The 144,179-nt window shown below is 37.0% G+C and overlaps 5 protein-coding genes and 2 long non-coding RNA genes across 14 annotated transcripts; 1 reads left to right on the forward strand and 6 right to left on the reverse strand.

Moving 5' to 3' along the window:
- Positions 1-9,312: 9,312 nt before the first annotated feature.
- LOC148655642 (uncharacterized) lies at positions 9,313-18,134 on the reverse strand. Its single transcript, XR_015941076.1, has 3 exons — positions 17,936-18,134; positions 11,341-11,417; positions 9,313-9,537 (listed from the first exon to the last, which is right to left on the reverse strand). It is a non-coding gene; the product is annotated as an uncharacterized LOC148655642 (long non-coding RNA).
- Positions 18,135-18,953: 819 nt separating this feature from the next.
- On the forward strand, positions 18,954-62,093 carry nsmaf (neutral sphingomyelinase (N-SMase) activation associated factor). Of its 5 annotated transcripts, none has more exons than XM_088642383.1 (31): positions 18,954-19,092; positions 23,573-23,662; positions 24,169-24,247; positions 24,333-24,397; positions 24,480-24,516; positions 25,195-25,245; positions 27,120-27,191; positions 27,499-27,546; positions 29,199-29,251; positions 29,573-29,702; positions 31,885-31,956; positions 33,088-33,196; positions 33,610-33,786; positions 38,117-38,196; positions 40,543-40,633; positions 42,902-42,965; positions 43,515-43,566; positions 44,593-44,713; positions 46,788-46,919; positions 47,739-47,781; positions 48,559-48,725; positions 48,910-49,021; positions 50,677-50,735; positions 50,954-51,021; positions 51,399-51,466; positions 51,885-52,008; positions 55,491-55,574; positions 56,447-56,594; positions 59,361-59,463; positions 59,928-60,037; positions 60,359-62,093. In XM_088642383.1, exons 1-31 carry the CDS (start codon positions 19,055-19,057, stop codon positions 60,451-60,453), a joined length of 2,742 nt encoding a protein of 913 aa, XP_088498509.1. In that variant the 5' UTR covers positions 18,954-19,054; the 3' UTR covers positions 60,454-62,093. The 5 variants fall into 5 exon arrangements, with proteins under 5 accessions (XP_088498509.1, XP_088498511.1, XP_088498510.1 ...); XM_088642385.1 differs by having other exon boundaries at positions 48,913-49,021; XM_088642381.1 differs by lacking the exon at positions 18,954-19,092 and adding an exon at positions 20,558-20,961.
- A 369-nt stretch (positions 62,094-62,462) lies between these two features.
- sdcbp (syndecan binding protein (syntenin)) lies at positions 62,463-73,893 on the reverse strand. Of its 3 annotated transcripts, none has more exons than XM_088642386.1 (9): positions 73,457-73,893; positions 70,210-70,285; positions 69,809-69,893; positions 68,404-68,513; positions 67,333-67,494; positions 65,178-65,353; positions 64,905-65,076; positions 63,381-63,472; positions 62,463-63,114 (listed from the first exon to the last, which is right to left on the reverse strand). In XM_088642386.1, exons 2-9 carry the CDS (start codon positions 70,258-70,260, stop codon positions 63,060-63,062), a joined length of 903 nt encoding a protein of 300 aa, XP_088498512.1. In that variant the 5' UTR covers positions 70,261-70,285; positions 73,457-73,893; the 3' UTR covers positions 62,463-63,059. The 3 variants fall into 3 exon arrangements, with proteins under 3 accessions (XP_088498512.1, XP_088498514.1, XP_088498513.1); XM_088642388.1 differs by having other exon boundaries at positions 68,416-68,513; positions 73,457-73,885; XM_088642387.1 differs by lacking the exon at positions 73,457-73,893 and adding an exon at positions 72,239-72,336.
- A 4,509-nt stretch (positions 73,894-78,402) lies between these two features.
- LOC148655645 (cytochrome P450 7A1-like) lies at positions 78,403-89,885 on the reverse strand. Its single transcript, XM_088642389.1, has 6 exons — positions 89,667-89,885; positions 87,175-87,415; positions 83,333-83,922; positions 81,583-81,713; positions 80,266-80,444; positions 78,403-79,278 (listed from the first exon to the last, which is right to left on the reverse strand). The coding sequence occupies exons 1-6, from the start codon at positions 89,744-89,746 to the stop codon at positions 78,973-78,975; spliced, it is 1,527 nt and encodes a 508-aa protein (XP_088498515.1). The 5' UTR covers positions 89,747-89,885; the 3' UTR covers positions 78,403-78,972.
- An 11,069-nt stretch (positions 89,886-100,954) lies between these two features.
- On the reverse strand, positions 100,955-105,781 carry LOC148655646 (cytochrome P450 7A1-like). Its single transcript, XM_088642390.1, has 6 exons — positions 105,654-105,781; positions 104,499-104,739; positions 103,471-104,081; positions 103,069-103,199; positions 102,688-102,866; positions 100,955-101,692 (listed from the first exon to the last, which is right to left on the reverse strand). The coding sequence occupies exons 1-6, from the start codon at positions 105,734-105,736 to the stop codon at positions 101,393-101,395; spliced, it is 1,545 nt and encodes a 514-aa protein (XP_088498516.1). The 5' UTR covers positions 105,737-105,781; the 3' UTR covers positions 100,955-101,392.
- A 15,483-nt stretch (positions 105,782-121,264) lies between these two features.
- LOC148655647 (cytochrome P450 7A1-like) lies at positions 121,265-133,630 on the reverse strand. 2 transcript variants are annotated; one of them, XM_088642392.1, is made up of 6 exons: positions 133,554-133,630; positions 124,949-125,189; positions 123,896-124,506; positions 123,443-123,573; positions 123,122-123,300; positions 121,265-122,509 (listed from the first exon to the last, which is right to left on the reverse strand). In XM_088642392.1, exons 1-6 carry the CDS (start codon positions 133,628-133,630, stop codon positions 122,210-122,212), a joined length of 1,539 nt encoding a protein of 512 aa, XP_088498518.1. In that variant the 3' UTR covers positions 121,265-122,209. The 2 variants fall into 2 exon arrangements, with proteins under 2 accessions (XP_088498518.1, XP_088498517.1); XM_088642391.1 differs by lacking the exon at positions 133,554-133,630 and adding an exon at positions 125,713-125,872.
- A 6,562-nt stretch (positions 133,631-140,192) lies between these two features.
- On the reverse strand, positions 140,193-141,641 carry LOC148655648 (uncharacterized). The gene is made up of 2 exons (XR_015941077.1): positions 141,341-141,641; positions 140,193-140,554 (listed from the first exon to the last, which is right to left on the reverse strand). It is a non-coding gene; the product is annotated as an uncharacterized LOC148655648 (long non-coding RNA).
- Positions 141,642-144,179: the final 2,538 nt, after the last annotated feature.

The raw sequence follows: 144,179 nt of genomic DNA on the forward strand, positions 1-144,179 counted from the left end.
CAGCCAGCCTTATGAGGTAATGTCATTCTGGCCTCTATTCTAAGTAATTTAATTGAGTCTCTATGTTTCCTCCATTGGACTCTGGATTTAATCCAGAGAGGCTCTATTTTAGTTAACATTATGTCTTCTAATTCACTCTTTTTAAAGCTCTCTATACTGTATATCACTCATTTTAATACCATTGAGTTGTCTATGTTTAAAAAGCTTGGTGTAACGATACAGCTATTTACCTCTAAGCCAGAAACTCTTTTTCACAACATCGCCCAGAGGTCTACCCAGAGGTCTACAAACATCCAATAAGAACTTTAGGACTTGAATTTTATTCCGTTTTTATTTTTTTAATATTTATTATTTTTTCTCTCAGGTTATCGTTAACCTTGAACTAATAAGCCTATGCTAGATTTTGAACTTACATAGGACATAAGCTATCTGTAACTGTCATGGATGTCGGAAGGGACAAACCGTAGAATGGAAGGAGAGCAAAAAAGACCCTATGTGTAGCAGCGGAACGGGGGTTAGCCCGGGCTTAGCTGTTCAGCAAATACCGTATAGAAACCTATGCCCTCAGGCCACGGACGTGGGGCGACCTGGTGCTAGGCGAGTCTCAGGACATCCGAACCTCAATGCTGAGCAAGGAGGAAAGTGTGACCCGGAAATATATAGCCCCAGGCAGAGACACACTGGAAGGACAAGCAAAGCACAGGAATCTATGGACAGGACAGGGTAGGAGCGCCCTCTAGCTGTAGAGGGCGTGACAGTAACAGCAGCCTGAAGTGGCCCTCTATACAGTTTCAACATTTTACGTGACCCTTGGGCCAAAAAACTTTGTCCACCCCTTATCTATAGTAATAAATACTTCCCTGCTGACCATTGAGGAGAGCAATCTTAAGTTCATCCTCCTCTGGTTCATCCTTTCTCTGAGCCACCCTTGAGGAGAGCAACACCTTAAGCTCTTGGGTTTCTCAGAGCCACTCTTAACCCATTATATGAGTCCTGCGCTCAAGGCTTCCCAGGTATAGGGATTGAATACAAGTCTCACTGCCCCAGTATGAACTAAACCAATCTTCCTCACTATTCCTGCTTTCTTCTCTTTCCTTCTTTTCTGCTTGTCTGAAAAGTGCCATATCCTATCACACACTCTTCAGTAATCAATAAGCAGCTCACGCACCTACTGTAGGTATTCTTCTAACATGGATCCTGTCAAAAGAGTAATCCTCCAGCTACTCCTTTTGTGTCAGTACATACTGTATACTTCAGTAGGCCAAAGAGGACTACCCAACTAAAGATTTTAGAACTGTTCTTCTTAATCTTGGCACTTGACTCTGCATGAGTGCCCATCACCTCTTAAGTTATGGCCAGCCCATCACCCACCAGTAAACAAATGTAATAAAATTAATCTGCTTGTGTATGCTTCTGAAACCTAGCCACTGACTTCTTTGTCCTCTGTATGTAGACAATATTTTTTGGAGTGCTGCTAAGAGGTATTTAATTCTGTAATACTGCTGCTTTAACATGGCTCAGAGCACCAATCTGTGGCAATAAGGAGAACCCAGTGCAAGTGAGGAAAACACACCAGCTGTTGACAGGCAGACAGATTGGTTGGCAAACACACAGAGAAACACAGCCCAAAACTGTAGTCAGACACGCAAGCAAAGTTTGTAGCCAGGATAACATGGGGCAAAAGCATACAGGGAAATCAATAAGTCAAGTAGTAGAAACAAGCTAAGTTCTTAGCCAAGACCAGGCACAAGGCAGAATCCAAAGCAGGGGTCCAAGAAAGCAGGGTCTAAACACTGGAGAAACAAAGAGATTAAGAAGTTCACCAAGGCTTCACAGTGAAACTCTAAGACTGACTGAGGATGTGACATGAAGACTGGTCATTAATATCCTGTTGGTTATGAGGTAAGGGGTGATTAGTTATGCGCAGGTGGAATTGTTTTTTCTGTCAGAGCATGTAGTCATGGCAACCAGCTGATTGACAGGATGAGTACAGACTCTGCCAGTTGCTACAGACCTACTAGCATGTTATCCAGTGCTCCAATGGGAGCGACTCTGACAAATTCTACACACTTCATTTTTACTGTTTTCGACTGTGGACATGTAGGGCTTTCCATTGACCGTACAGTTTTTCATTTGGAAGTTGTTCAACTTCCTTTTGCATCCACAGACAAACTGTCACAATGTCACTTCACCAGAATATTACACAAGCAACTTGAGGATGTGTGTTGTACAGCTGAAAGTCACAGAACTTGATCTGAAAAAGAAAGTTTGTATACAAATATGAAACTTGATCACTGATAACTAATCTACTATTAACAAAATAGTCTATTTTATAAAGTACATTTAATTTTATTTAAAAATGTCTATATTAAAGTAACCACCAGCTTTTTCTAACAACTATAAAATATACTTTACATATAAAACACACCAAAATACTGACCCATATTAGCTTATGCTTGCTAGCATTTCTTATAGATTTCTTGATGAGTTTTTTTAATATAATGCATTTCTTTTATTGGTTAAGAAAAAAGGCTCAAATGTGTTACCTCCTTTAGGATTTGACCACTTCTTCAATTGTTTATTGTTTATTCAGCACTTTTACAGGTTTTTAAAAAACAGTCATTAAGAACACTGAATTACATTGCTATTACAATAAAACCATCCATGCAACACAATTTTAAATATAATAATTACAAAAGATCTACACACAAATATCTAGACACATAAAATCCAATTGCTTTAACCTCATGTATAGTGACTCAAGTCTAAAATCCATTATTATTTAATAATCTACACATATACTGTAGAGGATTGGTGATTGCCTATATCTCTCTGTCTCCGACATCTTGGAATAACCAATTTATTTGAGCTCAATGTTGTTTCAGTGGACAAACCTGGAAAACTACACACACAAATTACATAGTAGTCAGGAAAAAAACAGGCTTTAGAACAATAAAACAAGAACATATGAACATGAGTGATTACAGAGTTTACTAAAATTGTTCCCAAAGGACATGTAATGTCCAATGGATTATATGTTTCCTCACATTTCCCTGGTAAGACTACCTGTAAAATGGGGTTCTACACAAAATTAGAAATGATCTGTCTACTGAAGAACATGGCTAGTGTTAATATTTGGTTATATACTGAACATCTGGGGGGCTTTGTAGTTCATGTGCTTCTGTAATATTTTTTCTGTGTATACTGTTTATTCCTCAGAGAAGAGAGGCGTTTTAAGTCTCATTGAAAGCCTTCAGAAAACTGCAGGGAAAACTACATCATCTTTCTGCTCAGTGATGCGGTGTCAGGGTTGAGATAGTTGGCAGATAGCAGCTAAATGACTTGAGAAGTGCTCGGTTGATCTGACATAGAGTCAATGCTGGGGGGTAGCAGAGAGCACTAACAATGAGTTTTGGTCTCTTTGGGATAGCTCTTTATCTAGTGACTTAAGTTATTTGAACCAACCTTTTCTATGTTTTCAACAAAAAGGTCAAATAAAGCTTCAATACTGTAACCTTAGGTAATAACTATCTAATCACGATGTGGCTGTGTGGTATCAGCTCTCCAAGGTCAAAAGTTTTTAACATCATGAGAATTTTTCCAGTAAGATATTTCCAACTACTTATACCTGAATTTAAAAATGTATCTCATATTTTACATAACCTCCAAAGTCAATCCATCAAAATATAAGGTAAGACAATACAAACCCATATAAAACTCATCTATCCTCAGTGACACATCTTTCCCTGGGCTGAAGAAATGCAGTTTCTGCATCACCTTTGATGACTCTAGAAACAAATTTATTTTCCAATGACAGTCAGGGTCACTCATAGTTTAACACTTTCGCACAGCTTATGATTTTCTTCAAAAATTCATAATCTTAAAGTAAGACAATAAATGAGAAAATCTACACATGAATACCCTACACATTAGGATATGAAAGATGGACTGGAATTTAGAACATAAGAATGTAAAAAATGTTTCAGACAAATACTTGACCATTCTTGCTCATTTAATATTAATATGCTTGTGGTTTAAGCATTACACCAACTAAGATATTTACCTTTATTACTATGGTTAATAATTAATAATTAATATATAGAAGTAAAATGAAAATCTTACAAGATCCAGGCTTGGAGATCTGTTCCTTATTGGAATGATTGAGCAAGTGTAATTTTAGGTTTAACACCTCTTATTTTCACAGAGTTGGTCAACTATTTCTTAAAAAAAAACAAAATAAGAACATTTGCATTTGAATAAGTGAAGTAAAAAAAGGAAAGGTAAAAAAAGGAATTAAAGTGGAGTTTGACTATCCAACAAATGCAAGGTGGGCAAGTTATATATTTTACCATACTGTAGTGCCTTTCAGATCCACATTTACTACGACTTCACAAAACTATGGATGCCTTCATAATAAAATGATTTTGGTTGGTACATGAGCCATTCCTGCACCACCACTTGACCTCATTGTCATTGCCGTGTCCTGATTTACAGGAGTTTCATTCATAGGAAAGTACAGTACAAATTTTCCAAATTAAATGTTATTGGAATTCATTATTAAATAGTGGGTCATCTACAGGGCCCCAACTAATGCTCAGGAATAACTTCATTTGTTTTATCACTGTTTTACTGTTTTATCACTGTTACTCAGTCACTCAGGTCACTCATGTAGACAATGACTATTTAGAAAGACATACTGTACTACATTTGTGACCTGAGATTACTGGATATATGATGCTCCAACTTTAGTGTGCTCTCCCAACCAGGCACCAAAAGCACTGGTATTATGGTCACTCGGCATCATCTCAGTTGGGTTAAGTCAATCTCCAGACTCTCCTAGAACATGCTTTGCCAAGACAATGGCATCAGAGGAGGCCAGGAGAGAAGAAGCATTTCGAAGATATGGTGAAAGCCAACATGAAGACATGCAACATCAATATCAGCCCCTGAGAAATAATGACCCTTGACTGAACAAGATGGAGGATGAATGTCAGGAAAAAAAATGTCAGGAAAAATAACGTAAAACGTAAAGTGAGAACATTGAATAGAACGCATTGTGATTGGATTGATTAAGTAATCAAAATAAGTTTTTATTTCTTCTTTGCAAAGTTTGCTGCCATTTAACTCCCATCATCCTAAAACTGTTCAGTTTGATCATTCATGGTTTGATTAAAAATATAAATGATAATAATAATTGCTTACACTTATATAGCGCTTTTCTGGATACTCCTCTTAAAGCACTTTACAGATAATGGGGACTCACCTCCACCACTACCAGCAGCCTCCACCTGGATGGTGCAACAGCAGCCATAGTGTGCCATTACTTTCACAACACACAAGCTATCAGAGTGATGAAGCCAATATATTAATGGGGATTATTAGGAGGCCATGATTGGGAAATTTGGCCAGGATGCCAGGGTAACAACCCTACTCGTTTCAAGACACACTCTGGGTTCGTAATGACCACAGAAAATCAGGACCTTGGTTTGATATTTCATCCAAAGCACGGCACCTTTTCTTACAGTTTAGTGTCCCCATCACTATACTGGGGCATTAGGACCCACACAGACCGCAGGTTGAGCGCCCCCTGCTGGCCCCCCTAACAACTCTTCCAGCAGCAACCTTAGCTTTCCCAGGAGGTCTCCCATCCAGGTACTGATCAGGCTTACACCTGCTGAGCTTCAGTGGGCTGCCAGTTGTGAGTTGCAGCCTGATATGGCTGCTTAATATTAAAAATATTAACTTACAGTAAATATGTTATACTGTATTTAAAATGTGATCAAAATTAATATTGTAAGGTGAATGATTGATTCATACAATTCATTCAATGTTGCTCATACTGTATGAAAGTCACCCTGACTAGTGTTTTAAGTGGAACAGTGCCGACTGTATATATTTGCATATCCCCAATATTAATATTAACTATTCACATATTTTAATTAAAATAACACTAAATAAAAATAACAACTTTATAATCATACTGTACATTACATGAAATTCAAATGATTTTGTCTCTACCCAATAGGAGAATATTTTCCTCTTAAGCTAGTACAAACATGGGGCAAACCACTTTGTAAATACAGTAGGTTCTTTAGGCATACTCTACAATGCGAATATGTGAAAATATTAAAATGGATCCTGATATTGCTATAAATAAATGGTTAAATATAAAATTCTAGTTGACAGACCTTACATAGCAGATATATATGTGAAGAAAAAAGAATTAGTTGGTATAATATTGCAGAGCTTGGTATTTATAGAGAATTTACGATCTCCTTTCAGCTGGTGAAATTGTTTAATCAACTTGAGGTGAATTGAAAAGCATAAATTTTAAACAGCACATTCTGCAGAGTGTGTCACTTTTCTTTATATATGGAGTCATTTTCTCCCACCTTGCAATATTCAGTTAGGTGAAATGGCTGCACTGACCTTCTAGAAAATAAGATTTTAGGGACAAAAATAAAGATTTTTTTTTCTGACAACATTTTTCTCAGGTACTGTTAATTTTTTATAATTAATAAAAAAGCAAATAATAGTTAACATTTGCATGGTTTAATCCATTGATGAATGAAAACTCCTGTTAAAATGATCTACAGTATGTTGCTTAAAGTAAACAGAATTTGCTGTGGGAGCAACCTTTTTATGAGAGTGCCCACATATGTGCTATACTAAATACAGAAATACAACGTGTTGCAATGTAGAATACAAATTGTGGGACCGTTTTTAGACATGCAAAAATCAACACTTAACTACTATTAGACCATATTTAAGGTATACTTTAAAACTGCATTGCTATAAATCTTCCATGTAAAACCCATGAATTCTAATTTGATTGTAACAGGAATTTCATCAGGCAAACATGAGAACAACACGATTAAACAAAGCAGTCTTAAAATGAATACTGAGTACAGAACGTCAGTTGCAGAAAGAATGGTAATCTGTGAGAGGTACAGTAGATTGAGCTATAACAGATTGTACTTGCCTAACATCTAAGATAGCTTTTAAAACCACCGTTTTTGTTTTCAAAAATATATTCAATAGAACAATCATATCACTGACACAAACAGTATGTCCTAAAATCATGTAAGACGTGCGTTTTTACAGTTTTAAGTTACCTAGCCATGATTTTGCAGACGATGCACTGGTTTATTTCAGGAAACAGCGAGATGAAATCCTAATTAATCAATTACTTTTTTACTACTGACACAGCGAATTGAAATCCCGCTAGTCACCACTAGAGGGTCTCAAAGGACAGGAATTTGGTTCGCTTCTCACCCCCTGGATAGCCGTGTGGGAACGCAATTATAAATTAACGGCCCGCAGTGACTCCCGCTCAGAGGAGCAGCTATATAAGATCCCCACGTAGACGTGTTGTTGGTTGTTTTAGAAATTTATATATCGTTCTTGAGCTAGGACGGGATTTTTTCGCTATGTAGAATTAATCAGCTTACACCCGTCTCTCGAGCCTTGTAAACTCGCCTGAAAAAAGGAATTATATTCTTTTCCACAGTGACCTCATACCGATCTTCTGTCTCCCTCGAGAAAAATATCGATTTAAACCGGCGACATCTGCAGCTCCATCCGAGCTCCCACACTGTAAAACTACCAGGCTTGATGAGCCCAAAGATCTCTCGTTTGAAACATTTGAACTGTACGTTCTTATATTGTGCATCAGAAAATAAGAGTAATATCTACCTAAATAACAATAACTTCCGTTGATGGTTACAGGTAGGCAAAATAGATCTGGTACACTATATAGCAAAGTACTGTACATTTACCTTTAAGTTGCTTATTCATTACCCTTTACTTTAAAAACCTATTACTGTACATCAGAATAGGTAACCATGGAAGATTATATAAAAATATGGGTCTAACTAGAACACCTGATTACTATGACAATATTTACATAATAGTAGAAAAGAAAATAATATACAATTTAAATTAAAGGGCAAATAACATTCAATTTCTGGTAAGTATTTTTAAAAGAGCATTCTGACTTTGTTGAATTAGAAATACATCTAACTTGTTCTAGATGATTATTAATTGTGGCAAAAATTGTATGTTATGTTTACAAGATAAAAAAAAAATCATAAGGGACAATTATAATAATGAAAACAATGCATTTATGTAACACTATAAATCTCAAAGCACTCCACAGTGTGCTTGCTAAGTTCTGCTTCGGGGCTGGCAAAACCTGGCTTTCCTACAGTAAATTCCCCCTCAATTCAGCCGGTGAAATAATTTTCCACTTCTCCACCTGCTCTGTTGTGTAGTATAACGGCTGCCATTTGTCACAGGTGTTTCAGGGGAATTCATCCGATACGTAAAGTACTTTGATTTTGGGATACTTCAGGATGACAAGTGCTATAATAAACGCAAGGAATCATGAGAAACTTTATTACATACTGTATAGGAAGGGACGCATTTCATCCACCACTGAAATGCAACACAAACACCCGAGTGATGAGCTGCTGCCATTATGCACGAGCAGCCCCACAGTGCAACAGATCAGGTAGAGAATTTAAAATACTATCCTCCTGAAAAGTTTGGTACTTTTTAAAGAAAATATGCAAGTATACTACTGGGTAGTGATGTGCAAATACAATAGTTTTAAAATCCATAAAATCTCAAACATAAAATTACCAGAAATGTGTGGCTTTCAGATAGTTGTTTTCTTCCTTTCCTTCATTTAAATTCGTACAGACCTTTGACCAATTATGACAGTTGTAAGATGTAACAGGGATGCTGATTTTAATATAATCAATTTTGTCTTATTGTTAAATTACAGTACATGATAAAGAAAGATGCACAATTGCTACAAGGAATCCATAATTTCTCTGTACTGAGCATGTTGCTTATGAAACATTAAGTTTTACTGCCATCTGGTGTTTCATGCAAGTATTCAAAAATGGTGTTTTTGCAATAGGATAAACATGTGTGAGTGATGTACAGTAACTGAACAGAAGTTGGTCGTCTAAACAAAGTACAGCATGTTGGAGTGAAATCAGCCTCATTATCCTCTGAAAAACCTAAACGCAGAACACTGAGTGTAGAAGCAGTAAGTTATTGTTGTGATAGACACTGTAAAAATTATCACTGTTCCCAAAGAATTGTTTTTAATAGCAGCTTGAAATACATCCATCCATTTTCTACCCACTTCTTTCAATTCAGAGCTGCAGTTCCCAGCAAGCAACTGGAGCAAAGCTGGGTACATCCTAGATGGAACGTCAGTCCATTGAATTAAATATGTTGAAATACATTTTTGTTTGTATTTCATTTATTATTATGAAACATGAGAAGAACATCATACCGCAACACATCATACCGCACCACAATGTTTTCAAATGATGGGGACCATTTGACCCACCTAGCATGTGTGGTTTGTAGTACGAAAAAAAGATCATGCTTTGGGTTGTAATAATTTACTGCTACAGTATTGCCTTAGTGATGTTGCTGTATCTGTCTTGGATACGCAGCACTCCTGTGGTTCTCTGCTTCTATCCAAAAGCAGTGCCCCTGTTTCATGATGTCACAGATCTGCACAAAAATGGAGGGAAAAAATGGACACTTTGAGATCTGTGTGTACAGTTCCACCTGAAAATTTCAGAATGGTGGATACATATATTTGCTCATTTATTTTTGTTAGTTGCTGAATGAGATGTGCCATCAAAATTCTATTGAACAGAACAGATTCACACGGTGTACAGTAATCACCGCTATGATATTTAAAATATGGGTAATGATTACATTTTGCTAAACTGACATCTAGATACAAATAAGAAGTTCACGTACGTACAGTAGCTGCATCAGCATGCAAGGGATATAGGCTGCAAGAGAATAGATGAAGGTTTATTCCATGCTGAAAGCATGAAATAAACCTTTACCTGTTCCTTCTAGATACAATGATTGCTACTTTAATTTTAAAGAGAGTTATTGCTGAAAAACACTTACAAGGAACAGTATGTAATGGCTGTGCCTCTTATTTCAATAATTTATGGTGTGTATCGTCTGCTTGAAGTACATTTAAATCACTTCTGGCTTGCCCAGGCAACAGTTGAGTTATGTTTGACACAACTGATCTAGAAGCTGTACCAGTTTTTGTTAACACTGGTAATTCCAAAGTTCTTCCAGTGCTGCACCTATTTGTTTATTTCTTATAGTTCTCATCCTAGAGAGATCAATTTATGGACCCTTGTGTGCCTGGATGGGTGGTTTTCTGGAGCAGACTTCAGCATTACAAAGCTGTTATTGATGCTTTGGACAAAATTCTCATTATTAAAAACCACTGAAGCATTCATGTTCCCCAAGAACAAAACTTTCCAGCCTTATAGATAATATCAGCTTGTACAGTAGTTTTCATTTTGAGGAATGGTCATCTACTGATGCTAAGTCATCATAAGAAAATTTAAAATCTATTCAAAATGTATTTCCAGGGAGTAAAAGAATTTAAGAGATTAATGATATGGTTTAGTGAGAAAAATGTCATTAAGACAAGTTGTCTCTACTTTTTATTAGCCGTCAGAAGTACAATGTAAATTGATACTATTTAATTTATCTTCTATGTACCAGTGAAAGATGAAGCAATCATGAATTCTTCACTGCAATACAGGGATCTCCAAAAACTTGAAGAATTGGAAAAATGCTGGCTTTTAAAACGCAGATCCTTGTGGTGTTCCCTTACATCTTGAATATTGCAACATATAATTTCCCTTTATATTGATTATCCTTTACTGTAAAATGTTAAATGCTTTAAAAAGCAAATAACATATAATTTCCTATATATATATTATACATTAAAAGGCACAATGACTTTGTTGATTTAAAAAGTATATATCAAGTGCATAAATATAGAAGTTGCCATTCCAAACTGACCAGTCTAAATGATATACATATTCTACAAGTTAATGGCATGGAAAGTTAGCTGTAATGATGCAAAAGTAAAGAGAAACAGACCATGGAATGTATTGATTTACCTCCCAGTTAGTTACAAAAGGTATGTTTTGCAGTTTAAATACTTTGCATTCTTTTAGTTTTTTTAGGTGCTGCAAATTTCTTGGATCAATAGAATTGTGGAAAAAGAGTAGTGCAGTGCACTGATAATTTAAATTGATTTAACAATTAACATATAGTCTTAACTGACAGGAAAAGATCTATGAAAAGAAAATAAGCATAGAAAATTATAACTATGGAAAAGTGGCACATGGCTCCACAACACATAGAATGAGTCTACAGATATGGACACATTAGCAAATGTACTGTATGTAGTCTATAGGCCTATACTGTACCTTAGTATTATAAAAATGCTTTGCCACCCTGAATTATTCAAGAAATTTAACTAACTGTATAGCCAAACTTTTATGTAACTTTCATTAAAGAAACCACCTTGTGGTTCATGTTGCTTGTTCCCTCAATATTCCCTGTAAGCAAAATAGTGCAATTCAAAACAACACAAACTGGAAGTGCATTTGCATTCTGCTAATCTTCATATAACAGCAACATGGAAACTTTAAAAAAGCGTGAAATTAAAATATTTGTTAAAGAGAAAATTGCTGAGAGCAAATGATAATGGATAGCGAAGAACTGAACATCTCCCAGAAACTGCCGTATAATTTCCTTGGCTTTTTGTCCTCCAATTATTATTTCATTGTGGAAAATGCTCGCTTTCTCAAATGCTTGTGTTGACTGTCAGTAATAGACACAGCATTGTTTTCAACAAGGGTTTTGTAATTGAGTCAATATGTCATATTTCAGTGAGGGGTGCAAAGTCCTTCATAGTCTGTTGAAGATTTATCACCAAGGAGACAGGGTGGGGACAATGTGAACAACTCAAACAATAATCAACGAATTACTCAGGTCACACTCCCTTAAAATATACCTCAGAAATTATTTCATTCCTACCCTCATTACAATGCTTTTTTCTGTGCTTATACTGCTGGATTCAGAAAATGACATAATTCTGTTATATACAGTGGGTATAGTCACCACCCCCTTTCAAAATGTGCACCTTTTGTTGCCCTAAAGCCCCAAAAAAGACAAATAAAATCAGGCTTTTTCCCGTTTTATTTACAAATTGTACCTTGCAACACCCAAGTGAAAAAAAGAATGCAAAACTTCTGAAAAAAAAAGTAGAATAACTGGGTTGGATAAGAGAACACCCCCCTGAGTTAATACTTGGTGGAAGCACTTTTTGCTTGAATTACAGCCTTGAGTCTGTTTGGATACATACAGTACCAACTTTGCACACCTAGAGGGAGGAATATTTGCCCATTCCTCCTTACAGAATTGGTCAAGCTCAGTCAAACTGCGTGGTGACAGTTGATGGACTGCCCTCTTCAAGTCATTCCAAGATTTTCGATGGGATTTAGGATGGGACTCTGACTAGGCCACTCAAGGACATTCACCGTCCTGTCCTTCGGCCACTATACAGTTGCTTTGGCGGTGTGCTTTGGGTCATTATCATGTTGAAAGGTGAACCATCTTCCCATTTTCAACTTCCTGGCCGAGGGCTGCAGGTTTTCTTCAAGAATTTGCCTGTATTTTGCACCTTCCATCTTCCCTTCTATCCTGACAAGTGCCACAGCCCCAGCTGAAGAGAAACACCCTTACAACAGGATGCTGCCACCGCCATGCTTTACTGTAGGAATGGTGTTCTTTGGATGGTAGGATGTGTTGGGTTTCCGCCAGATGTACCATTTTGCCTTCCAGCCAAAAAGTTTGATTTTGGACTCATCTGACCACAGCACCTTTAAGATGCTTTTTAGCAAAACATAAACAAAATTGATGTGGCTTTTAAGGATTGGCGTTTTTCTTCCCACCCTCCCATACAGACCAGATTTTTGGAGCGCTTGTGATATTTTGTCACATGCACACAATGACCAGTTTTTGCCATAGAACAAGCATCAGGCCTTTAATTGCCATCGGCCTCTTGATAGCTTCTCTTTTCAGTCTCCTTCTTGCTCGGTCATCCAGTTTGTAGGGACAGCTTGATCAAGGCAAGGTCTGGGTGGTGCCATACGCCTTCCACTTCTTAATGATGGTCTTGACTGTGCTCCATGGGATACGGAAAGCCTTTGAAATCTTTTTATACCCATCTCCTGACTTGTGCCTTTCAACAACTATCTTGAAGTTCTTTTGAAAGCACCTTTCCGCCCATAGTGGATTCTTTGCTTTGAAATGCACTTCCAAGCAGTGGAATCCTTTAGAAACAGCTGCTTTTATTCGGAACTAATCAAAATCACCACAATTGATCACAGGTGGGAGCCAATTAGTGATGTGTAAGGTGATTGGTTATACCTGAGAAAGTTTACAAATGCAATTGTAAGGGGGGTGTTCACTTATCCAAATAAGGTATTTTACTGTTGTAATATTAATTAATTTTCAGAATGTTTTAGAATTTTATGTTCACTTGGCTAATGTGGGTTACTGTGTGTAAATACAAATGGAACAAGCCTAATTTAATTTGTTTTTATTTTCAGAGTACAACAAAAGGTACTGTACACATTTTGAAAGGGGTGGTGATTTCTATACCCAGTATATGTAATTTCATAGTTCACTAATGGCACATATCACAGCACATTCCTTCTAATTTCAAAACATAAAGTTCACAAAACGCCATATTGCAGGTGTCAACCTACAGTAGTAGACTTTTTCAAAATAAAAAAAATAAATCCTAAAACAGAGGACATACAAGTGGAAACTGCATATTGTTAAGTACAAGCCGATACCCTGGCTTCTTTCAAGAAATGGTTGGATCATTTAGCAAGTAACTACTACTATAAATGGGTTAGATGGACTGAACGTCCTCTTCTTATTTGTTTCCTTTCTTATGCTAATGTAAAATGTGTGCAACAGTAACTGGATTGAATAACAAATATGTAGTACACAAACTGTACTGTAGGAAGTGTCTTTTTAAATCATTTTGTGAGTGAATAGAGAAAACTAGCATACAGATAGTACAGATTCAAGGAAATAAATGTGTCTGGAGACACATTTTAGGTAACTAGAGAACAAGATAATAGATTATATTAAGAGGTCTCTATGATTACCACTACTCCCCCTAATTTAGAGTATATCAGTTATCTAAATTCTACAACATTTAGTAAATTGGTCAAGTTCACAGATGATACCATAATAGGAGGATTAGCCAACACTATAGAAGTGGCAAAGGAAAGCCAAAAAGATTCGATTGATCTTGATCCTATTACAAAATAGATAAGATAACATAAGATCACTTTATTAGCCATATACAATTTCTTGCATTAGGAATTCATCTCCGTGAGACACAGACAGGGAGAGAAGCTTGGGGTCAGAGCACAGGGTCAGTGATTGTACAGCACCCCTGGAGCAGTTAGGGTTAAGGGCCTGGCTCAGGTGCCCAACAGAGTAGGATTCCTCTGCCAGCTGTAGGATTTGAACCGGCAACCTTCCAGCCACATGCGCAGATCCTTAGCCACAGTGCTACTGCTCCACTGCTACTGCTGCTCCAGATGCAGCACAGAAATTAGTTACAAGATGCATTCCCAGGCTTAAAAGAATGACCTACTCTGAGAATTTAGTCTTTTTAGTCTTGAACAGAGAAGATTCAATGAGATCTGATTTAAGTGTTCAAAACCTCAAACTATTGACTATGTCAGCCTAATGGACTTCTTCAGATTCAATCTTGAAGCATACTGTAAATCAGAACCTATGACAAAGTGCATATAAACCAGAGAACTGAAGGCACATTTTAACTTTTTATTCCTCCCTTTGCAGAGAAACAAAGTTGTGGGTTGTGGGCGTCTGTCGTCATTTAATTTTGTAATGGTTCTTAAAGAATCACACTGTTCATCAACAGAAATCTGTTCCTACTGGTATGTACAACCATAATATCTCACGGCATTCAGTTAATTTAAAATACACAGTATGGTTCTGAGAGAGAAAATCATTTGTATCTCATCATTTCCAAACTTCAGACGCCAAGTATGGTCTCTAAGGGTAGCCTGGAAGTTATAAACACATCTCTGATAAATCATGATATATTGAAGAATACTTTTAGAAAAAGCACAAAAGTGTCATGATTGTAATCCCTCTTCTTAAGGGTGCTCCGTCTCTTTCCCATATCCCGCGGCAAGCAGAGGAATCCTACTCTGTTGGGCACCTAAGCAAGGCCCTTAACCCCAACTGCTCCGGGGGCGCTGTACAATGGCTGACCCTGCGCTGTGACCCCAAGCTTCTCTCCCTGTCTGTGTGTCTGTGTCTCATGAAGAACAAGCTGGAGTATGCGAAAAGACAAATTCCTAATGCAAGAAATTGTATATGGCTAATAAAGCGATCTTATTTTATCTTATTGTAGTTGATAATGTGCACCTGTCTCCAATCCAGCCCCTCCATAAAAGCCAGACGCTCACTCCATTCCGGGCTCTGCATTGGAAGACGGACGCCCGGAGGCCCGCCTACCACCTAGTCGCCCCACGCCCACGGCTTGAGGGCATAGGGCTCCTATCGCTGTCCTGACCCAGCTGAGTCTGGGGCTCAGAGCGCCTGGTCCCGTTATCCCCATTTTTATTCTCTCTCCCAGCACCGGATCCTGTTCCGGTTTTTAACTTTGTCTTGTTGTCGTCTCATCTGGATTTCCCGGTTTTTGGACTATTGGACTTCGCCCCGCTTTTCCTACCTGTACTTCCTCGGACTTGTTCTCCTGGACCACGCCCCCCCGAGCACGAGTGCACCATCCTCATGCCTCCCTGTTAGTCAACCTGCCCAGTTCCTTGCCGTCTCCTCCCCGTGTTTGATGCACTCCCTTCCAGCTTCTATCATCTGCATAGGGTCCTGAAAAACACTTCGTAACAAAAAGTCCCACAATGGGCCTACTGCAAATGGGACAATGACAATTTTTCATTTTGAATGCGACACAATCCTTGCCATTAAAGCAAAAAAGATTTTACTGAAAGAAAACATTCATACAAAGTTTCTAAGACTTAATTTTGCCGTCTTTTATATTCATACCTGATGGCAAAAGCGTGATCTTTACTTTTTCTCAAATGTAAACTGCTGCTGCCACCTGGTGTGAATTTGTTAAGAACAGCTGATTCATAATTATACAACACTTTAGTCGAAGGCAGAAGGCTGTTAAACACTGTTGTTGATGAGTTTTTCTTGTTAATAGAGGTATGTGTGTTTGAAACGAGAGCCCTGCATGCAACTTTAATTAAACCCTTTTTTGCTAAATAAAGCTGAATGAAAAATAGAGAAAGAAAGGTAGTACAGTATAGAATGTGATTGGCTTAGATTAAGAAAAAGGAACTAGTGAAAATGAAGCATTAAAATATGAGCAATGATACTCCATAAGCAAATTTCTAAATAGGAAATGCTAACAGATGGAAATCGTGGACATATTTAGGTTTTGAAATGTGACGTTTTCAAATTATAGCACTTAATATAGTCTGCTATATAATCTCCCTTTACATTGATTACCTATTACCTTACATTGATTATATATGTTTTTTGCTGTTTTCAGTATACTACTCAAATCAGGTTTATCATGACATGTAAATATAATCATGACTTTTAAATTAATTAAACAGAATTACAGACAATGTAAGCCTCTTCAATCTTAATTAACTGAGAGTTCACCAAATGGAGGCCCATAGACTTTACGGTTTAATGCCCTTTTTTCCAATTTAACTTGGTGAAAAGAGAGATTTTCTGTAATTACAGCTATGTGAAATAATCACCAGTGCTTTCTATAAGAACAAGTTCTAACAAAAATTTGCACTCAGACCGGAGCACATCTGATTGTCACATAAACGGAGAGTTCAATCTATTATAATCCATAATTTATAGTTTCAGAAATACAGGTATAAGTGTAAGCCTGCAACAAACTGAAAATGTTAACTACACATATTGCACAAACTGAGTGACAGTCAGGCATACAGGTGCATAACAGTCAGGAAAAAGTGTCAAAGAAAGCTTTAAAACTCATTTTTAAATTTTCCAATCTTACAGAAGCTTGTTCATGTTTTTTACTTGCGAATACAATATACTGTATGTTTGGCTTAAGAGAGAGTATTGTGACATCAAAGCATTTCTTTCCTTCTGCTCTTTGTATGGCTAGAACTCTCATGAGCACAAGTCTGTGAGTATTTTATTGTATTATTATACTTTCTTGTTTCATTCATGGTAAAGCACAGAAAATCTACTCTACTTTCTAAGGTCAGACTGTAGTTATCAATCAATTTTGTTTGATCTTGTTACAAATTAAATTGCATTTGTTTAAAACAACACAAAACAAAACATATAAGTTGATTATTTTTCTGCCAGTGATCGATACACCAAATAAAGAACGTTATTATTTTTTATTTATTCAAATTGGTGACAAGCTGTCTTATGCAAACCAAAATACAGCTTTCACGTTTTGCATAATTCATGAATTTCATGAATTACACCTCGATGTGGAAAGAGAAATAAAGTGGAACCTTCTGCAAATTTTATATTTTCAGTATTTTATTTTATATTCTGCAATTCTTTTATATAATGTATCATCTTGTTTAACTTTATTATGATTTAAGGTTTTCTCATAGACGTACAGTATGTGAACACTGAAGTATTCAGTTAGCTGAAATACAGAGTCTTGATTAAATGTTTACTATTACTGTATCTAAATTGCAACACAATTTTTTAAAGGATTATTTTACTATGTTCTATTAATCAATATGCCCAGTAAATAAAATGTTTAACATGTGTCTGTCCCAAATGCACAAAAATGAAATGCACAAATCATAAGATTTAGCAGATTTATAATAAAGATTTTTGTCCAAACCTTTATTACCCGGATCACAACAAATCATGAAATCAACAAATTACTTCCTAAAGTGGTTACAGCTTTTGCTCCACGGGCTTCATTGGATTTATGCTTTATTACAGATAGACAACGTACATCAATGAAAGTTTAGTTTACCTGTCCATTTTCTAACCACTTCATCCAATCCAGAGTTGCAGGGGGACTGGAACCTATCCCAGCAAGCAACAGGCACAAGGCATGATACATCCTGGACAGTATTCCAGTCCATCGCAGGACACACTCAAACACAAACACAGGCACTTCTCCCAGAAACCTATCAGCATGTTTTTGGACTGTGGGAAACAACAGGAGTACCTGGAGGACACCCATGCACACATGGAGAGAATGCACACTCCACACAGATAGCACAGGCAGCAGATAACCACTGCGCCACTGGGCTGCCGTAAGTTTAGTTAGTTTGTAATTTTGTGCCACTAGAAGGTAAGGGTTCTTTGCTCTTTCCATTTCTCTTCAACATTTCCTGCATTCTGTCACATTATAAAATAAAAATATATACCTAATATATTCAACTTGATATTCAAGAACCTAAGACAGATTACAAATGTGGCCCACCTGCCTTTTTGATAGTTAGAAGCTAATTGTGTTCACTGGTTTGTGTTTCACTGTTCATTTTGAAGAAGTTCACTGGGTTGACTATGTCCATTTATTTGAGGATTTTGAAAATTTGAATGATGTCCCCTCATAGTCCTGCATGACATCTTAAGGCACTCCTTAGTTCTTGAATTGTACAGTAGGTTCCCTTGTAAGATTTCTTATGGAACCCTTTGGAGCCTTTGCATTAATTCATAAGGATTTATTTTATTTACATGAGATTCTAAATTTTCATGCAGATACCTTCATTTTCTGTAACTTTACGCCTGGAGCAGGAAATTACCAATAATGTTAGCCTACAGTATGTCTACTTTAAGGTGAACATTGATATGTAACCTACAAGAGGAAGTACTAAAAAGCACTTCCAAACACAACAAAACAATAATGAGAACCTCAAAACCTCAAAGTACTTAGAAACCATGTGAATCAGTGATTTGTATGAAAGCTTCTGTAAAATAGTGACACGGATATAGGTCCGATATTTCCTGCTCTGTGTACGTTGTCTTTTTAATTGGTATTGCAGACGTATTGCCCACCCTAAGCTGCTACTGGGTTTCGCTGTCAGTTTCCTTGTTTACCCTGCACATCCTGTGTTTGACTCACAAATGCCACGGGGTGTATGCAATGGCTTTTATACAGAAGAAAGAACGATCCAAAGAAAGGTTTGTGATTTTATCATGAAAGTGAGCTGGAAAACATTTAACCCGCTGCACCTGACAGAATATATGAAGTGGCTGAATAAATAACATTGTAGAAATACATCGTTCTCCTCGCATGTTTTGATGGAGACAGACCGGCAGCGTCTTAACAGAGCTTCCTGTTCAGAGCGCTTTTACTTCAGACGTATATTAACCGAGCCTCCTGGATTTGTGAGCTTGGACTAGGCCACTGATACTATTTCGCGTTTGCTCTATGTGTGTCTTATTTTCAGAAAATGTTCGGCTTTTTTACACTACACATTGATTTCATTCCGGCAAGCTTCCAAGAAACGCGTTGTTGAGTCCGGTCACAGATGGTTACAGTACTTAAACAATAGTTTATCGGTGTTGAGGTCACTGAGCAAGTATAGCATGACTGAGATGAGATGAGGTATCAGTCCAGCTTTTGATTTAATTATAATTTTGCACAGACTCTAAAATGTTTAGTTTGATCTCAGATTATTTTAAATTGCGTATAGGTTTTTAATGGTTGATTCGGTGTTTTTATTTAGAAATCAGAGGGTAGTTAAAAAGTTTTCTTACAGTTATAACTGTATAATTCTGTTTTCTTTCCCATTTTTATGAAATTGTTATTTTTTCTCGTCTGTATACTTACAAGAAATCGATTTCCAGCTTCTCAAATAATTGGTATGCTGTTTTGTGTAGTTTTGTGTACGTATACGATGATTGTTTTTGCACCATGTCATCTCGAATGATGGGAACACGTTTTTCATGTTTTTAATTTGACTTTTGTTTTCAAATTTTGTGACAGATGTTACAGCACCTGCAATTTCCTTGGTGTAGTCTTAAACGCTTTTCAGCTTTGCTTTCCTTTCTTATTCAAACACTATAGTCAAATATGTAATTCCTAAATTCATGTACTGTAACATGACACTGAATCTAAAATGTGTCTGATGCATCTTAAGATTCTGTGTTTGCACCGCAAAGTTAAGTTTACACTTAAAAGTCTACAGAAATCTAGACATTAAAGTGTGCTACGCTGTAGAAAGGACAGTTGTAAACAATGACATTATGATGGCAGATATTGAATTTTATTTAATCAGTATTTGTGTGTATCTTACTTGTCTTAAAAACAGTGACTCATTTTTAAGAGTTTTAAAGGTTAATAAGTTTTGTTTAACATTTCGAAATAATGCTGTAGTCCTGGAATAAATTACAACCTAATAGTAGCCTAAGTACTCTTGATTTCAATATTTTGTAGTTGTACTGTACATAAGGTAAGGATTTCTAGTTTGGTGTATATTGAATGTATGTGAATTTGTTAGGCATTCATTACAAATACAGATTTGTTTTCTTTTATTGTTCCACAAGAATTAACCTTAAATCCTTAAGTATTTTTTGCAGCTGATCCGTGATGTAATGTGATCTCAGTTACTAAGCTCTCTGCGTGTTTAACTGAAAATGTTGATGACTTCTATGACCCTTCAAACTTTTGATCTGCTGTTTTCCCAGCATATCACTCAGATATCTTTCCTCTGCCTTAGGAATTTTGCTCATTTTAGTCCTGTTGTGTCGATGCCTGATGCGGAAGTCCACGATTTTGTTTCACCCAGATCCGGCTGCTACAATGGCATACTTGCCACACTGTGGGAAAAAAAATCTTTACAAATACTTCTTTATTTTAACTTTCCCCCTTATGTTAGGAGGGGATCATTACCTCTTATGTTTCTGGCGCCTTAATAAATTGCATCCTTAGCTGCACTCTCTGATTCTGGTCTCTTGTTTTTCCCATTTACAGGACTATACACTGCAGGTGATAATGCCTTTGCCTGCTGTGCACCTACTGTACCTAGACTTTGGCATACTTTCTCTGTGAGATCAGTAATTAAAATAAGTTTCTGTTTTTAAATCATGCCTTTAATCGCTCTTAATTAATTAATTAAATTGGCATTTGTGTAGATTATATGATTTCAGAATATTGGTGCCATTTGCTTGAGTCTTTCTATTAAACTGTTTTCTCTTTTTAGTATACTGTGATCATTTATAATGAAAAGTGCTTTGTAAAATAATGTTCATTACTGTATTGATGTATAAATTGGGATGGAATAGGCTTAAATCGATGTATTGTATATACTGATGGAAAAAAGAAACGCAATATTTTCTGGAATGAGAATACTTTGGTTTACCTTATGTACTTTAACAAAAACTTTTCAATTTGTTTTAAGCTTAAGTCACTAAGAAGGCCTAAGAAAGTCACTTAGGCCTAAGAAAAAGGCCAAACTTAGTCAGTTTTCTGTGCATTCCATAATGGCTCAAATTGCCAGACAATTTGCCAGACATCATGTGTAAACCGCTCCACTGTGTCCCAACTGCAGTGAAGGTTTCAGCAGACCGGCAGGACAGATGACAGTCCAAGATCTGGTCGCCCTTGAGTGACCAGACCAGAGCAGGACCGACACATCAGACTGGTCCATCTGAGAGATCGTTTCAGATCTGCCACCTGTACTGCTGCTGAAACTGCCAGCAGACACAATGCCCGCATCAGTGACAGGACAGTGAGGCTCCATGCTGCTGGCCTTAGAGCAAGGCGACCTGTCAGAGGCCCTCTGCTCACACCTCCTAGACGTCATACCCAACTGGCTTGGGCCAGACAGAGGCTGCGATGGACTTGTCAGCAGTGGCATCAGGTCCTCCTCACGGACGAGTCACTCTTCAGCCTGTTCCACGCAGACGGGAGGGCCAGAGTGTGGAGGAGGAGGTGTTGAGTTTCTTTTTTCCATCAGTAAATATATATAACAGTTTACAACTGATTGTGTGTTTAATTCTTAGTTAATAAATGTACTGTACTTCTTCCACATTTGTCCAATTTCCTCTTGGGCAGCTAAGGGCAAGGGAGGGGTGCCAATTGTGTTTTGTATTCATATTCGTCTGCTGTGAAAAAGTAAAATTAATCGTTGATCGTTACTGTGGGACCCTGTGTAAGTGGATATGCACTCTGTGTGTAAGTATCATTCCAGTTTCAGTAAAGGAATCTTTCTTCACTTCAAACTAGAAGAAAATGTCTGAGTGCAACACAATTTAATGGAGCATGCCATATGCAGAGGCATATTGCCAGTCACACTGATAGGGTTTGCGGGACATTCTCAGCAAAATACAGCCAAGGAAGGAAACAATTATCAAAAGCTGTTCATTTATATGAGAAGAAAATCTTATAAAGAATTTTCAGAACAATCTTCATACTAGAACATCTTCCCTGTTTCCAGTCAAAGTGACACTGTTTGGTCACCCAACTCCCTTAGTGTATGAAAAAATAAATTGCAATCTGGCAGTGTGGTGACTAAGGTTTATGACAATATTTAAATTATATGTATGCACAAATTGTATGCACATTTGAAGGTCAATGTCCCAAAATTCCAAATTTCCATCGGTTAAGATATTATTATGCTGTAGCCCAGTGTTATCCAAGTTTAGCTACAGCTCACATCCTGATTGCACTACTCAAGGCCTTACTAAAAAAACAAAAATGCATTGGGTATCTGAGGTGTTTCTTTAGCTGCCAAAGAGGCAGGTAAACATGTGGTCAATGGGGTTTCTGGTGTTTTACTCTGGTTAATGAACTAAATGGCAAGTAATTAGAGCATTCAGCAACAATAGGGCACAGCATGAATACAGATATGGGAAAGAAGAGGAGAAGATACAGAGAGAAGTAACTTCACTGTCACCCTCCTCTACTTTAAAATGTGCCAGACGAGAAGACCTTTTTTTAATAGGTATTGGAGGCCAGATTCTGGCTATGTAATTTGAACATTGTTATCGAGAGATTGCTGCTTGTTCTGGTTTCCTGTATTATGGAATCCTCACTGAAAAAATATTCTCTCTTGGTTTGGTTTGCATTTTTAGAATAGAGAGATTACTTCTCATTCTCTTTTGGCTTCCTTGAAGGAAGGGAGATTTAGTTCTGTTTTCGAATGCTCATTTGTTTTCTTATGCCCGTTTATGTAAATACTGTTTTCAGATTACAAGGGTAGAATTCTTGGATGTTATGTCTGTAGGCCGCTGGAATGAATTGACTTATACTATATGTTGTAGTCTAACTAGTGTCATGTTGTGCTTACATTGTGTTGTTAATTATAAATAATATAGACTGTTTGAGTCCACCTCACTGGAACTGTGCTAGAGAATACAAAGACCTCACCAGACATTTCTCATGTGCCTCACATTTACCTACAGTAACTCTGTTTCTTAAACTTGCAGTACAGCAGTATTTTAAGCGCAAGAAAAAGAGCATCTTAGACTTCAGTAATAATCTAATCTTTAAAATCCTTATTAGATTTTATCATCGGCTTTATTATGGACTTTGTTTGCCAGTGTTTGTGAAGAATCCAGAACCTCTGATAAACACAGATCATCTGCAGTGGGTGGTGGAAATAAACTAGTTTTTCAAGAAATATTTGATTTAAACTGTTTTTGCTTTTCTTCTCAGGTTTTCCCTGTTACTACTTGATCTGGAGGAATATTATTTTGAACAGCACTCAGCGCACCATGTGGCTAGCAATATTACAGCCCAGAAAAGGTAATTGAAATGAACAGTGTATTCTATGCCAAAAGCTTTCTCTTCTGTATTATATTATGAATGGACCTGTAACTCTAGAGCATTTCACATGGTAATAAGCATGCTGGCCTTGTTATGTTTAAATGAGCAATGCTGTGGTAAAAGTGAGGGGATCACATACAGTACTTGACAGATGGTCAGTGGTTTGAAACCTTACATTTTTCTTTCTTGTAGAGCTCTATTACAAAGAAACATGGTTACAATTTATTGTCACTGGTAGGACACAGTATACACAAATATCCCCGTAAGGTTAAGCACAGTAAGCTGGAATTCTCTCTTTGATGTGCATTACCAACAATAATATTAATTTACTTAAGTATTATTAATACACTATACGATCAACTTCACATGCTAAATGGATGAAGCCTTTCATGAAGTTATTGAAAAAAAAATGCTTTCAAAAATCATTCTTTTCCATTTTTTCTTTCTTTAAAGTTAAATTTATTGTCCAATATATTTGTTTCCAGGCCAATTAGAGGATCTCTCAAAATCTGTTCAAAATCCCTAATCTTTGAGCCAGAACCGGTAGCTGAACCTATTTTAAAGGTACAGTATGCTTAACATTTCCTCCAAATGGTGTGTGTAAAAGATATCCACTTAGTTTTTAAAATCTTTTTTTTTTGTTTGTTAGATACCTCTTAAAGACTGTAGCAAAATTGAAGCAATCGAAGAGAGTGCTCAAAATCCTTTCAATGAGTAAGTATCTTGTGAATGCTTTTAGTTCAGCTGCACTTTGTCATCATTTCGAAACATCAATCGATATTTTTTTGTTTTTCAGAATTAATTTCAGCGGATTACTTGTTGTGTGCCGACAGGTAAGATAACATCTGCAAGTCTGAAAATGTATGTGCATTTTATAGTTTTTCTTAAAATGAGTTTCTGAAATAATGTGGACAATTTAATTGGTTTATGCCTTGAGCTTTTTTATTGGGTGTAATACACAAGTGTTATATCTCATATTATATATTATAAACTATAATACATGTTATAATCTGTATACTAACTGCATGAGGCACTTAAAGCCGGAGCATGCTGCAGAAAACTTTCCACTTAAAAATAAAGACTGGTTTTAGAAATATACACTTGCTTTTAGAACTGTTGTATATCTATAAAATATAAGTAGTGTTTCCATTTGTGGCACAGTCGCAAAATAACCCTTTTTGTCACATCAGTAAACAGATCTCCTCTATTTCATGATTCTGGAAATACTGTTCAATGGTCTCAGTGTATATACAGTAGATAGTATTTTTTCTGTCCCTACCAGAAGAACAGCTTCTTTCTTGGAATAGAAGAAACACATCTTAAAAATATACTTTGACTTTTGTGTGGTTACTTTTTAATGATAGGAAGCTGTACCCTTTTATGATGTTACACCACAAAATGTTTCTTGGCGGGATGCACACCACTGTTTTGAACTGCGTGCAATGGGACTAATTTGAACAATGTTCTTTCAAGATGCTGATTGTGAGCTAAAGCACGTTTTCTTATTTTAGGTTTACTTCATTAAAGAAGACAATATTGTAGCTCCTTATAAGATTGAAAGAGTAAGTGTGATCTTTTCTAGTACTACTGCTGAGTGTTAGAAACAATCTCTTTAAGAAAACTTGTTACCACAGACCACTACTGTACTTATTTGGACACAGTTTTTTGGAAACATAAATTTATGCTAGACACAAATACAGTTTGAAACAGTGTATATAGTTAATTGTAGGAATATAGCTTTTTATTATTTTGATTCTTTTGACTTGATTAATAGGTTCCTTACAACAGTAAATTCTAGTACAGTTGATTCCCTTTTTATCTTCCTTTAACTTCTCTTATTTGTCCTTTTGAACAGTTTTACACCAGTGTGCAAATTGTCCTGTTTAATACAGCCCCATTCACAGTGCCACCCCATCTTATTGTCTGTCTCAGTGCCCATTAATGTGGTGTATTAAGTGTTCAGAGCTTTGAATTCAGCCACAAGAATTTGTGAGTGAGTCTCTACAAACTTTGCACACCAGTTTGGTGCACTTTTTACCCATTCTTATTGGGAGATTTGCTGAAGCTCTATCGAGTTTTTTGGGGACAGCAGTTGTGAAGTCCTTCCACCGATTCAGTGGAGCTCAATTCAGGGTTGTCTTAAAACCAGTCAAAAACTTAGATGTTCTTACATGTAGGACATTCAAAAATTAAAGGTGAATTTTTTGTTCCAGTTTTAGGTCTGAAGCCTGTTTTGTTCTAAGATTTGTCAGTACTTTGCTCCATCTAGGTTTCTATTGGTCTTGATAAGCTTCCCAGTCTGCGCTGATGACAAATAGAACTATAACAACGCTGCCTCCACCATGTTTGGCAATAGGGATTGTGCTGACTTTGTGGTGCAGTACTTTGGGTTTGTAGTAGATGTAACACATTTAAACAAAAAAGCTTTTAATTTTGTCTGTCTGACCACAACCCCTCCTTTTTTGCATTATGACCTAGGCCTTTTTTTGCAAACTTCATGTTAGATCTATTTTTTTTTTTCAGTTCCAAACGAGTGTACTTTGTAGAAAGATAGGAATATTGTTGATCCTTTGATATTTTCTCCCAACTCAGTCACTGAACTCTGTAGCTCTTTGAAAGCTGTTATTGGCCTCATAGTGACATCTCTAACCAGTTTCCTCCTTGCCTGGCTGCTTGGTTTCAAGGGATAGACTAATCTAGGCAGTGCTTGGGTTTCATTCATTTCTCAGTGATTGACTTCACTGTGCTCAAAGAGATATTAAAGGTTTTTGAAATGTTTTTTTTTACCCTTGTCCTGCTACCTTTATACAGCTTTATCCCTCAGTTGTTTTGAAATCACCTTCATGGTTGAATTTTGGCTTCCAATGCAGTGCTTGACTGAGGAGCCTTACATACACACATTTATTCTGAAATTATATGAACTGCTTTTATTGCTCACAGATAGAGGTCACTCAGCTTTGTGCACAAAAATGAATGCTTGCACAGCAAAAGGTCTGAATACTCATGCTGTCGTGCCCATTTCTCTTTCATATGAATTATTATTCTTCATTATTCCTAATTATCAATTTAGCACAACTTAATTTTTAAACTTAGTGTCACTTTCAAAGGGAAACATTTTTTGACCCAGAATTTTCATAACAATCTTATGTCACTATAAATTCTTATAGTTTTGTATTTATGCAGATTTAAATGAGGAAAACAGTTAGAGGTACAAAGAACATTTTCTTGCATGTTTAATTGCACATTTGTAGCCACATTTGTGCAGATTAGCTTGCTGTGTTGTTTGATAACAGGGAACTATGTTGTTAATTTTTTCTCATATTGTTCTCTGTGGTAACCCAGAGGTAATTCACCTCATGTTATAATGTTAATGTTTAGAACTCTACTATGCAAATCAATGCTCCAGTTACAAATATATCTTTTTATGTGAACTTAGGGAGAAAGAGCCTTCATATTTCAACTTGAAGTTTCAAGCAAAACAGAAGATGTGGCGCAAACGTTGCTTCAGGTATGTATTTCTTGTAGTAGTTTCCATTTAGAGTAGTTATAACAATGAGGAAAAGTCCTGTTGGAATCACAAGTCAGTAAAGTAGTGTTGAGAATTTCTTTAACTTCTGCTACAACTACTGCTTATATGTAGTACTACTAAAAAAAGAGGTAGTATGAAAAACAATAGGTTGTGTTCTAGTATTTTTTTCTTTTTCTAAAGGTATTCACGTGTATTCAAACTGTTGCCACCTTGACAATTATTTTGTGTTGAGTTGTTATATGTTTCACTCCTTGTTCTGTTAATGGCCAATATTTTGCTTTCGTAGTTGCATAGAGCATCCTGTCTTGACAAGCTGGGAGATCAAACTGCCATGGTGAGTCATTGTCTTTGCGGAATGTTATGATGATTATGAGATATAATACAGCTCTTATTGAGATCATGTCATACCAGCCGGTTATCCTGATGTGTTAGTACTGTAAAATAAGATGTTACATTTAAATTTAAAACAAAAATATTTTTGATGCAAAAAGTGACAGATTGCAGCAGGTGTAGTAAATAAGTCACCCAGCCTGGTATCATGACATGACATATAGTTTAAAGTACAGTATATGATTCAAATCAAAGGATGTTATTTGAAATCGTATAATGCAGCAGTAAGATCTCATGGAGAGTGTCAGTATCCTGTGTTGTCTTCATCATGATATTCAAAGAGAAATCCCTTAGTAATGGATGTGCCATAATCTCAAACCAAAAGTATCCCTCTTTACGGCCTCAACTCCAGTAAGGGTCTTAGCAGTTCAATTTTATTCAGGCTTTAAAGATTTAAAGAGTTTAAGGATTTAGTGTGCTGGAACACTTATATTGTAAAGGCCAAAGGTCTTCATCAGCAAGCTCCCAGTGCAAATACCCCAAGTGAGGAAGCAGGTTTTTGAGATTTGCAACATCAACTCTGAAACCAATCCGAGACAGTCTACATTGCATCATTGTTCCTACTTCACAGGGCTGAAACACAGACAACATACAAGAGGCACTTAAAGTGCTGATGTTGTATCTGCAAAGGAAGATTTTACGTATCAAGTGAGAGGATATGGAGGATACCACATAAGTGTTCTCTGCTAAGCAGGCGCTGCAAGCTTTGAAGCTACCGTATGATTAATTCCATCAGCTCTGTTCGGTTAGCCATGTCATACCGATATCATATTTTGTGCTCTAAAAAAAAAAAGGTGATCTTCTTACAACTTAGTCAAGGCTAATGCACCAGATTAGGCTAGAAGAAATGCTTTAAACACATGGTAAACAGATACATGAAGAAATGCAGTTTTAATTTCTAAAAGATTACGGTGCAAAACCAGTTGGATGGGGAACATCTGGGAAGGAGCCCAGCAATCAAACAAGTAAAGGCATTATAGAAAGCATACCATGACCAGATTGTGTAGCAGACTATTTAATAAAGCTAAAGTCTTCATGTAGGACAAATAGCCAGTGGTTTATTAAGAAAAAAAAGACTTTGCTAATGCAAGTATAGCTTATTTACGGAAGAATAAAATGAAGTGCTTTTGTAAAGTGTACATTTCTAATTGAGCATATGCTTTTTTGGCTTACATCCCTTGTCTTTGAGTATTAAGTGAAAGTGGGATAAGTAAGATAAGTAAGGGATAAGGTACTGTACACTGAGACATAAATGAGATAATGGTCTTATTTTTGTAGAACAAGGACTTTTTCCATTTTTCATCCTTTAAATCCACATATATAAACATACATCAACATTATACATATTTGAAAATAAGAATAAGACTAATTCATGCTCATGGACCTTATTCCCCATGAGGTCCCTTATAGTTTAGTCTAAACCAGTATGTTCATAGCCTGAGACATTCAACTTTTATATCTTTAAGCTGTAAAACCAGATGAAGATTTTCAATGTTTGTACCTCAATTGTTTTGGGGTTTTGTGTAACAGTGATAGCTACATTTTAAAATTATTTCATTACTGCTGTAGAAAAAATAAATTGTATTTGTATTCTAGATTGCTGCCAATCTGCAGTCACGGTTAGCTAGAACATCTTTTGACAAGAACAGGTATTGTTTTGTTTTTTATACATTCCTTTTGTCATGAGGAAGGATGAGCTAGCTGGTTTAAGGAGTGCTTGATCTCTTCAGCAGTGATGATAGGGATTAAATTTAAACAGTCTAATCCTGTTTGGAAAAGAGTGCACATAAACTCATCTTGAAACAAAATACTGAGTATTTTAGTGCTATTAAATTAAAAATGTTAAATTATTATATCATCAGACTCAGAATAAAAAGGAAACTTTTGAGGAAACATTAGAGGAAACACACCTTAATTTGTATAAAATACTTCTAAAAAAGTCATATTTTTTCTTGTCCTTTTGTCTTAAGCTTTCAGAGTGTTTCTGAGCAGCCTCACATGGAATGCAAGGCTGAAATGGTGAATCCGCTAGTGACCAACCCAGGACACGTGTGTATAACTGATGAAAACCTCTACTTTCAGCCACTCTGCGGTTATCCAGTGAGTCATTTTCTTGTGCTGAAAAAAACGATAAAAGATTTTTTTATGCACAAGAACAGATGGACTATAGCCTTTTTGTAAATAGAGCAGTCTCAGTTATAAAGGGGCCATTCACAATGCTAGTTGTCATGTTCTGTCCTTCCATCCATTTTGTAAGCACTTCCTGGTCACAGGGGAGCCTGAGCTTATCCCAGCAAGCAACAGGCGCAGGGAAGGGTCCACCCTGGACGAGACAGCCTTAATTTATATAAAACACCTTCATTTGTATGAAATCATTCTTAACCTTTTTCTTGTCTTGTTATAAACCATTAATAACATTAAAATGGAAAATCTGAAATTGTTCATAGGGAAATTAAATTGCACAACAGAGGCATTTGACTGGCTCAGATGTGGAGACTCCCTGCTCTAATCTGTGGTTTCATGTTATTTCTCAGTATAAAAGGAAAGGGAATCCAGGAGAGTTCTGGGAAGGCAATTGACAAAGTATGCCTAGCCAAGCCTTTGACTTTACTACTCATTTGTGGGATGGAGTTAAATTGCTAAATGCGTTTTCTAGTTACTTCTTTAATTATTCAGGCCAGTGCTTTTATTGTGGTGACTGAAGCATTATGTAATTACAGTAAGACTCAGATTCTGTCTCTGGGTAGATGTCAAATTGAAAATATGTTTTATGTGTTACAACTGAGCCAATTCTGCTATGGTTATTAAATGGGAAATTTCATATGGCTCGCATCTTGTCATGGATGTTTTGGTATTCATCCGAAGAAATTAGGAGGCCACAAATAACCATTAAGATTTACTTTTAGCGAATGCTGCTGCAAAGTACCAATAAAATGGTAGGAAAAAAGGTATTGATGTAATATTAGAAACATTTTCCCAAAATACAGTGCCTTGAAAAAGCTTTCCAACCTTTATGAATAGTAGAGATTGATCTTTGTACTATTGAAAAACAAGGGGTAATGTTGCAGAAATGTATTATTTTTTTCTTAGCAACCAACAACAGTGTATAGTGAAAGTGTAGATGTTTCTTTCGCATAATCGTATATTTTCCAAAGTTAATTCTTTGGTTTCTGAAGAATCCTTGATGGAAATATTTTCCGATAATGCAATTAAAAATTCTGCCCAGTGGGGTTATTAATTACAGTACCTTACTAGCAAAAAGCCATATCCCTGGTGAGTCTACTCAGAGCCTATCACAGAAGCACAGGGTACTAGGCAGCTGTGCCATTCACCTGAATGTGAGAGAACATGCAAACTCCAGAGACAAGGTGTCAGTCCAGGATTAAACCCCAGGACCTAAGACTTGAGGAGCTGCTGTGAGGCAGCAGCACTAATTGCAATGCTACTGTGTCTCCTGTCTTATACTCTTGTGATTTTTTTAAAGTGGAGAATATCTGTTCATGCCAGTGAAGATGCATTCAATGATGAAATAAATGCAATCGTTGTCAGAGATTTAAAATAAGTTATAAAAATCCCTTTGATCTCCTAACTTGAAAACCGTGTTTTGCTTAAAGATCAAAATGTATGATCTGTAGTGTGTGTGGGTAGCATTTACTGTATATGATGTTACTGCATTTCTAAAAATAAAAAAAATCTTCAAGTAGAAAGGAAGTCTAGTGTTTCAGTGGGATGGATGCTAAATTAAAACATAGCAATCAGTACAGACTAAGGAAATAAACTATAATAAACGTGACTCAAAATAAAATTAAAAGAAACAGGATTGCCTTATTTTACCAGACAAAATATTTTTTTACAATTAAATGACCTAAATGGGCCAAATGACTTTCATTTGTTTGTAACATTATATTCTCTTAATGTCAACTATTTAGGCTTGTTTAAAGACCACTTTTTTTGGCTGTTAATTGTTTAAGCACTTATAAATGTATACACATCAGTTTAGGTTTGCCTGAAGCATTGTATTTAATTGTGAATGGACACTTCTGGCCCTTCTGTGTCTTGAAATACATGTATATTAAATGTTAGGTTTATTCCATGTTGAAAAAAAGAAGAGAAAACACAACATTTTGGCTGTGAAGCCCTTTGGCTTCATAGCCGAAATGTTGTGTTTTCTCTCTTCTCTTTTCAGCATGGAATAAACCTATTACTTGTTCCTTTGCAGACTACGCATGCTGATGCAGATACCCACCTGAACTATATTAAATGTTGCCATGTTTACCTTTAGGAACCTGTGGTACAAATTAAGCTTCACAGTGTGAGGCGCATCTACAAGAGAAGACATAGTCTGATACCATTGGTGAGTGTAGATACAGTCTGCATTAAATCTGACTAAACATCAGTGTATAGTTTTGCTGTAACTGGGAAGCATCTACTGTATATTGATTAATGTTGCATGCAGATACATTTCCATCAGATTGCTTTTGTGGAACCATCATGTTGCATTCAGAATCGTTCAGTGGATATGTCAGAAATAATTACAATTTGGTTGCTGTGTGAATTACCATATGTTTGTATCTTAATCTGGAGTGATGCCTATTTCTCGCAGAAACTAATTAATTTTAAATATCCATTTCACAGAAAGTAGCAAGGCAATCAGTTTCTTCAAACCCTTTGCGTTTTGCTTAATGCTTCTTTTTTCAGCTCCGTGGAAACTTTCCATCAGTCACCGATTTGTAATTTGTGATTGCTAGGTGGAGCTTTGAGTTAATCTGGGCCCAATTTGAATAAACCTCTCACTGTCTCTATATTTTGTATAGAAGCAAATGGATGGAGAACTGGGCACAGCAATATGCCTTTGTATACCTATAACAACAGCATTATGTTTTATGTGTTGTATATATTTAGAGATCCAGCCATTTTCTAGCCGCTTTATCCAATATAGAATTGTGAGCGAGCCAGAGCCCATCCCAGCAAGCAATGGCTGCGAGGATGGATACACCGTAGACAGGACACCAGTCCACTGCAGGGGACACAGAGACACAAACACGCTCACACTCACTCCAGAGCCAGTTTCCCTAGAAGCCACATAACCTACTTTTGTGTGTCTTTGGACTGTGGGTGGAAACCAGAGCACCCGGAGGAAACCCAGACAGACACAGGGAGAACATACAAACTCCACACACACAGATTGCACCCTGGGAATTGAACCCAAAGCTGCAGTGCTGTGAGGCAGCAACGCTATATTTAGGCATTCTACACTGGGTGGCAGTGATCTATCTATTATTATGGAGACAAGGTCACTAGAACTATTGTATGTACAGTACAGTAAAAGTCTTTCAAATTTTGGGATTAACAACACAAGAGTTAAAACTCAGCCAAAATCAGAGTATCATTTATCACAGTACTTACAGACCTAAATGCATGCTGCTTGTTTTTGCTTTCTCGTGTCTGTTTTCTTTTTTAATAGGCTTCCTCTTTTTCTTTTCAGGGACTTGAAGTCTTTTGCACTGAAAATGATCTCTGTTCAGACATATATTTGAAGTTTTATAAAACCAGTGAGAGAGACGAACTTTACTACTACATTGCTACTTTTCTAGGTCAGTTCATGTGTGGTCCAGTGAAAACGTCTGTAACTGTGTACTGTATACAGTACTTTTTGCAGGGGTGGTATGTCATTTTAAATGAATTCTGATTTGTATCGTGAATGTTAAATAAGGACAAATTCACTTTGCTTAATAATGCTTAATAATGCTTAATAACTTATCTCATCTTGAAAGATGTTGGGGAGTTGTCTTAAAACTATTGCATGGTAGTTTGTTCTAGATCTTCACAGCCCTTTATGTAAAGAAAAGGTTTCTGTTTTCAATTCATTTAAAAAAATAATTTTGCATGGAATATACTTTTGCAAGCTACAGTAAGTCTTGAGTGTAGCTCCTATGCTACTGTATACAACATTTGGCAAAATACCTGCTTTATCACATTGTTACATGACTGAACATTATCTCACCAGAAAACCACATGGTGGAACACACTGCCGAGAGCTACATGCTACAGTGGCAGAGAGGACATATCAGCAATTACCAGTACCTCTTACACCTCAACAATCTGGCAGATAGGACTTGTAATGATCTTTCACAGTATCCTGTCTTTCCATGGGTAATAGCTGATTACAACAGTGCAGAACTTGGTAAGTGACATAAACAGCTATATACTGTATAGTAAAATCTATTTACAGATGGAATTTCCATAAATTATCCATTTGTGTCTTAGAGTTTCTGAGAATAAGCATTATAATAATAATAATAATAATAATAATAATTGCTTACACTTATATAGCGCTTTTCTGGACACTCCACTCAAAGCGCTTTACAGGTAATGGGGACTCCCTTCCACCACCACCAATGTGCAGCATCCACCTGGATGATGCGACGGCAGCCATAGTGCGCCAGAATGCTCACCACACATCAGCGATCAATGGGGAGGAGAGCAGAGTAATGAAGCCAATTTATAGAGGGGAATTGTTAGGAGGCCATGGTTGATAAAGGCCGATGGGGAAATTTGGCCAGGATGCCGGGGTACACCCCTACTCTTTTCGAGAAACACCCTGGGATTTTTAATGACCACAGAGAGTCAGGACCTCGGTTTTCCGTCTCATCCGAAGGATGGTGCAGTATAGTTTACAGTATAGTGTCCCCGTCACTACACTGGGGCATTAGGACCCACATGAGCCGCAGGGTGAGCACCCCCTGCTGGCCCCACTAACACCTCTTCCAGCAGCAACCTTAGTTTTTCCCAGGAGGTCTCCCATCCAGGTACTGACCAGGCTCACACCTGCTTAGCTTCAGTGAGTTGCCAGTTGTGAGTTGCAGGGTGATATGGCTGCTGGCCGTATTATAGAATTATATCATTATAGAATGAGCTATAAACCCAGTCTTAACCCATTCTGTAAACCTGTTGTTTTTAGAATATCATAAAACAGCTCAGTGGTCTGGGCTACTTCCTCACATACTAAGAGGAAGCTCTTCTGAGAATTATTACCTCGCAGTGGTGGAGTGACTTGCATAGTCCGATGAACCCCATAGCTATGCGGTCTGATCGGGTATTCGCCAGCTTAGCTCAACGGATTACCCACGTAGCCTGTCAGGGACTGAGAGCAAAACACGGCTCCATGCAGCAAGACTGTGGGTTTACTACCCATAAGACAAAGGCTGAGGCTCAGGACAAGGGCAGTGTGGCAGCAAGAGGGTGGATTATGACCAAGTCATGACAATGGAGACTGACCATTGGGTATGGAGTACCTCATTTTTGGAGGGAAGGGTTCAGGAAGGTAACCCCAAAGCTTGAGGGCCCGGGAGGAAGGTAACAATTAGAAATATTCAGACTCACTTCCAAACCATAACTTTGACTCTGGAACCAAACGTCTGTAATGAGGGTGGTTACTTTCCCACTGTGTTGTGGCCTTGTATTGTGTTGTGGAGAAGCGGACATTGGAGGAAGAGAATCTATCAAGGCAAAGAAGGAGGTCTTCTAAGCAGTGCCTTTAAATGGGTGAGATGTCCCCAGGGCTGTGTTCATTCAGTGCCTTATAATGGGTCAAAAAAACATTTCCTGCATTGTCAAAGTTGGTAAATACTGAAGTTAATAAAGAAATACGAGAAAATACTGTGAGGAACTCCTCAAACCAATCAAGGTGCCTTCCTATGAGGAGGCTGGCCTAGAAGTATTCAGTAAGATCACTACAGTGATAAACTGTCTTCATACTAGTAAGGCAGCAGGCTTGGGCAAGATTCCTCAGAAAAAAAGAAAGGTTATAAATTAGAGTCCATTTGGCGCATCTAGCCCATTTGGTTGTTAGTAGCTGCTGTAATGGATGTGAGGATCTCATTCAGATTTTTCTCGAAACAAGCCAGGCTTGGGTTCAGCTTGTGGATTGCTTACCCACACTCACTCTGAGATGGACAACATTGAAGTCTTGTTCTTTACGTACCTCACCTTACAGAAATTTGAAGTATCGGGGATGATGAGAATCTTCTCCAAATAGATGTCATGTTCTCTCCCGGAAAAAAAGTGGATTGTTTTTCTGAGGTGAGGGAGGAGCAGCTGTCCTTAGTGGGTTCTTGTGCGATGGCATGTGGGAGTGTACGTTTGGCCAGTGGATAGGTGCGGTGTTGTTAGTGTTTCAGGATGAAAAGGGCTTGCAGTTCTCAGCTGAAGGTCTCAGTATACAGTTTGATCCAAATTGTAATAGTAACTTCTGAAAGGACAGATTCACGGTACATGAGGTATCTTTACAGGGCTGTTGGTGGCCTTTTTCTCTTGAGACACGCTGAATAATTTAGCTGTTTCAGATAGACGCTTCTCTAGACTAAAATGAGCCAGTTGAGCCGGGCCTAACCTCCAGGATAATCCCACCCAGATTCTTTCGGGCCAGTCACACTTGGCAGAAACCTTGTAGCCAAAACGGGACACACTAGTGGGACACTTCTTTATTTTGGAAAGTGGAAATCTGTAGGTGAGGATAAAGTTGCCTGGTTCTGCCTCTTGTCATGCTGCCACTGTAACCAACACCAGGATAAGACGATTGAAAATGGAAGGAGACATAGATTTAAAAGAAGATAAGCTTGTGTGTTGAGTTCAAACCTAAATTTAGGAGGGTATTTTTTCAATCGTATCTACTATGTTTGTATTGGAGCTCTGCAAGAGGATGTTTGCATAATGGGATAAAGGAAAAACAAGCAAAACACATAAGCAAACATCTTTGTTCCATGAATTTAGACATGATTTAACTAAGTTAATACTTAAAAGTGTTCTGAGGATGTGAATGTTTGCAATGAGAGTCACAAATACTTTTGACTGGTATGCCCTTCAGCGGTGACTCACTGAGCAGAAAGAAATTATGATAATTGTGACTATCAGAGTAACAGTGTAGATTGCATGATTTCTTAACCTTTTCACCTGTTTTCAGTAGGTTTGCATTGAATGCAAATTTAATGCGTAACCAGAGTGGAAGGATGGGACCAAAGGTTTGTCGTTTGCACTTTGGTTCAGAATCTAAATTGCAAAATGAAATCTTGGTGTTGCACAGCTTTGTACTAAGATATGATAGATAAAGGTGTATGTATTACAACTCACATATCCAATAACTCAAGTGTAAACCCAGTAAGGGGGATAAAGGCGTGGATGACTGGAAAGCAGTTCTCAGAACTGAAGAATTCCCATGGCCTTTGTTACTGGTTGGTGTCAGCACAAAATGTAAACCGTGTCCTTTTCAAATATCGAATGATGTATTCTTATAACCTGTTTAGACCTGCTGCATTCACAAGACCTTTCAGCCTGGTAATACTGATCTAAACCAGAGTCCTAGGAGAAACACGAGTTGCTGTCAGTCTACAAAAGAAACTGCACAGAAAAAGGTGAAGGAATCAAAAGACGTACAGAAAACAGAACAGACAAGATGGGCAAGCAGAATGCAATTAAAAACAATGTGGTGTAGTTATTGGCAATGCAAACAAGAGGAACAGGATTCACAGGTCAAATTTGTTCTGTCTGAGGCACAGTGCCTAACATGCCACAGTGCTGAGGCAAATTCCAAAAGCCACGAAGTTCTGAAGTGCCGTTCAGACCTGTTGACGGATTAATTGCTCGATTTACAGTAGACGGTTGTTCAGATGCACTGTCCTCCTTGCTCACATTAAGTTCGCTGGATGAATTTTGAGGATCCATTGCAGTGGTTGAAGATCCACCGGGAAAGAGATGCATCAAACTGTGAAAAAATATTCTGTCATTTTACGCTTCGCCATTGTTAGCAGATCAGCCAGCGTGGGGAACTTTTGCAGTAGCCTGTGTTCTAGTGCGTAGCTTCTTAGCTTTCTACATTAACCAACAACATTGTGCTTCATAACCAACAACATTGTGCTGTAATGAAGAGACGTATAAGGCCTGCACTCTAAAGATGTAATTAAGTAACACCTCATCACCAGATGAAATTTGACCACATATGCACACAAATTAACAACATTTTGGTATCTATCGCTAATGGCGACTAGACTTTAAATTATTGTCACAAATTCTTATTTTTGTCACCATTTGCCACCATTTCAGTAGCAGTCTGGAGCCCTGTGACTGAAACTCCAGACCTTTCCGTTTTCTCCCATCAGACAGTGACAGGCTAATGTGGTGGATAAAGGTTTGTTGTTTATAAAGCAAAAAATAAGATTGGTCCTTACCAAGGAATGGTTTCATCTCTTCATTCTCAGAAAGCCATTTTCTAAAATCTCACATTCTAAACTTGCTAAGCTACATTAGAGAAAGCAATAAAAATGACATTTCTATATGTTTTTTGTACTTTGAAATCTATACAATTTAAATATTGTATTTAATCTGTTACAGTGTTTCGTATTCATTTTCTTTCTGTTCTTTCATCCAGGAAGTGTAAAATTGTTGTTCAAAATAATTTCAAATGCCTTTTCGGAAATTCAGTCTTTTTTGTAAAGCTGTCTTTTGTTTCCTTTCACTAGATTTGATGAATCCTGACACATTTCGAGACTTGAGCAAGCCAATTGGCGCGCTGAATAAAGAAAGACTGGAGCGGTTGTTGGTAAGCGTTCTTTTAAGTGGCTCCAAGACTGCAGTAGTGAGCTTCAATCCTAACCCAGTGTCAGGAGCCTCGCTTAGGTTTGCTTAGGGTTAACTTCACAGAAAGACCAGTTTGGATACAATATTTTTAAAAACTCAAATTGACGATTGTGATTTAAGTCATTATACTGGAAAGAATTAGTACACAAGTCTCTTTTTTGGTACTGAACTGTTCTTAGGTTATATTTAACTGTTCTTAAGGTACTGTAGGTTCAGTTTTAAGAATGTATAGTATAGATTTATAGAAACGATTTAAAGATTTAATCTTGATATTGCTATAATCATAATATCAAATTCATGATATAAGTAATATTAACAATCTATGCTTCCTTCTGTGCTGAAGCAGCCCTGCCTTACATAATATTAAAAAGAATCATACATAAGAATATACATCACAGAAAACATAAATGCTACAATTAATTAAATATTAAAACAATAGGAATAAAAAGGGAGGTAATGATAAAACTTTCCCAAATCTTAACCACTGTCCTAACATGAAACCCCCATGTTAGCAACCACAGGTACACAGACTTGTTCACTCATTTCACTCATACACATTTAAATAAAGTTCATCACTCGATGGTGCTTAAGATCAGGTGAGTGGTGAGGTCCAAGCTTTATAAACCCTTTATTCTTCCTGATGTCAGTAGTTTAGTTTTAAACACATAATCCATCTTTATCCAAACCCTGATCCATATCTTAAACATGGGTTTAGTGTAAGGGTTAAGGCTAAGTCTCTAACATAGTGGATTTGTAAAGTTTTCCCATGCTTTTTCAAGGGGTGAGATACATATATCAACCTTATGAGTCAGAGTCTGCATCAGTCTCTGCTTGAGGCACAAGGTTCATTTTATTTTTAATATTCTCGTGAATATACTGTACATTTTCTCTTTGAAGACTTTGCCATTCTGTTCTGCCTTGGGTCTTTGTATATCACAAACATATAAAATGTAACATCTTGAAAATTAACAAACATCCGGACACATGACAGCTTGTGAGATTTAATTGAAGTCACTGCAGCTATGAATAAAACAATACCATATCAATGATTCAAAGAAATGAATTGGTGGAACACTTATTTTAATAATCCATAATTGTAACTGCAATTTTCCTTTGTAGAATTGAAGTCGTTGAGCAAGAGTTTGCAGGATCCTAAAATCTTTGTACCATTGTGCTTTTGCCACATATTTGAAGTTACCAAGGGAGGTCACCTGCCTCTGGGATCATCTACTATGGTTTTAAATATGAGAATATGACAGCATGATAATAGTTTGGTGTGAAAAGTAATGCATAACTTTGAATTAAGCTTGGTAAGGCATTGCTATATACAGCTAATAATTAGTGTGCCATGTATACTTTCATTTAAATATAATTAAATTATACTGCTGCTGTCTCAAGTAAGTAGAGTTCTTTTGTTTGCAAAATGCAGTTTTGTTCCTTAAAAGTTTATGGAAATTAGGCTAATGATGTATGTGGATCACATCTGCTGTTTCAATCATGAAGTTTCTTGAAATATAGTATAAGCATACTATTCAATAATTTGAATTACATGATTGCAAATAAACCAGTGTGCAAAGGGTCATATATGGTTAAAAATACAATTACATTACAAATGTGATTTGCTGATTAAGAATTACACAGGTATAATTGTTATTGACCAAATAATTGATTATAGCACCAGTTTAACGTAAACATATATAGAAAATAACAAAAGTGTCAAGTGATAGTTTTCACATTGCGGGATAAGTTATATGCTGGTACCTATAGTATATATCAATTGCTGTGCCAAAAGGGTTAGGCATTTTTCATTGTCTTACTCTTTTCACTAATTTATTTTCATGCTTTTGTGAAAACACAAAATATCTGCATTTTCAGTTAAAGATTGCTGTAGATTTGTTTTCAGACCATATATCCTGTTAGAGTTATACAAGTAAGTTGTATACAAAAAGCAGCCTTTTAACATGAATGTGTACAGAGGAACGGATGAAGTTAATGTTGAGAAACATTTGATAGAGAGTCACCTATTTTCTTTTTGGTAAAGCGGACAGATTACTTTCTGCAACACTCACTCTGTATTATCTGCTCATGTATCTTGAGTTTCTGTGATCCAGTTTTTGAAGATCCTGATCAGTGTGATTGCTGAGTCACAGACTTGATTTCCTCTCCCACACAATTAAGCTTGTATATATCACTCATCATTAAATTAATTGTTGTGATAATATATACAGATTTTGACTCTGGATTGTGTTTAAGGCACCTGAGGCCTTTGCAAAGCAGTGCACTTAGCTGTGTTTTTCTTTTTGTCCAGGTCCGTTACAGAGATATGCCAGAGCCAAAGTTCATGTATGGAAGCCATTATTCCTCACCTGGTTATGTGCTCTTCTACCTTGTGAGAGTGGGTACGTCTATCCTTATGATCCTCACATTTCGTTGCTTATTCCTCATTACTTTTGCTTGTATCTTTACAGACTTACTTTCAAAAGCTAAGAAAGGCTGGGCATAGTTAGTACTGGGATAGGAGCCCTCTAAGAAAAATCAGGTTGATCCTGAAAATGACGCTGGTAGACCAGTAGGTGACGCTGTTCCCTGAAGACCAACATCTAGAAAACAGTGCCCCCAGTACAATGACCAGGGACACTGAGTTGTACAGTAGGTGGAGCTGTCCTCTGGATACGTCATTAAGCCAAGATCCTGGCAACTGGTTTATTAAAAATCCTATAACACTGTAAGAGTACAGGTGTGAACTGTGGTACTCTGTTCCACTTTAGTCTTCCACAATCTGGCCTCCCTGAAATCCCCCCTTAACTGAACTGGTGAAATATTTTCTAATTTTTCTTCCTGACGTGCTGTGTGGCTGTTGGTACCTAAGGGCTCCAGCATATCACTCAACTGGTGGATACATATCACTCTACAGTGGTGGATGACATAGGCTCATCCTACAGGGCAGAGAAAAAGACTGTGAAACTCCTAGGTTGGTCAGTATTCTCATTTATCTTAGACCTAAAATGTAATAAGGTCTTCATGAAAGTCTTAATAAAAGGTTAAGATAAGGTGATTAAACATAGAACACAGTGACATAAGGTATACTGTATTTGGATTATTTAATTTTGAAAAAATGATCCGACAGTAAATGCTTCCTCTAACTATATATCAGTGTCTTGTATTAGTTTCTTATGAATTTTGGCCCATTCCTTTTTACAGACGAGTCATGTTGTTGACATTTGAGGGTTTCCTTATAGGAAGAGCTTGCTACAGTTCCTGCCAGATCATTTCTGTTTATGTCCAAAATGCAAACTTTCTTTTTCCCCCATTCTGTTGTAGTTCTGATTATCTATTTAGGATCGTTATATAACCCCTGTCTTTTGGATGAGACGTTAAACTAAGGTCCAGACTCTCAGTGGTCATTAAAGATCCCTGGGGATTTCTTGATAAGAGTAGGGAGTTATCCCAGTGTCAGGGCCAAATTTCCCCCCTCTGCCTTTCCCGTGGCCTCCAAACTGTCCCCATGTATGATGGGCTTGAACTTGCCCTGCGATGGACTGGCACCCTGTCCAGGGTGTACCCTGCCTTGCTGCTTGCCGGGTAGACTCCAGCTTTCCGCGACATCACATGGTATAAAGCGGTTTGGTAAATGACATGACATTATATCACCCACTATCAGCTCGGCTTCAGCTGATGAATGGATTACCTCACATTCCGGAGAATGTGAATTCAAACAAACATGACAGGCTGTCCAGGTCCTGGCAATGTGAGATGGTCAAAATGAGGTTCTTGTACTGCAGGGCATTCATTGGTTTTTGCCACACAAAACATTTCCAGAGAACATTATTCCAGGAATTTTATGGGTCCTCCAGGTGCACTTTGGTGAATGTGAGGCAGGTGGCAGTGTTGTTTTTCAGTGTTTTTTTCCTGGCTATCCTCCCATGAAAACCATTCCCGTTCTGTCTTTTCCTGATGGATGAGGCATGATCATGGCATTAGCCACAGTGAGAGACCTGCAGATCCTTAGATGTTACTCTAAGGTTCTTTGTGATTTTCTGAATGATTATCCAGGCTGCTCTTGGGGGGATTTAGGCAGGACTGGTCCTGTGTATCTTATCTGATGAGGTGCAATACAAAACTAGAAATTGTTATGGAATCCTCTCCAGGCAAATGAGGATCTCCTCCTGTTTTCTGAGGTCCTCTGATATCTCTTGATGGTGATTTTTTTCAACTAATCCATATGGTGAAGATTAAACTCCTGGCTGACCAAACTCGGTTACCATCCACGATGGAACAAGTAAAGGTTTATTCGACGCTGAACAGAGAAGAAAAGAAATGAAGCGTTTCTGCTGTGGAGCCTTCTTCAGGTGTGAGAGAGAAAGGAAAAACCCAGAGCGTTTTCTAATCTCTCTCTCACACCTAAAGAAGACTCCACAGCTGAAATGTTGTCTTTCTTTTCCTCTCTTTTCAGCATTGAATAAACCTTTATTTGTTCCTTTGTACTGATGTAGCTACCCACTTGAACTACTATTCATGATGGTAACGCCTACATTAAGATCAATGTTGATTCTTGTGATGTATTTTATTTCTAAGTAGACCTTTTGCAGAAATCCAGATAATCAGAAACTGAACATGTTAACAGTTTAAAAAATTGTCATTTCTCATTCATTTGTTGTTTTTCATAGCTCCCGAGCACATGCTGTGTTTACAGAATGGGCGGTATGACCATGCAGACAGAATGTTTAACAGGTATGCTAAATGTTCAGTCTGCTTTGCTTGAGTAATTTATTGTCCCTGCATTTGTCTTTGTCTCATCAAGGTTTTTTATGTTCATATTTCATTGTTCTTATTTGTTGTAGTTTTGTTTAGCTAGTTGCTGACCTGATTTTAAAAATGTCTTTTGTAGATTGCTTTAAAATTAAACGGTTGCATCTTTGTAGCGCGTGTCATTTCAGCATAAAGTTTTAAACAGTGAAAACCTAATGTTAGACTTAAACTACTTTGTTATAGGGCTTGTCGTGGTGCTTACGCCCTCTTGTAGCCACGTTTTGTGAACAGCAGTGATGCTTTTTCAGTTACCTGTACGTACAGTAGATATGTTGATGTTTACAGTATATGCCTTATAGAAATCTAAAAAAATGTTGTTGGTGAGGATGTCTGAAACAGTATATCTGCTTTTTCACAGTGTGTACATTTCAGTAAACATAGTTTCTTGCTGTTATACTCATCTTTAAATATCAGTGCATAGACAGCAGTATATTTATCGAAATTAATGTCATGTTAATGCTATTTATTCAGTATAGCCGAAACTTGGAAAAACTGCTTAGAAGGAGCAACTGACTTTAAAGAGGTAAAAGTTTTCTCCAATACCTTTGCTTCCAAAGGCCAACTCTTGCATATTGTGGGTTATAAAAGAAATTAGCCTGGGTACATACTGATAAATGTAGATAAATTATATTGATTAACAAGTAGTGTTTTTTCACTACTATGTTTATATGTTTGTCTGCTACTATTTTCTTCAAGTTTAGGATAGGCCTTGTGACTTTTAGTGATTACTTTTAGTAATTCCATACTTGTCCAACAGATGGCAGTATACTTTTATATTTGACTATTTTAAAACTAAAATGTACAGAGATACACAGAACAGTATTGCTGTTGTTTTAGATAAAAGTTTTGTTTAAATGCAACACAAATAAAGAAAGGTAAAAGGTATGAGTAATTTTGAAATTTTATTGAAAATGGATATTTTACAGTTTTTTTACAATGCTGATTTGATGGATCAGGATTGTTTACAGGTTCATGATTACTTACAGTTTTAATGAATTATTTTTCAGCTCTGTAAGAAGCAAACATTGAAGTAGAAAATGATTTTGTTAGTGTACAGATTGTAAAAGAGTCTGTAAACAAATAAAAAAAGTATACAAATTTACTGTCTGCTCTTTGATAATCATCTAAAGTACCAGAATTGAGATATCAAGTTAAGATTTTCCAGCACAATTGAATAATGATAAATATTATATGTTTTGTACAAATATGTAGGTATTATGGTGTAATATACAGTATATTACAACTGTAATCTGAAGTTTAATTGATAGACAGGTAAATTCTTACTTTGCGCTGTGGGGAACTAATCTTTAAAATCTCCTGGACCATTAAAGAAGTCTGTAATTTTTCAGTCACGAATTAGTATTGCACAGGAGAAGATAAAACATAGCGTCATTGATTAGAGAAATGAACGCCAGCTGTAACTCATCTTGTGCTTGTGGCAACGCGCGTCCAATTAGCGGTCCTGACTGCATCTTCAGTGCTCTGGGTTTCTTGAAAAGTGCTCATAAATGTAATGATTGTTGTGACTGTTATTAATACTGTTTTGTAGTTGATTCCTGAGTTTTACGGGAGTGATTCCAGTTTCTTGGTGAACAGCCTGAGCCTGAACCTGGGGAAGAGGCAAGGCGGAAAGATGGTGGGAGATGTCTTGCTTCCTCCTTGGGCATCAGGTAAAGGCACTGAGACATCACAAATATCAGTAGAGAGACTTTCTCCATTCTGTTGAGCTCATCGGCTCTCCCAAGTCGGCGTCTCAAGGACAGCCGTCAGGCTGGTTTTGCAGGTCTCTTTAGCACATCGGCACGATCTGACCTGTATAGGGCCAGTGAATTAATCTTTTTTAAACTTCAGTTCACCTATTCTAACCCTCTTTTTGAGCTTTTTGTGCCACTGATGATTTTAAGAGACCTGCAATGTCTACATTTCTCAAGGACCAAAATTGGGGAGCCCAGTATTACACAGTTACTTTTCAGATGTGTTTGTGAACATGAGTAAGGTTTCAAATGAGAGGAGGCCATTCAGCTCATTAAGCCCATGTGGTAATTAGAAATAATAAAGAAAACAGGGTATCGACTTCAACAACATGGCTGGGTAACTTGTGCTAATACTTCCACAACCCACTTTGTAAAAAAGTGACCCTGTTCTTGGTTGTAAATGCTCTTCCACATAGTTTCAGCTTGTGTCTTCAGACTCATTCATTCATTCTGAAGAAATCTGCTGGGTGGACTTTGTCAGTGCCTTAGAGGATATTAAATACTTGTATCAGTCCCTTCATAGTCTTCTCTGTTTAGGAATAAAAAAGTTCTGTTCCTTCATTCATTCAGTGTAGAACATTCCTTTAAGCCCTAGAATGTATCTGGTTACTGTTCTCTGGACTGATTCCAGAACATTAATATGTTTCTAGAGTGCAGTGACCAAAATTGAGCACAATGTTTTAAATTCGAACTTACTTATGTGTTGTACTGTCCCTTAATTAATTTTTTTTTGCTTTTAACTAACTAGAATTGTTTAGCCTTTTTAATTCCATCTCGGCGATATCTGAGAGATGTAAATTACATGTCAACATAAATACCTAAGCCTTTCTTAAGTAGCGAGTTCTACCTCAACATTTTACATTGTGAGATACAAGAAGGGATGACATTAATTTAGTTGAAACATTAAGTATGTTTAGCCACAGAAGCTAAAACCACATTCATTTCTTATCAGAATGTTTAAAATGTTTGATAAGGATACGGAGAGAAAGAGATCTTAAAACAGGTCTTGCAATGTGGTATATGCTAGCACGAATCTTAAAAATTGGAGTCGGTGGGAAGTGATTAAGAATCAGAATAATGCCATCACTGGGTATTATTTGTGCTTCTGAGTTTTGATAGCGAGGAACTATTCAGGTCATCAATCAAAGGCTTGCTATAACGAATGAGGCATTTGTGATTAATATCATGTCTTATCTGTAGATGAAGCTGTGGTTTCCGAATTCAGAATTTGTCTGCGTTTCAACATCTATACTGCAAAGGATGGGATGTTTTTAGAAATTTGTGTGTTGTTAAGTGTGTTTGTGTGTTGCATGTTGTTAGAAATGTTAGGTGCTCATGTTGTAGCTTGTTGTAGTTTTTCTCCTCCAAGATCATGGTAACAGTTCCAAAATTCTGAAGAAAGTTATGGAAAGCTGTCTGCCTGGATTTGTTCAAACTTGTTTTTATCATATTTACACCTGAAAGTTTTGGTAACTTGCCAGTCATTGGAAAGGGCTTGACTAATTTTAAAATACAGTAATTCACTACAACAATCTGGATAAATCAGTTAGACTATTAACAGTTTCGCTGGGCCTTAATTGAGAAACGCTCAGATCTTCAACTACTGCTAATTGAATTCTTAAACCAAAAATATCAGTGTAATATTTTTACATGGAGTTTAATTTTAATTCCATAAAATAATGGAAAGAGATTTTGTCTAACTGCACTCAGGTAGCTCAAGTAGCTTTAATGTGTGGGGGATGAGCTCTCTGATCCTAGCTCAAGCCTGGGGCTTGTCACTAGCCGACTGTGACTGGGATTCGGCAGAGATCCTGCAGTGAGAGCTCTCATGACTCCCAGCGACACAGTGACCTGCCACTTCTCGGGTTCCTGCACCATTCAAAATCCCAAGTGTTAACATTCTCACATGAAAAACTGTTGCATTAATCCTTCTAGCAATGGGAACAGAGCTAAGTACAGAGCAATGAACGTATTCCTTCTCCTCTTTCAGATGCAGATGATTTCCTTCAGAAATGTCGAAAAGCTTTAGAGAGCCAGTATGTCTCTGAGCACCTTCATGAGTGGATTGATCTGATCTTCGGATACAAGCAGAAAAGCAGTGATGCCATTGCCGCACATAATTGTATGTGCAACAGGGCTGCTTAGGATTTAACATGTACCTTGTAGTTTGTCATAAGAACAAAACACCACCTGCCTTGATCTTGAAATCTTGAAAGATTGCTGACCATGTCTAACAAGACACCTAACCTTGACAGAGTAAACTTATTTTCAAACACATACTGTATGCCAGACTAGACTGTAAAGTTGTGAAAGCAATGAGAACAAAGTGTATGCATTATTTTGCAAGTTGCTTTTTAATTTGTTTTTATGGACAGTACATTTTACTTAAAAAAATAAACATTGTCAAAGCTCCTTCATAAGCGCTATACAACATAATATACTGTAGCATCATGCACAATTCTTTTTGTGGAAATGACATTACTGTCATGTTCCATAGTGCTTATCATAGTTAAGATACTGTGATTTTGCTTCACTGAAGCAGAGCTTTAACAAAATAGTGTTGAGGAATTTTTCTTTCACTCCCAAACATCATGTTAGAAGTTGACCCACTTGACATTATCACTGAATTTTCATGGTAAATAACAAGGTCATTTGGGTTAGTAAAACAAGGTTTTCTGCTAGTAAATAAGAAAGAAACCTCAAACCCTTGATATTTCTTTTGTTGTGAGAGGTTTTCAGGAGAAATTTAGAACACAAAATATGTACCAATTAAACTTTTATTTAAAGAACATTAAGAAAACAAATGACTTAAATTCCTGAAATAATTTCAATAAACCATGCCAGTTCTCTATCCAATTCCATATATTAGCAAAACCATGAAGGATGGGGATATACTGTAGCTGAAAATAACCCTTCCATTTCTTCATTTGTTTCATTTCAGTGTTTCATCCTTTGACATATGAAGGATGGATGGACTGTGACAGGTAATTCCATAAATGTTTCCGTAGGGATTCAGACATATACAGTATGGGAACTATATTGGTTATATGTGAACAAACAAATGGTACTTTAGTATGTGTTACTGCCAGTTGTAGTAGTAAAAGAGATATGGGCAAGTGTATTCAATAGTATTATATCATATTTTTCTAGTCTTCCAGGAATCTAATAAAATTGAATTTGTTCCAGAAACCTTATCAGGGTTGGAGTTATCACTGTAGACTACAGACGTTTCAGGAAACCCGAGCTCCGTGATATGAAATCTAGAAACAGAATAAGGATTGTGTTTTGTTTTTGCTTCTATTATTACATTGTGTTTACATTTAGAAAAAAACACAAAAAGTCATGAAAGTACGAGCTCTTGGCATATAGCACAAGACCAGACCTTTTTGGCTGGCCCAAAAGTCTAGACGAGCAGATTTAGCCAGGATTTAGTTTCCCCAGGGTCTTTAGTCATAGACTGACAAAAAAGGAAAAGAAAACAGTGCTTTATATGTGAATGCCTTCCATCCATCCAATAGCAGAAAGCCACTGTACAGTGCATCATGGTGTCATTGAAGCAAGGCAAGACTCCAACCTGGACGGAACAGTAATTCACGACAGGATACATACGAAACATTAATACTGTATATTCTTGTGATTAATATAGAAATAACAGCAATTTAAAAGAAAATATGGTAAAATACATTTTCTTCATTTACTATGTTTCTATTTGGTGTGGCATTCCTAGAACTCATACTGTATTTTTTTTATTTATTTGGTAGTATCGAAGATACTGATCAGAAAATAGCAATGCTGACCCAGATTTTGGAATTTGGACAAACGCCCAAGCAGTTGTTCACCACTCCGCACCCTCAGAGGATAACACCCAAGTTTCAAAGTATGTCGAGGACACCTAGCCAGAGCGCCTCCCTGAATGAGCTGTCCCCAGGTAAGACACTCCTGCTGAAGCGTTCCCTCTTTCTCCATAAGACAGCTTCACAGTAAAGCAGATAGCAGATGAATGGTTAATGTTATAATATCCATGTGAAAGGTAGCGTAGATACTGTAATTAGGCCATCGATTAACACAATTGTGCACATTAAGTGCAGTACTTGAACCTATAATTCTCTTAGCAGCTGTGAGTGAAGATTCCTCCTTTGAAGATTTGACCGAAGAAAGCAGGAAGCTTGCATGGAACAATATCTGTAAGCTGATGATTGTGTCCAGCCATAAAATCCATAAGGAGTAAGTTTTTATTTTTATGTCTCATGTTATGTTGTTATGAGAGCAGTGTATTTGTGTTGAAGGAAAATAAGCATGTTCTTAATAATAATAATAATAATAATAATAATAATAATAATAATAATAATAATAATATTATAATTGCTTACACTTACATAGCGCTTTTCTGGACACTCCACTCATGTCATCATGTGATATGGTGATAAGAGTGTTTTTAATGTACTGAAACAATTAGAAATTGGAACAAGAGTTCTTTCACAACTGTTAGGAATCAAACACAATTAACTACTCTTGCACATGGATTCTAAATGTACAATATACAATTTATTGATACAACACCACAATGTGCATAACAAACCAACAAAAACAACAGAACATATTTGTGAATTGATCTGCTGTGATACAAAAGGTTGATTATTCTCCCAGAGATGAGGTTTCAAAGATAAGAATTTATAATGTCAGAGTTAAAATATAATGACTCTGACATGGTATGGTTTACCTCGTGGGTCATATCAGATATAGTTAATCATATTTATAATTCTCACAAACAAGTACTGTAAATATGCATTTTCTGTAGTACATTATATAACATGTTTGGAGTAATAGTTCAGCTCTTGAGAATTTTAATCGAAGTACAGAAGTTTTATACTCAAAGATCCAGTTGTCAGACATTTCTTGATGAATTTGAACTCCCTGAAGATGGATGGGCTGGGTTGTCCATGGTCTGACTCCTGAGCTGCTTGCTCTGTTTTGATCCTTCAGTATTGTTCTGAACACTTCTGGAATTAGCAATGGGCATACATTGCCAAATGTAGTTGTGCTACATTAATACATCCTATCCAAAAGATAGGATAAAGCCTATCCAAACAGAATTATTGCTGTAACTCCAAAAGGTGCTTAACTTATGCAACCCATTTTTCTAGGTTTTCATTTGTAATTACTTTTCAGAATGTTTGAACATTTGTTTTTCACTTGGAGGTTTTAAATATGGGTGAAATGCATTCTGATTTAATGTGTCTTGATTCCAGGCTGTTAGGCCACAAAATGTGTCACTTTGGAAAGGGTATTTGTATACTTTCTGTAGGCACTGTATATATTCATGTACTGTATGTTTGTCTAAATAAGCAATGTAGTTTCTATATTAATATATACTGTAGATATTTATTATTATTATTATTATTGCTTTATCGTTAGGTTTAATAAGAAGTGCCTTTTGTTTAATTTCCACATTTAATTTCAGTATTATCAATAGCATGTTTTAATTTGAATAAACAATTTTAGACTGTGATTTGAATATAAAATGATTAGGCTATGAATGTGAGTTACATTGGCTGTATAAAGCAAATTAGTTGTGTCCCTTTAAATGCAAACAAAGTAACGAGCTCACTTATTTTGAATTCCAAGCTGTCTGCTATAGAGGAAGTTGTTACAATTGTGGCTGGATTATAGTTTGGCGGTTTCCTGCTAATGTCTTGCGAGTTTTATCGGTTGGTGCCGCGGAAGAGGCTGTGTTTAAATCATGTGCCAGTAAGCACGTACTTTTAGGCTGCAGACTGATGCTTTTCGAGCTTGATTTTACTCCACAAAACTGAAGAAAACCACACCTGCATAGAGTGGGTGTCATTGTATAGCATGTGATTATTTATTTTTTGTTATAGGGCAGTTACAGGGATAGCAGTAACTCGCAATGGATCATCAGTTTTCACAACTTCACAAGGTTTGTGAGACTGTTCTCATTTGCTAATTGTGTGTCTGTGGACTCCCCCTTTGACCCAAATGCAATAGTTTTGTGAAATAGTGGAGTAATGCAAATCACTATCGCATCTGTATTATCTGTCTATGAAACTGGAAACTTTGATTCCAGGAGCAGTGCATGGAACACCTAAAGACTTGGATGTTAGTAAAATAGTATCTTGTGTTGCTTTAAACCCACAGATTCTACCCTAAAGATGTTTTCCAAAGAAGCAGGTTTATTGCAAAGGAGCATGTCTTTCTCTAATATGGTCAGTTTCAAACACCTTTTTAATTGTCCTTATTCTGTGTGGATCACTTAGACAGGCTTACCAAATATTATACTTATACTCAAGATAAAGCACTTGAACATCATTTGACAGGACACTGTCATTAAGTTGCTTTTGCCTTATAAAGTAATATATGTTCTGCAGTTCATATTGCTACTCCTCTTATGATGTTTGTTTCAATTTTCGTGCACTGTAAGATTTAGCGCATCTTCATCCTAGAGTAGTACATTGCAGTTTTATTTAGTTAGCTCAATGATTTTATTAATGAGCTGAAGACTCAATTTTGTGTATAGATATATACATGCATTTTGCTGCCTTTAAGCACTTGCTTTTCTAAAGTGCAGTTCATTCATTCTCAGGCTCTGTCATCTTGCTTGGTGCTCCCAGATGATACAGTTGTTGTGTGCTCCTCATGGGATAACAATGTGTAAGTTGTAAAATCATACAATTCACGTAACCTTCCTCATTTAGGGTTTTGTTTATATCTGGCTTTCTACAGTAAAATGAATCATATGATGAGTTTGCATCAGGAATCTGGCAGTCCTGGAAAGTGCAGTGAATCATTAAATACAACTGAACAGCTTAGAAGAAGTTTGTGTCATCATGCGTCATCATGCTCTGGCTGGAAAGGAACAAGTAAAAGGTTAATTCCACACTGCAAAATAGAGGAAATGCATCTAACCATTTAGCCTTCTCTAGGTGTCATATGTACATTATATACACGATTGACAATTGACACCTCAAAAAGAGCTCAACAAATGAAACATTATTTCTGCTGTACTTTTTCTGCATGCAGTTAACCTTTTCTTTTTCCTCAATTGCTTAGTACCTCTTTTGCCTTTTAGGTATTTTTATTCCATTGCTTATGGAAGACGACAAGACACAATCATGGGACATGATGACGCTATAAGCAAAATTTGCTGGTGTGAGAATCAGCTGTATACAGCCTCCTGGGACTCCACAGTAAAGGCAGGTATTTGATGGAATTTGACATCTGCCCTGAGAAGCACAACTTTTATATTTTATATTAATCTGTTCAGTTATACTTCCCTCGTGATTAACCACCTTTTTATATACGTAAGCAAAGACTTTGTGCTGCTACATAAATAATTAGTGTGTTAGACTCTCATGAAATAAAATTACAAATACAGTCCTATTTTTCTAGCGAAGGCCGTAACTAGAATCATTTTTTTCTCAGTGAAAATTCATGTTTTCTTGAGAAGACAGCAAGCAATATGTAAGTGTTGTGAAGCTTGGGAAAACCAATGCTTTTTCATGATGAAGAGCAGATTAGTTTAATATATGAGTGTTGGTGCACTCAAAAGTCTTTGAAGATTAAAATGTATACAGTGGCAACAGCCAGGTACAGCTCAATCAAGTCTTTTAAACATATTGTAGATATCAAACAAAATCAGAGGATGTACAGCAAAAATACAGATCCCTGGTCATGTAGCCTTCCTGGACATGACCTTTATCTCTCAGTTCACTGATTCATCTGAACTGATCTGCTGATTAAGGCATTCTCCAGACAGTTTCCCACAGACTGGTAGCCTTCAATCACGCTAATAGGAGCTGGTCTTTATTTAAGTGGGGTCATGTTTTTGTCTTTTGTCTTTTCTTTTTTCTTGCATGTCTGTTTAAAAGGTAAATAACATTATGCAAGCGATAAATGAGCAGTTTAGATTTGCATTTTCATCAAACATAAGAAAATTGCTTTATTGTGACAAAGGTAACTGCAAGGTCTTTATTACTATGCTAATATGTAATTCGCTAAGTGACTGGGATATTTCTTGGTCCATAATTGTATTTTGAATTTGGATAAGACATTAGGGGTAAGGATTTACTATATGCTTGCTCATAGAGACAAATACATGCATAAAAATAATATAACCACCTCTAAACGCCAGCAATATAGTTATTTGATTTATAATAATATTGTTTTTATAGCACCTTTCATGATGCAAAAAAGTATAAAGGCTCGTATACACAAACACAGCATGCACAGTATTTCAAACAGAATTAAAGGCCATAATATAACAACAAGGTTTTAAAAAAGTTGGAAAGTGCTGACTGATGTGCAAGGCTGAAAATGACCTGGGAGGTCATTCTAAGGTCTTGGAGCAAGAGAGCAGAATGTATCGTTTCCCAGAGTTTGAAGCCTCATTGGAAAATGAAAGAAATTAAATTTACAAAAATATGTAAGATGTACAGAGAATTTACAGTTGACTGATATGGTCAGGAGCCAAACGCTTCAAGCCCTTAACAGTGAGTAGCAGTATTTTGAAATGTCTTCTGAAAACAGGGAGTCAGATCAAGGAAGCTCCAATAGGTAATAGTACATTTAAGTTTTAGCTGATATCCAAGCAGCTGAGTTCTGAACATGCCGCAACTTAAGAACAAGTTTGGATATGCCAGGAGGCACTCTACAATACGTAATCAACCCTGGGAAAAAACACAGGCATGCGTTAGTTTTACTGTTTGAGATTGGGAAAGATATCAATGAGCAATTTTATTAATTTTTTTATTCAAATAAAATTTGTCTGGTAAACTTTGTGGCAGTAAATTACTCAAACAGGGAGTGAGCATTTGCTGTGACCGTATGGAGTTCTAGAAATAAGATTTTACATTTGGTGTCTTAAATGAGTTATTCCATTAGAATTCCTAATTTTCTCTTGTTAGGGTGACTGAGTGGTCAATTAACCTATTTGTTGAACCGTGGGGTGAATCCCTGCTTGTAACCAGACTGAGCACCATGGTAACCTTTCCCCTGCACTCACAGCCCAAAACAAGTGGTTTCCCAATTCCGTGAATTTGAATTGTGGCATCTTTATTGACCTGGATTTTTCTTCTAAAGCCCTGGTCTTCGTTGTCTTCAGGTGTCGATTACCTAGAGTCTTGTAATTAAAACCCAGGCACAGGCTAACTCCAGGCCCCGATTCCCAGCCTTAGGTGACACCTCAAGTTTCACTGGGCAAAGTTGTGTTTATTATCATAATCTGTAAACCAGTTACTCAACACCCATATAACTAAAGCTGTTTTCTCTTTGTATAGCTCTCTTCAGGATTGTAGTTTAACCAGGTTTCTCCTCACAGGGAAAACTCTCAATACCCCACTAAGACAGGGCTTCTTTTACTCAGGCAACCAATCACCAGACAGAAACATAGGGTGCCCGAACAGTCGAAAGCAACATACTTGCACTTGAGGGATCTCTTGCAGTTGCCTCTATTTGATATAACGGAATTATGCCACATGGATGAGGTCTTCTTCCCACAGTCATGTGGTCTAGAGGCCCTGATTATCCAAACCCCCTCCAAGATTTGTAACTGAAATTAAAACTCAACCCTGTCTTACCTCCCCCGCTTTCAAAAATCAAATTAGAAACCTAACCTTTAACTCACAGTTTAACCTTAACCAGTTGTAATCATAATCCGTAGTAGCTGAATTTCACCTGGCTAATCCTGTTTGGGCAGGGATGCTAATCTTAACTGAAACCTGACACAACAACAGTTGGGTCTACTACAAATGTATCTGTCTACCCAGTTTACTTACATGCAGTTTTATTGCCTTCCATCAAACCTAGCAGTAGACACACCTTCCACCCGAGAGCTACATCTCCACTGATGACTGTTAGGACCTCTCCTTTGGAACAAACCCTCGGGAAGAGCTGAGCACTCCTGTTGAAGTACCTTAAAACCGTGCTTCAGCTATTCTGGTCTTCCCTTCCATAAGCATTTGGAGCGAACCTGCTCCTTGTTCTTGCCAACCAGAACCAGAAACCAACCATGTATCTCACTTCACATATCAAAACTTCTCCCATCTATCCACCTGCAACCAAAAGACTGATGTTAAGTGTCAACTAAGCAGGAGCTCTACCATCTAACAACATCTAGAGATGACTGTTCATTGTGAGCCTCCTTTATACTTTTTAAAGAGTCTTTAACCAGCAGCAGTTCCACAGTGTGATCTGTTGCAACCTTGTTGCAAATGCTTGCACTTAACCTGGATGCACGCCCCTGCACCGATATCTTTTTAGATCACCCCAAAACCATGACCTTAATGTTCATTTATCATAATAAAACCTTTTTCCATACACTCCCAAACAATAAAATCCTTTAATGCAGTAGCTGCTCCGTTACATGAACTTAATAAGAAATTATATAACCGTAAACTACGTATAGTTTGTCAAACAGTACTTGTTAACACTCAGCACTTGATAGATTATATCCATATTGCTGGAGATGACGGCAGATAAAGTCTGTCTGTGCTTAAGGTTTTGGTAGTAAATGTGGACCCATGAGCTCAATATTATATGATGGTAGTGAGACAATGCTTAAAATATCAGGTTTTCAGATACAGCGAGTATATACTTACGTTACATTTGTTCTTTATGGTATATTGATCCTCACCGTGTCTGATTTGGTTAAGTAATGCATCTTATTTTTCTGTTTCAGGTATGGAAGTGTGTTCCTTCAGATTTCTCAAGCAATAAAAGGAGTCAGTTTGAGCTTTTGGCCGAACTAGAACATGATGCAGGTGTAAGTATGTTGTACAGTATATCAATGAATCAGAAATATACCATTGCTGAGAAAGATTTATTTTTAAGTAGGACAGAACATCTCCTTCATTTGCCTGTTTTGGTATGTGTTTTTAACTTGATTTGGCAACAGATTTGGCTGAATTAGAAAGATACAATCTTTCAGTTTTACAAAGGAGTCTGAAAAAACTGGAGCTCTAGTTGTTCATGCTAACTTATATCTGATTTGGGTTGTTTTCCACTACTGTAAAACCACATATTATATGATTCTAACATTTTCTAGTGTCTTCTTGTTAAAACAGGAAATGAAGTTTGTCTAAATTTGTTAGAACATGCAGCAGGAAATAAGTACAATTCTGTGCTATGAAATGAAAGATCAAACAATGTTTTCATTGTATTAATTTTCTTTGCAAATATGTTATTAAATGATCAAAGCTTTCATTTCTTACATTCATTTCATTTAATTTCTTGCCATCTTCTTTTAAACTGAGGGGAGTATATTCATTGACATCTTAGTGGCTACTGCTGTGGCAAGAAACAGTCTTTAAATTGACCTGCCGTTCTTCAGTATTGTGACATCTTAATGTGTCAGTTCAGCGTTGAACCAAAGTACATTGGCTTTATGGTATGGATCTAAAGAAACAAAATGTTTTCGGTTTTTATACTAGTCAAGTGCAGCTTTCATTTAGTTGTGTGTGCAGTGTTAGGGAGGCTTCATGATGCACTTGTTTGTCCAGAGCTTAAATTCTTAACAGGCTGCTCAGTAGGCCTTAATAGTGCCATAGTATCTGAGCTATCACTTCACTTCATGCCCTTTCACACTTTATTTTGCAAAATTTAAATTGCGTCACCTTTTGTTCTTTCATATGTTAGGTAAACACAATAAACCTGAACCCTGCGGGTACGATGCTGGTATCTGGATCAAAAGGCATTGTGAGCATATGGGATGCCACCAGCTTTGAGCTGCTACATCAAGTGATTTGTCACTCAGGAAAAATCAATGCTATCTCTTTCAGCCCTGGTATGTTAGCGTTTTGCATTTTACTTATTTTAAAGTTTATTAAATTTTCTTACATGTTTGTTTTTTTTCTGCTGACAGTGAAAAGAGACTTTGTGTGTTGTCAGGTTTACCAATACACTGTAACTTTTCCCTTGGTTATAAGCTTAAAAAGGTCTGCAGTCATCTGTCTGTCCACAATTAAAAAAAACATTTCCCCTGGGCTAGAAACACACACATCTGCTTAGAAGCTCAAGAATGAGCACGTTCAATTTAAACTTTCACTACCCTTCATATAACTGTAATATATATTTTTATGTACCTTTACTTTATTAAACCTCACACTTTGCTGGTAGAAATAAAAAGAGTTATTTTATCAACGTGCTTAGTTTTTTGAAAGGCTAAACTGCAGCATTGTCAGACACCAATCCACCTGACTTGGAAAAGTATTGTCTGTTGCAGTTCTTATCTTGGAATTTACTCTTAACCTTGTTGCTTAAAATAAGAACTTATTAGAAAAGCCCACACTGGGATATAAATCTACAGCTAGCTTTCCAATGATGGCTTATCCTTTCTTGAAGTACTGTATAGTCTGCTTCTAAAACTACACGCTTTTGAAGCAAGAAATAATGTATAAAGGCACCAGGGGTTGTACTTATTTTCTCTTCACAGTAATTTTTAATTCGCTATTATGTTTGCATTGCTGAAGAGAAAAGATCCATAGAATACAAATCAGCAAACGGTCTCTGAAGTGCAAAGGACAGCTTGGTATTATTGATCAGTTGCTGTCTTTTTAATATCACTTTATTGGCCATATAGAATTTCTTGTATTAGGAATTTGTGTTTTCACATACCCCAATGTGCTCTCCATGAGACACACAGACAGGGAGAGAAGCTTGGGATCAGAGCGCAGGGTCAGCCATTTATACGGCACCCCTGGAGCAGTTGGGGTTAAGGGCCTCGCTCATTGGCCCAACGAAGTAGGATTCCTCTGTCAGCTGCAGGATATGAACTGGCAACTTTCCAGCCACAGGCGCAGATCCTTAGCCACAGAGCCACCACACCGCCCTATTTTTTAAAAATAAATGCAATTGTTACTTTTTAACACCCAGAAGTTGCCAGTTGTTTTAAGGCTTCACTCTCCAACAGAAGTTCCTACAGAGCCTTGAGTGTGAATGTAGCAGTGAGAATGTACTTTTTGAAGACACCCAACTTTATAGCCTTTCACCTTATGACCGACAGGAAATTCCACAGAACCTGAGAAGAGAATTAATACTGATCAGAAGAGCAAGGCATTTTTACTAACATCACTGCTAGCTCCTGACAAGTAAAAGGAGTCTGTTTGCTAATTGGAGTGCCTTGGCTGACTAATTCTCATTTCTGGTGGGGCCCTATCTTTGCACAATTTCCAGTCGGGTCACCTAATGGCATTGACTCAAGATAACAACAAAAGTTTTCACAGTATAACTTGGGTGCTGATTGAAAACCTTTACAGATTTAGCTGGGACCCCATTACAACTTCTTTCTTATTGAAATTATCCAAAGGTTTAATGAGCCCTTTTTTTCTGAAAAGCAGTTTCTCAGATTTGACCCTTTTATTCCTAATGTAGTAAAGACTAAATGGAACTTTCACTGTTCCACTCCAAAAATAAAAAAAGGAAAAAAAGGGATTCTGAATTAGGATTTGAAATTCAAGCACTGTTATTTTCTTGATGCATCTTTTCATAAATTATAGTTTTTTTTAAATGTGGAGTTAAATTTACAACTTAATGTGTGTTTATCCAAAGTTAATTTATTGGACACTTTCCTAGTGCAGAGGACTGTCTTAATCCAGGCGTATTAATACACAATTACATTAGTTACAATTACAAAGTTAACCATACACAGATCAAGGCCAGTAGTGAAAATGAAAAACGTTCTGCTCACATAAATGTTCTTCTTACCTTGTACTGTATATCATTATTTTTTTAGTTTTACTTATTGACTTTAAGTATATTGCATCTTTGAGCAATACAGCTGTTTCATATATTAATTTGTTGTTAAGGCAGCTTGATTTAGGTAAATATAGTTTACCACTATTTCCTTTCTTATCGCCCAAAGATCAGCTCAGCTTTGTACCATTACAAGAAATACTGTGTTGCTGATAAGAACTTCTTTTAAACTGTCTAATATCACAGAATTCACAAACGTAATTGGCTGAGATTATGAGATATTTCTTCACAGCAATACAATGGTAGAATGCTGGTTTCTGTTGCAGTCCCAGTACTGCTCCTTTCTATATTACAACCTGAGAAATTCCATCGCAGGATGAGATTAAACATTTGTTAAAACCATAATCACATCCCCTGACTCTTACAAACCCGTTTCATCCTTAACAGCGTTGTGGATTGTAAACTCCTTCTCCATGGGCAGCAGGCTGTCCCAGGGCTCTCATGAGATTTTTCAATACCAAATTCTAAATAAAAAAAAAACAAATTGGTGGTCTACTATGTAAAATAACCTCATCTGAAGTTTTCCATAGTATGCAAAAGATTGCTCATGAAAGACATGATCTTTCAAAAATTCAGCAGATGTTATACTGCTGATAAGAGTTTAACATCACAAATTAAAAAGACTGCAAATTTGGACAAAGTTAATTTTTAAGTGCTTATAGTGGGTTTTTTTTATATCTCATCATGTGATGTGACTGTAGCTATAAAAAACCCTCTCTCAGTTTGAAAACCATGTTAATTTTTACATTCAGATTGAGGCCACAATATTTTAACACTTTACGCTTGTGTTTTGTTACAGACAGCAGGCATGTCCTCACCGCTGGAGAAGATAGAACTTTGAAAGTCATTGATGTGCAAACAGGCATGCTTATTTCGTCAGTGGTCTCAGAGGCACAGCAGAGGTGAAATTGTGTCATCTCCTTCAAAAATATATATCCAGGACATATCATTTATTTTATAATCAAATGTTTTGGCATCCAGGAATTTATTGATTTGGAATATTATATTTCTACTTCCGTTTTTAGTCCAAAAGAATAACTACATCATTTTAAAATCTTTCCAAGTTTTTAAATCTCGCGGTTATCAGATGTTAGCATGACTCAATTTTTAAAAATGAAGTGTGAACAAAACAACTTTGATCTTTTCCACACTTTGGCCTTCCTTCAAAACAAGCACACTCACTTGACACTTTAAAAAACCAACGATCGTCAAAACCTTTAAAGAAAACAACCAATCTTCTGCATGCCCTAGAGCTGTTTTTTGTGAAACTGGTTTTGTGTTTTTTGTGACGTACAAATTTACTTCACTGTGTTAGCGATCCATGAGCTGTGGTGGCCTGACTCTTGTAAACTGGTGATCTTTACAGATGCTTCTGCTGGGATGGCAATACAGTTCTGTCTGGTAGCCAGACAGGAGAGCTCCTGGTATGGGACCTTATGAGTGGAAAAGTCACAAAGAAAATTCCTGGGCATTCAGGTATGAATCTGAATGAGTTCCTGAGACTGAGGATGGTGGTGGCTGCCTTACGTTGACTGTGTGCTAATTTACCATGGAAGGAACTCACCACACTTCTTGTTTTACATGTCTAACAGAAACGTTTGTTAAGTCAAATTACATAACCTGGGGAGAAGGTGTACAATCAATATTATTTATACATCACCAAAAACCTAAATTCAGATGTATATCTACACGAGTCTGCACAAGTATTTTTTTAAAGTCTTAAAACACTATCTTCAGTGCTTTAGGTCTACTGTATGAATTGTTTTCCGTTGAATTTGTTTAAATGTTCTTCGGCAGGTGCTGTGACAGCGATGTGGATGAATGAGCAGTGCAGCAGTATTATAACTGGGTCTGAAGACAAGCAGATCATCTTCTGGAAACCACAATACTGATACGTTCCAAAGTGCCTTTACCTCTAATGTTCACAATTGCTCAAGACCTAACAGGAATGTCCAAGATTTAGAATTTCAATATAAGCAATTTTTTTTTCAAATGTACAAATCTATATCGAACTCTGTACTGTAGTTTCAGCAGTATATAGTTTTCCACATATCTGTTCTACATGATGCAAGTTTTATTCCGATATTCAGATATGATCACTCATAGAAGGAATAAGCAGTTGTCATGCACTGTTGATAAATCTTTTGCACTAAAATGCTTTGTCATGTCTATATATATTTGCATGTTGATGCATTTTTGGTAGATACTGTTCTGTGTCCTGTGTAATCTCTGTATATTACTGTTCTATACATGTTTTTTACCTTGCAATGTGCCTTGTTGCCTATAACATGACAGCTTTAGGGCCTTTTTGCTTTTTGAAAATGCTCAGCCATGAAGCAACCCCTTTTTTTCCAACTTATTTTTGATGGTGCATTGTGAAGATCTGGCATTGTTGACAATGTTAAGTTTCCTCAAACTACAATGAATAGTCTTGCTTACTGCGTCATGAAATGAAGAAGACATCAAATTTATATAACTGCATGAAAACTTATACGGTACACAATGTAATCATTAATACATTTTTCATGGTTTGTGATGAATCAGTTAAGTCCTTTTGAGACAAAACCAAACAGTCCATAAAATGTATTATATAGTACAGTATACTGTATAGAAAGATATACAAAGATGACTTTCTCTTTGCCACTCTTAATCCTAACTTGAATACATTTTGCATTCATTTGAATTTTGTCTACTGTTTTATACAGCATGCAGACATCTCAATTCAAGTTGCAGTCAATTTCAATTACCCGTATACAGTGGTTATCCATGAGAATACAAAAAACATTACAGGGATGTTGTGTAATCTGCACACTGCATACTGCATGCATTGTTTAAATGTATGTTGCATTGGAGAATAAGATAAAACCTTAGTCATTTCTGCTTTCAAAACAGAATCTGTGGGGTGGTTGAGATTTTATGAGCGTGTCCAAGTCTTTCTCCGACAATCCTATCATTTTAAGGAAATGTGCTTCTTTCACACACTACAGTGGTTATGAGTATCCTGTGTGGTATACTACTGACATTCAACCTATATGTATTTTACTGTATAAGAAGCTACCAGTGTATTTTAGATATTATTTTTTGCATTTGTACAGGTAGGTAGATACTTTCGGTGGACCGCCTCTTAAACATTTGGTTCAGGTATTACATTTTAAAAATATACAGATGTTTTTTTTTTAGTATGACCATGCTGTTGTCTTAAGTGAAGCAAAATGCACAATTATTCTTTTAATTCTATGCAGATTGTTTTAACTGTTAGTAATCTGCCTTTTGGCTTCAGGAAGCAATATAAAGCAATGATGTGTACAAACCTGGGAAATATACTGGATACAGCTGTCTCTCTGGGGAAACAGTATTTGATTAGCACAGTTTTGAACTTCTGCTTGAATTACCTCATGAATGTAGACGTTTATATGAAGAGTATTTAAGTCCCAATCTTTTAATGCTACCATTACGTACAATGGGGACAACATTTGGTTCCTTATGATTATGCCCTGTTATTCCAAATAAAATAGTTCACATAGAAAAAAAAGATATTGCTGTTTTTTTCCCTATTTGTAACCAATGTTTTTTCAATATTTAAGGGTCTTTAAAACGTAAAACGCAAGAGAAACACAGGACTGGGATACTGTATATTCCTTGTCAACAAAACTATCCTTGGCAGTTACAGAATTCTTTAGTTACTGTGCCTGCTGTAATTGAAAGATACTGTACACATGTATAAAACATTCTTTGCTACAGTACTGTGTTTGAAGAGAACAGACTACAGACTACAAGGTAACATGAATAAATGATCTTTCAAGACCAGAATTATTTAAAAAATACCACAGCTTGATACTATTATAAATGTGAAAAGTTTATACAGTACTGTACCTCCATTCAAACAAATATTCTCCAATAATTTATTTAACATGGACATTTGTTTCTTTTTAATGCAACAAAACTAAAATGTAGAGTACAACTTAAAAATATATAGTGCCCCCCACACACACAGGTAAAATACCTTAAAGGAAAAGCAACAAACCCCACATTAGTTCTACACAGCAGTGAATAATACTTTTTCTGAAAATAAATTAACATTGAAGCCCATAATTACGAGCTCTGTAAAACAGACATCTAAAATTAAAGCTTAACAATACATGAACAAAATAACTTCTGTGAAGTCTTGCAATAAAACACAACATCCATTGCTTCATGCAGACAAGTTTCTGTATAAATACAGAACAAAAGTCTGAGACAGAATTCTGTAAACAGGCCAAATGATCTGAACTTTTGTTTTATCTCAGTAGTGTGAGACATGTTATGTATGTGTGAATGCATGTTGCAGAACAACTGCTTTATGTAGAGGCTGCTAAATGGTACTTTCTTGTCCTGAGTACCACCATGGCTTATACAGTATACAGCAGTGATTTGTGAGCTGTATCTAAGTAGAAAGCAGCAGAGGAGGCCAGTTGGAAACACATATTTTCTTAATCATTTCTGCGTCCCATGCCAAGCCTTAGACCTCTGGAATAGCATGATCCATTAGGCTCTTCACAATGTTGGATGACATCCTGTTATGAAAACCACACATAAATAATGCATTTAACATACTTTATGTAATGTAAAAGCTAGCAAGGTACATTTATTACTAATTTACTACTACACACTAGATAATGATTATAATAATAATGTAACACTTTATATCTTCCAGGTTACCCCTGGAAATAAAAATATTTAGAACTAATTTTACAGTTGACTCTTAAACTAAAGTATTCAGAAATTAATGAATATTTGGGATGGTTTTAGGCATATGGTTTTAGTATTCAAGAATACTTACTTCTTTGTCATATGCTCAAAGATGAACGATGGCATAACAGTTATTGTTATTACACTTCCAGCTGAATTCAGTACATCCGAGATCTGAGAATCCTATTGAAAGTTAAAATAAAGACTTAATAGCACATTTGTAATTCCAAAAATATCTCTCAAACCTGTCCCCAGCACTGGTCTGATTTGGCAAAACAAAGACTATGCAGGTCAATTTACTGTTAGTTTTAAATGAAACAAGTAAAGCTATTTCCTAGAGTAGGATGATGTAAATTCTGCTTCCCAAAATCCTAATCATCAAAATGACTCACTAAATGTTCTTCACAGAGTGTATATGACTGCTCAAACTCAATATCAGATGAAACCTGTTCCTAGTCACCTGTACACAATGTTCAGTGGGCACAGTCAGCATCTTTGTTTTAGTTTTTAACTTCTGAAAACAGGTGTCTTGCTCTTTTCTAATTTTTCTTAAAAAGGAACATTCCCTGTTCTCACCTAATGACTCGTCCTCCAGAGTCAGAAGCACATCTGCTTGGTCTGATCCAACGGGTCATATTGGGTTTTCTGACCAGAGCTAAAAAGATGCCTTTGCATTCTCTCCCCTGGCTTCACTGGGTCCTGGCCCAACTTGATATCATTTATATGGAGCTCTGAAATGTGTGCTGTTTTTGACACAGTAAAGCTCTTCTCCCTTGGCTGGAAATCCACGTCGTGTGTGAGGCGGTGAGCACAGTACAATTAGGGATGACAGGGGTTGGATGAGGTCACTTTTGTGGGATGAGGAAAATATTTTTCAGATAATTTGCTCACAGAACAAAGATGAGTTGAATCAGATCAGCTCAAGTCGACCTGTGGGCTTTAACCTTCCTTATAAAACACACTTTCAGTGAATACTTAAATATTCACTGTTTTAAGATTATTTTCAACTGAAATGGTACGTTATACTTTACCATTCATTGAAATGCATAGTTCCTTGTGCAGGCTAATGATAGAAGCTGTGAATATTTGTTTTCTTCTCTGTTTTAACTAAAGGATTATTCTAAACAACCTTAGAAAATGAGAAAGGGGACTTAAGCAGCAGCTTACTATACCTTAAGCTTCCTTTCCTCCGTGCTCCACTATACAGCAGAGGAGCACCCAGAAGTCAACTAGTATGTCGAGGTGTTCCACATTTTTAAAAACCTAACTGTAAAAGTGCCTTTAAAAAAGAGCAATTAATCTCTAGCCTATGGTCTGAGTGGATGCCTGCATCACAATTGAGTTCTAGCACCTACTCTTTGACTTTTAGAGGATGCTAATGTCTTAATCTTCCCCAGGCTGGTGCTGAGGACACAGTGGTGTGTCAGGTCAGTCTGAACCATTGAGGAATATTCCAGATTGGTGGATATAAATGGGTAACACAACCTTGCATTTCTAAATTACAAAACACATATACCAAGGGATTGTCTATTATATCTGAATGTAATCCTCCAAACAAGTTTGTATTACATATCTATTTTTTCAACCAAGCTGAAAAATTTACTATTCTAATTACCTTTAATCCAATGACATTCTGGCCATTCACCTCACAAACGTGGTGCTCAGTGAGAAGCCCATTTCGAGCTGCAGAGCTGTCCTTTACAATGAAGGTTATCTTTCCCTTCTTGAAAACAAAGCCAACTTGTCCATTACTGTCCTTATGCATAGTGATGGTTCGCTCAAATGGTCTGTCAGGGAGATAAATGGAAGCAGAGTGAGGCACATGTATCAATATTTCAGCAGAGTAATTGTTTTTTGCACATGAATAATTTAAAAATGGTAACATTACCTATCCCGGACAATGAACACTATCCTTTCAGCAGCAGCATTCTTAAGCGCTTTGTGAGCTTTGTCTGTGTTCCAGCCAGCACAGTTCTCTCCATTGATCTGAAGCACTTGGTCCCCAAATCGCAAGCCACCCAGGGCAGCCGGAGTGTTTGCTTGTACCAGCTGAACAAACACACCCTGCACAACATTGAACAGCCTGCTTTATAACCTCCCGGGGCCAATGACAGGTCAAATTCATCAAGTTAACATGCATGTACTGTATGTAAGCTCTGAGTTATTTTAATACATTTGAAGAATTTGTTGCTTACTACTGTTCTATAGCATTGCCTTTTAATAAAACTTAATAAGAAAAGAACAGGGTTTCACCGATGGATTTTAAAGGGGAACTGCAACTCTGTTTTTAAATATCAAGCTTAATAAGAATCGGCATTGGTGAGTGCATTTCAAACCACAGTGAAAGTAAAATGTACACAGTAACATGTAAAACCTCCAGTTTACATCATAAAATAGCTCAAATTTCCAGGTATGAGTAGCACCATATTGCCGTCATTGTGTGTGATTCAGAATGAGGCAACAAAACATCCGGTGTCATGAAGTGGCCCTATTACATTGTAAAGAAGCAGGCTTGTGAATACATCTCTTTTAATCTAGTAGAAATATTGCTTGACTTCAAGGCGGTTTTGCCGACAAAAGCTACTTGTTATCTCTGCAGGAAAATGTCTGCTGTACAGCCTGTACTTATTCACTCATATACAGTATTAGCCTTATATTAGTCAGTCCAGTGACTACTGAGCAGGAAGGGCCTCTTGCCATCACAATTCTCACAAACCCTCGCCCCTCTCCCATGGTGAGTCCAACAGTTTGCAATATCATGGTGACCATACAGCACTTCCACAGTTTTCATGATTTTGTACTTAATTCAGAATTTGTAAAATTTTGCGATAGTGTCAATTAATTTATTTTGTTACTGAGATTAAATAACATCTGAGAAACTGGGTCTAGTGCTCCCCTTTTAACACATTGTAAACCTAGCAGTTTGTAATAATTTTACAAAACATAATGAGATAGCTTTTGTTATGCTTCGTAATCCTACATTTTGCCAATTTTAGCATTAAACAAGTTTAAATCAAATTAATCCATCATACAGCTGAAGAACATTTGTAAACACTGCATACAGCAGAAATTGGTGGATTATTCTGTGATATGGCTCTTATTGGAATTGTGGCAGGGCTTTGTGGTAAGCATTCAGACTCCTTCATAACAGAGCTTCCACTCTGGTTCCTAAATATCTTTCAGCTACATTACCCGTGTGTTTGGAAACTTATCTTTCTGTGAAGATTAAATTACGAAAACTGGAAATAACCCAAAGTTTCACACTGAATATATTAACTTAAATTTCCTTTCACTAAGATAATTTATTATTTATTACTGATGTAGCTATAACAATCCATAGCATCATTATTACTGTTTCAGAAACATCAATCAAAGCGATGGGAAACAGAACATACACCCTGTACTCCAAAGTGATACTGTAGATGCTGTCCACTATACAGCACACATCAGGTCATGTACATTTGGCTAAACAGAGGTCCTATATTACCTATTTTTCATGAGATAAAAGCATACCATGGTAAAGGTTATTTTCCACCTAAACAAAGGAGTGAATTGATCCATTGATATACATCTAAACATACATTAAAAAGTAGTTTAAGTAAAAATAATTAACAAACTATTAATAGTTATTGCAGTCATCATTTTTAATAGTACTGTACAACTTCCTTTACAGCACTTGCATTTATTTTCAGATATATCATTTGTATATCTTAATGGGCTATTTGATGCATATTTATAATATATGATGGATCAATTGTTGGACTAATGGATGGCTGATAGCATCTAATAGATGACCGAGAAACCATGATTCCAGAGTAGATTCTGAGAAATCAGACAAAGTATTATCATTATTATAAAATACTTCTGAAACATTTTACTAGAAAAAACACTTAATATCTATAAAATAATTCTGACCATAAGAGTCAGCAACCATTTGTAAAAAAACATTATAGGAGGAAGTAACTACACTTTAAATAAAATAGGTGCAAAGTAGGTTAAGTAGGTATTTAATTAAATATGACCTTTTTATATGTTTTACCTACATTATCCACAGATTTCAGACGTAACCCTATTTTTCCCTCTGCATCTTTACATAAGATCACTTCCCGGATTCCCTGTTTGATTTCGGCTCTGCGTATTCCAATATTACTTCCTGTAATCGGTGCAGTCATGTAATTCACTGCAGATGGTCTGGCTGCTATTTGCTTCAGGGGAAAAAGAAGAAGCTTCATTAGAACAGAAATAGTAAATCATTTATACATTCATTAAATGTCATTACAACATATTTCAGGTCATGTGTAAACACTTTGATGAGATATACAATAAATCCTGGTTCCATTGCAATGTTACATAGCTTCTAAAGCTTCTAAAATGTATTTTCACCAATGAGTCAGCTTGTTGACAAATAATGATTTCAATTCAAATGTCATTTTATGAGGTACTATATTGGAAATATACGCAACCTTTGTTGTGTCACTCTAGGTGAATGATAAGAATTTTATGAAAGTTTTTCTACTGTGCCGCTTAAAACATACAGCCCTTTTACTAGAACAGCAGTTCATTGTGCATGATGAACCAGTAACTTCAAATTATTCCAATTTCTAAACTCGCAAATCACATTAGTTTTGATGTTGTGCATCTCTGTTCAAAGGGATTTTTAATATCTAAATATCATTCCTCAAGTGAGATCCTGGCAAGCTCATGAACAGGTGGATACTTATAGGAAAGAATGCCTGGCTGAATCATTAAAACCAAACAATATGCCTCATGCACTGTAAACACTGAGCGTTGCTTGATAGTTCAACAGCTTATTTGATTCTTTCTATACTTAACACATGTAATCAGTTAGGTTCCCTGTTGGCGGATGTTAATATATTTAGGTCTGGATTCAATTAAAATGTCAACCTATTACAAGTTCCAAGTGCAAGTGCAATTTTTCACAGTACACCTTTATCTGACCGCTGAAGCTTCCCCCTACACAATGGAAGCCTGTTAAGGATTAACTTCTAATTTGTAATTTGTGATGTGAATGATTTCATTTAATATGGATCTTTATCAATGCACAGTAATGTACAGCACAAAGTAACACAACAAATTCGAAAGCAGACACATACCGCAGAACTAACTTCAGAGGGAACCACTGAAAGGTTCTGGCACAGGGCATCATCACTGAGATTAAGGCCCATGAAATCTGAGAGTTCTGGATATAGCTTTGGATAAAGCCCTGGAGCAAAATAAATAATGATATTAAAGTATCTTAATGGGACATGTATTGCAACATCAATACAGACTTTTCCAAATACCTATAAAGATGCACTATAAATCATTTGGAACTTTCACAGTATAACTCTCAAGCACATTAGGGAGTAATTCACACAAAAGACTTGCAATTATTTTATCCCTCAAATGTGGGCGGACATCTGTTTTCCCAGGCATTCCAAACAGTCAACTTTTTACACTACTCCAGCTGTGGAAAAACCAACCTAAAATGTATAACACATGAGCAAAGCTACAAAAAATGCAACATTTAGCTAAACATCGAAGTTTTCTGTGACCTTCATTACAGATGTAACAGCATGGTGAGTAAAAAGGTTTGAGAATGTGTAACCTTTCGCATTCCCTTCATGTGATTCATATTCTAGGAAAAATGTATCTTTTTAATATTAACAAATAATTTATATTACAATGATAAGGTAATTACAACTGTTTTAACTGGTGATCTAAATCTTAATACACAGCAAAATACTGACATAGCAAGCAATAACGTGGACTTAATAATAATAATTGCTTACACTTATATAGCACTTTTCTGGACACTCCACTCAAAGTGCTTTAGAGGTAATGGGGTCTCCCCTCCACCACCAATGTGCAGCCCCACCTGGATGATGCGACGGCAGCCATAGTGCGCCAGAACGCTCACCACACACTATTAGTGGGGAGAACAAAGTAATGAAGCCAATTCATAGATGGGGATGATTAGGAGGCCATGATTGGTAAGGGGCAATGGGAAATTTGGCCAGGACACCATGATTACACCCCTACTCTTTTCGAGAAACACCCTGGGATTTTTAATGACTACAGAGAGTCAGGCCCTCAGTTTTACGTCTCACCTGAAGGACAGCACCTTTGTACTGTATAGTGTCCCCGTCACTACACTGGGGCATTAGGACCCACAAAGACCGCAGGGTGAGCTTCCCCTGCTGGCCCCACTAACACCTCTTCCTTAGTTTTTCCCAGGAGGTCTCCCATCCAGGTACTAACAAGGTTCACAGCTGCTTAGCTTCAGTGAGTTACCAGTTGTGAGCTGCAGGGTGATATTCCTGCTGGTCTTACTTGAACATAAATCCAAACTATATAAGAAGGCTGGGATAATCTCCAGCATAAATAAATGTTTCTATAATTTGAATGCTGAGAACAAACATTTTGCTAAGCCTGTATAATCACCATGCCCCACGGTAAAAATACATACAATATGTGTAACACTATTTGCTTATATGCACAGACCACGCCATGTCTTACCATTGTCCACATCAGTCGAATTCAAATCAGATGTTTCTGGCAATGCTGGAGGCAATGATGATCTGGCTGCAAATGAACTTTGAGCCTAGAAAGGGCAATAAAAAAAGACCATGACAAAAAATATCTTGATAAAGTGAGATACTGAAGTATTCTACATGAATGTTATAGGTTTTCCGACACCTCCGGTTTAAAACACAAAAATATTGTGAGGCACTGCCTTCATGATAATGATTTTTCAAGATCAATTGCGTTTTTGTCCTTCTGTTCAAGGCAATGTGTCCCTATGTGTATGGCATTAGTGTATACAACTCATCATCACATCATCTAAGTTCATTTACACATACTGTATAAAACACAACATGACCATCTACTGTATTTTAAGGCAATTCACAAAAACTCACCTGCATGAATTTATCAACCTTCATGTCTTCCAATGATGGGTACAGAGACATTGTTCACTTGTTTCTAATTAATTGCCTTCAAAACAGATTTAGAAGAGATAAGGTCAGTATTATTTTCAGTTCATTTAAAAACATACAGTATTTAAAAATTACACTTTTTACTTCTAGTATAGTGAGAATTTCTTACACATTTCTGTCACATTCCCAATTTCACCTTAAGGAGAAGGTAAAACAGCAATTACAATATACAATTCCAATCTGCCAGGAAACAAACTACTGTATAACTTAATGTTGAAAGAAAACAATCTGCACAGGGTTTTTAAATTGTCCTTAATTCACTGAAGACATGAACACAGAATAAAATGTTAATGTACACCATAGATAAAGTACAATCCAGTAATGCTAACCACACAATGTTGGACCTACTGTATTACACGTTGCCCAGATTAATGTACAGTACTGCTTTAAATGTGGAATTTGATCTAACTGTATTTTACAGTACACCATAGATAAAGTACAATCCAGTAATGATATACTACATAGGCCACCAACCACACAACAGTGGACTTATTACACCTAGAACAGATTAATGTACAGAACTGCTTTTAATGTGGAATTTTTATCAAACTGTATCTTACACCAGTGCTAAAATACTTTTGCATTGCAAGAGATAGCATTTAAAATGTTATCTCTCACAATCTTCAGTGCCCAAAATGTTAAAATGTTCGTGGATTAATTTCATCATTTGTTCCTAGACTGTGTAGTTGACATAAATAATAAGTTAGTGGAAACCTCTTACAGAGTTCATTCTTACAATGAATATCTGTGGCGTTCACCTCTCTGAAGTAAAGGTGAAAACTTTGCCATTGTTTTGACTAAATAGGTGAATTAGAAGTTATAACTTAACTCCTTATTATTAAATCACTAGTCAAGTTGTAAAGTATTGTAGTTAGAGTACACAGTAATACAAACAACACTATTTACTCAACTATTAAAATGCTATTTAGCAGTACTGTATGGCTATTTACAATACGGGGTGCCGCTCATACAATTATCTTGAAGCTTAAAAAACTGTATCAAGTAATTACTTAAATTAAATTAAAACCGACCTACTAAGGTATGGTATGGATCTCAAGTGTGGACATTTGGAGATGGATTGATCCCAGTGTACTGATGTGCAGTTCATTAGATTGGTTATCATTGTTGATACTAACAGGAAGAACAGTGAGTTTCTCACTAAGATTATATTACTAACACATGAAATCAAACAAAGGGACATAGTAATTTTAAAATATACATACAGCAAAAATATATTCTACAAAAAAACTCAAATTATCAAGTTGTAACTGATAAGTAGAAAGCATAGATTTGTACAGTAGGTGAAACATCCTCATTCCCAAAACATTTAATCTGAGTTAAGGTACTGTACTATCTATGAGCTCTGAGCTTCCAACTCTAGCTTTTGTTTGTTGACATAACGTATTCTTGTTATCAAGTTGAAATAAGAATTGATAATAAGAAAGAATTGTATGGCTTCATGATGCTATATGTTAGCTCAATACTGTGCTTGTGAAATAGATTTGTCAAAAGCTATTTAATAATGACAAAGACATTTATTAAATAAAAATAAACAAGACACACTCAAAAGGTTCCAGAGCCCAAAATACTGCATTTAACCCTCTGCATTCAGTTACGTGCATTGACCCATACAGTATGTCATCACACACAGAAGTAAAAAAAAATGTTCTCTCTCATTTTCTTAGTACTCAATACAGTAAATAAATAATCCTCCACAGCTAAACCCATACAATTAGGTGCATTAGCGTATTTAAGAAAACATTTTATTTCCCTACATTTAAGCCATGTCCCTTCAGTGTCCTGTATGTTAATAGGTTATTTTGCATGAGAAAGGACTCCAAAGTTGTCCACAGGAATTTTCCTTTGCTCAAAGGGACAAATGCAAAATCTCAAACTGCACATCTACACCAAGAACATGAAAATACATTTTTACATAAAATGTAACACTTACGGTGCTGTTGTCTGTCATATGACTTAAGTTTTTTTTTCATCTTAGGCCAGGTCCTTGATCCCAGACCAAGTTCCAAAACCTAACAGCCTAGGTAACAAACTTAGCGAAACTCCTACATGTAAAATGAAATTAACAACAAGGCACTGACTAGAGAAAGATACCATTTCAGCTAATGGCACAACTTGTTTTCTCTATACTTTTGGTGTTTAAATTAATGTACTGTAAATGAATTAATGTAATCTAGTGTTCTCATTAGTAACCAATATTCACATTTATAAGGGTATAAATGAGTGCTTAAGTGACCACATGTTATTTCAGGTAACACGGGCACTAATACTGCTCTTCCTAGTGTTTAATTTACCCAAGTGATATTGAGGACAAATCTAAACAATATTATCAAGGAACAGTTAAAAATATATCAAGATAAGGGTTATAAACAAACCCTCTGTGTGTTAGCCATAGTGTATTTTTACTGGGCACTTTATTTTAAGCGTTTATTCCAAACTTACACTGACCGCATTTTCGAGAGCAATATCCCTGAACGAAATTCATGTTAGCTGTTAATTTATTATCATGTTAATTGGGAAAAAAATTCAACACAATTTTCGAATGTAAGTATAAATACAGGTTACTAATTACTGTAACTATAGTATAGTGTTTCAAAAGATAAATATGTAGCACACTGGAGGTACTTTATTAAGGCCTTTAACCTCACATTACGTGGCAGCAGATGTTTATTGGGGGAAAAAGTCGTAACATCACCAAGAACCAAAATACTACATACAGTACGTGTGTACTGTTCTGGATAGGCAATATTACCATATGAATGAAGTATTGATTTATAGTTTAATTTAAATATCGACAAAATGTAAACACAGGAAATATTCTAGTTTATTTTGGTGAGAGGACGTCAACTGTATAATTTGTATGAGCGAATGAACGGATTTACAGTATTTGTAATTTTCCGAACACTATGGTTATCCAGTATACAGCGCGTCACATCTATATAGCTATATATTACATACGGGATCATTTTTCTTTTCCATTATTCTTTTCTTCTGTGCTTTTACTGTACATATGCAGTGCTCTAAACCCACGGACACCGTTACTCATTTGGCCGAAGTTCATTCATGGGCAAAAAATTGAAGTGTTTTTTTTTAACCACTGCAATTCTATCTAGTGGCCCAGTTTGTAAAAAAAATAACATTGTGCACTCACCTAATTGTGGATGCGACTCGTACTGTATGTTAAAATTTTATCTGCCTCCTGGTACCCCTTAGAACATACAACACCAGTGATATCAGCCTCTCTTTCCGGTCACACTGGAAGGACTACATGCACATTTAAAAAGGGGGTCCTCACAGCCGATGCGCAGAATCCTGCGACCTTGCAGAGCCCCGGCTTAGTGGATCAGCTTCCCGGTATCAGCAATGACACTTTACCCCATGATGTGCGCTCGGTTAATCAACGTGACGAATATGTTCAGTGGATCATTTTTCAGACCCTAGGCGTTTATCTTGATACCGTAACCCTCTTCTTCCGTTATGCTAAATCTTTAATATTATTTGTACCTGCCATACAAAAACCGCAGTATGATGTTTCAGATGTATTAAGTTCGTTCAACGAAAAATAAAGTGTTGATGAAGTAGATGTGTATACAAATGCAGCAAAAACAATTTAGCCAGTCCAGAGCATTGGCATAATAGCCTTAGGATTATACAAGTGTTTTCCCTGAACAGATACTTCTGAAAAAACAAAACAATCCAAGTAACGATATTCTAAAAATCGATATTCCTCTAAATATGCCTACAGTTTTACTTAATGTGATAAGAAAATAATGACGTGTTTCTTGGCCGTACTTCACCTATGAACAATGACTAAAAGTCACATACTAAATAGACGCACATGCACCTTAGTAGTGCTGAAGGTATGTTTGGCTCTGAACGTAACCAATACTCTCATAAAAAATGCCTTTGATTTTAGTTATACTGAAGTCAGTAACGTAAAACGCAGCCTTAGTTTTTATATGAGGTCTGCTATTTAAAATAAGCAGCGATATCACCCTGCAACTCACAACTGGCAACCCACTGAAGCTAAGCAGGTGTGAGCCTGGTCAGTACCTGGATGGGAGACCTCCTGGGAAAAACTAAGTTTGCTGCTGGAAGAGGTGTTAGTGGGGGCCAGCAGGGGGCGCTCACCCTGCGGTCTGTGTGGGTCCTAATGCCCCAGTATAGTGACGGGGATACTATACTGTAAACAGGCGCCGTCCTTCGGCTGAGATGTAAAACCGAGGTCCTGACTCTCTGTGGTCATTAAAAATCCCAGGGCGTTTCTCGAAAAGAGTAGGGGTGTAACCCTGGTGTCCTGGCCAAATTTCCCATTGTCCCTTACCAATCATGGCCTCCTAATAATCCCCCTCTATGAATTGGCTTCATCGCTCTCCTCCCCGCTGATGGCTGATGTTTGGTGAGTGTTCTGGCGCACTATGGCTGCCGTCGCATCCACCGGCTGCCGTCGGTGGTGGAGGGGATCCCCATTACCTGTAAAGCGCTTTGAGTGGAGTGTCCAGAAAACCGCTATATAAGTGTATGCAATTATTATTATAAGTCTTGGAATCTAAGTTTGAGCAAGCCAGCAAAATGCCAGCATTTTAACAAGTTAAAATGAAGTTGTTAAAATATTTGATATTATATATGAATTTAATATATGCTTCCACTTTTAACTCCCTTTTTACAACAATTGGAAATAAACCATGCACAGTACAAAACTTATATCTGTGATTTAGTAATACTAATGTTTTTATAGCACTTTCCAAAGGTCCCAAAGCACTTAACATACTGCATAGAAAAAAAAATCTCATTTCATCCACCACTGCACATTCTATAGGTTAGATGGTGCACTGTGTGGTCGTCTGCAAAGTTTTTCTGCGTAGTCAGTTTTAGGATCCTGTTGGAGAGGATGGTAGGCAGAAGTATTGGTTAATTGCCTGGAGGCTGTGTGGTGGATATTACTGCAGCAGCTCCACTATACAGCACATCATATCAGTTAAAAGGGGAATCTCCAATTGAATTAAGGGAGGAAGTAGCTGACTGTACAAACCCTGAGCAGAATTTATCCTACAGCACAATGCCCCCTGTCACCATACTACAGCTTTTAACTGGAAATTTTAGTCCAGAGGGCTGCCACTTCTGCATTACAAAGCAGCAATCTGGTTTCCCATCCTAATAACTATGGCAATGCCCTGCCAGATTATGGCAGGAGATAAAAAGTCCTACTGTACATGAGTTTTGAAATATTTTTATTTTTTCCCCCGTGGCACCAGGACACTGCCATATTGTACAGGCCAGGCCAAAGCTTGCTGCTTGCTTGAGATCTGGTTTGGTGGTGCTGTATAAAAAAAATGGATAAATAATGAGAGAGAGAAAAAAAAGCTATGGAAATAAGACTTGTGGATGTTCTTGAAACAGCCTTTAGGGTTTTAGGTCATTTTCAAATTCTCCGTGGTTCTAATTATTAATATGGCAGTACCTTATTTCATCTTCTCAAGGTCTTAAGGTAGACTTTGGGACTGAAAGGGACACTGTACTCCTAATTTTGCAGACCGGTTATTAAATCTCGGTAACAAACTATATTCATTCACCATATAGAAAAATGTTACAAATTTCGAATTAAGCACACAATCGTGAACTTTGTGAAAGTCCTGTAAGTCGCCACGGGCGAGAGCAAGAGTTCACATGAATTCTGACACGATGTGCTTCCTGCTCACTAGTCACTGCAATGGCTAATGCGATGCGACGTATGAGCTAAGTACAGTTTGGGCAATAGATATTTCACCACAGAAATCCAGCACGATCTGCATGCAGAGATTACAAGTAAGTTCCATTTATCTGCAAAACTGTCTCGCAGTCGAGGGCAATAATTATATCGGATTAAAAGAGTTTGTAAACAAACATAAACTTGTTTGTTTACAATGTAATAGGGCTGCAACACATCACCGGCTTTTTTGTTGCCTCGTTTTGAATCACAGAATATAGCGCTGCGCATACCTGAAAATTTCATCTACTGTATGTCGTGATGGGCATTGGAGGCTTGACAAGTTACAAGTAGAATGTGCACATTTTACTTTCATTGTGGTTTGAAATGCACTCCTCAGTGCTGATTCTTGTCAACCCCGACATCTACAAATTGCATTGCAGTTCTCCTTGAAGTAAGGGGCTCCAGGAGGAGCTGGCTCTGCCACTGAGCTGCAGGAGCTGCAGGACGAAAGGACAGGGGGAGGGTGTGGGGAGTTGAAGAGAGCAAAGGAAAGGGATCTGCATCCTGGTGATAACAATGCTGGAACCAAGGCAGTCCAAACAAAGCAGATCTCTCTCCACATCCACACCGATCCTTTAGAAATATGCCATGGCCTTAGTAGTTTGGATCCGTTTTTATTACTGAACTTAATACTAAACTTAATTGGTCTTTTTCTATGTCCCAACCCCAGGGCTAAATGTTATCTTTGGTAGTCTGCACTTCATTACAATCCTGAGCAGTACATACCTTTGAACCGGAATCTCCGGGCCATTAAAATGAATTGCGTGGAAGCCGGTTAAAGCGGTTTTGATTTGTACGTGATTGTGAGATACACCATCTTTTGAAGACATTGATTGGAATGCAAATGAAGAGAGAAAATGTCAGATAGAAGCAAAATGAATGTCAGCAGTTAAAAGGGCTTGTGTGGGTTCAGACGAATGAGAATGTCCCTCAAATAGAATTTACTTCTTACTGGTGATGGCCAGGCACTGGATCACAGCACAACACCAAGAACAGACTTCCTCCCTGATTCCCAGAATCTCTGAGATTCGTTCCCAGAAAGTCCCTGGCCTTCCTAAATCCTTGTATTTCCCAAGCATTACCAAGATGAGAAACCACTCTGGATATGTGCTGTACAGCAAGAATTTCACACTGAATTATTGACAAAGCGTCGTCTGTCTTGCGGGAGCTTACAATGACCTATTTTTACACATACTGTACATTTCTACAGCTGCAATGGCTAGAGCACTGGGCACTGGGCACTGGGCTCAAAGCTACAGCAACACAGTTCCACCTGGGGTTTAACTCTACAGCCACTGCTGCTCAAGCAGTAATAACCCCAGCAGAACAATGAGATAAGAGCAGAAATTGCAGCTGTGTTGTAGAGAAGATTCCTCTAAATATTGAGATTTTCTAAATCATTCATTACAATATTCCTTTTCAAAACGCAAACTGCTGGTTAGTTGTGGGTAGCAATCTCTAGGAGAGACCCAGAAATCCTTAGCAGACAAGCTTTATTTGCAGTCACTTACTGTAGGCAGTTCTTTAAGGAGAAATTCTCAAAGGCTATGGAAGCCTATTTGTGCCAAGGGGAAACAAAAATATGTATTGCTATTAATCAAGATATTTTTTCATTTAAAAGAGATACTTATTGCTTTTAAATGAGATCATTTTCCACCACAATTCAATATTTACCTAATATAAAAATGTCTTGCAATACAAATGCAGTAAAATTGTCCCATGCGAAGTAGCATTCAGGGTCTTTAACAACAGAACAATGTTGTCACACTCCTTTTTGTGCTGGTCTTTTTCACCATTTCTATGAAAAACAGAAATTACATGGCCTTACAAACAAGTAACATTCTTCATGTGAAACTACAGAAAAATACCACAAGGAGGTTTTTGCCAAATCTTTAAACACTGAATAAAATATATTTATGATGACTTGACAGTAAGACATACTGTATGCCTACTGTTGCCGTCCTGTTACTATTACTGTTGGTCGATAGTTCCAATACCTCAAAATCCTTAAGCCTATGCTTCCATCCAATATATTATCATTTGAAATTGCATGCAAAATGCAGGAAGCGTGTCATTTGAAGAGAGAAAAAACAGTATTTCTGTGTCAGTTTGCACAGAAATGAATGTAAAGAGATACGGGAATGCCAAACAAAATGCACTAGCTTGTGTATTGTAAGCATAACATAATTAACATCGTATTTAAATGTTGTTGAATTAAATTTTTTAATTAAACGTAATACATTTTTTTTCCTCTGTGGCACTAATAGGCTTCTGTCCAAAGGTATTCTCTTTCCAGTGTAAATCAGCCAAATTTAGATGATAATACACAAAAAAAGACAGACAATCTGTGCATTAAGAGGTCAATTTTTATTTTCTTTCCATCTTCAACATTTCTTTTCTTACCTCCTCACCCATATATAATATTTGCTATGAACATACAGTAACTTTTGCAGGTTTAGAACAGAAATTGAAACATATAATAGGTTAGAATAAGAACAGAAAGACAGTTATAGAACTGTACAGTATGTTGCATAAATAACTATAGATTAGAATTTTAAAAGCAGGAACATTTTCAACAAATAAAATTAATGAACAAAATAGCTTTTACTGAGCCAGTATCCATTTTTGCAAACAAAAATAAATATATATGGTGTATATAATATCTTTACATCATTTTAGTGTTTAGTCAATTTTTTTAACCAACAACAGATTATTTCTGTCATACTTAATGTAAAACATTTCAAAGTAGTACCAATTTAACATTCCTACAAACCTTTCTCATGCATTAAATACTATAATATGCAAATGATGCAACATTATTCTGAAAACGGGTCTGAATAGCACAATCTCATTTTCATTTTTTTCATTTTTGTATTATCTCTTTTCATAATACAGTAATATGAACACATGTGGCACTTTCACTCACTTATACAGTCTTTTAGCTTGTATCTGAACAACACATCATGCTTTGGAGGAAGTATACCTAGACCAGCCCGGGAACAGTCTATATCAACAGGAGTAGCAGGGTCTATTAACTCCATATCATAATAGAAAACGACTAGAGCCAAAAACTGTTTAATTTCGTTAACAGCAAAAAAGCGTCCAGGGCACTCACTGACACCAGATCCAAATGGCAAGAGAAAATTTTTAAGTTTTCTCTGATTTTTGTAGAAAAATGTCTTCTTTTGTCCATTTTCATCCAGGAACCTATTGAATTTGAATTCCTAGTGGGAAAAAGAATAATCTTAATCATGGGAAATAAAACATACTGCATAGTCACAGCTGTAATTACAACATGCACATGCACAGAAATGTTGTTTTTTAAATGTCACCACCTCAGTATATACACATAAAGTAATTGCCAATGTCTCAATGTTCTTCAATTGTTCATAAGGGGAGCTACCCTGTTCATTCCTTATGGGAACATCTTATAATGTAAAAAACATGTATTGCCTTGCATGACTAGTTACTCACTCTAGACTGGGAGCTGTATGAAGCCAGAAGTGACTCAACATAATCTATTTTCACATTTATTTTGTAAGGCATGCACCAAGAGAGTTTTGGAGACAGACATTTGTTGCATCTTGACACAAAATTCCCACAATTCAAAATTGTGGTCCCAACTGCAAACAGTGCAAGCAAAAAACTGTAAGTCTATGATTATGTAAGGCTGCAAGGAAAGGCGTTCTTGTTCATGTTCAAGCAGGCAGCTGCGTCAGATTCATTCCACACTGAAAGGTAAAAAGCAGATAAAGGTGAAGCCTTCTTCAGGTATGAGGGAGAGAGGGACGGCCAAAATGTTGTCATTCTTTTCTTTACCATTCAGCATTGAATGAGCCTTCACATATTCTTGTTCAGATTCTCTCTTTTTAAATTATTCATAAATATATAAAGACTAAAAATGTTGTTGGAAAAAGCAGATAAAACTAAATTATTTAATAACTTCTTAAAAATATTCATTTTTTTTCAATACTGATATTTAGCACATACAGTACTGCAGTAAGACTATCATAACTACATAAGGGAAAAACAAATCTTTCACAGGAGTTTAAAAGCTTTGTGCTTCTCATCAGTTATGACCTTTTATTAAACTATATAGTCTAAAGCTTCATCTGTCTGATATTAATGTTCAGCTTCATCCTCTTGCAGTTCATTTCGAATAGCTGTGTGTTTCTCAGCCTTTGCATAACCAATATCTCTTTGTGACATACCGTGGGATTTTCATAGATCTCTGGATCCATATGTATCATCTGAGGAAACATTGCAATACGATCTCCTTTACGGATAGATACATTTTTACCAGAATCCATGTTCAAAACAAAATTTTCAGTCGCCACACGGATCATTATTGATGCACTGGAAAGTCGCAATGCTTCATCTATAATGCTACCTAAAATGAGAAATGCAATAAATCTAATTAAAAGGCATGTAAAGACATTGGCAGATTGATATAAATTCTGCATACTGTATGCTTTGTTCACTTAATGTGATTTGACATTGTATCCTTGGACAATTAGAACATCAAAACAGTTACAAATGAGAGGAGGCCACCCTGCATATCTAGCCTGTAGCTTATTCTTATTGATTCAAGAATGTCAACTAGAAGCAAGTGTATAGGCTTCAAAAACATGGCTGGGTAGTTTGTTCCATATTCCCAACCCAAAACGCTTTGGGTATAGTTGTCCCTCTTGTTATTGTTTTAAATGCACATTTTCTTGTATCCTCCAGTTTGTGCTACATTGTTTATTTGTGGAGGAAATCCACTGTTAATGCATTTGATGGATATGAATGCTTAGAATAGTGGTGTCACAGTTATTGCCCCCATTACACCCCAATCCCAAAAAGTAGAATTTAAAGTCTTGATTTTAAAAGTTTAAGGACAAACACAGCTTCCACTTCTACAACATAGTCTTGCAGGAACAGCAAAGACATTTGTTAATTGCAAGGATGGAATATCAAAGTCAGGTGCACACTACCCCTATACACCAGGGGCTCCTGCAAAGGCTGGCAAAATGTTGGATTATATTATTCAATAATGTCTTATCCTGCAATTCTGATAAAAGCTTTTAGCAGATTGTCTAATCAAGAACTCTGCATTGTATACGAAGAAATTTGGAATGTGCTCATGAAGAAATTTAGAATGTGCTCATACTGTAAATATCTCACCTCCTGAGCTACCCTTTTGCACAACTTTGTTCACATTCCTGTTTCCACCCATTCTTTTCCCTTGCAGCAGCTCCCTGGCTTATTCCTCGCAGAGCGACTGTCCTTACAGTCAGGATGTTATGGTCTCAGCCAGGCAAGTAACACCAAATAAACTTTCATGATGTTTCATCTACGTTGCATTAATTAGTACTAAAATTGTGTTTTGTATGACTCTTAATTTTAAACAGTTCTACTGTATAGATGGTATTAAAACTAGGTATTGAAGCCACTGTGCTAAATTAACAAAATGAACAGGATCTCGCTGACCAAGGATAACATTGATACTTGTTTGATTTGTCATTTAATACATGTAAAAAACTTACCTAAGGCCGACATGCTGTCTAGCTGTTCTTTAGAAAGGACCACTGTTTTTTTCATCTTATCCAGCTTTTGATTCGATTCCTGAATCACACGCTCTACTTCAGTTTGAGCCACTTTCAAGGCTTCTGGTGACCTTTAGTTAAAATAAACGTTAAAGATACAGTATGTTTATGTCTCCAGCAGGACAACATTTCCAAACATAGTGTACAACCTAAGCACTTTAAACCACAGCAGTAAATAAACATCTGTCCCAGCAGTATAGAGATTTCTGGGAATGAAAAATTATCTCGAATGCATTTTTGTTTAAAACAACATACACAATGGAAATTAATTCTACATTTGCTCATTTATTGGCAGGCTCTTATTTCTTAGATCAGTGCAGGCTCACCTGTGAATCAAATCATAACGTGATCATGATGTTTGTTTAAATGCTTACAGTTATGTGTTTAAACACAACGCTCTTAAAAACAAAATGACTTAGACCTTTGGTTGCAGATTTGATTCCCTTTTAAGTGAATTTAGTGAAGGAAAGGGTCCAGGCAGGAAAATACATTTCTCATCTCACAACAAATAGACTCCAGACTTCACTCATTTTCACATACAGTATATCACAATTCTACAGATAGGATAATGGCAATCATTAACTAATTAATAATTATATTTAAAACAAATTAATTGCCAAAAATGGAAGCTTCCCCTTTGCAATCAATAGCACTGACCATTTTAGATATATCTCTTCCAGCTGCTTTCTTGGATTTGTACAACAGAGAACTGGCAATATACTGCTACGCTGCATAGCAATTGTCAATGGTACAGCTTGCTAATCTCATTTTAAAGAATGGGGCCAAAAGGACAGTCTTGTAGTGTAGCCAAACACAGTACTGATGTAAAAAATAGTCACAAGAATTGGGTTGTCTTGACTATACTAAGTAGTTCCAGTAAATGCAGTACAACCCCCATGGCTTTTACAAGCCCTGAAACTGGAGAAAACAGTGATATCTTGGTGTCATGTTTAAAAAAAAACAACAGCACATACATGGCACAAGCATTAAAGGTAAAAAACAACTGTTCTTGTACATGTGGTGTAGAAATAGTGGACGTTTTGGTTGTACATCTTACGAAGTCACAAGAAAAGCAGAACTCTCACAGAGTATATTCTGGTCAACAGTTAAGCTATGGTAACATCATGCCTATCATAGGCATGATGTTACCACTAACACCTCTTCCGATGTTGAAGGGGTGTTAGTGGGGCCAGCAGGGGGCGCTTACCCTGCAGTCCATGTGGGTCCTAATGCCCCAGTATAGTGACAGGGACACTATACTGTAAACAGGCGCCGTCCTTCGGATGAGACGTAAAACCGAGGTCCTGACTCTCTGTGGTCATTAAAAATCCCAGGGCGTTTCTCGAAAAGAGTAGGGGTGTTACCCCGGCGTCCTGGCCAAATTTCCCATTGGTCCTTACCAATCATGGCCTCCTACTAATACCCCTCTATGAATTGGCTTCATTACTCTGCTCTCCTCCCCACTGATAGCTGATGTGTGGTGAGCGTTCTGGCGCACTATGGCTGCCGTCGCATCATCCAGGTGGATGCTGCACATTGGTGGTGGTGGAGGGGAGTCCCCATTACCTGTAAAGCGCTTTGAGTGGAGTGTCCAGAAAAGCGCTATATAAGTGTAAGCAATTATTATTATTATTATTATTATTATTATTATTATTATTATCATAAAAATGATAAGGAAAAACACCTTTACCTTAGCATGTAATGCAGGCTCCAGAATGTTGCAGGCAAGGTATTAGCCTGCGATGCCCATAACATGGCTGTGTGTGTTCTTGCTTTTCCCAGCTCATCAAGGTAAGGCATCTGATCAAAAAGATTCATCCTTCGCTCGATCAGTGCTGACAGACCATGGTTCTTTTTCAAGTATTTGTGTTGAAGCCTTTCAGTTAATGCCTCTCTTGCTGTGTAGGCTTTTTTGAGCAGATAGATTGGGAATCCTGCTGCTATTTCAGGAAATGCTCTGTCAAACACATTGAAATTATCCACAGCTGTAGTCATCTGGAACTTTTTTGGCTCCATATTTTCCATTTCTGAGGGCTTTTCCTCTCTTCCAAACAATGTCCGAAAGCCAGCTTCAAACATAATCCGGAAAGAAAAACTCTGAAGCCCTTCCGTTGTCCATTCTGAGGTCTTATTTCTCAACATCACGGTTTGCAAGTTTTCCATCATGCTAGAAGTCAGGTTATGCAAGGCTGGGCCTTGAAGTGTCTGACGAAATAAGGCATGTATTTCTTTGTAATTTCTGTTATAGATGGGATCATTGAAATCTGCATGACCAAACACCTGAGTAGAAAATAAACTTAGAAATTAGTTTTCTCCAATAAAGTAACCAAGCATGGAATCTGAGTCTTCATATTCTATAGTATACAGTATGTCTCCATAATGTCACATAAGGAATGTAAGTGCAAGCTGCAAAGTTAATAACTTGTATGATAACTGTTAGCATTGATGAACGCAAGCTGTATGCACCTCATAGATGTTCTAACCGATAAAGTTTGTCTGGAATGCAAGAGGTAAAAATATAGTCCATATCAGCAGCTCATTTGGCCAGGATTCATCATGGTTTCTGAAGTGCTAAGCAGACTACAGAACACATGAATCCCCCATGATTGGGAGCCCAATCCATCACTGGGATTACCCGGTTGCTTCAGTCTGCCCAGTTGTATTAGCAATGCTGGTCTTCACCTATACAACCGGGGTAAAGTACCTCACCCAGCAGTAACACAGCAGTCTCTGCAGCAGGTCCTTGAACCCACAACCTGTCTGACATGGGTCCAAAGGCATACTCATTAAGCTACATCCCCCTGTGGAATCCCAGAGTAAGTTATCCGAATTGTTTCTAGAGCAATTCTCTTGCATGACGGGTTTGAGCATATTGGCCCTGTATTCTGTTCTTGTTAGGCTGCCATTAGTGAGTCCCAAGTGTGTCACTTGAGGAGAACATATGCCTCTGCAGACCATTAAAGAACTACTACCAAGCTTGTTTACTATTACCACACACTGCTTTTTACAACAAACTGTACATCCCTGCTTTCTCTCAGTAACGCACTGGTGCTGCTCCTACAACATCTGAAGCAGTTTGTTGGGACATTGCAGCTTGAAGTCTACCCAGCATTGAACACACTCTTAAATACAGCATTAGGAAATCATGACATCACTGTGGACAGAGCAGAAACTCTCATGTTATGCATTCATGTTTCCTCAGACATTCTTCTTAAATATTATATTGACCGCATGTGTTCCAACGGATAAACGAGGTCTGCACTTTACACATGTTAAGTGGAATTCAAGCATCTCATGTCATATACCTGTATGAATTCTTCCCTTTATGTCTAAGTTTTAAGTGAAAAACATTTTTAGGTTGAAATCTATATAAAGTTTGAAATTATATTAATGATTTTTTTATACATTATCCACATATTGTGGGTTGTATGTCAATAATATTCCTTTCTAATATAATATTTTTTATAGTTTATAAAACTATCCACTTGTCTTAATAATTACTTCACCCGTTTTTATAGGATGGCCTACTTGTTATAAAGCAACTGTAAAGATACAGCACATGTATCGGTAAATGCTGTTATAGTTAACACTGATACATTTACAATGATACATTTGATATATAATGATATATTTACAAGTTCTCAAAATTTTTATATTCAATCAAGCAAAGCGTTTGTTTTTTATCGTATATGCAATATGCATATTTCCCTTTCTGTTGTGTGTTTATTTAAAATATAAGAAATATAGGAATGTTCATTGCTCAAGTGAAGTTTAGACATGTTTAAAATTAACCAAAACTTTTTTTTTAAGATATCATGACCACATCTGGAAAAACTGAAAAGAGTGACAATACACCTGATGTCATACTGTAATAATAATGAGGAGAATGCATGTAAAATATGAATTATGGAAAACAAGAATGTAGAGTGGGATACACAAAATAAATCTGGTATTAAAGGTTCATTCCTTGCTGAAAAGTTAAGAAAAGAAACACTATGTTTCAGCTGTGGAGACTTCTCCAGGTGTGAGAGAGAGAGGGAAAATTGCAAAGAGACAAGGTGTAGCAGAACAATAGACAGAGCAGGTAAGAAGAGGCAGAGAGCAGGGGGTATATGGGCATACGGCAGGAGAAACGTGTAGAGTTCATCTTGTCAGTTGAAAAGCATCACATTTGCGTCACATTTGAGATTCATAATAGAATTAAAATTCTGCTTTGTGTATCATTTGCCTGATATTATCACTTTTGCAAAATTCCTTTTAAGTTACATTTGATTTCAGTCCTTTATAAAAGAATTTTGCAGTTACAGGATATCATGGTTAAAATATTTATTGAATTCTCCTTTTGGTGTTATTCAGTGAACATGTGGTCATTGTTTCTGTTTTTGTTCTAACCTAAAAAAAATGTTGAGTTTTATGGACTTCCCAAATAACTGTTGCTGTTCCCGGTATTTTATAACATAAACAGTGCTAGTGCTGTCATCAGTCCTGCACTATGAAAATGAGGATATGAGTTGAAATAGTTCCATCAGTATTGGGTGGTGGTATAAGGTAATATACTGGTCTTATATATAGATTTTCGTTCTATTTCATATTACAATATTTTAATTTATATTTTGAATAAGTATTATTTGTCACAGTTTTCTCATTATTGGAAAACAGTGTCCAGTCATTATGTTCCCTTAATATCCAACATCTATTATAAAAGTGTTATTATTGTTGAAATAATTATTAAATTTATTCCCAACAAGAAAAGCAGAAGTACATCTAAAGCTCTAACACAACTAACAGTATGTTTAAATATAGATTCCAAATATATATGGACAGCTGGACAATATACCAATATGCCAATGGAGGAATACTTCTCAAACGGGAAGTTAGAGAAAAGAGATGCAAAAAATGAATGTTATTTTTTTCCAGTTTTGTGTTTAGCCTAGTGTAATGAATAAAAACTTCAATAAATGAATAATGAATAAAATGAAGTGTAATTAATAAAAACGTCACCTATTACAGATGACTGAATACACCAGTTTTAACGCAAAGTCAAATCATCACATACTGTAGCATCACCTGGGTGAAGCGAATTACTCGATATCCCTTTTTTTCAAAAGCATGAGAGCCTTCACAAAGGTATGACATAATGATGCCATTTAAATATTTTGTTTTTAATCCATCTGTGTATTTTAAACTTTAATTGTAAACTATCCACTGTGGTTTGTATTCAGCCCTTGCATTTCTTCTCGTCCCTTGAAAGTAAGATTGGCTTGAAGAGAAGGACCCTGTGTTCCTACTCTGCCAGGGCTCTGCTGTTGCTATGGTGAAAAATTTGGTAAGAGGTGAGGGGAGGTTCACCAGCCTTTGTTCAGCTAGATAATTTATTTTGAGGACATGAAAAGAATAAGCATGCAAGCTAATGAATGCTCTGTTTTACCTAATCGTCTGTTTTACAAAATCTAAAATTCTTTCTACCTTTTACAAGATGGGAACACCAGAACAGACTGATACCACCTTCACATTCTGTTTGCTTCAGGTTACCTTTCTTGATGTTTCAATGGCAAACGTCTGGAAATCAAGGTTTTTCCCTTGCCGAAACACAGCACTGTATGAGAATGGATCCATTATGAAGGTGAAGAAATTCCCAGCTATTTTACAAGTGAAACTGTCTCCATATTTCCTTTGCTTCGATCGGAGGAATTCCAGGGGATTTTGTCGAAATTCCAGGGCAACTCCAAGAAATGGGATCCAACCATTTTCTAGAGGGGGTTCACCTACTTGCCTATAAAAAATAGTGATACCATTCCACGTTATTTGTACATTTAAATTTGTATAATTTACTTTATATATTGAATAATAACATCATCAGGCTACTTTTAAAATAATGATAATGCCATGTCAGGAAAAAGTACGGAATACAAAATAAATTAAGCAGATTGAAAACAAGCAGATCAGTGTATGGCATTAACCTTAATGAAAGGTTCATGTTCTCTGTATATTTAATTTAGGTTATTATATTAAATTTATACCATCCCTTGTTTATGTATTGTGCTTTTCCCTCATTCCTGATTGTAAAGTATATATCTGCAGACCTGTCTTGCAGGGACCCTCTTTCAAACAGCCGTAGTGTACGTTTATACTATACTACCCAGGGCTTTTAACTCATATTTTAAATAACTGTCACTCATTGCTGGTGTCCCACTAATAAGGCAGCATTTGTGGCTTGAAGCCATGCGAAAGCTACCTGTTGTTGAGCAGCCCTCTATGGATGTGCAAAAGAGGGTCAGCAACAATGTTGGGACTGATCTTTGTTAGTCACCCAACAACAGCCACTATCATTGCCCAGGTGCATGAGGTAAGACACTTATTAAGAACTGTGAATATTCCCTGACACTAGGTTCAGCTGAATGAAAGAACTCAGTAAAAATGACACATTATAGAATGAAGGTGAAGAGGCCAGCTTGGTTGCACAGCTAACCCGTAACCCCCCACCCACTGTTGAATACATTGCAGTTTGAGCTCAAGGCAAAAGCTTGTAGTTGGGTTTATCTCTTGCCTAAGGGGCCATGTCTCCATGGGTTAAAGATGCCAAGTAAGATAAGTCATTAGTTGTCTAAGGACATTGAGCAAGTTAACTGTCAGTTTATTGCTAATTTCCTCCTTTGTAAAAGAAAACCTCAGGCAGGTTAAAACATTCAAAAGTGTATGACCACTACTTTGTCATTTCAAAATGCTATATTAGTATAATGCTAAGAAAGTAACCATTTACGGCAACTTAAGAAATCTGTACAAGTTTAGATTTGACAATACCACCTATGGGAATTACAATCTCTAATTTGCTCTATGATCCATAAAACAGTTAAATAATGAACTGACTAAACTAATTTATTAAAACAGTCCATGTATCAACATATATCATAAGAAGTTTGTCATTTAAAAATATAAAAAATATTTTTCTCAGTTATGAAACCACTCTCAAACAAACATTATCACTATCCTAAGGCATCTACCAGTACAGTAGTAAAAACAATGTAGCTCTGTGTTATACCGCTGAGTACACTATGTTTGGTTAGAAACACTGTTATTTTTTTCTATGTATCTATTTATATATCGATTTATTAAGAGAGCTATATCACTCTCTCTGATGAACATCCTGTATACAACAAATTAAGTGTACTGTACAGTATGACTTGAACTGAGTTCTACGTGTAGTGTAGGTGTACAGTATAGAGAGTTCATGTTAATCTTGCAACACTAATAAAAGCGCTGCATCACACAATCAAGCCTATGATGAGAAACAAGACTAAAAAAAACAAGGTGAGAAACAAACCACCAGTTTATTTTTCAGAGATCTGATATTATCTTAAAATAATACACGAAACCAAATATCACCTGGTGCTGAAGACATTACATTATGTCGATAGCGACTGTGAATATTTCAAATACTGTTTCATAAATGAAATCGTAGAGAATCAAGAGCTTTTCGTTTTTAGTCGCCTGCTCTTGTGCTTTTAGTAATTGTTCCTGGCAGTGTGGAGCAGATTCAAATGTAATCTGTGGGTTGTATTTACATTTCGAGCAGTTTAGCTACTGTACTGTATGTGCGAATCTTTTCAAGTTGGTACAAGAACAACCGAAAAACGTCCGAGTCTTTAAATATACGCGTATTTTAAAACGAAAGAAATCGGAACACAAGGATAGTACTGCAAATGCAAAATTATCATCTCTGTTGGTGCACTGTAGAATGCTTCTCAAAAGCTATGTATTATCGTTTTTAAGAATTATACATATAAAGCACTCGTTATAAACGTAACAGTAGAAACATTTAACCTCAGAGTATACACACTACCTAGACGTTACAGTGTTTAAGAAAGTTTAAAAACAGGCACAATACGGAACATTGTACAGCAATTTATAACGTGGTTAAAAATCTACGTTAAGATTTCCTTGAGGAAAACTGGAGCTTCCGTTTACTAAACATGAGCGTATTTAAGAACAGTAACTTTTTAGTACATACGCAAATCATCTCTTACCTTTTTCTGACACAAAGCGTGAACCATGTTAGTATAATCGACAGTAAAATCGTGAATACGTAGACCACGGCAACAGCCATTATGTGTTTACGGTACCAATTTGTTCGATTCAGTCACGGTGAGGTTCAGAACAAACTGCTATTGATTTTGACAGACCGTGGTGAGCAGTAGAGCAAAGTTTATCTCCAAACACCACCCCCAAAACCAGTTGTGGTGCCTGCCAGCCCCATGACTCAATTTTGTTAAATTTGGTTTAATTATTATTCATCATACTTGACACCTTCACATACTTTTTGGTGTTAAAATATTAATCTGCTTTACCTGTACATTATATTTGTATAGAATTTCTCCTGCATCAGCACAGCCTAAAAAACCTTCTGAAAATGTCTTAGTTATTTGAGGCAAATTAAAGAATATTTTCAGTAACCTTACAACCGAATGTTATTTTAAATTAAAAATAAACTCAACTGAAGTAAATAATATAAAGATGATTAAACTGTGACAAGGAAGAAGTGAAAATGTCCTTTTATCATAAGGTGGAATAAACTAAATAAAAATAAAGGAATATAGTTCATAAAAATGCAAAACAAAATCATTTCAATGAAATAGAAAATATACTCTAATTGGGTCCTTGCTGATTTTTCTAACCCAATGGGACAGTTGTCATTGTCACTGTGGTGTAGAAGCAGAAGTTGGTGTGAATTGTATTCTGCTAATCTATTACACCCTACAATCCTATTACAGTATATCGGGTTATTGAAGCTTGTGATCTGAGTGAACTGCTGGGTGTGACAAATGGTTTTAAAGCTGAGGGATTCCACCACATCAGTGTGACTGGGCTGTAAGCCTGAAGGTGTCACATTCTATGGGTACTCTGGTCCAGGCAGATGTGTCGGCTGGGTGGGAGAGAAACTTGTGAGCTGTCTGTAATGGCTGCCAGAATCAAGGCAAAGGTGTTTTCAGAAGACAATCACTCAATAGGCAGTCTGTCACATCTAAACACAGGAAAAGGACATCCCCAAGCTTCCATAGTCAATGATTTTACATAAAAAAAGAAAGTTTACAAAAAAGAGGAGGCTATTCAGTCTGTCTGTCCCATTTGGTAGTAGCTTACTGATCTGAGGATCTCATCCAGCTGTTTCTTGAAGGAAGCAAAGTATCAGCTTCAACTCCGTGGCTGGGTAGCTTGTTCCATACTCCGTCTTGGTAAGAAAGTGTGCATACTCCAACTGGTTCAGTTCTGCAGGTACTGTATAGTACCCCACACTCAGGGCCCACGACAGGGAATTGGACAGTCTTGTTTGTGTTCTGGTCATTCTGATCCTTCATGGGGTATTTCCAGTATACTGTATTACCTTCTGGTAGTCAGTCTAGTTGTTGGCTTGGGCCACTTCTCCTCATTTTCCATGGTACAACCGGCAATCCTGAAGTCACAAAGAAGGATAAAAATTGTTCTTCTACAAATGTGTTGGCAAAGTTTAGATCTGGTATTAATATGACATAGAGGAGTGTCTAGTTTCACGACAAAAGTCAGCTGGACTTTACCGGGGTAGTGAGAGTAGGTAAATCCTATAGGTACAGAGAGTAGTTACATTCACCATAGACTTGTTTTCAAAAAGTGTTCACATTTTATGATAACATAGAACAAAAAGAAATCGACTAAATAAGTTAACGTTCATTGACAAATTCCCAATTTTCTTTACATTAAGCAGTTTTTAATTACCATCAACAGATTATAAGAAACAAGCGACTTCACAGAGCACGACAAGCAAGCGTGTCCTGAGTCATTACATTGCATACAGCAAAAGACACGATTTCAGCTAGAAGAAATCCGATGACTTAACAAAGACACTCAGATCTGTGTCTTCAGAGGTTAAGGTGTGCCATCACGCTGTATTCAACACCAAGGATTGACCAAAAATGCATAAAAAATCGTGCTATGTTTGCAAGTAAGAGCACTGTAAATACAAGGACATGGATGATGACTGTTTTTTCAGTTGTCTCATGTGAAAATAAAAATGTGTCCAATATTTCGGCGGTCTGAGTAGAGTTTCCAATGCTGTTTTGCAGATGTGTTATGACCTGTATCCGGGTCAGTTTAGTACATTGTGTCCCTTAAAAAAATCTTAGTTCTTTTTCACGTTTACGAATAAAAAGATACAAAACAATTGTAACAGGAAGTTAATTCCAATGTTTTTAAATACGTGTCTCGAAAGACATGTCAAAACTTTAAACATCCTTTGATTTGCATATTTATTTAAGAGAAACTGGTTACTTCTTCAGATTAAAAAAAAGGACTCATCTACGAAGTATTAAGACGTGCTAACATTAATAGCGTTTTCAGGAAACCTCCTAGAGTTATGAAAACACCTGCATTGTGCATAAAGTGTATTGTAAATGTTTTCACAGCCTTCACTTTGTCATTTTTATGCCACTGGCAGTGAAAGGTCAGGGGACCAGCCTAGTGTGTCAAACACTTGGTTAAGGCATCGTGACTGTGGTTGTGCAAAAGCTATTTGTCACGGACGACCAAAGGGACTAACCCTGGAGAGCAAGAGAGCGGAAAAAGACCCATATGTGTAGCGGTGGAACGGGAAAAAGACCCAGGCTCATTAGTGCAAAGAGTTCAGGAATGCTGTATAGAAACCTATGCCCTCAGGTAGCGGACGTGGGGCGACCTGGTGCTAGGCGGGTCTCAGGACATCCGAACGTCAATGCTGAGCGAGGGCAGAGTGCAAGACCCGGAAATATTTAGCCCAAGGGAAAGAGAGGGACCGGAAGGCCAGCAGGCAGGAAACTAGGGACAGGACAGAAAAGGAGCGCCCTCTGGCTGCAGAGGGTGTGACACTATTAACTCGTGAAAAGCACCCCCATCCCAGTGCATTGCCTGTCTAATGGTGCCATATTTAAAAAATCCTCAGAAAAAGTTTAACAAAGCAAAGCAAGGCTGTGAAACATCAGTCTTCTGTTTGAAACATTTGGTTTGAACATAATAGGTGCTATTTAAAAAAAAGCTTTGAAGTACAGAAGGAGATGTTTCCTGCTGTCAGCAGTATTGCATATGTACAGTAGTTGACCCTTACCTGAATGAAAACTGGTAATTAAAAAAAGGGTTTCAGAAATAAAACAAGCTTTAATCCTTTAATACAAAATACACCACAGGTAAACAAATATTCATCAGTCAAATTGGGGTGACGAAACGAAATTTAAAAATGTTTTTTCAAAATATATTATGAACTTTAAAACTGTAAAAAAAACACATGAATATTTTATTCTCCATGGCAATTTCTCTCCGCTTTGGTAGGTTACAACATGAAACATGACCATTCAATTTAATCAAACTGTGAGCGCAGAGTGAAAACATTTTTAAAAAAATGATCTGCACTTGGCCTTTTGGAAAAGAAGCATCAACAGCAGACAACATTTTGACCCTAAGCCGCATATCCTGAGAGTGACGTTATGCGAGGGTGTCTCACGCCACACTTTCTTGTCGTCACAGAAGTGCGGACTTGGAGCAAAGGCTTAGGGTGCAGTGCGAGAATTGGGATACTGCAAAAATCACCGTACATGATCACGTGATTGCTCAATCACTATATCAGAAGCGACTTTCATCGGCACAAACGCAGCAATAAACAAATTCGTTGGGTTTCATCGTTTGTGCTGTTTGGGAGAGACTTCACGGAGCTTTGAATTTAAGACAAAATTGTACTTTATCTTCGGACTTGTTTTTGTTGTATTGAGGTGGCTGTCATTCACAGATTAGACAATCTAAAAACTAAAAAGAAATTCTAACATTGTCAAATTAGCAATCATGCAACTTTTTGTTTTAAGAGTAAACAAAGGAGTACAAGAGTAACCTGTTGCAGTACATTCTGGCTAAAAGGAGAAGCACATACTTTTTAAACATTGTTTTTGATTTGTCTGTCCTCCTTGAGAGGCGTAATTTGGTAAACAATGCTGAAAATATTCAGGTAAAAAATAAGGGTACTGTTTGAAATGAAGCTACTGTAGGTACATAGCAAACTGCTGTGGTGTGTATTCACACATCTTTTGTATTATTGCACATTAAATAGGAAATCTAGCCCACCCCTTTCCTGGTACAGCCAATCAGTTTAATCAGTTTTCCAGTTGTTCAAGTGTTGGGAACAAACTGGAAAAAATCCAGAACAGTTAATCACTCTACCTATATTCTTTATACAACAGGACGGAACATAAACAACACACAATCCAAATGCAGACAGTACAATAATTATTAAAGTGAAGGCTTACAGTGTCTAGTTTAACCCCATGTAATGTGTTCGTCCCATTTGAATTCTTCACCTAGTGAATCATCTCTGCTGTCTGAATGTTCAATAGTTGTTTATGGTCTGCTCAGTTGGTTAGGAGGATGCATGTGTGTATTGGGGATTTTTAATTTGATTTCCAGCTTCACGTTTCCTTTTAAGTTCCACTGAGTTGGGAATTTACATGAATACCCAAACCTCCATCCTGGTACCCCACTGATGAGAAAGGAGAGCTGCCCTTCAATCTCATTGTCTCCCCAGATCATCTTTTGGCCCATAACCACAAATTCGAAGTGTTACCCAACCTAGAATGACAAATCTGATGTACAGTAGGATGACATCTACGTACCTGCTTAGTAGTACTTTCTGTGGCTTATTGATGTGAATCAAGACCCTTGTGTTTCAATAGGCAAAATAAGATCACATTCACCGGGGTTATATGTAGTGAAAGTCTTATTTTATTACTGATACTAAATGTATTCAGGAAACATGAATTATCCAAGTAATTCAAAAAATGATGCAATGGCTCCCCTCTCTGTCAATATCTCATCCCACCTTTCACAATAAAAGTCACTAATACCTTACACTGTGAGTTTAGGCAGTGCTTAATGTTTGCTAAGTAAATGGAGTCTGGAGTTCTATGTACTGTAAAGTGAAAAGAACCACCTTCAGAAGCTACTGTATTTGAATAAAATGTAGTGGATTAGTGGTAAAAGTTGTTCTGTTGCAAAATAACAACATGGGACCTTAGATACAGTTTGTACAGATTATACTGCAGATATTGCTAATTTTATTTTCAGTTTTCTGAACTCTTGACAAGTTTAAAGATTTATTGTAGCAGTGACCACAAGACCCAACAAGTGGTATATTTTTTCCTTACACAGTAAATAGAAATAGTATTACTGGGAAGGCATAAGGAAGAATATGTATTAGTAGAATACATGTTGCAAAACAAGGTCACTATGTAGAAAAATGATGCCATTCCAGTGACACCTGATTTTTCGTGTAATTAAGTGCCTTTAATTTTTTAAACACCCTTGTATTTGGCCATACAAAAGTTTCATGAATTGTGGTTACTTTGTAATCCATCTTGCAATATTTTGTTTCTTCCTTTCATGTTTGTGGTTCCTCTAGTTCAGTTTCTCTGTGACATTTATTAAACTCAATGTGGTGCAAAAAAAGTATGTACAGCATTTTATAAAGTGATATTATGGTTTGTTTCCCTTGTTTTAGCTATCATAAAATGCCTTAATTTCATTGCATATTCTTAATTTGATAAAAATCAGAAAATACATGATTTACAGAAAGCTTCGAATATTCAAACATTCAAAAGAAAGGCTTACTGTATGTAAGATGTATAGTAGGTTTTACAACACCACAAGTGGTACGTTGGTGGATTTCATTCTTGTGGCCAATGTATTACGGTTCTGCTCTGGACTTACATTATGCAAGTGCACTGTGTTGCCACTATAGGGGATGCTAGCTTTATAACACTCATGCACAGTTTCAGAAGAATTACATAAAGTTCTAAGATTTTGAAAATTGTCGAAAATGTAGCTTTAACACGTCCAATTGTATTAAGGTATTAAAGATTAAGGATACTTTTAACTTAAATTAAGGATACTTGTATATGATACTATGAAGAAATCTAATGAAAGAAACCCAAGAAACCTACTACTGTATATGCATTTTATGCACTTCATGTTACATGTCTCTCACTGGAAATATGAATGATATTTAGATGTTTTCAACATGAATTTTCACACAGGATCATGCATTGAAATGATGCTTATTTAAAAGTACTGATTTAAATAATCTTCTGCTTCAGAAGAAAACTAATTAGAAATACTAATTCTCTAATAGAAGCAAGTTTATGATATCCTCTGACTATGTTCCTCAAAAACACACTTTGCATGAGTAAAAGTACATATGTATACTTATAATCAGTTTGGAACTGCAGCATTAACACAGGGTGGCAGCAATGAGCTACACAAGATTCGTTTAATGTTTATTTGAGTGATTTTCTTATACTGATACCCTTATATTTTTAGATACTGAACCTTTTAAAGCAGTTTCAGGGAAAAAAGTAAGAACCAGACAATATTTTCAATATTTTCAAGACATCTAGGCTTGGTTGCCTAGTAGAAACGTCTACTTTACAGTATGTTTTTTATACCTGTTTAAATATTCTACAGCATACCAATATAATCTTATTTACATAGACCTATAATTAAATCTAAAATTCAGCTAACTATTCATTAATTGCAAATAATTGTTTTATTCCTGAACTTGAAGCACCTACCGTATAAGTGGTGATGATAGGGACCTAACAGAAGAACCGTATGACTCACAAGAATATACCTTTTCGTGTATCATGCAGAGAAAAATGAATACTGTATCTATCAACCATGTTCTAGATATTTGACAAGTACCTATAGAGAAATCCAAAAATGTTTTTATAAGAGTGGAAGAGGCAGAATCCTAAGAAAATGTTCAAGAGTAGCAACAAAGAGAACAAAATATCAGAGAAACAGGTAATTAAGTGCTTATAACTAAATGCCAAGAGTATTAGGAACACAAGTGCAAGAAGTGCACACTTCTGCATCAGCAGGCAATTAGAAAGTGATTGCAATCACAGAAACATAGCTAACAGAGAGCAATGGTGAAGAATACAACACCCACAGAAACCTCATGCATCATGAAATAAAAAATGAATCACAAGGCATTAAGACTATGCAAATATACCACCTAATTCTTAACTAGAATTAACCTAATTCTTAACTGATACAAAAAAAGATTTGGACAGTGTATTGTAGCACCCTCATCAGGCGGTAATGGGGAACTGAGCGAGTGCATGATGGGATAGATGGGAAGCTGTCTGGAATAGTTGGGAACTAGCAAGGGCATTGTTAACTCCTGCGACTTGGGGGGAATGAACAGCGTTTATGTACACGTAGTACTAGTGTTTCCCCATATTACTCCGTATATCTCAGGTTCACATTTCCCTGACTTCTGCTTTCATTATAAACAACATCTCTCCTGTCAAACGTCCTTCTGACGTGTTTGACAGGATTTGGGCTGTGGTGAACAGTGGGGAAGACGCCCTGTGGAGAGTGAGGAACATGGGGGTGTTCAAAGGCATTGAGGTTACAAGCAGGGGAGTGGGTAGCCTGGCCCTGTCTATTATTAGAGAGAACTATTACCTCAGAGATCTGTGGAGAGAAGGGAAGGAGGAAGCAGAAACTCTGTGGAAAATAAGGGGCATAGGACTGTACCTTAAGACCTGTGATATAGATTATCATGTGAAGGTAAACAATGGGATTTGTCCTGTTTTAGAAGTGATGAAAAATGACTTGGAAAAAATGCACCAGAGCAAGATAAACTGTTGCTATGTAACTGTTACCTTGTCTAAACTTAATGAAGTGTGTTCGTATATACTGTTTTAAGTATATATATATTAATGTAAAGCTTTCTATTTTGTGATTATCTGCATTTATTCATGAAAATGTTATTATTATGTACTGTGTTAGACGTATTGTCATGTCTATTTGATATTTAAGCGTTTTTCAATTCTGAAATTCTTCAAATAAGAAAAACTGCCACAATGCATGAAATCCACATCAGAACGTAGTTCTGCAAATGACTCTGGTTCAATAATTCAAAGTCCTCATCCTGCAAATAATCTTTGTCAAGGTTTGGTGTCTGGTGAACCATTATACCAATACAATGTTTGGAATGGTGTAGCCCCAGTAGTTTTTGATCTTCATTTGCTACAGTATATTGCAACACACTTGCGTCAGTGGGGATAATGTCTGAAGTGTCTGCCATGTAATCTGCTATGGTGTGCTGTACTGTTTTCTGAACGTAACACTGGCTTTTATTTAATAGTCAAAAATGTTCATTTTGTTCTGATTCAATATGAAGTAGAAAAGTATCTACACTCCAGGGATTGCGACACTCCAGGGATGGAGCAAGGATATTCGTTAAAACAACTACGTAGGATTAAGATTTAAAGACAAAAATGTGAAAGTATTATTGTGACTACTTTCAAAACATTTGCTCCACTTTTTTTCTCTTGCAAAATACACCTTGATTGAAATCCCAAAATTATATTTGACAGGAAAAGCTTTCATTTTAATTATTGTGTCTTTTACTATAACATTCAGTAAATTAAGAGCTTATTCTGTTCTGGACCAAGAGCTGGGAAAATCTCATTAGATCTGTGGAGAAAAACCTCCAATGGATAAAAAAAGTTGATTCATACACTGTATGTATGATGGAAGTAGTTCAGGTGGGTCGCTGCGTCAGGGTGCATAGTCTACAAAGGAACAAGTAATAGGTTTATTCCGTGCTGGAAAGAGAAGAAGGCTTCACAGCCTTCACAGTTGTGTTTTCTCTCTTCTCTTTTCTGTATGTATGATGCTGTGTACATACTGTATAAGTTGGATATGCATCTTTATACAATGAGAGGGAAAGAAAGATTGCACACTGTGTCAGTACTGTCAGCATTATAATATATAATTCTAAAAAAATCAGAAATGATCATATTTAAAGGATGCAGAAAGAAAATCTTGAATGACTTGTAATTCTACCTATACTGTAGTAAACCCTCTGTTGCCCTGCCTTCACCTTTTCTGCTAGACAGCAGCATTTATCTCTTGGTTCTTGTTTGCTGACTATTACCTGTCTATAAAACTGGAACATACAATCAATAACAACATCACTTTCATTCAAAGTCCAATCAAAACTAAAAATCAATTCTTTGTGTGTGTGTGGTGGAGGGGTAATTCCACGCTAATGTTTTCCACGCTAATATTTTTAATATTATTAAGCAATACAACTTTATTTACAACAAGCAATATTATTAATTACTCAACAGAGTTTAACGAATTATTAAATATCGAACACATTTCTGATCTATAGATTAACTTTCATTTTTTTAACTTTAATAATACATTTCATTTTTAGGGAGATGAAGCAATTTAAAAAAAAATGAATTTCTCTTTTTAATTCAGTAACCTCACTGAAAACCTGAAAAGAAATCTAATAATCTGTAGGCATGGGCACACATTTGCGATCCAAAGAATTGTGTATTGCTTTCCATCTTTACTAACTTCACAAGCAAAAAAAGAAACCATGGCCAAGTATTCATCTATTTAGATAGATGGGATCTTGGGGAAACAGATATATACAGTATGGTGGATGCAAAAAACAGTTCACCTTGAATTTTATACAGTGCAGAACCTGTTTAAAGAACCTGAAACAATGGTGAAAGGAAAACCCTTTGACCCTAGCTTGGTCAGCCGCTTATTGATATACATCACAAAACAGCCAAATGTCCAAATCACAAAAACTAATTAAGTTAAGTGAAACAGTTATAGTTTAATAACTACTATTAAGTGTGAAATAAAGTGGGGATGTATTCTGTCAGCCATTAAAACTGTACATCTGAACAGCAAAATAAGTAGTCACAAAGAGAGATATTTGGTGTCACAGAATTCCATGTATCAAACAAGGAAAAAACAACTCAACAACTTGCTAACTCATTCCAACAAGTCACATTTCTCACTCCAAATGAGCTAGCCTGGTTAATATTTAGATTCAAACCAATCAAAATGCTTTTCTCACTTTAACTGGATTTAAACTGTGTTTAATTGAGTTGGGTTGAAATGCATTCTGCAGCTTGTGCATTTCACTAAAATCACATGGCCTTGTAATGAGCTGTCAGATCTCATGACTATTTTATATCACTTCAGCTCTGGTAGTGTTAGAGGCCGATGCCGTAAAGTAAGCAGAACCCTATGCAGTGCTTAGTCCAGTTTCGAGGAACAAACAGATCCGAAAGGGAGGTCCGAAAAGCAATTATCCAAGAGCCAAAGCCAAAAGTCAAAAGGCCAGGAGAGTTTATCAGGATAAAGTGCGTGGAAAGAGTTTGCTGTAGCAAAGTGCTCACCAAGGTGAGTGACTCCAATACCGAGCATTGGGAAGTGGGAAGTGAAGGTTTAAATAGCGAAGGGGACAGGTATGAGGGATTAATTAGATGATTAGATTAATTAGGTGCCGTGCTTGGTCGTAACAGTACCCCCCTCCTAAAGGTAGCTCCTGACACCCTTCAGGGAGACTTGGTGGAAATCTTGGATCAGAGAGTGGTTAATTAGGTGCCGTGCGTGGTCGTAACAGGTGCTTGTTTAGAGGTCCCCTCCAGATGTTTCAGACTGTGGTATTTACTGTATCTAAAATTCTAATTCTTGTATTAAAATCACATTCTCAAACATTTGTTCAACTCTTAACATAAACTGAATAATTGTTTTCCAATGTTTACATAATGTACAATACTCCAGTGGTAATGTGACACAATGCCAGACACTCAATTTTATAGCAATATATGAAAAGTTACATGTTTTAACATTCACGTTTTATGTATTACTATAAAATTGGATGTATGGCATGTTTTACATTATGAAAAGAATGGTTTATTCATGTCAAAAAATGGGTATTGAAAAAATGGCAAATCCTTTTTCATCAAGTTAAAACTCAACTGTATAAATTGTGTCAAATACTCTGTTCAAGTTCCAAAAACAACTTTATTATTCTCAGTAGATTTTCTGCAGTCGTGGCAGTAAGGTAGCGTTACAATTAAAAGAACAATTTTAGTTGTAGACAACAAAGAATAATATTACATGACTCATTCTAAATGTGGTTTAAATAATATATGTGTAGGACCCACGTGGGGCGCTGTAGCCATGCGCACGCAAGGCAGGCTGTGAACGGTGGCTGAGGGGCGGGACTACCCGCCCGTATATAGTAGGACGAGGGCTGGAGACGCTTCCCTCTTGTGTCTGTGAAGGTGAGGTGCAGTGCTGTATCCCCCCAGTCCCTGTGTGTGTATTCCCCCCTCAGCGTCTTTAATAAATGTTCTGCCAACCCGTGCCAGAGCCTCCTGCCTGTTTCTTTCCGTCGGCGAACCCCGGGGGCGTTACAAAGATTTCAAAATACACCTTTTCAATAACTGTTTATTTTGATCAAATCTTTCCAAATAAAGACCAAAGCAGATAAAGATAAATCAAAGACTCTTCGTATTAAACTATCATTCCTATAACACATACTGTACAACTTGAAAATTGGCCTCTGTTCCTTGTAGTGAGGGTTCAGTATCGCTGGTCCTTATCTGTCTCATGTTGTCATAACTTGCACTCTTTACTCTATTTCTCAAAATAACTTCTCGTGTGAACTCTACAGAGAGCTATATAGTCTACTAGTGAATAAACCCAACCACTGAAGCTCCATTTGTAAATGAGCCAAATTAATAACATAGAAACTGTTTATACTGTCAGTAGCAGCAAGGCCAAGCACTTTTCATAATGGTAAAGCAATGTATAACGTCCGTTATGAGCATAATATACAGTATTTACAGTTGCATTTCAGAAATAAACAAGCACTTTTTTATAAACCCTTCAGTCTGTACCTAAAATCGACATCATATGTAGGCTGTAAAATACCCAGTCCAGCACGAGACTGATCCAATGGAGGGATTTTCTCATTTGGATCTAAAAGCTCCATGTCAAAGTAGGAAAGCAACGAAGACAGGAACTGCTTGATTTCATGAACAGCAAAAAACCTTCCGGGACATTTTGTCACTCCGGATCCAAATGGCATGTAATAATATCTTAGTTTGCGACCATTTCTGCAAAAGGATGTTTTCTCTTGTCCATTTTCATCCAGGTATCTGTCATATTTAAATGTCTGTGTATAAATAAAAACAATATTACCAAGGGATTATATAATCCATAAACAGTATTTAGGCTATGACAGTTTTGTTTTCTTCTTTTAATGCGCCATACAGCTATGAAAAAGGTAAATATTTCTGAATATTTTATACACACTGAAACATGAAGCAAAAACAAACACAGCCATAACTCCTAGATAAACACCACACAACACAATGAAAGAAAATGTATAAAAACTGTGAAGCAAAATAAAATGTCATTAAACATATAAGGACCCCTGTTACTGAATCATTGTCAGCTCTCTAGTCCTCAGTGGTGACGACCATGCCTTTCACCTGAACTCTCCATCTGGAGTTCAGCCTTCAGCTAAAACTTCCTGCGAGAAACCAAAGACTGAGGCATACAGTTTTCATATGCTCTTTATTGTGTCAACCTAGCAATTACTGTACATGTGGCAAATGATAATAATAATAATAATAATAATAATAATAATAGGAAATTTGGCGAGGATGCCGTAGTAACACCCCTACTCTTTTTGAACAATGCCCTGGGATTTTTAATAACCACAGACCGTCAGGATCTTGGCTTTATGTCTCATGTGAAGGACGGCGCCTTTTTACAGTATAGTGTCCCTGTCACTGTACTGGGGCATTAGGACCCACACAGACCGCAGGGTGAGCGCCCCCTACTGGCCCCACCAACACCTCTTCCAGCAGCAATCTTAATTTTCCCAGAAGATCTCTCATCCAGGTACTGGACAGGCTCAAACCTGGTAAACTTCAGTGGGTTGTCAGTTGTGAGTTGCAGGGTGATATGGCTGCTGGCATGAAGTTTATGAAGGTGTGATGACAATTTTTTAGCCTCATTCAAGAAAAGCATTCGAATATTACCAATACTGCTTCTACAGCAATTGAGTGCTACCAACCTATTGGCAAAACATATTTCAGATTAGCAGTGTCTTACAGTATGTCCTATCTATACAAATATTTAGAGCAAGTATTTTGAACAAACCAGTGGATCTTCATAAATTTCTGGATCAAAGTGCAGTAGCTGTGGATAAAGGGCTATCGCATCATCTTTCCGGATGCTGTAGGATTCATTGTTATCCAAGTGCAGCTGAAAGTTGTTTTTGGCAATTCTGACATTAAGGGATGCACTGGATAGCCTCATCGATTCTTTGATGATGCAGTCTGTAAAAAAATATTATGAAAAACAGAAGAGATCAGGTTAATCTATTGCATTGTATCCCACATTTTTTAATTGAATTATTTTGCAGTCTCACATTGTATTGCAAACTACAGTTTATCTTGAATGCCACCTTATATACAGTATATGCCTAAATATTTAATGTGTTTTAAGATAAAGTTATCATTTTAATTAAGCTGGACGTACCCAATACAGGCATGTTATCTAGTTGTGTCCTGTTTAAACATATATGGGTGCCATCCACGCTTGCTCTCTGGCCAGAATCCTCCAGTATTCTCTTCACTTCATCACTTGCAGCTTTCATTGCTTTAGGACACCTGTGAAGGAGAGGAAGATTAAACTGTAGGTAGCATTGAGTCTATGCAAGTAAGGCATCTTGAAAGTCTAGTTAGCTCTTGATATAACAAGACAGCATTAAGATATTGCCATCTTTGTTTCATGGACACTTTCTGATGTAAATTAGATTTTCTGAATATACTGTATTAGGAGTTCATTATTTACATGTTTTTACATTATTATTTTTACATTACATTACATTTACATTACATTATTATAACAGACTATTCACCAGCTTGAAAAACTATGTACCTGATGAGATAGAACAGAGTCCAGAAAGTGGCTGGCAATGTGTTGGCTTGTGATGCCCACAGCAGGGCTACATGGGTTCGGGCTTTACTCATATCATCGAAGGTAGACAAGGTGTCATTCAGAATCATTCTGAGAGAAATTAAATCAGACATATTCGTCCTTTTGCTGAGGTTTTCATGAAGGAGGGTCTTCGCCAGGTTCTCTCTTGCACTGTGAGCGCTTTTGAAAACATGGATGGGCAGACCGGCGACAAGAGCTGGGAAGATCTTGTCAAACTCTTTGAAATTTTCAAGGGCGTTCAGTACCAGTGCCTTCTGAGCCTCCTGTCTGGCAAGGTTCTTGTCTTCTTGAGGATTGAGCTCTTTGCCAAACAGGGTCAAATAGCCAGCCTCAAACATCACCTTGTAGCAGAAGGCAAAGATCCCATCTGTGACCCAGTCGTTTGAGTTCATTTTCAGTGTGCTTGACTGCAGCATGACACACTGGAGGTTTTCCATCATGTTCTCAACCAGAGATTGCAAAGCATCCCCCTGCAGTGTCTTGATAAACGTCTGGTGCAAGTTTTCTGTGGTAAAGCCATCGTTTGGATCCATGCTTTCATGTCCAAAAGCCTGGAAAAAATAAATATTAATCCTGTTTCTTTATATTAAGTTGCACTGAGACATACTGTAGAGAGAATATTGACTTCATAAAAGAAATGGGAGATATGAGATTTTTCTACCTACTGTATCTGGCTTTTACAAAATTAAACAGAATTTATAATTGTCATTTTGTATTTGTTACATGTTAAAAAATGCAAGTTATTCTGAAACTATTCTGAAATACTCAGTTATCTAGTTTAATTAAAAGTCCTTTTTGTGAATGATTAGATGCATTCTAAAATTGTCAATTTGTCCGTTCTTGTAATAAATTGTATTCCCTTCTCTTAAAAAGCCTATATAACTATTTATTTTTATTTTATTATGAAAAATAACCTGATGATTAAAAACAATTTCTGTTAAGGTACATTAAAAGTATTAATCTGTTACCTTGGCAGAGGCAGCAAAGTGAAATTTCTTCCAGTCCAGATGCCTACCCTGGCGGATCACAGAGTGGTATGAGAAAGGGTCTGTGAGGAAATGAACATATTGGCCTGCGATTTTGCATGTGAAGATGTGTCCATACTTCTTCTGTCGGCTCCGAAGGAACTCGAGTGGGTTGGCACCAAACTGGAGGGCACATCCAAGGTAGGGAATGAGACCATTCTCTAATGGGGGCTCTCCTGGACACCTGAAAAATTAAACAGATTTAATAGGAAAACCCTGTCACCCTCTGCCCATGGTTTCCCTGCCGGGCTGTTCCTTAAAGGAAACTGAAAGAATGGGAAAATTCCAAAGTGTTCTGAAAACAGCATGTTTATCACAACTAAGGGCCGGGCTTGATAAGTCTAAACATTGTCTTTTTTGCTAATTTCCACAATTTTAGTATGATAAAATGAGTCACAGAATACCCAAATGTCACGGATGTCGGAAGGGATGAACCATGGAATGACAGGAGAGCGTAAAAGACCCTATGCGTAGCGGCGAGACGGGGGTTAGCCTGGGCTCAGCTGTTCAGAAAATGCCGTATAGAAACCTTTGCCCTCAGGTAGCAGACGTGGGGCAACCTGGTGCTAGGCGGGTCTCAGGACATCCGAATGTCAGTGCTGAGCCAGTAGTAGAGCAGAAGCAGGAAATAAATAGGCTACACAACAAGACACACCAGAAAGACAAGAATAATCACAGGGAACTAGGAACAGGAGGAAAGTAGAGCACCCTCTAGGTGTACTGGGCGTGACACAAAACCCGCTTACTGTCCAAAACAGAGAAATGCAGAATTGTGTCGATGCCAACTATGATGTTTCAAAAACACAAACACAGGCTGTGGTTTTGTGCTCAATGACAGAAATGTTTTAAAAAAAACATATTACACCACAGTCTGTAATAAATATCTAATACTGTATGTATTTTTGGTCTTTAGCTGCAGTTAGAAAGTCAATAAACAAGAAGTAAAATACATATTATTCCACATATATAAAAACATGAGCATTAAGAATTAGACACTAATTCTAGTGTATAATTATAATTACTTAATAAATAATTTGTAATAGTACAAAGGTGCAAAACCCAAGTGTACAAAATAAGACAGTAGTGCATTTACTGTACCTTCTGCGGATCCCCAGAATCAGCCACAAGCAGCAACAAAGCCAAACCAAGACTCCCCAGATCACCACTAGGCTTAGAATCATTGTTAGTGTGGAATTCGAGAGGCTGGGCTGGAAAAGAACCTATAGATGCACAGTATAAGCTCTTTATGACTAAGTGTGGTGCCTCAATTTATATGCTACAAGCTAAGCCACGACTACTCCAGTGAGGAGATGAATAATTAACATTTCTGATGATGAATTATCACCTTACATGTTAAGGTGCCAAATGCTATTAGAAAGTCAGGGAATATATAGTCTATTATTATTTGTTAACTATTCCATGGACACTAACACCAAAGAAGATAGAGAGACATACAGTATACTGTAGATAATGTATCTCAGCTGATAAACAATCTCAAGGTCTTGATCCATGTAGTTTCAGATCAGGTTTTAATAAGTACTTTATTGTGTAGGTACAGGTTTTTCTTAAAATTTTTAAATACTAATTGAGCATGATTTGTTCAACTTGCCTGTTGGACATGATTGTTGAATAGAATGAATCTGAATGAAAAAGAAATATATGGACAAACTTTTGTTTTCATTTGACAACAAAACAATAGAATACTTTACAGGCACATGTCCTGCTTTGCTAATATATTCTTTCCCTGTCAATTTTGTTTTGCTATCGGAAAATCCAGTCATAACACTTTGACAATGACACTGATAGTATGAATGCAAGTTAGATTTTTACAGAAAATTAGACGATTCTTGTTACACCGTGGAAAACCAGAGATTGAGACGGACGGGCTTTGATGTCTGTTCTTTATTGTGCATGTCTCGGAAGTCCCAGAGAACAGCAAAAAACCCGCCAAGGAACCTACAGTGTAAGTGCGTAACACAGTAACCCAAAAGAGAAGTGCAACAGCGTCATAAAGATTAGCGGACACTGTATTCGACATAACGATTATTCAGCATCTTTGCTATGTCCCTTATTCAGTTTCTTGTTCAAATGATTTACAATATATACAGATTTTAAGCCACACAATTTATTGCTTCCTGTTTGTGTGCCAGCCAGCAGCCATATCACCCTACAACACACAACTGACAGCCCACCGAAGCTTGGCAGGTGTGAGCCTGCTCAGTACCTGGATGGGAGACCTCCTGGGAAAAACTAAGGTTGCTGCTGGAAGAGGAAGAGAGTAGAGTTTATTGTCATGTGCACAAGTGCAATATTTCTGTTATTGTAAAGTACGTATCTGCAGATCTGTCCTGGAGGGAAACTCTTTCTGAACAGCAAAAGTGTATGTGTGTACCCTGCTAGCCACAAGATGACTTATGTTGACAAAACACCAGGGGACGCCTCATGAAATATTGAATTCTGTCATATGTTGCCACTTTTAATTCAGATTTTAGATCATTTTCATTCATTGTGTTGCTGTCCCACAAATAAGGCAGCATTTGTGCCACATTCATTCCAATGAAACAAGTAGTAGTAAGTACAGTGCTCCAACTGGGTTCTTGCTGACTTTTCAAAAACATTGGGATAGTTGTCTTTGTCACTGTGGTATGGAGCATACAGCAGTTAGTGTGGATTGTCTTTCTCCTAATCTGCTACACATTACAATCTATCACATCAAACTATTGAAGTTTGCGATCTGAGCAAACTGAAAAGCTTGGGCTAAAAGCCCAGAAGTTGTTACTCTGCTGCGGTGGTTACTGGAATTCTTTGTATTAATAGGTCCAGGCGGATTATGGGCCGTGCAGGAGAGAAATTTGTGAGGTCTCTTTAATGACTGCCATAATAAAGGCAAAGGTGGTCTCAGAGGAAAATCACTCAATTGTCTGTCACATCTAAACACAGGAAAAAGGACTCTCCCAAACTCACATTTTACATAAAAACATAAGAAAGGTTATAAACGAGGAGTCTATGTCACGAACTGTATTCCCGCGTGCACCTCTCGCCGTTAACACCTGCGCACTAGTTAAGCTCTTATCACTTCTCACGCCTTTTCCTATTTATATCCTCTCACTCCTCTCAGTCCCCGCTCACTGTTGAGCTCGACTTTTGACTTTCTCTTGTGCGCGTACCTTTCTGACCTGACTTCTGGATACCCGACCCTGTTCAATTTCTGGCTTCAACTTTGTCTCTGTCTAGAGCCTTTTGGATTTGGATACTCTCGACCTGACTTCTGGATACCCGACCAAGCCTTCCTACCTTGACCTCGTATTCTGCCTTTCGCTCCTGGGATTTGGACCCCAAACTCATTCAAACTACTCTCTCAGCACCGCATAGGGTCCAACCAGTTATTCTCACACGTCCCTAGTGACAACATTGACAGTCTACTTGGCCTATCTGTCCTATTTAGTAGTTAATAGTTTCTTGATCCAAGAATCCCATCTTACTGTTTCTTAAAGATAGCTGTGTATCAGTTTCAACCAGAACCACATCTCTCTGAGTGAGGAAGTGTCTCCTATTCTTGGTTTTGCAGGAACTTGCCCAGGTATCGAGGCACAGTCACTTTGTACTGTACATCCTAATGGGGAAAATAAAGTCGAGAAAATGAAGAAGCCTGAGGAGGATTTTCAGGAGCCTTTCATTAGATAGCATGAAGGATTTGTATTGCCAAAACATTTTTTTTTTCAAGTGTTGGCATGAATGTCAGAATCACTTGAGAACAATAAAATAATTCATTTTTGCTGATGAAAGCAAACACTTAATTTTTAAATTCATCAAGTCAAAAACAAAAGTACCATAGGAAAGGTACCTAGTGTAAGTACTCTAGTAAAAAATTGTGGCATGAATTCACACGTCTTTCGTTTTATTACACATTAACACATCTTCCTGGGTAATACGCAGTGATGACAGGGAAAAAACAAGCATCTGGTCTGTTCAGTGCTTTTCCCACTACTTTCCTGGTACAGGTTGTTACGTAATCAGTTTCATTATGTGCTTGGAACAACTCAAATAAAAATATAAAGCAACTGATCATTCTACCTGTCAACTATTATTTATACAGCCTGGAGGAAAAGAAACAGCATTTATTCCAAATGCAGAGAATGCAATAAATAATAAAGTGAAGCTGCTCAATGTCTGATTTAACCCTTTATAATGTCTTCACCCTATTTGAATCCAGCACCTAGTGCAGCAGAGATGTTTTGTTCATGCTTTGCTCAGTTCGTGAGAAGTATGATTGAATGTGTGTTTGTTTTGGGGATTTTTAGTTTAATTTCCAGTTTTATTTTTCTTTTTGAGTTCCACTGAGTTTGGAATAACTAAGTGTTGCCAAACCTAGAATGACAAATCTGATGTACAGTAGAATGACATCTAAGTTCCTGCTCAGTAGTACTTTCTGTGGCTAATTGATGAGAACCAAAACCCTTGTGTTTCAATAGGCAACAAGAGATCACATTCACCAGGGTTACATGTAGTGAAAGTCTTATTTTATTACTTATACTAAATGTATTCGGGAGACATGAGTCAGATTAAATATGCAAGTAATTAAAAATGATGCAATATCTCCCCTCTCTGTCAATATTGTATCCTTTTCTAAAGTTTGAAAAGAAAGTTACCACTTCTGTTGTATCTTATTATTATTCATCTGATGCCATCACAGATTTCATGCCCTTAACACTCCCAATCATTTTTGTGTTAAAACATTTAACTGCTTCTACCTTTATATTTATATTAAAGGGATGTTCTCCTACTTCAGCACAACATAGTAAACCTTATGAAAACGCCTTAAGTGTTAGTTGTTTAAAAACATGTTGTTTGAAGCAAATTAGTTGAATATTTTCAAAGCCTTGAACCTTAAATGTTCATATTGACCTTACAAACAAATGTTGTCTACTTGGCCTATAATTCGGTAGTTAGTTTCTTGATCCATGGATCTTATCCTGCTGTTTCTTAAAGAAAGCTGAGTATTAGTTTCAACCAGAACCACAACTCCTTGAGTGAGGAAGTGTCTCCTATTCTTGGTTTTGCCGGACCTTGCCCAGGGATCCAGGCACAGTCACTTTGTACATCCTAATGGGGAAAATAAAGTCTGGAGAAAATGAAGAAGCCTTGAGGAGGATTCTCAGGAGCCTTTCATTAGATAGCATGAAGGATTGTATTGCCAAAAAAACATTTTTTCAAGTGTTGGCATGAATGTCAGAATCACTCGAAAACAAGAAGAATATATATCATTATTTTTGCTGATAAGATATAAGAAAAACACTTAAAGAGCCCGTTGGACAGTTTGTACAGACTTCAGTTCTCAGCACATGATCCCTAAAATCCAAATATTGCTCATTTGATTTTCAGTTATATGAACTATTGACAGATGGTCTCCAAGTTTAAAGATTTACTGCAGCCGTGTTCACAAGACCCAACTGGGATGGCATAAAGAAGAATGCATGTCAGTAGAATACGTATGTTGGAAAACAAGAACACAATGTAGAGAAAATGATGCCATTCCAATGACGCAAAAACAGTTACAAAGTGTTTTTAATTTTTGAAACATTCTTGTATGTATCTGGCCGTACAAGGTTTTCATGAATTATAAGGAACAGGCTGTGATTAATTAAGCTGGATAGTGGAGAGGATTGTGTCAAATACATGCCTCCACCCAAAATTTCCAGCCTCAGGTTTTTTAATGCTGACAGTAGGGCAAGGAACAATTCCTCTGTTCCTTCATTTAAGAACACACTGGTCGTCCAGACATGAATTAATTACTACACCCGAGATACTGACGCACAGAGGTGTAGGGGTTGCTGAGCCAGTTAGAACCAAATCTTGGGTAGATGGTGGAGCAGGAAATCAAATAAGGAAGTGATAGGGCCCATGGCACCTGAAGGTCTGCATAATCATAGTTCTAAAAAAAACCAGTTTCCTTCTGATAATCTACTGGGCACACCTGACCCCGACAGAGACAGTGGAAAACTCCCTGGGAGGAGGTTGATGGCAGGGATAAAATGATCTGAGCCTGAACAGAGGCCTCCTCTTCGTATGAGCCCCTCGACACAGTACAGACAGCGCAAGGAAAGCTGTGGCCTGCCAGACCACAGAAGAGAGGAAGTACTGCAAACCAATTGAGACATTGGCAATGGAACGGAGGTCCTGTGCAGAGACCTTAAATACCAGGAGGCAAAGAGCAAAGAAACAGGCCGGCTTAGCCAATAATGCCAATAACGCACTGAGGGGAATGTAGTTCAGCCCACAGGAGGACTGGGAAAATTAGACTCGGTGGCATCCCTTTTCTCTGTGTGGCTGCATGCCATCGAAGAATTTTAACAGACAAAAAAAAGACTTTCAAGCACTCACTCCTCATTATCTAAAAGTCTTGCTGACCCTCTGAAATCCATTGTGTCCGTTAAAGTTATCTTTAGAAAATAAAAAGGGCACTGAAATACTTCTAATGTCTGTTGCTGGTCTGTGCATGCATTGGTGATTCTGGGAGATAAACAGAACCTGTGGTAGAGTATAGGGAGCCCAGCACCCTGCTAGTATTTGCTAGGTGGCATAGTCATACACGAGGTAGGTAGGAATATTTCTTGTTCAAGGGGTCACCTTACCATGACAATTTGTAATTTGAAATATGTTTCTTCCTTTTTATTTTCATTTAGTCTCTCTGTGACATTTACTAAACCCAATGTGGTGCAAATGAATTATGTACAGCATTTAAAAAAGTGATATTATGCTTTGTTTGCATTGTTTTATCATAAAATACCATAATTTCATTGCAAAATTCACAACTTGATAACAATCACAAATAATATGACTAAGGGAAAGCTTTAAATGTTCAAACTTTCAAAACGACACGCTTGTGTAAGATGTACAGTAGGTTCTTAGCCACACAACAAGTGGAACATTGGGGGATTTCATTCTTGTGGCCAATGCATTACACCCCCGCTCCGGACTCACATGAAGAAAGTGCACTGTGTTGCCACTACAGGGGATGCTGGCTTTCTAGCACTCATGCACAGTTTCAAACGACTTACATGAAGTTGGACATCTAACTGTATTAAGGTATCAAATATTAAGGATAGTTTTAATGACATTAAACAGCACTTAATGTACTGTATATGATACTATTATGTTATGCACTTCATGTTATATGTCCCTTACTGGATATATGAATGATTTTTTTAGATTGTTCCAATATGAATATCCGTACACAGTTTCTCCATTTAGTGGTTTCTAAATCATTTATAACACAAAGACGCGTGAAGTGTGTGGCGATTTAAATGTACTGATTTAAACGAATTAATTAAAGAAATAAAATATCTCCAACAAAAGCAAGTTTGGAAATATGTCCTCTGACTATGTTCCTCAAAAACACATTACGAAATTCAAATGAGTAAAAGTATGGATGTATTCTGTACATGTGAATATATATATATGTACACAGGGTGGCAGCAATGAGTTAAACAAGATTCTTTAAGGTATTTAATGTATATTTGTGAATTGTATACATAGCCAGCAGCTATATCACTATACAACTACTGTAACAACTAGCAACCCACTGAGGCTCAGCAGGTGCTAGCCTGGCCAGTACTTGGATGAGAGACCTCCCGGGAAAGCTAAGGCTGTTGCTGGAAGAGATGTTAGTGGGATGACCAGTAAAGTGATGGGAACACTAAACTGTGAAAAAAAAGGCACCATCCTTTGGATGAGATGTAAAACCAAGATCTCAGGCTGTTTCTCAATAAGAGCTGGGGTGTTAGCCTAGCCAAACTTCCCCTGGCCTTTAGCAATCATGGATTCCTAATAATCCCCATCTATGAACTGGCTCCTATTCTATTCTCTTCTCCTCCCCGGTGATAGTTCATATGTGGTCAGCATACCAGTACACTTTGGCTGCTGCCATACCATCCAGGTGGGGGCTGCACATCGTTGGTGGTGGAGGGGAATCTCCATTATTTGCAAAGTGCTTTGTAGTGGAGTGTCCAATTCTCTGAGATTTAAGATGTTGTGAATTATTTTCTCACATTGATAACCTTATATTGTATTAGATACTGAATGTTTTCAGGAAAAAAGAGAAGGTAAGCAAAGCAGGCAACATGTTCAAGATGGCTAGGCTGTACAGCCAAGAGATATTCGGAGTTGCCAGAAATGCAATACTTGTTTAAATGTTGTTTATAATGCAACGCTTGTTTATACTTGTTTAAATGTGCTACAGCATACGCTTATAATTTTTATTTACATAGACATATATTAAAAGAGCACTCTGAAATCTAGAATTCGGTTAACCGTTGCAAATAATTGTTTTATTCCTTGACCTGAAACATCTACAGTGTTAGTGGTAATGACAGGGACAGGGCGATACAGAAGACACAAGAACTGAATGACCCACAAGAATATGCCTTTTTTACCCTATCATGTAGAGAAAATGAATATGGAAATAAATATCTATCAGCTCTGTTCTAGATGTTTGACAAATCACAAATTATAAGGACTTACAGAGAAATTCAAAAATGTTTTAACTAGAGTGGAAGAGGCAGAATCCTAAGGAAATGTCAAAGGGAGGTGTATAGGGAATAAGGTAAAAAAGGGAACCCAAGGGGAAAGCAAAACATCATCAAAACAAGTAATTAAATGCATATAACCAAATACCAAGAGTACTGGGAACACAAATGCAAGAAGTAGACACTTCTGCATTAGTAGGGAAGTACAAAGTGATTGCAATCACAGAAACATAGTTAACAGATAGCAATGGTGAAGAATGCAACACCCGTGGAAACACAGCCTTAGTCATCTCACAGAGTGAGATGTAACTTAGATGGATCAATGGTTTTAGAACCTTTATGTGTCACATAAAAATAAATAAATCATAAGGCATTGTATCAAGACAATGCTTATTCTAATAACCTAATTTTTAACTAGAATTCTTCTAATCAAATTCTTTACAAATTCTCTACAGCTGAAACATCGTGTTTCTCCTTTCTGTTTTTCATCTGCAATTAACTTATACAAATTCTTTATCAATGTCATGACAGCCAGTGTCCTTCAGCTAGTGGTTGTCATTGTTCATTACCTCTTTTCTTCACCGGCTGTACTGCTTTCACTCTCCAGAATACAGTATTTCCATTGAGCAAGAAAGCACTTCACCCCATGCAGAACTTGCAGCATCAAGCCTGCCCTGCAAACTGGTTTGGTGCTTATTTTCAGGTGGCTCGTCATACGGTTTCTCCCATACACGAGGCTCCCTGTTTCCGACTGGAGGAAAGTGTTTGACAGCATTTTGGGCTTCAAGCCAGCCTTCGCTCTGGGTAACAGTTTCAGCGGCCTCAAGCCAGCCTTCGCTCTGGGTAACAGTTTCAGCGGCCTCACACCAGCCTTCGCTCTGCACAGCAGGCTCAGTCCTCACTGTTGCCTGGTGCAGCAGCTTCAGCTCCAGCGGACTCGTGCACCAGTCTTAGCTACTTGCCTGCTCTCCGTGTCACCAGACGCAGCAGTCTCAGATCCAGCCCGCACGTATTCTTTTCACAGGTCACTACGTTGACCTGCGCCCCTGGCACTCCTGAGGGCTGCCCTTCAAAACCCGTTCGGATCCCTTTCAGGGGGCTCGCCATTTGGTTTCTTTCTGTACCTGAGACTCCCTTTTTCTGAGTGTCAGGCCGTGTTAAGCAGCCCCTTTTCGCCAAGGATGCAGTTAACTGGCTTCTCCTTGGATGGACAAGCCTCCTCATTCTTTCCTTTCCAATTACTGAGCATCATGTGCTGATTAAGCCCGCCAGTCAAATCAATTCTTTCATTACCACCTCCTTTGACTTATCACTCTCGGCCTTTTGCGCATGGGTTCTGACAATCACCAACCGCGCAGCAATATTCAGCTGTGACATTACAGTCAATTTAAAAAAAATGTTAAAGAATTTAAAAAGTTAAATGTGGACAGTGTATGAACTTAAGAACTTTTCCCATGCTCTCTGTTATACACAGTGGGGTGTCTAATGGTCATGTCATTAAAGTGTCTTGTACTGAGATACTAAGATCTAATTACAAATCTTTATCCTGGTTGATTTGCCAACATAGAAAGTACAATGATTATTCAAACTAATAGGGATATCTGTCATAATGCATGAAATCCTCACAGAATATAGCTCTGGTTAAATATTTTCAAAGTCCTTATTCTGCAGATCTTCAAATTGTTAAAGTGTGATTTTTTTACTTTTCTATTTTTTAATTAATGTATTTTCATTCGAATTTGATATGCTGTAGCAGAGTGGCTAGAAACTATGAAGTCAGTGACACCCCAGGGATGAAGCAAGACTAGTTTTTGTAAAAACAAACTTGTAAGACTAAGATTTTAGGCCAAAAATGTGAAAAACAGTATCAGGACTACTTTGAAGACAATAACTCCTTTTTTTTTTTTCGCTTGCAAAATAGACCTTAATTTAAATTCCAAAATTCTGTTTGAATGGGAAAGCCTTTATATTTATTTTTGTTTCTCTTGCCTTTTTTTACGAAAACATTCTGTAAATTAAGAGCAAATTGTGTCCTGGAGCATCTCCACACAGACCTATGTAGAAAAACCTCCAATTCAGAAAGAAAAGCTGATTCATACAATGTACAGTATGTATGATGCTGTGTACATACAGATGCAGCCATTCAAAATGCACGGTACTAACCCTCACCGAGGGCAACTACGCGTGTGCTACCGTGCCGTACCGCGGTACGTGATTGGCTGGCGAAAATGACCGACAGGGGCACTCGTGGTGCATTGGTCAGTAGTGGAAAGATTTAAACATTTAATCTCTTTACTGTGCACATTTTAATCTGTTTAGTATTGAATATTTATATGGAATTTTACAACTAAAGGGAAATTTTAGTAGCTGAGCATAAAAAATAAGAGGAGCATAATGCATCTGAAGGTCATAAACTATGTTAATTTAGGAACATAAACATATTATGTAAACTGTATATTGCTGGTATTGGTAGCTTGATGCTTAAAATGTTTAGGGAGCAATGGCATACCGGTGTGTATTTTTTTCTTTAAACTACCAATACCAGCAACATACAGTTTACATAATACAGATGCAGCCATTCAAAACACGTGGGGTACTTCACGGTAAAACGCGGTGAGTGTCTCGCATCAAAACGCAGTATCACGCAGTATCACGCGGTGTAATGCGTCAATTGACGTCATACCGGAACGTATCCGGCATCACCTTGTAAAACCGCCAGGAGGAACCAATAAAGCTTAACCTCTCATGTACAGCATTTGAGCTTTTAAATTTAAACTGTATTACAGCATGTTAATCATCATACATTAAAAAGTTGGTATATTTTATGAAAGCAAGATTGCTCAGTTGGGCAAAAGTACACAACCTACCTTTATCATAAATATTTTAATTATGCAGAATAATTTTATGCATCAAAGCCTTTACCGAAGATATTACTAATAGTATTAATAATGAATTACTTTTGACAAGTTGTAAACTCAAAGTATTACGCTGGTCCACATTCTTTCTAACCGTCATTTTAAACAAAAATACTTATTTTTTTCTTTGACAAACACCACAGCATTTCGTTGATCTAACTAATGAGGACAGGACATTAGCTAGCCAATATGATAAAGGAATAAATTACTTTTTTTGTTCATTTCTTTAGCACATTTGTACAAGCACTTGGAAACTGTCCAAGCCCTACTTCGTCAGGCATTTTCTTTTGATATAACAGACATAAAAACTCCCTTGCTTTTAACAGAGCGTTTAATAATTTCTAACAACGAAAATTATTTAAACTGCGACACTTATCATTCAACCAGAGCTCAAAATATCACAAGGATCCTCAAGAGCACAACAAAGACTGTATTAAAAGATACTTGTATCAGATACATGAGAATCCAAGCTTTTTTATCTATGCGTTCTTATCTACACTAAAAAGTAGTCTTTAAAATGTATCACACAGTAAAAAGTTAAATTTCTGGGGTCCATATACCAGAGATTATGGTACCACTTCAGAAGGGTGTCAGCCAGTCAGATTCCAGGACCGGAATTATCTGTTTTATAATTGAGAATATAATATGTAATCATGTATCTAAATAAATTAATAATGATATTAATTTAAGGATCTAAATATCTAAATCTATGTAACTATATAGCTAGTAGTATTACTGTATTTCACTTTCTTTCTAAACTCATTTTGTAAACACCCGAATCGCAGGTGGATTCTGTTTTTTGTTCTGTTATGGCCTGTAGCTCAAATCCTTCTTAAATAGAAATTAGACACAAGAAGAGTATTATTGGACAATGTTGTGAGGCTCTGCAGAATTTAAATGTAAACTGAAGAGTTATAGAAGAGACAGGTTGTGTATCGCTTCTTTTGACACTTGTAAAAAAACATTCCAATGTTAATGCGACACAGTAGATAATGTGGTGTATTGGTCGTTAGTGAAAAGATTTAATCATTTAATCTCTTTACTGTGCACATTTTAATCTGCTTAGTATTGAATATTTATATGGAATTTTACCACTAAAGGGACATTTTAGTAGCTAAGCATAAAACGCAGAGGAGCGTAACGAAGGTCATAAAGGTCATAAACGATATTAATTTAGGAACATAAACATATAATGTAAACTGTATGTTGCTGTTATTGGTATTTTAAAGAAAAATTACACACCAATACTCCATTTCTCCCTAAACATTTTAAGCATTTTAAGTCTTACATGTGGTTCCTAAATTAATATAGTTTATGAGCATGTGAAAGGCATGGTGAATCAGAGATTCTCAAAACTTACTTTGTATGATTGGAAATGAATACGTGATTGGATCAACAAAAAGCTGTGGTGTTACTTGTCAATGAAAAAATAGTCTTTTCGTTTACAAAGACCGTTACAAAGAATGTGGACCAGGGTAATACTTTGAGTTTACAGCTTGTCCAAGGTCATTCATTATTAATACTATTAGTAATATCTTCGGTAAAGACTTTGATGCATAAAATATTTCTGCATAATTAAAATATTTATGATAAAGGTAGGTTGTGTACTTTTGCCCAACTGAGCAATCTTGCTTTCATAAAATATACCAACTTTTTAATGTATGATGATTAACATGCTGTAATACACAGTTTAAATCTAAAAGCTCAAATGCTGTACATGAGAGGTTAAGCTTTATTAGCTCCTCCTGGCAGTTTTACAAGGTGACTCCAGATACTATTAATATAATCTAATTTGCATATAGTAATTTGCGGTAGGACGCGAAATTACGGGTTATACCGGGTTTTCGATGCGGCACGCCCACACCGTTATACCGCAGCATACCCTGCTTGTTTTGAATGCCTGCATCTGTATATCCTTATACAGTGAGAGGGAAAGAAAGATTGCACAGTGGGTCAATAGTGTCACTATTATAATATATCTGGCATACCTGAAAAAATGAACAATCAATCATATTAAAAGTAGGCAGAAAGAAAATCTGAATGGCTTGGAATTCTACCTATAGTAAACCCTCTCTGCCCTGACTTCACCTTTTCTGCTAGACAGCAGCATTTATCTCTTGCTTCTTGTTTGCTAACTATTACCTATCTATTAAACTGGCACATCCAATCATTAATGACATCACTTTCATTCAAAGTCCATTCAAAACTAAAAATCAATTCTTTGTGTGTGTGGTGGAGGGGTGAATTCCACCCTGATGTTTTTGGGGTCATTATCACTTAGTAACCCATATAGTAAGACAAGTGACAGTGGTCAGCAATTAATACAAGTCCTGAGGCTTAACAGAAAAATGAAAGCATGTTTAATTTCTTATTTTTAAGAGTCTTATGAATTATTAAATATGGAATGGGAATCACCTCATATTCCATTGAAGTGCAACACCTGATTGGCATAACACAGAAGTCATTGAGTGCAAACAAATTCAATTATTGTTTCACACAAATTAGTTAAAGAGAAATTTCAGCAGGACAGAAAATGCAAGTCCAGAGCAGGCTGGAGTTACCATCCCTAATCTTGGGAATACTACCTTGGGATGTTTAATGACTTCAGATTAAATTTGAAATATAAGAAATGCATCCTTATGTCTAAATCAAATGATTGCTTTTGTCATAAATAAATCCCACATGGCATATGGTTCCAGTCATCATAGCAATCCTATGTGCAGCATGGTCTGCCAAAAAAAGAATCTCCATTAAGGAGGTTATTTGTATTCTTGAGTGAGCTCCTGTGTCAGCTACACTTCTGCGGTTTACTGTGCCAAGCATTTTTTCTATGGGAGCCCGGAAAGAGCAGAAATCTTTTACCCTGCTGTATTCCCTTCTGCTTATGGAACTTTTTTGCCTGCAGCTTTTTCTCCTACTTCTGTTCATTCCTGTGGTTCAGCATCCACTCACCAGCTCCCTCTGCTGCCTCCAAGTGAAACAGTTTGTTCCTCAGCTGAGAGAACAAGCCTTAAGGTGGAGCGGTTAGACTTTTTTTTACTACTGTCTACCAAGCAGTTTCCAGACTATTTAACTATTTGCCACAACCATGCAATTTGCAGCACACAGTAACGCACACTGACAGGCATTCTAAGAGAGAATAAACCTTTAAGCCATGAAGAGATAGTGCTCACCTCACTGCTCTGACATTGAATGAGCTCCACCCTTCTCCTGTAGAGCCCAACTTCAGCAGGTCTTATAAGATACAATGAAATCACCTGTTTCTAAAGACTTAGAACAATTTGATTGCAATCAGTTGCAATCATTGTCAATCTGTCCATTTTCTGACCACTTTGTCTAATGCAGCGTCGCAAGGGAACCAGAGCCTATGCTGGCAAGCAATGAACATGAGGCAGGATACACCTTGGACGGGCAGTGAGTCCCTCACAAGGCACACACAAACACAAAGAAATGCTCATACTCACATCTAGGACCAATTTCCCTCAGAAGCCAATTATTTATTTTACCTACCAGTATTTCTTTTGAATAGTGGAAAGAAACCGGAGCATCCGGATGAAACTCTCGTGAACACAGAAGAACGTACAAACTGGAAGCATATAGCACCCTAGGTCCAGAATTCAATCCAGGGCTCCAGGCTGTGAGGCAACAATGCTAACCACTGTGCCACTGTACCGCTTTGTTGCCCTTGTTAAGTCAGGTTATGTAGAAATAATTTGAAAGAGAAACCCTCAAGGTAAATTGTGATGTGCTGCTTAGCAGCTTATGTTGGCCTAAGGCAACCCTGCCAAAGTTAACGTCTTGTAGACTTCAGTCTGTGCACAGTTTGTCTGCATTGAGTCTGGCTCACATTGTTATTTGATGTAACCAGGCATTCCCAAAGGCATTTGATAAATATTAGTGGAGCTATGATATGCAATCTTCACCAGCTCCTACCAAGATGGCAAAACATCTACTGAACTGAGGCTCCATGTCCTCTACACAACAAAGCAAATGGAGCTTACCTCTTCATAAGGAATTGAATGTGATCTAACAGTTAAAATACAAATTAAAGCACTGAGACAAACTCAAACAGGATTTCACCTAGTGGATGCTTTTCCCATTGGTATTTTTCATTTCAACAATTTGTCACAATGCTAAATCTAACACAACAAAAATGAAAGAAAAAATATTCTAAACTGTCTAAAATGCATTCTAAAACCAAAAACCTATAAAGAAAATCCTCATTTTGCGCACCACATTATACAGTGGAATGTTATTGTGTTGACAAATGCTTGAACAAAGGATATGAATTTATTTTGTTTATGCAGAGGATATTAGATGATTTCCTGTTAAGGAAATTATCTGTCAGACAATATGTAGCTGAAAAATGAGATGAATATGTTGATGCTGCTGACCAGTGGCTGATTTCTAATGGTTTTCCATTGCACATGTGTGGTGAAACTCTAAACACATGATTACATAACAACATCCTTGGTTGGAGTAGTAGCCCAAGCATTGTATGAGAGCAGGAATGGGAATTTAAGGAAATTAAGTGAAAAGGTTATAGTTTAATAACTACTATTAAGTGCAGGGCAGTATTCTATTAGACATTAAAACTGTACATCTGAAAAGCAAAATAAGTAGTCACATGGACAGAGAAACATGATGTTTGGTATCTGTGAATCAAACAGGTGAAAAACAACAATGATCAACTAGCTCATTCCAGCAAGTCACATTACTCTCTCCAAATGAGCTAACCTTGTTTCAATTTAGATTTAAATCAATCAATTTAATAAATACCAGGTGGCACATTGCGGTAAGAAAAATATGTCTGTCAGAATGTTTTTCTCAGTTTAACTGGGTTTAAATTGGGAAAAAATGAATTCAAGAGCTTGTGCATTTCATTAAAATCGAATGGCCTTGTAATAAAGCCCTTATTTTACTTTTCTGACTATTTTATTTCACTTCAGCTCTGATACATTTGGAGAGGAAGTCCAAACAAGCTTTCAGACTGTGGTCTTTTACTGAATCTAAAAAATCTCATTCTTACAGTATATTAAAATCACATACTTGCACATTTGTCCAGCACTGTAAATGTTAATCTCAATAAGCATTTTCCAATGTTTATACAAGACACTCAAATGGTAGTGTAACACAATGCCAGACACTCAATCCTATGGAAATTCATTAAAAGTTGGATGTTTATATATGTTTTAACATTCTTCTTTTATGTATTTCCATACAATGGAGTGCCTGGCGTGGTTTAAATCATGGAATCATAACTAAGATATAGTTTGAATAGTTTATTAACTTAAAAAAGTCACTGGAAAAATGGTAAAATAATTTCTAACACGTTAAAACTCTCATATAAATTTAGGCATATCCTTTGTTTAAGTTCCAAAAACTACTTTATTATTCTCAGTATATTTTCTGCAGTCGTAACAGTATGGTAGAGTTACAATAAAAAAAGCATTTTCCATTTAATAGCAATAAAAATTTTCCATTGTAGATAACATTGAATAACATGGCTCACTCAAAATATGGTTTAAATAATATTTTAAAACATTTCAAAATAACCTTTTTCAATATCTATTTTGATAAAAAATCTTGACACATAAAGACCAAAGCAGATGAATGAAATACTCTTCATATTAAAACTATCATGCCTTTAACACATATTTAGATACAATTTGAAAATTGGCCTTGTTCCTTGTAGTGAGGGTTCAGCATCGCTGGTCCTTATCTGTCTCCTGTTGTCATAACTCTATCTCTCAAAATAACTTCCCGTGTGTACTCTATAGAGCGCTATATAGTCTACTAGTGAATAAACCCAACCACTGAAGCTCCATTTGTAAATGAGCCAAATGAACAACACAGAATCTGTTTATACTGTCAGTAGCAGCAAGGCCAAGCACTTTTCATAATGGTAAAGCAATGTATAATGTCAGTATAATTTAATCATCTGTGCCTGTTGGATTTAATAGTTTTCACTTATGTTTGATGTATGTTGATGTAAGTTTGATATTCTACATCATAACATGAAAACATAATATTACTGAGAAGGAGTTGTGTAATGCATGGTAATGAGTCTCTTGTAATTCTATTTTCAAAACAATAACACAGAAATATTGAAGTTGATATACAGTATATATACTTTATGTACACAAGTATGGGTCAGTTATGAGCATAATATACAGTATTTACAGTTGCATTTCAGAAATAAATAAGCACTTTTTTATAAACCCTTCAGTCTGTACCTAAAATCAACATCATATGTAGGCTGTAAAATACCCAGTCCGGCACGAGACTGATCCAATGGAGGGATTTTCACATTTGGATCTAAAAGCTCCATGTCAAAGTAGGAAAGCAACAAAGACAGGAACTGCTTGATTTCATGAACAGCAAAAAACCTTCCAGGACATTTTGTCACTCCAGATCCAAAGGGCATGTAATAATATCTTAGTTTGCGACCATTTCTGCAAAAGGATGTTTTCTCTTGTCCATTTTCATCCAGGTATCTGTCATATTTAAATGTCTGTGGATAAACAAATAAAAAAACAATATTATAGTGTGATTAAATAATCCATAAACAGTGTTTAGGTTAAGTAAAAGGTACAGCTAATGTAAGTAAAAGGTAAATATTCATGAATGTTTCATATACAGTAGACTGAAATATGAAGCTAAAAAACACTGCCATAACGCCTTGATAAACACTACACAACACAATGAAAAGAAATGCATAAAAACCATGTAGCAAAATAAAATGTCACATGAACATATTAGGACCACTGTTACTGAACTGCATCTGCAGAACATTTTGTCATCTCTCAAGTCCTCCCTGGCAATGACCATCCCTTCAACCTGACCTCTCCATCTGGAGTTTAGCTTTCAGCTGAAACTATATTATTAGATGAGGCAGATAGTGTAAACCAAAACTTATTTCTCTTTAACCTCTCTCTCATACAAATAAAAGAAAACACACAAACTTTCAAGGTGTGATGATGTTTTTTTTAGCCTCATTCAATAAAAGTTTGCTTCTACAACAATTCAGTGCAATTGATCTATTGGCAAAACAAATTTCAGATTAGTGGTACAGTACTGTAAGCCTTATCTATGCAAATATTTAGAGCAAATATTTTGAACCAACCAGAGGATCTTCATAAATTTCTGGATCAAAGTGCAGTAGCTGTGGATAAAGGGCTATCACATCATCTTTCCGGATGCTGTAGGATTCATTGTTATCCAAGTGCAGCAGAAAGTTGTTTTTGGCAATTCTGACATTGAGGGATGCACTGGATAGCCTCATTGATTCTTTGATGATGCTGTCTATAAAAACAATATCATGAATAACGGAAGAGATCAGGTTAATCTAACATTTCACATTTTATAATTGAATTAGTTTGTAGTCTCATATTTTACTGTAAACTACAGTGGGTTAAAATACACATTTTAATTAAGCTGGACGTACCCAATACAGGCATGTTATCTAGTTGTGTCCTGTTTAAACATATATGGGTGCCATCCACGCTTGCTCTCTGGCCAGAATCCTCCAGTATCCTCCTCACTTCATCACTTGCAGCTTTCATTGCTTTAGGACACCTGTGAAGGAGAGGAAGATTAAACTGTAGGTAGCATTGAGTCTATGCAAGTTAGGCATCTTGAAAGTCTAGTTAGCTCTTCATATAACCAGCAATGTTTTCTTCTATACTGTATTAGAAATTCTATCCATCATTCACAAGTTTTTACATTATTCATTATTTTTTTGCTAACATAATTGCAGACTGTTAAATATGGGTGAGACACTATTGCAAAATAAAATAAATATATTTGTCAAAGTTCAAATCTACACTACTGTATGTATCTACTTAGCACTTGCTTATTCTGGTCTACTTTAGATTCGCCAGTTTGAAAAACTACGTACCTGATGAGATAGAACAGAGTCCAGAAAGTGGCTGGCAATGTGTTGGCTTGTGATGCCCACAGCAGGGCTACATGGGTTCGGGCTTTACTCATATCATTGAAGGTGGACAAGGTGTCATTCAGAATCATTCTGAGAGAAATTAAATCAGACATATTTGTCCTTTTGCTGAGGTTTTCATGAAGGAGGGTCTTCGCCAGGTTCTCTCTTGCACTGTGAGCGCTTTTGAAAACATGGATGGGCAGACCGGCGACAAGAGCTGGGAAGATCTTGTCAAACTCTTTGAAATTTTCAAGGGCGTTCAGTACCAGTGCCTTCTGAGCCTCCTGTCGGGCAAGGTTCTTGTCTTCTTGAGGATTGAGCTCTTTGCCAAACAGGGTCAAATAGCCAGCCTCAAACATCACCTTGTAGCAGAAGGCAAAGATCCCGTCTGTGACCCAGTCGTTTGAGTTCATTTTCAGTGTGCTTGACTGCAGCATGACACACTGGAGGTTTTCCATCATGTTCTCAACCAGAGATTGCAAAGCATCCCCCTGCAGTGTCTTGATAAACGTCTGGTGCAAGTTTTCTGTGGTAAAGCCATCGTTTGGATCCATGCTTTCATGCCCAAAAGCCTGGAAAAAATAAATGTTAATGTGATCAAAATCCTGATTCTTTATATTTTCATTTTATTAAGTTGCACTGAGACTTGACTCAGAGAGATTGACTTCATAAAAGAAATGGGAGATATGAGATTTTTCTACCTACTGTATCTGGCTTTTACAAAATTAAACAGAATTTATTATTGACATTTTGTATTTGTTACATGTTAAAAGATGCAAGTTATTCTGAAACTATTCTGAAATACTCAGTTATCTAGTTTATTTAAAAGTCCTTTTTGTGCATGATTAGATGCATTCTAACACTGTCAATTTGTCCGTTCTAGTAATAAATGGTATTCCCTTCTCTTAAAATGCCTATTTACCTATTTTATTTTATGCAGTGCTTGTTTACGACAAAAACCTGATGATTAAAAACAATCTCTGTTAAGTGACATTAAAAGTATCAATCTGTTACCTTGGCAGAGGCAGCAAAGTGAAATTTCTTCCAGTCCAGATGCCTACCCTGGCGGATCACAGAGTGGTATGAGAAAGGGTCTGTGAGGAAATGAACATATTGGCCTGCGATTTTGCATGTGAAGATGTGTCCATACTTCTTCTGTCGGCTCCGAAGGAACTCGAGTGGGTTGGCACCAAACTGGAGGGCACAGCCAAGGTAGGGAATGAGACCACTCTCTACCGGGGGCTCTCCTGGACGCCTGAAAAATTAAACAGATTTAATTGAAACACCCTGTCACTCTCTGCCCATGTTTTCCCTGCTGGGCTGTTCCTTAAAGGAAACTGAAAGAATGGGAGAATTCCTAAAGGTTTTGAAAACAGCATGTTTATCACAATGAAGGGATGGGTTTGATATGTTTAAATGTTGTATTTTTTTTCTCACACCCACAGTTTTAACAAATTAAAAATGTATCACAGAATAAAAGTCCACATGCAGTCCAAAAAAGAGAAATGCTGAATTGTGCTGATGGCAAATATGTTGTTTTGTGCTGAAGGTACTGTATGAACTTAAAAAACACTACACACAGTCTGTGGTGAATCTCTAAGATGTATTTTTTGTCATTAGGTGCACTCAAAAATCAATAAAACAAAGTAAAATATTATTTCAACATACTTCAAAGCAATTTTGAGCATTGAGTATAAGACACTACAGAATATTGGTGATGTAAGTATAGCACAATAGTGCAAAACCCAGATGCATTAAAAAGCCAGTAGTGTATTTACCTTCTGCGGATCCCCAGAATCAGCCACAAGCAGCAACAAAGCCAAACTACAACTCCCCAGATCAAGGCTATGCTTAGAATCATTGTTAGTGTGGAATATGAGAGGCAGGGCTGGAAGAGAGATTCTAAAAGATGCACAAGCCTTTTATGACGAAGTGTGGTGCCTCACTTTATACAGTACTACATCCTAAGCCACGACTACTCCAGTGAGAAAATGAATGATTAACGTATCTGATGATGACCTATCCCCTTACATGTTAAAGTGTCAAATGCTTCTAGAAAATCAGGGAATGTACAATGGCATATTGTCCTTGAACTAGGTCCATGGACACTAACACCAAAGACATAGAGAGCCGTATAGATAATTTATCTCAGCTGGTAAACAATCTCAAGGTCTTGACGGGTGTCGTTTCAGCTCAGGTATAAAAGAGTACCTAAATGTAGATATAGTTTTATCTTAAAACATTTAAGTAACCTGCCTAATATGTCTGTGGAAATCTTCAGTAAAAAAAAAAGTCTGCTTTGTGAGAATCCATGTGAAAAAAATAAATTGATGTACAAAACCATTTTCATTTTTTTTACAGTAAAACAACAGTGTACTTTACTGGCACTTAGGGTGTTCTGGAAATCTATTGTACCTCTGTCACCTTGTCACCAATATGTCCATATTTTGTTGTTCTCTGAATTTCCCATCATAACACTTTGACATTGTACTATACAAAGAAAATTAGAAGATTCTCCTTTGTATAGTACTGTATTTAACAGCTTTGCTGTCACCTGTAAATCGGTTGCTTGTTCAAAAGATTAACAGTATTTACAGGCTTACAGATTTTATGTCATGCAATTAGTGTAATCCTCTTTGTGTGTCATCACAACAGTTTACCTTCAGAGTAATGCATCTGTCTCGATAATTTCCCTCAATTAGGTGTTTTGAATTTGAATTTCAAGCCACAGTTCAAACAGTTATTGTATACAACAAACCAACCGAAAAGGCCAAGGAGATTTTGAATCAAGTCGGGTATAAAGTAGTGAAGAATCAGGAAAAAGTTGCAAAAAAAATGTCACTCATTTTCCATATGAGATGTCTGACATGCATCATTAAGAAGAGGAATGTCTGACACTACCTACATTAAGCTGTCCTTCCAAACTGAGCACCCGGGCAAGCAGAAAAACTATGCAAGACGCCACTGTGAAGCCAACGGTGACTTTGAATGATTTGCAACGTTTCGTGACTGAGATTGGAGTCAATGTTGATACTGTACATCAAGCACAATTGTAGCAGCATCATATGAGAGCAAATCCAAGAGTTGGTGGCTCACAAACCTGCTGATTTTCATTCCATCCCACCTTAATGTCAATGAATGGTTTGACAGAAGGCTCGGTTGGAACAAAAACCAACAGGTGTGTGGGTCACCAGGACTGGAACCACTGAGGGATGATTTGCACCAGCAGGGATGGAGAAGCTTGTCATGGTAGGAAGTATAGGAGCATCCTAAAGGAAAACATGCTTAAATCTTAAAGTGTTAAGTCTTAATAATTATGCATTTTGGCAGGAAAATGATCCAAAGCTCCATTACTTTCAGTTCTATTGGGAGTGGTCTGACAAGACGAGAACAACAATTAATTTCACTAGGCAGCCCAATCAAAGTCCTGACTTTGCAGAAGATAGAGGCAGATTTGGAGGGATTTTGCCAGAAAGAATGGACAACAATCGGATGTTTTGTGAATTTTTGGATTATAGCACTGGATAGTTATGGTTTAACACGCTTGGTTAATGGGCAGCCTCCTGGCCACAAGATAAGGAGACTCAAACCCAAATCAGAGAGGAGTTAACCAAGGGGCAGCTGCAAGGTAGTAATGGCGTGAAGGAGGGATGCTTGAGAAAAATGTGAAGGAAGACATTTGTTTAATATATCTAGAAATGCGTGAGATGAACTTGTTGTTGTCCCTCCCAAACTTCAGTTAATTACTAATATTTATAATTAATGAACATGCGGTAGTTTAAGAAGAAGATGGAAACATTTTGTAAGGCTTTGTGCATAATATTAATAGTGAGGAAATAGGTTTATTGATTGTGTTGTTTTTGTGCAGGCCATGTCCTAGAAGGCAAAGAGTTACTACTCTTCTCAGGAATGTCACATCCATTTGATTCATCTATAATTGTTTTCAGATGACTTTGGCTATAGCATAAAGAATTCCAGGAAGATATAATACAAGCATCAGCAGAATATTCGTAGTGCACTGTCTGCATAAAAATATATATACAGTACATATTTGGAGGCAGTTCATAGCTCATATTTTAATACCCGAGAGAGGAAATCTCTCTTCTCTGGGCCAGAAAGCATTTAAGGTGGCAGAGGAAAGTTGAATATGGTGGAGTGTTTCATTAACCAAACCATGTTTTAAGACTTTTAACAAATGCAGTTGAAAACAGTGTATGTGGTGACATTATAGTAAGCATTATGATGACTGTTGCATAACTGTTTATAACAGTAAGAGACACCTGAATTGCCCTTACAGTAGTTACGTTTCTGGTCTGTAGTCTGCCGGTACAAAATGGATGCCGAATGGGACCCAGCTGCATATTACACCTCATTTGTGGATGAAGTGAGTTCTTGTCTGGGTTTAAAATTCATTGTTTGGTTCCTTCTAAATAGACAAATGTAAAAATATATATAATTAGTTCCTGTATTTAGAGCAAATGCATAGATGAAGTGAAAGGAGTTGCTGGCACAAGAATCACAGCTACTGTAAATATCCAGCTGCATTTAATTATACACATATAGTCAGTTCTTATAGCTGGGGTTTGGCTTTAGGAAAGGATTATACAGTAGCTGAAATGCTTAAATATAAATTAAATTTGACATAACGTATGCAGTATACATAATCTCCACTTTACTTTTATTCTAAAATATTTTTTTATTTTATAAAATAGTTTTTCCACAAATAATTTACTTGAAATTGATACAAAAAGTAGTCTTGGGTTTCTACTCACCTTCATTAGCATCACTTTAATGGATCTTGTTTACGTGTTTCATTTCAGTGCACTTTGAATTCAGACTAATGTAACCTAAGTATTTGAATTCCGAGAGGTCACTTCTGGATAAGTGTTCAATTGTAGGTTGTTCACCCTTTCAAGCTCCTACATTTGTTCCAGTTCTACTTTTGTTTTATGGATATATACTGTAAATGGATTTGTTTTTATTTATGGTTTTTCTGCAGGAAAAAAAACAAAATAATCTTCCATGTGTCATAAACATTTTGTTGTTTTGCCTTTTTGCTTGACAATGCCTCATTTCCTGGTCATAAGTCACCTCTTTTCTTTATAAATGAATTTTTCCAACATTAATCAAATGGATTTCTGGAACCTACTGTATTTGTGTAATGTTATGATGATAGTTCAGTTGTAAGGTGTCATACGCTTAATTAGTTTGCTTTCATGGGGTTAGTATTATAACGCTCTTATCACTCCTTCAAGCTGAAGTTGCCTGTAATTTCTTTGCTGAACAGTTTGCTCAGGATGTCAAGAAAGTAACCAAAACAGAATCACTATACAGTAAGTAAAAAAAATACAGTCAGTTTTTCTTGAGTGGTTAAAATCAATTTAACTCCTTTTCTGGTGAAATGCAGTCATTAATTCTTGTTAATATCCCTCTGCAGAGTATATTAAAATCATCAATCTGTCAGCCAACCTTAGACTTCTTCTCCAATGTAGGTGTTCTGAAACAGCGGCCATTTGTTGTGTCACTGCTGCCCCAAAGTTTTTTTATCTTTTTATTTAGCTAATTTTGGCGGTACAGTGTCACAGTGCTTAGCATTGCTGCCTTGTAGTACCTGGCCCCCAGCTCGATTCCTAGGGTGCTATCTGCATAGAGTTTGTATGTTTACCAGTGTTCACATTGTGTTTCCTCCAAGTTCTCCAGTTTCCTCCCACAAAGACTTACTCATTGGCTTCTGGGTAAACTGGCTCAAAAGCGAGTGTGTGCGTGTGTGTATCCGTGTGAGATGGATTGTTGTGGATGGATTCAACCATCCAGGTTGAATCCTGCCTTGAGCCTGTTGCTTGCTGGTATAGCAACCTTATCCTGTACAACTGGATAACGTGGTTAGAAAATGGACGGATGGATAAGCTGCAAATCTTTTTACACAAGTCTCTACCAACCTTTTGACTTAATGCAACTTTGGGATCCAAAGCCCTTCATAGTAAGAGGACTAAGAAATGCCCTCGGACTGTTCAACTATTCTCAGCACCTTATACCAGATGATACCAAGAAGGCCCAGCCATTGTATCACCGGAGTTAAAGCTTGGAACTGTAGTTATCAATTGAATAGAGGAGGGAGAAGACTTGTTCATTGAACTCTAAGAGAGAGTGGCCAGTGCTCCAGCACTGGGTCTTCCTGACCAAGGTCTTCCATTTCATGTATGTTACGATGTAAGGCCAAGATGTTCAGCTGCTGCTGATTGTGCTGCATGGGCTGTCATTACCGTTGAAGACCTGGTGGATGACAGAAGGTGGTGTTACACACCAATCACCAATTGCTGTGCCAACTGATTTACAACAGCCTGAGAACCATAACTGATGCAATATGGGTGAGATGGGAAGCTACTCTCCTGGGAAAGGGATTAGAAGTAAAAGTAGTTAAAGACCCCAGTATCAATGCAACCAATCTAATGATGGAAGAGGAGAAACCTATGCAGATGGAAGAAGAGGTTCACAGCATCTTCAGGTGTGTACCATGCCAGATGCCAAACTGAATTTATGGATCGATGAGGGGAAGTGACTAACTGGATGGGTTGTGGCTTCTGAAGATGAGACGCTACAAGTCTCAGGAAGCTTTGGATTCAGGGGGGCACAGTGAGCTGAACTGCAGGCCCAAATGACTAAACTCCAAATGTCCAGCTGAAAGAAGGCAAACATCTACAGTACATCAACAGCTGCTATGCCTTTGGAGTAGTTCATTATTACTTGCTTGTTTGGAACAAGAGGGTTCTCCTTACCGCCTATGGCACCGAAATCCAGCACTGAGACCTAATACAAGACCTCCTACAGGCTGTTCACTTACCCAGTGAAGCAACAGTTGTTAAAGACAAGTCTCACCAGAAAGACAATAATAAGGAAAACTGGGGAAACAGACCTGCTGACGAGGCAGCAAAGCTGGGAGCTCAAAGAGCCCAAGTGATGGTCATAGCAGCCACGACCATGACACTCAAAGGCGTAACTAAAAAAGAGGTTAAAACTGCTTATTCCTCTGAAGTGCTGGATGAGATAACCAGATTGGAATGCCTAATGGGCCAAAGAGACAGTAACCTCACTATGTGTGAACATGGGCTGGAATCCCAATGTCCAAGTGCCTCAGAGGGCCCATGGTCCAGAACACCATCGCAACTTCCTTCTGCATCTATGGTGCTGATAAGGCTGTATGAAATTATTCTGACATTGTAAAACACCAAAACATTATCTAAAACATTAACTAAAGCAGGTAATCTCAGTCAGGGAATGTCAGTCAGGGTATGGAGTTTTGGTACATCATTTGAATAATACCACAAGATTGTTAAGCATCCAGATGCAGGGCCCCAAGGGAGGACTTTTTGCAGGAAGTTGGGATTGCTGTACATATGTGGAGAATGTTAGGTTTGTATGTTCGTGTCTATTATTGTTCTTTCCTTATGTGCCATGTCAAATCTAACCTAAGAGAATGACCTAACCTGGAAATGCCCTAGATATGGACATCATGTTTGGCCCAACCTTTGACTGCATTAAACATCTAAAAGTAATCTAGGAGTAGGGGTCCCAAATCCCGAGAAAGGGTGGACTCTTTGGGAAAATGTGACACCGGGTGAAAAACAATGGGGAGAGCAGGGACACCTGCTGAAAGGCTGAAAGGTGGGACTGAAAAAAAGAGAAGCTTATATGTATTAACAAAAATAATAATATGGACTGCTTTTATTTATCAGCCTTATTTTCATATACTTATAGATTGTAGTGTCCCACCTCGGTAGCAGTCTGCCTGGGAGCCTCTGAACCTTGATCTCTTTCCCCTCTTTTTGCAACCTCACTTCCCCTCTCCCTGCCTCTATAAAGGGGACACCTTTCCTCTTTCTCCCTATTTTCGTACCACCCCAAGCTGTGCAGTGGCAGCTGTTACTTCTCTACCTCCTTCCTAAGCCTCCTCTTAATGACTAGCACTCCTGTGTACCAAGAATGGTTTAAAAAGTCAGAGATCCGCAGTTACTGTCTCCTGCCTCTCCTTCTGCACTGTTGCCTCTGCAAAGGAATCGTTGCAATATTAATAAGCTAAACCGACTGTATGTGCGAGACTTGACTACTTTCAAGTTGTCTCTGTTAGCTATTTTAAGAGGACGTAGCTAGCACAGTTTAACAAAAAGGGAACTAACATAAAGTCAAAGAGTTATCTTGGGTTCAGTCTGGAGTTGTAGTGTAACATTCAGGATTTTTATATGTCTGTATAAAACTGCACTACACCCACTTGCCTGTTGAGAAGCTTTGCTGAAAGTATCTTGTCAAGCAGGGTCTGCCGGCACTGTAATAAACTGCCTTTTAACCATCTTTTCAACTTGGTATCATTGCCTGATTACTTCTGTTCTTAGAAAGGGATATTTCATTTCCCTCTGATCATCACAACAGATAAGGAAAATCCATATTAGGATTTGCTCTCTGTATTTGTATAGTCTGATCAATGTTTTCAGGAGCAAAGAAAATAATAGATAGGATGAACAACATTCTACTGTACAGTACAGTATATACCTTATGAGATGAAGTGTGCTAGACTTGGAATGAAAACTTTATCAGCCTCAGTAATACGAGGTCGTGAAGTTGAAAAGCAGAGATAAAGTGTACAAATTAACAATAACATACCACAGGCCTTTTTAACCTTCATGAGCTTCAGCAAACTAAAAGTATTTTCCATTTTACCTACAGCATATACATTATCTTTTAGAATTATATATGTAATATCCACTTCACTCCCCTCATGAGTTCCCATAAGGTCCCCATGAAGTGACCCGAGAATCCTCCATGTATATCTATAAAACCCATCAAGTCCCCTGATTTCAGATAATGTACACTTCTCTTGTAGTCTCAATCTTTTACTATTGAAAGCGTAGGAGGTCATTATGATATTCATTCCCTTGCTCTACCTTAGGTGGGGCAGATCAGGGGGTTGTCATGGAGACGCTAATTTCTTCCTTGCTAGAAAGAGCAGAATAAAAATCATCATATTTAGAAATAAAAAAATGCAAAAAATAGCAAGTACCAGAACTGAGGCTGTGGTAGTAGAACTCTGCCCCATTTCCAATCAAGTACCTGTATACCAAGCTGTAAAAGCCCCAGAGTCTAGCACCTTAATCGGAGGTCCCATTTCTACACTCTAACCTCTATCCCTGGTTCAGTCTTCAGTCAGCTCTGCACTCCACTAGGGGCTAAGAAGCAATCAAGTAGACATGAAACTGAATTCAAGTTCTCTTGTGTAAAGGATTCAAATGCTTGTAGGCAGAACATGGAGCCTGATGGCAACAAGCAGTGCAATCAAATAATACCATGAGGTACCATCTTTCATCAGTGAGGAAAAACCTCTGGACTGTTGACGTCTTACAGCACTTATGGAATCAGCACTTATCTCAGTGGAAATTACTTGTAAAATGTGGGCCTAGCTGTATCAAAGAAACTTGTATAAACTACCCACTGGTAATAATGAATATTCACTACTGGTAGTTAAAGTGGTCCACTTTGTTGGTTTAATCTCCAATATTGGTGATTAAACCAGCTGCCAAGGTCTGCCCAAGTCTACTGCTTCTTCTTGTCAACAGGAACTGAAGGTTACCTGGAAGCCTCCTGGTTGCCCGTGATGGGTGTAGACTGCTGGCCAAGCACGCTCCCAGCTCTTTCAGCAAGCATCATCTTAAGCACCTTTTAGTTGACAATACCGAAACACAACAACATTACATCTACATTGCTATATTACAGGATTTTATAACAGGGACATTTGTTGGCATTTCTTCTCCTTCGTTCTAGTGACAACACAAATAAATATACTGTACATTCCATAATCTTCCTAAAGACATTACTTTACTCGAGCATGTCAACAGAGCTTGCTTGGAATTAAACTGCTTGCAATTTTCTATTTATTATTATATTACACTTTCACTTTCCTTTTCAAACATCCTTTTACAGTAGATTATTAAACAGTTTAATGATACATATTTGACAACGATATTACTCCAAGTTTATCAAAAACCTACAGTATTAACCTTAGCAAGCAGCAGAAACGATTTTGAGGTAATTCAAGGCATAACATACTGTATGAATAATTATGTATATAAGTTCCTTGGAGTTATAGTTTTACATTTTTTGCAAGAATAGCATTTGCTTCTTAAAAGTATTCCAGCTGATCTATGAAACAAAGCATGTAATGCATTACTAAGACAAGCAACAAAACATCACCAGTTGATTTATGTTAATGAAGGGTAATTGATGATGTGGAATGGTGGAGACAAATGATACAAGCCAGTTGGTCATTAAGATCAAGGTACGCATTCACACCATAATCATTTTTATGTATATGTTTTGGCAAGATCTAGATTTGCAAGTTTAATGTGTTATAATGTCTTTTTTAATTTACACGTTGAAGGCTGTAGTATTATTGTGGTATTAAGTGTTAAATCATACTTTGAGCATTACTTTGAACATGAAACAAACATTACAAACATATGTAATAAGTACAGGCCTTAAATAATTGTTTCCTTCTGGTGAGGTTATCAGCATTTCATATACACATAACCTTAAAAGGGCTTCACCTTGTCATTTACTACCAGAGCCGCCTAGTGGCTAGCTGAGATATCCTTTTTAGGGGCTCTGGTTATCTGCATCCGAGCTTGTTAGCCATATACAGTAGGCAAATGAAAAAACTATTGTTGCTTTCCTTACAATAAACAATTAAATAGAAGATCGGTTAAATTAAAAAAAAACATTTGGCTTCTTCACTTATTCACTAAAAAAATAATTACGTAATTATATCTGTTTTTAAGAAAGGTTTTCATCTCGGTTTTTACAATCAACATGTAAAGGTATCTTTGTTCCCACTAATATTTCTTGACCACCAATGTTGTGTCAAATCTCTTGTTCTGAAGAATTTTGACAGGCAATTCAAACAGTTCTTCTTCATTTTGCTTATGGTTGCTATTTTTCTTTCTACTTGTTTCCCAATATTAGTTCAGGTCATGGGTACTACACTACCATTGATGAAAGCTTGGTTATGGAGAGATTCATGATTCTATGTTTTTTTAGAAAACTATCTTTTTCTGTGTTTTAAGCAATTTAATGACATTATTTTCTGAGGGAATATTGCACCATTATTTATTCTCAATGAGTTATAGAAACGTGTGCAGTGTAGACATTTTGTTCTTTACATGTGTAGCATATGAAGAACACACACACACATACAGTATAGTACTGTACTGCAATTTTGTTTGAATAATCATTTTTTCTCTAATTTGTCCTTAGATATCCATCTCACAGCTGCAATTCACAGATAAGCAGAAAGCATGTTCCTCACTACTTTCACTTTGTATGCCTTTATAAATCATTGTATAAGTTCAGTCCCTATTTAATTTCTTATCCATCATTTGTCCGATTAGTAAGCGAATGACTTTTATTGTACACAAGAAAAACTCTGTCTTTTTAAGTTCCTCCTGATAAAAAACAAAGCACCCCTAGATATACATTATCTTTAAAAAAAAAGAACATGCCCAGAAAAACTGCCCTACTCAACTATCACACCACGTCTACCGCCTAGCAATTTGTCTTTCAGCTGTAAATGTATTATCACCATTTACTCAGAATAATGTATGTAATCTAAACTATCTTGCTACAGAAATATGCTTAAAAAATTAAAAAATATTTTAGATGTAAAGCTGTGTATATATTCCTCCAAACACTGTTTCTCCAAATAGTTTAATTCATTATGTTTATTGTGATATTTAATCTACAAAAATGTGAAGTTACAATTAAGTTATTTCATAAATGTTAGTAAAGTTACCATCATCACTAATACTAAATTAAATTTATAAGCAAATAATTATCTAAATACAAATGTTTGTTGTTGATCAGTAAAATTTAGCAGAATACAATATCAATTTTATCAGTGCCATGTTAATTTCAGGAACCCTTGGTTTGCATAAAATGATTGACTTTGCCACTGTTAACAGAGCAGATAAGGAAACCTTGAAGGATCAATTCTAACATTAATAATTAACAATTCCAGACAATTTCCATGTAGATGCTCTGGCAGCCTTCAGTTGTGAGATTACACTTAGACTCTGCTTCTCCTTAAGCCGATAGCTGATGGAATGTTTTCTAAATGTATTAATGCATGTACTGTATTGCAGGAGACCTAGGCAAAATCAATAGGAAAAATATGCTTAGAATATTAAATATGCTGGATTTTCTCACTGACATAAAAACGTGCGTATTGAATTTGATTTTTGATAGAGTATCACAGAAATAATCTCCATGGTGTAGAAGGTGAATAAACCAAACGAAAAAAAAAACAAAGTAAAAGAAAGAATTCCTCCTCTTTTTTGAAAGTTCAGGTAGTGACTTGAAAGGCTTGGTAGTGGATCCAGCAGTATTGGGATGAAAAGGGTCTTAAGATGAAAAGTACTAGCTTTCTGAAGTTCCATTGGCACATCTACCTCCGACTGGATCGGTATACAGTAGGTCTATGGGGTCTAGAGAAGAGACTGGCCTTTCTGCCCATTACAAGTTCATAATGCAAAAGACTCAAGTTATATGTAGTAATCATACAGTACATCCCCATTTGTCATTAATCAAGAGGTTTGTTGTTATATTGCCCATGTAATTGCATTATTTTGGATTCCAAAAGTCTTGTTATACTAGTCTACAGTGTAAAAAGCATGTCTGCAGTCTACTGTGTACAAAGCATATACAGTATAACGCATTGTATAAGCATATGTAGTGCAAAAGTTATGCACTACATATGTTTTTTTGCACTACATATGCTTATACTGTACATTCCATTTTACATGCTTTTTACACTGAGTGCTAGCAATAAAATACTGTTGAAACACCAAAGAAACATTGTGGTATAGAAGGCAAACTAAATAAATCTTTAGTACTTTAGTAATGACATTTATTATATAAAAGAATGTTAAAATACATGACCAGTAGTGATACACGTGTTGACTCACACCTACGTGCTGGTGTGGGTCTACCTGCAGGTCGGGTGGGCTCGGGTTCAAAGTAAAAGATCTGAGATCGGGTGGGGGTTCGTTTCCCACAACCACGGGTGGGTGCGGGTAAAAAAAAACAACAACCCGTGCATCACTATTGTTTGGTGTAATTTGTAATGGAGCGGGCTTGGACCAGGTTCGGGTCAGTACTTTTATCATTATAAATCGGGTTGGATGGGTGTGGATTCGTTTCTCACAACTGCGGGCGGGTGCAGGGCCAAAAAATAGCCAACCAGCGCATCACTAGTAATCAGACAAAACCACACCAATCGACATGACTTTGAAGGCCCAGAACACTGCAATCTGCCAAATCAATGGGTCGACATCAGAAAAGAATAATAATGAAACCAAATGATAAGTAACTGACCTACTGTACACCTTGTGGAAGAACCAGGGTAGCTGCTGGAGATAGTGCAGCCAATGTGTATGTCAGTTTCACTTGACTATTTTATTAGGCAGTTAGAAAAACACATTTATTTATGATAATAATAATAATAATAATAATAATAATAATAATAATAATAATAATAATAATAATAATAATAATAATAATAGTAATAGTAATAATAATAATAATAATAATTGGTTACACTTATATAGTGCTTTTCTGGACACTCCACTCAAAGCGTTTTACAGGTAATGGGGACTCCCCTCCACCACCACCAATGTGCAGCATCCACCTGATGATGATGATAAGCACATGATAAGCAGATAAGATAAGATGATAAGCACATCTCTTGTCCTGGAACTCCCAGAAAACCACGGTTACTTCTTTTCCCATTCCTCCTCTCTTTCCATAATCCTCGCTTGCTTCACGTTCTCCCCCCTGCCCTTCCTCTGTGTTTCTGGTCAATCATACTGCCCACTGCACCTACAGCTCCAGTCCATTTTTATTGTTTCGTCTGCCATCCTTTCCTAGACTTCCTTTTTGCTCTCTATGTACCGTAGATGCCCTCCTGGTTGCTGATGCTTACTCTGTGCTGAGGTTGCAAGTGCATGGTGTCAGTCTAAGATGTGTCTGGGCTTCTGATTCATAGCCCTCATCATCCATGGTGCCTGCATTATGGTTGCAGCCCAGACAGCTGTGCCAATGCACCCCCCTTTACTTCCCATCTGTTGGCTCCCTATTGGTTCAGTGTTGGCCATTGTACCACCCCACCACCACCCATGGTTCCTCAAACACAACAGACTCCTGTTTATCTTGAGGACCATTGTTAAGGTGCTATTTTCTTTAGGATCATCACAGTTTCAGATCGGTGTTCCTCATAAACCTTGTGGATCTGAACTGACTCATTGACACAAAGCTTATGCACCAATAACTCCAGCATTCAAGGAATCTGAGTCGGTGTCTTGGAGTTCTTCAAATCCTTCTGCGGGGGTCGACAGCCTTGTCTTTATGGCAAGGCCTGCCATTTTCTTGGCCAGGCAAGTTAATAACAAACACTCAAATATTAAGGAAAAAGCAATAGGTTTATTCCTTGCTAAAATGAGAAGAAAAGAAACACAACGTTTTGGCTGTAGAGCCTTCTTCGGGTGTGTTCACCCCATGCATGCTGACACAGCTGAGCCTGAACTACTAAAATATGAAGTAGGCTGTCCCTATATAGTCATGATTCTGTTGCTCTAATTATTACTTAACCAAAATACTGAGATAGAATAGTTAACCAGACATTGGAGGTCAAACACTAACCTCAGACTTTCTATCTCTTATGTATAAATGTTTGGCTGCTGAGCCTTCTGTGCACACATTTGTTCTAGCACCCCTCTCCACCTCATCTACAGTGCATCCTTGCAGCAGCCTCCCTGATTCATTCCTCAAAAGTAAGGGGGGGTTCTGTCTTGGCCTTGTGGTTAGTGCTGTAATTTCTTCAGCCAGGAAAGTTAATTACAAGCATTAATGTTGATTAGATTTTGTCCAAACTACTGAAAACAGGGAAATCAGACAGAGGAAGCCCAACAATCTCATAGCAACACTTTAGCATGAAACTTAAGTCTTGCATTTTAAGTCTTGCATTAGCCATACTTAGTGTAAGCAGTAGCCTTGTTTTTCTGTTACTTATGGCTATTTTCTAGAAAAAGACCAATATATCACGTATTTATCTTTTAATTACAATTATAGAGTAACTTATCTCCGGCACTAAGGTTCTACTGTATGTATAGTATCACGGTATCGGAAAAAGTAAGGGACAAAGTTCCCTTTCATTCAAGGTTTTCCTTAGTGGACTCTGTTATCACAATACTATACCACAGTCAATACATTATACGTATTTTTCAAAATACCGGATACCCACATAATATTTTGCACCAAAAGTGACTCTGCAAATACAAAACAGGAAACACTGTGACATGTTTATGGCTTCCAAATATTTACACTTTAAAATAAGAACAATAATACGTTAATAAAACTTACTTCAAGGTTCACACTAAAATCATTTTCATTCTGTCCTACCTCTCCCTCTCAGGATCAATTAAAAATGAATGAGATTAGGGTCAATTAATTTGAAATTTTATAAATATAACTTTGATACTGTATGTGCTATATTTATTTAGGGACATATTCAAAAATAACATTTACAGCTAAATACCCATATAAATTATCACATATTTGAAATTCTTACCAAACTGTCAGTTATTTTATTTCAATATTATGTGATGATTTTCACAGTGCTTGATGAGAAAAATTTACAACTGCAATTACATTCTCCTTGTATTATTTACAGAACATAAAATTCGGACAATGCTGAGTACACTACAAAAAAAATAATTAAATATATCCCCAAAATCAATATTCTGATTTTAAAATTCTATTAGTATCTCAATCCAAAACCCTTGTCAAAATAATTACATAAGTACATTGTGACATATTTTTTGACTTGTCAGATATCACTTAGAATTATCAATAATAAACAAGGTTGTTATTTGCAAATAGAACACAAACAGAAGAAATGGATGTCAAAAGATTTTTGCAAAACTTTTCATGCTTAACTGTTTCATTTTTATATATTGCATTGTACTTGTTAAAATGTAAAAAAAAACAATAATTCTATTAATTTTATTTTTTAGTATTTTTATCTAAATATGCAGCCACTCAGAGGATGTAATCCAAGGTCTGTTATTTGACATCGGACCTTTGTCCAATTTGGTGTAAGCACACATCTATGCCTTTTGAACTTTAATCTTAAACGAGAATTAAAGGGAAACACAGACAGGAGTTTAGTCCTTGAAAATGTAAATTTATCTTGGACATATAAAAGATAATTAACCTTGAATACGTAACAGCAATTGGCAGATAAACAGCACAGACTACGCAAATCAGCAACAATTGGCAAACAGGTATCTATATTATATGTTATCTTTCTAAAAATATTGCAGCAATTAATTGAAGGTCAAAGTAGACAAACCAACCTGCACATGAAATGTACCAGTCAATTCAGTTGTTTTACCTCAGATTCAGGACAATGAATTTTATTTCAGGACAAAGAAAAAAAAGAAATATAGCTTGTGTGAGTTTTAGTAGGTAGCTGCGTCAGCATGCGTAGACTGCAAAGGAACAGGTAACGGGGTTTGTTCCATGCTGAAAAGAAAGGAAACACAACATTTCACCAAACTAAAACTTGTGTGAGGTGTCGATTCTGTTGAAAAACTGGAAATACCATACAAGGTTTGAATGTGTTTTTGTTCATTTTAAGCAAAATTGTGGTTAGGTGACTACAACGTTTTATCCACAAATGGAAAAAGGAAAACGCAGATCTCTATGTCATGCCTGCATACTCCACTTTCTCCCCCATGCCCTTTCCGTTTCTGATCAATTGTCCAACCCACTGCACCTACAGCTTCAATCTATCTTTGTTGTTTCATCTCTCCCCCTTTCACGGGTTGCTGTCCACATTGGAGCCCTCCTGGTTGTTGATGCTCACTCTGTGCTGAAGGCACAAGTGCATGGCGTCAGTCTCAGCTGGGTCAGGGCTTCTCATTCATAGCCCTTATCATTCATGGTGTCTGTGCTATAGTTGCTTATCCCCCCTCTGTTGGCGTCTCCCCCTCAGACACAACAGACTCTGGCTCAGGCCCACTGTCAAGCTATTTTCTTAGAAATCATCATAGTCTCAGATCAGTATTTCTCATAAACCATATGGATCTGACCCAATTCATAACCACAAAGCTGTTACATTGACAAAATCTGAATCAGTGTCTTGGGGGTCTTTCTTATCAATTTAGGGGGTTTTGGCAGCCTTGACTTCATGGCCAGTCATTGTGGCCTATTTATGGTTGTCATTTCCTCAGGGTGGAGAGTTAATGAAAATACTAAATCATTAAATACCCATTCCTATTTTATTCATCATCCCGTTGAGTTAATTACAATTTGATCAAAATACTGAAATGGAATTGTTAACCAGAAGTTTGAAGGATCAGACTGGTTAAGATGTGCTGCACGGCCCCCCGATATTTGAAGCCTAAAAGAACAAATGATGCAAAACAAATTAAAATGTATTTAAATACAGGACTACAAACATACAATCTACAGCAAGTAGAATAAAACAATTGCAAAACAAGACACATAATTCTCAATAATAGGTAAGCTGTGAAAGACATGTACAAGTTACCCAGCAATTTTGTGATACCCCGGCTTCTTTCGAGAAACAGCTCGATAAGATCCTCAGATTGCTTAGCTACTTCTCAACTTAACTATGAGCCAGATGGTCAGGATGACTTCCTCTTTTTTTGTACCATTTCTTAAGTTCTTATAATTCACACACACAATATGAATATGAATGAATAGTGGTCAAAGATACTGTAAGTGTTCCACCATTAGATGAGGGGGTAGAGTGAGTGGCAAAGACAGGCATGGCAGTGAAGAGATGAAAAAGTGTCAAACTACACTCAGAAGAGTAAACTAAGAAAGGATGAAGAGATGACAGAAGAAAAGTGGTAGAGAAGAACAAAGATCTTAAATCAGAGCAGAAACAGGCAAGAGAGAGATGCAGTAATCCTCTCTAGAGAGAATACACTCTTAACCCAGGAGCAGAGTGAAGAAAAAGTTAGGATTCTATACAAGTTATTTATGAAGAGTCTACAGGAGCATATCAGGAATGAAGCATGGTGTGAAAGGAAAGAGAGAGGGAAGCTGTGACTGGTTTGATCAGTTAGTGATGATTTAGCAGAAATCTTATCTCTAATGTCTGACCGTTTTGGAAACAAACCTGATCCACTCTGTTGGCTCATGTAATAAATCAATACTTGAAGAGGACTACAGCAATATTGTGGAGGGTTTGTCAGTCCTGTGCTAAAGTACAGTCGTAGCAGGTTTCTCAGAAAGGTTAGCACTACAGGACCTTGGCAGGTGAATTTACCAGTGGTGTTCTTTGAACTCCTACAGAAGTCATTGCACATTCCAAATGATAGCTTAAAACAACATTTAAAAGTATTTTAAAAGCAACAACATAAAATACACACAGAATCTGGACTAGCAAATCATTTTTATTGATTTTTTTTTTGTCGTATCAAATTGTCATTGGTACATTGGATTTGCATGTCAGGGTAACATACTTTGTCCAAAACATGACTAAGTACTGTAGGTTGAATAAGGGTGTAAGAAAACTGAAACATTTCCTTTGGTATGTTTAGATCAGCGAACAGACCTGATTTTGTGATTAGTGATGAGGAAGCCTGAAGCTTCCATTTGCTGCCATTAATTATTCCTGCCTAAAAACAAATGAGACAATTAATTTAAATCTAAGCCTATCACACATTACATGTGGGTCACTCATCACATTCTTGAAAAACTATGACATTTTCAGAATCATATATCTGATAAAATGTTTTGGTGCAGACATTAAACAATAATGTAATGTCTTTAATAGTTCATTTATCTGTTTGAATAATTTTAAAGATAAGGAGATAAAAAAAAGCTGCTAGCAGTATAGTTTCATCAAAACAAAGCAAATAATACTGTAATCTACTGTAGCTGTTATTATCAAGCTGGGCATCATTTATAGTTAATACAATGATCTATGATTTAAAAGATGTTTATGTGTAAATTATGAATGTCTTTAAAGACAAGTATATACTGTATTATGGCTGCTCCTAATCAGATGGAAATGTACAGTATTTAGGAAACGATGCTAAATTCGTTTAATTTCCAAAATGTGTTTCAAGACATAATTAATATCAATCCATCCATCCATTTTCTTACAGGCTCATCCAATTCAGGCTTGCAGGAGTCAGAGCCTATCCCAGCTAGCCCAGGCACAAAGCAGGATGCCAGTCCATCATACCTAGCCACACACACTCACACCTAGGGCAAATTTTCTCAAAAGCTAATCAACATACCAGTATGTTTTTGGATTGTGGGAGGAAACCCACACAAACATGGGGAGAACATACAAACTCCACACAGACAGCACCCCAGGTCTGGGATTGGACCCAGGGACCCAGCACTGCAAGGCAGCAGTGCTCACCACTGCACTCCCATGCTGCCCTGGAACATCAATCGATTTTATAATTATTACCCTGCCGGAATTAACCTCCCTCCCCTGTTCGGAAAAACAAAAGTCATAAATATTTTTTTTTAAAAGGCTGCACTGCACAAGAGAGAAGTCCTAGAAACTTTGTTCACATTCAGACATTTCTCATGATTTTTAAAGCACATAGGAATAGATACAAAAGAGAAGGGTACAAAATAGATACAAATTCGTCTACTTTTGCCACTTGCTTGCCTTAATGTTCTGAAAATTTAAGATATCTCTTTTTCAAAGGATCCCATAGAATCATCTTCATCTACATTTCTTATGATACAAATTTGTTCCAGACACCCTTCGAAATGCATATCCCAACCTAATTTTGACTTCTTTCTGTGCTGCTGTTAATTTGGAAGGCGTTCCCAGACTTCATCAATGCTTTCTGGGGATTTGAATACCTGAATCAAGTTATTTTATTGGTTCCAAGCTAAACATAATCTATTTAGTTTGTCTTCCCAAGTATTACTTTTCCTTTAGGAAACAAATAAATCTAGTTGCTCTCCTATTCAGTATACTGCCTCTAAATCATCTTTCTTGCAGCATATGGCCAAAAACTTAATATGATACCTATGTATAATATGTATTACATAATTTTAAGATGACTTTCAGCTTGACTTTAAATTCTATGCGTTAAACAATATATTCAAGCATTTTGTTTGTCTTTTAATTGCTTTATTTATT

This window comes from Lepisosteus platostomus, chromosome 8, assembly GCF_059453375.1.
Source record: "Lepisosteus platostomus isolate fLepPlt1 chromosome 8, fLepPlt1.hap1, whole genome shotgun sequence".
Classification (NCBI taxonomy): domain Eukaryota; kingdom Metazoa; phylum Chordata; class Actinopteri; order Semionotiformes; family Lepisosteidae; genus Lepisosteus; species Lepisosteus platostomus.

Bases quoted from the DNA above. Each gene is read 5' to 3' on its own strand.
- nsmaf (XM_088642381.1), top strand. From the start codon at position 20,909: ATGCCTTTGCCTGCTGTGCACCTACTGTACCTAGACTTTGGCATACTT. The intron at 31,957-33,087 runs GTGAGTGTAGAT...TTTTCTTTTCAG, and splicing joins GACATAGTCTGATACCATTG to GGACTTGAAGTCTTTTGCAC. The intron at 50,736-50,953 runs GTTTGTGAGACT...TTAAACCCACAG, and splicing joins AGTTTTCACAACTTCACAAG to ATTCTACCCTAAAGATGTTT.
- sdcbp (XM_088642386.1), bottom strand. From the start codon at position 70,260: ATGTCTCTGTACCCATCATTGGAAGACATGAAGGTTGATAAATTCATG. The intron at 68,514-69,808 runs GTAAGACATGGC...ATTTTGCTCCAG, and splicing joins TTCGACTGATGTGGACAATG to GGCTTTATCCAAAGCTATAT. The intron at 63,115-63,380 runs GTAAGTATTCTT...TTTTCATAACAG, and splicing joins TTTGAGCATATGACAAAGAA to GATGTCATCCAACATTGTGA.
- LOC148655645 (XM_088642389.1), bottom strand. From the start codon at position 89,746: ATGGCTGTTGCCGTGGTCTACGTATTCACGATTTTACTGTCGATTATA. The intron at 87,416-89,666 runs GTAAGAGATGAT...TATTTTTTATAG, and splicing joins ACGCTTTGTGTCAGAAAAAG to GCAAGTAGGTGAACCCCCTC. The intron at 79,279-80,265 runs GTATGTCACAAA...TTTTCCCACTAG, and splicing joins AGATCTATGAAAATCCCACG to GAATTCAAATTCAATAGGTT.
- LOC148655646 (XM_088642390.1), bottom strand. From the start codon at position 105,736: ATGATTCTAAGCCTAGTGGTGATCTGGGGAGTCTTGGTTTGGCTTTGT. The intron at 104,082-104,498 runs GTAACAGATTAA...TATTTTTTCCAG, and splicing joins ACTTTGCTGCCTCTGCCAAG to GCTTTTGGACATGAAAGCAT. The intron at 103,200-103,470 runs GTACATAGTTTT...TCTCCTTCACAG, and splicing joins ACTCTGTTCTATCTCATCAG to GTGTCCTAAAGCAATGAAAG.
- LOC148655647 (XM_088642391.1), bottom strand. From the start codon at position 125,795: ATGATTCTAAGCATAGCCTTGATCTGGGGAGTTGTAGTTTGGCTTTGT. The intron at 123,574-123,895 runs GTACGTAGTTTT...TCTCCTTCACAG, and splicing joins ACTCTGTTCTATCTCATCAG to GTGTCCTAAAGCAATGAAAG. The intron at 122,510-123,121 runs GTTGGTTCAAAA...GTTTATCCACAG, and splicing joins AAATTTATGAAGATCCTCTG to ACATTTAAATATGACAGATA.